The sequence below is a fragment of the Dipteris shenzhenensis genome, chromosome 14, assembly GCF_047967505.1.
Source record: "Dipteris shenzhenensis isolate YYH24624 ecotype China chromosome 14, Dip_SZ_1.0, whole genome shotgun sequence".
In the NCBI taxonomy this organism is placed as follows: Eukaryota; Viridiplantae; Streptophyta; class Polypodiopsida; order Gleicheniales; family Dipteridaceae; genus Dipteris; species Dipteris shenzhenensis.
The window spans coordinates 7,196,988-7,341,166 of NC_141609.1; the positions used below are offsets into that span (position 1 = coordinate 7,196,988).

The window sequence follows — 144,179 nt, forward strand, 5'->3', positions numbered from 1 at the left end:
ACGCTCGTTGAGGTGTTGACAGGCTTTAGCTAGGACATGTTCTTCTCTCTTGTATCTACGACACATAAAATGATACAAACTCTTAATGCAATCATGACTGCAGTATCATATGCACTCAAACATAACGTCAAAATAAATCTTAGACGAGAATACCCATTAGATCATGAGATGAAACACACAGTAATTCTATAGAAAAGGTGGCATAGCTTGACCAAGTTTGTTGCCTTTACAAGTATCTCATATGGCATGACTCTATGACTCGACTAAGGATCCTAGCAGTTGCTTATTGAACCCCTATAGCAAGGAAAGCTTGCATCTCTATTGTAGGCTAGAAGCCTTGACAAAAAGACCTCAAACAATGTAGAAAGATCCTGAAGTAGTCGCCACGGTTCACCGCCATGCACTGCCTCTCATGCAACGTCTAGTTGCTTCTCCTCATGTCGCCAAGTGTCTCCTATTTGCTCAAAGCTCCAATCACTACTCACTTCACGTATGGTCCAATCCCTACATGTCGACTAGCACACCTCAGCCAATCCATGCATTACTTTCATGCCTTAGTCACACTGACTCCCCTATAAGGATCACTACAACAACATTTAGGATACCGGTAGTGTGAGGTGTCATGATTTTCCCATCGTGCACAATGATCACAATAAAGTGTAGGCCTTGCCCATTGGTGGGATGATTCCTAGTGTAGATGCCCTACTACATGTTATCACACCTTGGAAATACATGAGGATTTCTAGGGGCTTCCTTGGTCGTTCCTCCCTTCAATTGTTGGCTCAAATGATTTACCAAGATAGTAGCCAACTCTTCTAAAACCATTCACTTTTCACCAAGCTACTAAGTGTTGGGCAATGGGAAGTAACAAGAGAAGTACGTGCAAGAAAAACATACCTCTAACTCCCGGCAATGGCACCAAAAATTTGTAGTCTCGGGTGGTGACTCATGTGTCATGGGGATCTTGGAAGAATGGTGATGGAGCCTCCTACTCCACGCTACTCCTTGTGAGGGCGATGCAAGCATGAACGGTCCACATGTGTCAATGGTGAATCCATAAGAGCGGAAGGGGGAGAGGGGAGGGGAGACAAGAGGGAAAGAGGGAAAGGGGAGGGAAGCCAAGAGACAAGAGAATGGGAAGGGGGATGAGTGGTATTTCCTAAAGGAAAGAGCATGCAATAAAGCAAGACACAACTCATGAAGAAAAGAGGAGTTTGTATTCAATCAAGCTTGCAAACAACAATTGCAAACCAAAGTCAAACTTTTGGCCTTTTATACACAGCACCTTTCTGAAGGGAGGGCCAACCCTATGCGAAAACATACCCGGTGGTTCCATCTTTATCACCTGCCATATCTAAATCAACATATCCTTGTAGAGAAATGTTTAAACCCTTAAAATAGGCATGAGCAGTCATACCTCTCTCAAATACGTGAGAGTCCATTTTACAGCCATCCAATGTTCTTACTTGGATTGTTCATAAATCTGCTCACAACTCCCATTGCATGTGCAACGTCTGGTCTTGTCCATACCATTGCATACATCAAGCTACCAATTGTTGATGCACTTGAAACCCTTGACATGTAGTCAATCTCCTCATGTTTCTTGGGACATATTCTTGCGTAATCCAAAATGATTAGCCAAAAGTGTAGAAATAGGTTTTGCATTTTGCATTTCATACCTTTCCAATACATTTTCAATGTACTCACTCTGACACAATGTTGATTTACGATTTTTCCTGTCTCTTGTTATTCTAATGCCAAGGATTTTCTTTGTAGCACCCAAATCCTTTATTGTAGATGTATACTTCCTTTTGAGCACAATTATATCCTGCATATTAGAGCCTACAATAAGCATGTCATCAACATACAATAACAAGATCATGTATCTTCCATTGTCTAGTTTCTGAGAATAAACACATTGATCTGAATGACATCTACTATAACCTTGGTCTACCATAAACCTGTCAAACTTCAAATACCACTACCTTGGAGCTTGCTTTAAACCATATAGACTTTTCCTCAACTTGCATAACTAATTCCTCCTTCCCTTTAACCTCATATCCTTGCTGTGGCTGCTACATATAAATGTGAGTCTTCTAGATCCCCATGAGGAAAAGTTGTCTTCAAATCTAATTGTTCAAGATGCAAGTCTTCTATAGCCACAAGAGTCAAAATACTTCTAATTGAAGTCATTTTAACAACAGGAAAGAATATTTCATCAAAGCCTATACCCTTCTTCTGTGAAAACCCCTTTACAACAAGCCTTGCCTTGTACCTCCTTTTTCCTTCATCTTCTTCCTTCACCTGTAAACCCATTTATTCCGTAATATTATTTTTCCCGTAGGCAAGCGAGCCAAATCCCAAGTCTGGTTTTGTAGCAAAGAGTCCATTTCCTCTTTCATGCGTCGCTCCCACTTCTTTTTGGATTCTACTTCCATTGCTTCTTCATCATACGTTCACCAAAATCAGTCAACAGAACATAAATGAAAGAAGTAGAAAATCGCTCAGGTGGTCTACTTACCCTCATAGGCCTTCTAAGTACACTTGGAGGAATTTGAGGTTCTTATTGTACTGCTACTGCACATTCTCATTTTTGCAACCTTGGAATTTCATCTCTTGTGAATTCATCAAGATTTGTGTATTCTGTGTTTGCATTTTCTTTCTTCCTTTTCTGTAAGTGAACTTTATACATTACAATCTCATTAAATAAAACATCTCTACCCCTAATGAATTTGTTACTTTCATAATCCCACAAACGATAAACTCACTACCTCCATATCCAATAAAGATGCACTTCTTGGATTTTGCCTCAAGCTTTGTTCTCAATCCTTATCAACATGGACAAATGCTTCACAACCAAAGACCTTCATAAAAGAATAGTTAACCTTGTTACCTATTCATGCCTGGTTAGGAATGCCACCATCCAAGGAACTTGAAGGGGATCTGTTTTTCAAGTAAACAGTTATATTCACTGTTTCAGCCTAAAGCTATACCAAGTAGTCTCATGCTCCTTGCATGCTCCATAATTATTCTATTCATTCTCTTTGACACAAGATTTTCTTGTGGCGTTCTTGGATTGATCATCTCTCTGTGAATTCCATTGTATAAGCAGTAACTAGCTACCTTTTTACTACATAATTCACCTCCATTATCCAATCTAAGAGCCTTTAACTTCTTTCCTGTCTCATTCTCAACCAAAGATTTTCATTTCTTAAAAGTTTCAAGGACATCAAATTTTCTTTGAATGTAATAAACCCCCAAATTTTCTAGTTGCTTCATCAATAAAAGTAACATGATAGTGAGAACCACCAAGAGATGATACATCAGTAGGATCCCATACATCTGTATGCACAAGCTCTAACTTTTCTCTCTTCTTTTCTTTCCAAGCTCTGAGATATTTGTTGAAATTAAGTTTCTTTTTAAATCAGGAACATGCCTTACCTCCTTCAGCAACCATTGGTTTCCATTTTGCAATTTTATCAACACCTTGCCCTTTCCAATAGCGTTCAATGCTTCATCATTACCTAAATGAACTTCTTCAAAATCACCTTGAACATAGTCTTGAAAATATTTCCTATGAGGTATAGCATAAAATGAAGCCCCTAAGTCCACGACCCATGCATTAGTGATAGTATTCGATGAAAGAATTAAGGCATCTTGCAACACAATACTTGCTACATTTGCTTTCTGCAATTCTCTTGTTATCCATCTCTTTCCATTTTCTTTCGTGACCAACGATCTTTTTTCAGGTGTCCTTTCTTTCTACAATGCCAGCACTCTAGGTTCCCTTTAGGTTTGGATCTCCTTCTTCTTGACTTGCCTGGGATCTTTCCTCCCTCCCTTTATCTTCCCATGTTCTCAAGAGCCAAAGCATTGCCTGATGTTTCACCTGTGCTTTTACATCGCATAGGAGAATAACAAAAACATCCCAAAAACAGAGTTACTCATCACAACCATGACCAAGCTATCCCAACTTAGCACAAAATCAGTAGAGTTTGAACCTCATCACAAAGTTTACTCCTACAGACCTTAGTTTGCTTGTATTCATATTGAACTAATTCAAATGATTAGCTATAGACCAACCTTCTAACATCTTCAGATTGAATAGACGCTTCATAAGAAATACCTTGTTAGGAGCTGATGGTTTTCATACAATGTATTCAGCGTGCGCATCAAGTCATTTGCTATCGTTTGTTCAAGAACATTGAAAGCCACTGATGCTCCCAAACACAGTCGTATCGTTCCTAATGCCTTTTTGCCAAGAACCTCCCAATCTTCGATGACTAACATACTAGCAGGCTTCTTTGCAATCCCATCTAATGGCAAGAAAAGGTCCTTCTAGTACAAATAATCCTCATCTACATCTTCCAATGCTGGTAACTCTTGCCATTGAACTTCTCGATTTTTAACTTGCCTTCTTCCGTTATTGCTCCCACTCGAACCAGCAGCCTCCTTCCTAACGAGTCAACGGACATTGCTCAAACAAATGCTCTAATACCAGTTGTTAAGAGCAATGCGATAATAGAGCAACAATGTGAGAAGCGAAATGCGTAAAATATACAATACAGCAAGCGCACGGAATGGAAGAAAAAGACACACCGACATACGTGGTTCACCCAGTGTGGGCTACATCCACGGACAAACAACCCAGTCTTGTTTTTTTCAATCCAACAAGCGAGAAGATACAAGATACAAGCAATATATCCACTACTCTCCTGCTATGTGAGCCACACCCTTATCTTACAACTTTGACCACACAACTCATGAGCAACTCATGCACCAATTTTCATGAATTTTTGGCTTCAGGGGCGTTGCCCTCGAGTCCCTACCAAGGGGGGCCTAATGCATGTCAACAGTCCCACTTGGAGTCCAGAAAAATGGTGTCCAATTTCATTAGGAAAATGAGGCGTCGAAAAAATGGCGTCTAGTTCCATCAACGAGGCTCTTATTTCGTCAATATTCTTCCATCGAGCAACCCTCAAAGTGATTGTGGCAATGCTCGCTCTATCTAACTGTCTTGTCCAATATACTACAAATGTTTTTCGACCCACCGTCGAACTGGTGCTAAGCAGAGCCAAAACTATCTGCTAAGGCGAATGAGTGTCATGTTGCTATTGGCCAATGGGAACATATGATCAACAGCCTACCGCCGAATTGATGCTAAGAAAACCATCTATATTGAGCTAAGGCGATGACCCAATCATCAAATTGTTTGTGCTACGAGTGGAACCTACGACCAATTACGACTTGCCTTAGAGGCAACCAGACATCTTTAGAGTTACCAAGGTTAGAGCAATGGCAGGAGAGAGAGAGAGAGAGAGAGAGAGAGAGAGAGAGAGAGAGAGAGAGAGAGAGAGAGAGAGAGAGAGAGAGAGGGGAGGGGGGTGGGCAAGTAGGGAGAGGAGAGGAGAGGAAGAGACGAACACTGAAGGAGGAATGGGTCGAGAGAAGGGAGGGAGAGGAGAAGAACTCCTAGGACAAGGAGCGAAGAGGAAGAGAGGGAGAGGGGAAGGGGAGGAGGATGAGAGGAGGCGACGGAGAGGAACCTCATCACTCAAATTGGCATTTCCAATCTAGGCAACAACTTTCAAAATGTCTTGTTTGCACCTTTTGAGATAAAAAAGACTTTCAAAGAAGTCAATTCTCCGATTTATTGAGTATGCAACAAGCTTTTGTTCTGTGCTGCTTAAAAAATTTGCAAGATTTTTTCAAAAGTCAAATTCTTTGCCCTCTTGCGTATGCAACAACTTCCCAAAACTTTGATTTGCGCTTTTTGAAGTTTTCAAGATTTTTTCAAAAAGTCAACCACTTACATATGTAACTTTGACTTTCAAAATTACTATTAATATAAAATGTGTAATATTTATCAAAAATATAATAATATGCTAATTAAAATATAAATTTATTGATACAAAATATATAATGCAAAATTATATAAATGACATGTTTATATAAAATATTTTTAAATCTTACATGACATCATTTACATAAAATATATAAATAATGTTATATTTAAAAATTTAATCCCGACTATTATTTTGCATTTATCCTTGTTTCCTTTGCTTTTAATTTTCTTCTTATAGACAACTCTCTAAGGTACCACCGAACACATTTCATCCAGAACCAACTAGTACTGGCGAAACCTTTCAACCAATCAATTTTCAATGCATTTTTCAATTTGGTCCTTCCAATAAAGGCAAAGTAAAATCCCAATCATCTTTTGACCCTTTAAGAATTCATTAAGGTCTATTAAGATAGATCATTACGCATACATCCCTTATCACCTATAGCACTTGCTTTCTTCAAACCCCATATCCCATCTCTATGACTAAGGCATTAAGTCCTTATTTTTGGGTTCTTCAAACAAACTTGAAAAGATGAAAGTATTGTCAATGCTAATTGTTGGTAACTTGGATTTTCTGCAAATGTTGGATCTTACTCGAACACATTGCTTACAATGTCTTCTAATTACATGATGACCTCTGCATACACATGCATACATTTAACAAGAAATAGCCATAATGCTAGTTGTTGATGTATGAACAAGACATTCATGGCGAGGAATACGTACATATTGTGGTGTCAAGAGTATCAATAGAGGAAGAATGAGTCAATAATATTAGGACATTTGTGTGCAAGCAGTACGAGGCATACAAACCTAAAAATATCATACTATGCCAAACTTTAAGCCACTTGGCGATTCCGTACATGTCTTTACGCAGAAACATTACGTGATTTTTCTTAGTCCCTGGCAGTTACTATTATATTGCGATGGTCAAGAGTTGTAAATCGCTCCAAAATTTCCGACGAGATTTATCATTCCACATATCGTTTCCAGAGATTTCTAATTCAAGAAAACTACAGGATCCTTTTTGGAAAGAACAGATGACTGACCGCAAAAGCCAACAGCAAAAAGTAAAGAGTGAACTAATACAGAGTCAAAGTGCTGTGCTCCAACTATTAATTCTCTAGTAAGAATATAGAGACAATATACCCTTCATAAGACAAACGTACAGCTGCATAAGAATCTAAACTATCCAAACAAACTGCAATTAATTCAAAACCTTCAATGCTGTGCATTCAACTCAATCGTTCCTGGAAAGTATCAATTTGGCAGCTCCTCCATTTTGACAAAGTAAGCAAGTTCTTGACCCAAAGAAACAAAAGGTAGTAAAACCATCAAAGAAACGAAAAAGAGAGAGATGGAACTCCACATCAACAACTAGCACCATCAAACTACCATGGCCAGGCATGTAAATCAAAACAGCATACCGCATAGGACAGGACAGACAGCAATCAATACTTGCGAAGCAAACCACAGCATGCTTATGAATAAACAGAACATCAACATGACAAGATAGGTATGCAACATAATGATCTTGATAACTCTCTAAAAGTGGCATTTCATGTAGATTGATCTGAATATAAATCCCATGCCATGCCTCCAGGGAAAGTGGCACAGTACAATATAGAGTGTCATTTGAAGGCATCCCCTCGTAAAACTATAATAAACGTCAACCAAATGTTTATATGCAGGCAGAACAAAATATAATCGTATAGCTCCTCATGCCCTGTCCCCAAGAAAAGTGATTCAGGGACTTGCTGAAGCGAAGCCCAGCTGAGAATCAGCGAGCTAAAACTTTGGCATCACAAGCTACAATCTTCACCAAGTCAACTGAGAGCATTTCAGCATCAGTCTTGAAAACCGCATTCTTGAGAAAAAATGTCCATACGTTATCATAAAATCTGTATGTATGCAAATGTCCCTGCAGAAAAGTACACTATTAGGCTCTCAGAAAAGCAATCTATTAGCCTCTCTCCCTCTCTCCCCCTCTCTCTTGAAGATGTAGAGAGAGGAATTAAGCAATTGGCCAACGATCTACTAGGGTTAATTATATGATCAAATGGGCAGGTGAGGAGGTAATCCCGTATATCATGGACATGTTAAACCAGCCAATGGCCATACAACAGGTTTCCCATAGGGCTGGCAGGGCGATTGGGTGAAACCCCTTTTTAAAAGAGGGGACAAAAATAAAACTGTCAACTTACATCATAGCGCCAAGATGAGACAAAAATCAGTGAAATAGGATGGTAAGAGAGCTAGAGGATAGGCGAGATTCTGCAAAGCTTATAGCAAAACAGACCACCTGGTAGCACTACAAGTTAAAATGGAGGAACTACAAGTTAAAACGGAGGAGCTTGCCACGGCTGTTTTCTAACATGCCATGAGAACCAAAAGCCCCATGTCACTGATCTACCTTGAAGGACAAACCCCTTGCAAAAAAGGAAGGTGCCTACATTTAGATAGAGCTGTCTTTGTGTTAGAAGAGGTCACTGCCCCACCTGTGAAGCCCCATATGAGGAGAACCAGGGTGCAATATAACAAGGGCCGCAGAGGCTGGTGTTTGTCCGCTGTTAGGGCTGCGCCAGGATAGGGAGGAGCTTCAAATTGGCAGCGATACAGTGGAGGAATCTGGAGGCTTGCAGTGGATCTTTGTAGAAAGGGCCAGGGCTATTTACAGGCCTGGCAGAGAGCAGCAGGCAGGTCGGCAGATGCCCAGACTAGGCAGGCCTGCCACAGACAGGCCGGCCTACACATGTCTGGTTGGCCTGCACACGGTCTCTTACAGAACCTGGTCAGCAGACTCAGTCGCCTGTCCACAGGAAGGGGCCCTTCTTTGAGCAGTTTTTCTCACGTCTGTGAATGATTACAATCTGAGTTCTATCTCATTCTCTTCTGTTTCAGATTTGCAATTTACGGTAGTTCATATATGAGTGGATTTTGTGTTAGATCTAAGACAGTCTTGATCCCTGTTCTTGTATTTCAGCTGCTTAGTTTGCTACATGAAGTATTCTCTGTTTCTAACATGGTATCAGAGACAGCTGTGGAACTCTCATGATTGATCAGGTGTGTTAGATCTGTGAGAGCTTTGATACCTATTCTTGTATTTCAGCTGCTATGGTTTGCTACAGCAAGCATTGTCTGTTTCTGACATGGTATCAGAGCCAACGGCATAACTCTCGTAATCAGCTGAAGGAAGAATTCCCTCCAAGGGACGCGTATTCAAAGCCAGGTGCACCTAGATCTGTGTCTCTTGCAGCATACGTTCTTTCTGGTCTTTCTATTTCAGAAGTAATGGCCTCCCACATGCCTATCCCTAACTTAGGGGAAACCGGAAAGGTGGATGAGAGCAATTATCGCATAGGGAAAGTGAAGACCTGGAGCCACCTTCTGGCTACTAAACTCTACAAGGTAGCAATGGGAACAAAGGTAAAGCCCATCATGGATGTCAAAGATGCCAGCTGTAGACCCGACAGAGATTGAAGAGTGGGAAGATAGACTCAGAGGCCTGTCACTGACCATAGGGACTACAGTGGATTCACACATTCAGAATGCAAATACGTCTAATGAGGCATGGATAATGCATTCTGAAGGATCTTTATGAGACAACAATTCCTCAAGGATCGTACCCCTCCTAAATCAATTGTTCACCATGAGAATGGGGTAAACATCTAACAAATGTGGGACTAGCTGGCAACAGTTGGTCGTAAAGTGGACATACATAGAGGAACATGCCCAAACTCATTATAACGCAACACAGTTCTCATAATAGTCGCTCATAAGGTTGAAAACCATGAACTCCATCATGCATAGCAGGGAGTAGCTACTATGGCATCCCGATTGATGTCATCAACGTCCAACAGTTGGTGTAGACCATAGTGTAAACATATGCTCTCACACATACAAATCCACACACCCACACATACTTGAGCATCCATTTATACAAAGGTAGACACAAGCCACTTAGCCATGCTAGTCTTGGGTATGCTTCCGAGGAGTTGCAAAGGGCTTCGTTGACGACTACGACAGAAGGATAGCCAATCAAGCCACTCACGTTCGAGGAGCTTGGGCCTTCATAGCATGCTGCAGGAAGAAGCTCAAGAGAAGCTATATGAAGGCATGGGCAACAAGTCCTTTCTTGCAAAACGAAAGGACAAAGGCTGAAGATGGAGACAAAAGAAAAATAAAAAATGTTTCTACTGTGAAAAGCTTGGTCATTTCGCAAAGGATTGCAAGAAAAAGGAAAGCAAGCCCAAGACAAGTTTGAACCAACCAATGTGACAATGGGAGAGTTGTTTATAATCATTGAGCATTGTTTCACACATGCAGTGAATGAAAACAAAGATTGCTGGTATGCTAACAGAGGGGCTTCATGACAAACGTCGGACAAGAAAAGCTGGTTCAAAGTATGGAACTTGCACATCCGGATTCAAAGGTGTTGTGGGAGATACCCGCACATGTCTGCCTTGATTAGGCCATAGGGAGTATTCCTTTCACCACCTACTCAGGAATTGAGAAAGTAATGTCTATGATCTTTGTAAGAACTTACTCTTTGTCAGTCAGATGACAAGGAACAAGATAAAGTGGAGTTGGACGATCGCCTGATCGAGTCAAAGGAAACTGGTGAGATCTTCGCACCAAAAAATGAAGAAGATGCATTATACCAGAGTAATGCAACCGATGGTTCATGGGAAGCCAAACATCCCACAACTGTGACGTGAGAGATTCCGTCATGTCAACTATGGTACCTTGTCACAGATTCATGAGACAATAATGGTGGACAGACTTCCACCCATAGCAAGTGTGGAAGGAGTATGCAAGGCTTCCATGGAAGGCAAGCAAACTAGAAGCCATTCTCGAAGGACGCCACATCCCGAACCAAGGCTCTGTTGAAGTTGGTACATTTGTGGACAGAATACCTACTTAGTCATTTGTACAATCACTCTATTCCTTACCTTTAGTGATGATTTCAACCATATGATCTAGATTTACTACTTGGCTAAGAAAATCCCAAGCATTTGACAAAGTTCAAGAAATGGAGGACAAGATAAAGGAGTCGAGAAACAAAGTAAAGGCCAAAAGAAGGAAGGGAGAAGGAAAAGAAAAGGGGGGGGGGGGGGGGGGGGGGGGGCTGCAGGGTGTTTAATGCTCAACTAAAAGAAAAATGGGATCAAGAGATAGCCCACCACAGCTTGCACATCCCACCAAAACTAGATGGTGGCGATATGATAATGGAGATGGGACTAACTATGCTGAGGAGGAAGAGCCTTCCCTAAAGGCCTATTGGAGTGAGGTGGTTCATGTAGCTACACACATCCTCAATAGGACAAAGACCAAGGATGTTGAGGATAAGACCCCCTATGAAGCCTACTATGGTGATGGTAAGAAGCCTAGCATTCCTCATTTCAAAGTTTCTAGTTCTAAAGCATTTCTACATGTACACAAAGATGAAAGCAAGAAGATAGATCCCAAGAGCACGAAGAGTGTGTAGTCAGTAGCGCATAGGCTCTTTGACCCAAAAAAGAGACAAATCCTCATAAGCCAAGATGTCTTCAAGGAGACAAAGTCCCAGACAAAGGTTGCAGCACAAGAAGCTCCGATTGTACCCGCACCAGCACCCAGGCTCGCTATTACCGAGCCAAAGGCACCAAGGCCACTGAAGAAGATGCCAACAAAGAAGAAGAGGTTTCAACGCTCATACTTAAAGATCCTGTAGGATTCTTGAGTGAGACATGTTCCAAGGTGGAGTTCAGAGGTGAAGAGCTCTCAATAAGTGCCGAAGAACCTACAATGAACTATGCTCTATTTGCTTAGATTGAGGAGCCAAAGTCTTTTGAGGTGGCAAAAGATATATCTAATGGTGTGTTACCATGGAGGAGAGAAGGATGCCATCATAAGAAACACAGGTGGGACTTGGTGGACCTCTCAAGCGGAATCTGATCGGTACCAAGTATGCGTATAAGGCAGTTTTGACAAATACAAGGCAGTTTGGACAAATACAAAGCCAGTATGTTGGTCAATCTTTGCTGAGTTTGTTCCCAACATCCAAAGGTGTCCCAATCTCTTTGCATTCCTCCATCTGGTACCCATTAGAACTTCTTGGCATTATCTCTCCTAAGAGAGATGAAGATATATTCTTCATCTCAATCCCCAAAAGATAATGCAAAATATACCTTTATAAGACTAGAATATATCCAATCATACAAATTTAGATTTTTCGTTGTTCTAAAGACAAACAAAGGGCAGTATATCTTACTCTATGATCTCACAACACCAAAATACAGCCATCATGTACCATTGCCATTGCCCACACACAATACTTAGAGCATAAAATTTCACAGCATAGCATCATTGAACCATACAAAACAAGGGAGGCTAGAATCCCCTACTCAATAGCATACACAGTGACACCTGTTGGCCCCAACACTTGGCGCCCCTTGCGGTATTTGTTTATTCACTGGTTAGTTCAAATACAAGGGACTCCCTTCTTGAACTCACCCCCAGGTGCAACCCAGTACAATGCCAACCCGTGGTTGTGCAAGTGTCTAACTCCCAGTGCTATTCTCTTGGTTTCCTTCAGTAGCCAAGCATTTCACAAGTAGAACAACCCAACATCATTCCAAGCAATGCATCCACACCAATCAAAGCCATTACTGAGCCCAGGGCTTCCCACTGCACCCCCAAGAAGAGAGTATCACAACCAGTGTCCCAATCCTCTCCCAGGCCAACAGCAGGGCATCCAACCTTCCAAAAACTCAGCAAGAATGACAGTAGCACAAAGCAGAAGGAGAAGACATGAATTCGGCCAACAAAAGGAGCATGTTTCAGCTCGAAACAGCCTTAGAAGATGGTTAAATAGCAGATAGCAGACTCTCGTAGGAGGGAGCTGTCCTTGACTGACTTCCAACACCAGAAAAGGTCATAAGAGAGAGCGTCCAGCAAGCTGTAGCAAATCCGCCATGAATTCGTCCACCAGAATGGAGATTTCAGCCCACAGAAACCTCAGAAATCAGTGCGCCTTGCACTAGACAGGAGCTAGGAGTGAGGCATCCAAGAATATGGCATCAGATGAAGAAAAGGAGAACTTTTGTCGCGAAGAAAGTTGCGAAAAGCTTCAGAAAAGGAAGGCGCCCAAGTCCAAGGAGCATGCCAACATCAAGAAACACGAAGGGGAGAAGATGTGTCGCAGAGAAAGCTTCAAAATCGACTTCAGCCAGCCAAGAGAGAGCTGCAAAAATCCACCATCTTCATAAGAAGACTCCTCTGGTAGTGGAGAAGACCCAGAACAGCAAGGAAGACTAGGGAAGGGCTCCAAGGCCTTCAGGTGCTTCCAGATGTGACACACAGGTGCCACAAGTCAAGTAGAGAGGCCAAACATGCTCCACACACAGACATGGCAAAAAAGGCGTGGGATTTTAATGCCCCTTGGGGGTCACTTTGGAACTCATGACCCTAATGCTTGAAACCAATGACACTAGTATATAGGACCTCTAGTGGGTCAATTTTTAAAGCATGACCCCAATGAACTAAACAATGACCTATGGAACCACTCTAATAGCACTAGGAGTAGCACTTGTTGCACATAAAATCATAGGTACCCTATGGACATTAACTAATGCCCCTAGCCTAGCACCCCTAGGCCAAATTCAATGACAGTCAGTTTATTCACTTCACCATCACGTCCCCATGACAAACCCCCCTCTTGACACAGCAAACTATCTTGTTTGTTGTCCGAAAATTACAGAAAATAGAAAAGGCTATCACAATAGGTATAAATAGGAGAGAGAGCTGTAGCACATCCGCCATGAATTCGTCCACCAGAATGGAGATTTCAGCCCACAGAAACCTCAAAAATCCGTGTGCCTTGCACCAGAGAAGAGCTAGGAGTGAGACATCGAAGAATATGGCATCAGATTAAGAAAAGGAGAACTTCTGTCGTGAAGAAAGTCAAGAAAAGCTTTAAAAAAGGCCCAGAATGAAGGCGCCCAGGTCTAAGGAGCATGCCAGCAATAGGAAACACCAAGGGGAGGAGATCTATTGCGGAGAAAGCTTCAAAATCGACTTCAGCCAGCCAAGAGAGAGCTGCAAAAATCTGCCATCTTCAGAAAAAGACTCCTTTGGTAGGGGAGAAGACCCAGAATAGCAAGGAAGACTAGGGAAGGGCTCCAAGGCCTTCCAGGTGCTTCCAAATGTGACACACAAGTGCCACAAGTCAAGCAGAGAGGCCACACATGCTCCACACACACACACATGGCAAAAAAAGGCGTGGGATTTTAATGCCCCTAGGGGGTCACTTTAGAACTCATGACCCTAATGCTTGAAACCAATGACCCTAGTATATAGGACCTCTAGTAAGTCAATTTTTAAAGCATGACCCCAGTGAACTAAACCAATGACCTTAGAGAATGGAACCACTCTAATAGAGCTAAGAGTTACACTTGTTGCACATGAAATCATAGTACCCTTTGGACATTAACTAATGCCCCTAGCCTGGCACCCCTAGGCCAACTTCAGTGAGAGTTAGTTTATTCACTTCACCATCACGTCCCCGTAACAGTCTCCATTTCAAAAAAGCAAATTCAATTCGCCACCAATCTTGCCTTATACTTGTAAAGAGTAACATGTAACTTGTACTTAGCTTTGTAGATCCACTTGGTTTCAATAATGTTCCACTTGGCCAGTCTGGGCACACCTTTGTAGATCCACTTGGTTTCAATAATGTTCCACTTGGCTCCCACGCACAGTTCTTTTCAATGGCAGCCATCTCCCTCTCCATTGCTTCCCACCACTCAAGGACGTCTTCATGGCTCATGAATCATCTTGATTTGAGCAATTGCTGGTTGCCTATGATGTCAGCCTGGGTCTCTCTCTTTCCCAGCTCTCCTACCTCTCACTGCCCCTTGTCGCCTCAAATCGGGGGCTCACAGGTGGGTACAGTGAGTTTCTAACACCCCCCCTCAATGTCACAACTGTGGGCCAATCCCCATGCGTTTGATGAGGTGCTCCATCTGTTCTCGAGGGAGTGCCTTCGTGAAAAGGTCAAACAAATTATCGGCGGTTGGGCAGTAGATAAGCTCGATCGCGTCGTCGATGATGAGCTCACGAACAAAGTGGTAATGAACTTCGATGTGCTTGGTCCGCGCATGGTACACTGGATTCTTGGCAATGGCTATGCAACTCTGATTGTCGCACATCAGCACTGTTGCGTCCTCCTGACACATGTCCATGTCCTCCAGAATCCACCTCAACCACAGTGTCTCACAAGCTGCTGTACACACGGCTCTGTACTCTGCCTCTGTAGATGAAAGGGCCACTGTGGGTTGCTTCTTACTCAGCCAAGAGATGGCACCAGATGCAAGTAAGAAACAATACCCTGTTGTCGATCTTCTGGTGTTAGCATCACTCGCCCAATCACTGTCACAGAACCCGCCTAGTTCGATGCCTTTGGTGTAGGTGATCCCATGGGTGCAAGTACCCTTTAGATACCTCAGCGCTCGTAAACCTGCATCCCAATGACTCTTCCTGGGAGAAGCAGAGAACTGGCATAATAGCCCAACTGCATAACAAATATCAGGTCGAGTATTGGTAAGGTAAAGCAAACTTCCTACCAATCGTCGGTACAATGGAGTATCGACCGGGTGAGATGTGTTGTGAACACTTAGCTTGAGCCCGACCTCCATGGGAGTTAATGCTATCCTGTAATCCTCCACATCTGAAATCTCTTCAGAAGTTCTCTGCAATATTTCTCCTGTGAAATGAAGATCCTGTCTTTGCATGCTTTACTTCAATCCCAAGGAAGTAATGTAATAACCCAAGGTCAGTCATCTCAAACTCAGACATGAGTAGCTCCTTGACCTGTGAAATCTTCTTGACATGATCACCTGTCAAGATAAGATCATCAACATAGAGGATGAGTACCAGTCGCAATCCCTTCTCAATGAACAAGTAAAGGTTTGCCTCATAAGGACTCCGACGTAGCCCTATCTTCTGAAAGAATACATCAATCCTTTGGTACCAAGCTCTGGGGGCCTGTTTCAGCCCGTATAACGCCTTCTTCAACCTGCAGACCTTTAATGGGGACCCTGGATCTTGAAAGCCCGGTGGCTGCTCCACGTATACCTTCTCCTCCAGGATTCCATTAAGGAATGCGGACTTCACATCCAGTTGAAAAATAGGCCACTGGAATTGGGCAGCAACAGCAATCACTGTCCGGATAGTAATCATGCGGGCTGTGGGAGCAAAAGTTTCATCAAAATCCAAGCCTTCAGTTTGAGCAAAACCTTTGACTACTAACCTTGCTTTATACTTATCCAAGCTGCCGTCTGATTTGTATTTAAGTTTGTATACCCACTTAGTGCCGATGACTTTCCGTCGCGGGGGTCTGGCCACTAAGTCCCAGGTATTGTTCTTCAGGATAGCATCCATCTCTGCCTTCATGGCAGCCTGCCATTCTGGATTGTCCTTTGCCTCCTCGAAGGTCCTTGGCTCGTCAAGCTGAGCCACCAACGCAAAATTCACGGATGGGGTCTTTGAGACCGCCGCAATCCGGAACTGCTACTCTCAGATAATTCGGTGACCCGAGACTCTTTCAATGTCCGTAGGTACCATTGGGGCAACTTTTTATGCTTCTCTGTGGGAGGAGGTTCCGGAACATCCTGCTCTTCCTGAGTATCTTGTGGAACATCAGCTTCTGATTTGGCCACCTCCTGGATGGTCAACCTGGGGCGGGGTGGGTTCGGGGGTTGAACAATCTCATCCTCCTCAATCTGCGGCTCCTCCTGGGGTCCAGATGCCTTTTCCTCGAAGACAACATCCCGACTAATAAGGATTTGCTTCTTTACTGGGTCGAAGAGTCGATAGGCCTTGGATTCTTCGCTATACCCAACAAAGATACATTTTCTGCTCCGGGAATCAAGCTTGGTTCTGTCTTCCTTGTGCACATGCACCCATGCGTTAGAACCAAAAATGCGAAGATGAGTAATAGAGGGCTTCTTACCATAAAATGCCTCATGTGGAGTCTTGTCCTTGACGGCCTTCGTCTTGGTCCTGTTGAGAATGTGTACGGATGTATTGATAGCTTCACTCCAATAGGCTTTAGAAAGGTTCCTCCCTCGGAGCATAGCAAGCCCTGTCTCTGTGGTGGTTCTATGCTTCCTCTCGGCTACCCCATTTTGCTGAGAAGTATGTGCGGTAGTGAGTTGTCGCTTGATCCCATGCTTGCGACAAAATGTGTTAAACTCATTTGAGGTGAATTCTCCCTCCCTGTCTATGCGGAATGTCTTGACATCCTCCCCTGTCTCCTTTTCAACTCTGGCCTTCCAATCTTTGAAGTTCTCGAAAGCCTGAGACTTTTTAGCCAAACAATATACCCAGGTCATTCTACTAAAATCATCCACAAAAAGAAGTGAGTACCTGGATCCTGCCCACGATGCTGTAGACATTGGACCACAAATGTCGGCGTGAACCAACTCAAGTGGTTTGCTGGCCCGAAACGAGGCCTCTTGTGGGAACTTGTCCCTGTGCTGCTTGCCTTCTAGACAAGCCCTATAGACATCATCCTTGCCTGTAATAGGTGGAAGTCCATCCACCATCTTCGACTTTGACATTTCAGCCAAGATTCCATAGCTGACATGACCGAAGCGCTCATGCCAAAGTTTTTTCCCGTTGTCTTCATGAACCAACATTGCACTGAGACGGTACAGTCCATTCTCTTCAACGCCTTGAGCCACCATCTGTCCATTTGCTTTGGATGTCACGGTGACCTTGCCATCTTGAAAGAGAACTGCCATGTTGTTTTTGTCCATTTGACTTACAGACAGTAAATTCTTGCAAAGGTTGGGTACATAAAGTACTCTAGAGATATCCTTCTCCTCACCCACTGTTGTAATGAAAGGAATGCTACCGATACCCTTCACAGGACACGTCCGGCTATCCCCGACAGAAACTTTGGAATCCGGGTGTGTACTTTCCATGGTTTTGAACCAAGTCCTTCTGTTGGACATGTGCTTGGAAGCACCACTGTCAACATACCAACCCTCTTTACCTTCACTGACTACATATGCTGAATAATGATCACTGATTAAAAATAAATGTCTAGTCGTCACATTGGCAGAATCATTCTCAGGCTCTTCTTTGTTCTTGGCTTCTCTCTTCCGCTTCTGATCTGCTTTCTTCTTTCGGCATTCTTTGGCAAAGTGGCCAAGCTTTTCACAATAATAGCACTTCATTTTCTTCTTATGGTCAGCGTCCTCTGACTTCTTGGAATCCTTTGGCTTGCCTTTTCCAGGCTTGTCTTTGGCCACTAATGCCTTCTCGTCAGTTTGCGTAAAGAGTCTCTCTCGAGCCTCCTCTTGAAGCAAGAGTGGGCCAAGCTCCTCAAAGGTGATTGGCTTAGTCCGTTGACCTGCAGTGACCGTAGTCACAAAACTTTTGAAACTCCGTGGCAACTTGTGGAGTGTGAGCAACGCCAATTGCCTCGTGTCCACCTTCTGACCAACCGCTGCGAGCTGGTCCCGCACGACTTTCACCTTTGTCAGATGATCATGCACACTATCACCCTCATTCATATCAAGATTATAAAGCTGATGCTGAAGAGTAATGATACGAGCTGTATTATCGGTTTCATACAGCTCCTTCAGTATGGCCCATGCCTCTGAAGACGTCTCTGCCAACTGGATATGAGGAATCACAGCATCTGCTGTCGTGCCAATAAGCATTGCTAAGGCTTGAGCATCCCTTTCCTCCCATGCACAGAGTTCATCTGCATCTACTTCAACTAGAACTTCACCTCTTTTGTCCACAATGTCCTCCGGCTTCTCCTCGGTCCCAATCACAATCTTCCACAGCTTCCGTGCCAACAAATGGCTTCGGATCTTGACTTTCCAAATTGGATAGTTCGTGCCATCAAGCTTTCCAGCTTCACCAAAATTGGGAATAAATATGACTGGAGAAGGAGGAAGGACGAGCAATGGGTGTAGAGGCTTCTGAACGCTGATCCATCTTGATGAATAGCAAACTGAAAAAAAAAACTGAAGCAAAAAAGATGTACTGACCTCCCGTGCTAGCCTGAGCTGAAAACAGAATCGCCTTACTGCCAAGGGACTCCTTCCTTCAGAGAGTGCTTTGATCAAGAAGAGTTGAGAGCCTATGGCTCTGATACCATGTTGGAGAATAGGAGGGAATGAATCACTCAAACCTCCACCCAAGATCTCTCCCACTCTTCTCTACACTCAACTCAGATAACTGATCACAGATGCAATAAACACTCACTCAGAGATAACTTAAACGGAGAGAGAGAAAGAGTATATTCATCCACCGGAAGGTGGGCAAAAACTGGCTCCAAGGGAGCAATACAAAACTCAAGGAAGTGCTGAGGAAAACTGATGGAACTCTCTCTGTCAAACTGAACCAGCTCTGAGTGCACAGCACAGCCTAGGAAGGAGGCTTTCTGTCCTGCACTGGAAGCTGGAATGACTGAAGGAGTGGACCTTTTATAGGCACTGCCCAGGCCCTTTAGGTTGGCCGACCAGCAGGGCCGGTACCCTGTCTGGTGGCTGACCAGATTGCCCTGGAAATCCGACCAGGGTTGGCCCTGGTTGGGCCGACTGGGCCTGCCACAGGCCCCTATAAAAGGGTGCCTTGTGCAGCCAGTCCATGGGGCTGTAGATGCCTCCAAGGGAGGCACAAGGCCCCCCCTATTTCTCTGCTGTTGCAGGCAGCAACCAGCCCGTGTGCTGGTTGCCTATGATGTCAGCCTGGGTCTCTGTCTTTCCCAGCCCTCCTACCTCTCATTGCCCCTTGTCCCCTCAAATCGGGGGCTCACAGGTGGGTACAGTGAGTTTCTAACACTGTCGTCAATTGACATTTGATGCCGTTCTTCTTGCAATATAATTTAACTCATCCAATGTGAATTGTCTCCCCTCGGTCTATTATGAAAGTCTTGACTTTCTTTCATATCTCTTTTTCGACCTTAGACCTCCATTCTTTGAGTTCCTCAAGATCTTGAGACTGCTTAAGCAACAATGTAACCGTCACTCTGTTTAAAATCGTCAACAAAGGTAAGGAAGTATTTTGACCACCCAACTCCACTGGCTTAGCAGCCAAATTCGTGGCCTCTATCGAGAACAATGCCCGATGCTGCTTGCCTTCCATGCAATCTCTACAAACTTCTTGTTTGATTGTCAGTTCCCTCCACCATGCCTATCTTGTGTATCTCTTCCAGAGCGGGGTATCCGATGTGCCCAATCCTCTCATGCCATAGTTTAGACGTCCCTATGTCTCCTTATACGACAATTACACTGATCTTGTAGAGTCCCTCTTCTTCAGCGCCTCGAGCAATCACCTTATTCGTCACTTTAGATATGACGTCTCATCTTGCTTTTAGCCAATTGGACTAACAAAGAGAAAATTTATACACAACTCGTACTGGTTGTGAATGGAATGCTCCCAATACCCTTTATTGCGTAGCTTCAATTATCCCCCACTGTAACGGATGATCCGGCACTAACAATAGCGACCATTCTTGAGCCATTGCTTTGCCTTTGGCATGTGCTTTGCACACCAATCGTCTCCTCCATTATGTGCATTTGTGCCTCCATAAGAACCGTTATGCCTCACTGAGGTTACACTAACACGAAGCTTGCTCACAGGTATTACGGTCCCTACAAGATCATCCGCGAAGTTGGAGACGTGGCATATGAGTCGGATCTTCCAAGATTCATAATGTTTTCCATGTATCCTTCCTGAAGCTACATGTAGGACAGCATGTCCAAGTTCTTTCTGAGCCACCACCTATGGAAGAGGAGGGTCACATCCTCTATATCCCGGAGCGCATCATGGGTTTCAGAGACCATGTACTCCGAAACAAGGTCTACATAGAGTATCTCATCAAGTTGCAAGGGGACTCCCTGAGGATGAGAATTCATAGCAGCCACAAAGCATTGTTTAGAACCACCCGTATCTCCTACTGGGCTGATTAGTAGTCGCTGTTTGCTGCACTTTTTGGACAGCCAGAATGTGAAATTTTGAGAGCAAAATTCTATGGGAAGGGATGGCTGTAATGAAGGGGGAAAAGAGGCCAATTTAAAGGCCTTTTACGTGGAAAATGTGGAGGGACTATATAAGTCCCCATCCACCCCTTATTGTACACTTTTGATGTGACATCTAATCTTATCTCCCACCTCCTTCCTCCTACGTGCTGCCTTCACTCTCTCTCCCAATCCCTCTCTAACTCTCTTTTCCCCTCACCCTTCTCTCTCTCTTCCTCTTTCCTCCCTACGCCTCTCTCCCATCTCTCTCTCCTCCCTCCTCTCCCCTACCTCTTCCCCTTTTTAGCCATCTTTGGCCCTCCCCCACATCTATCCCTCTTCCTTTCTTACAATTTTGGAGTATATATCTAGATGAATCCAAGAACATGCCCAAACTCATCCTCTAAAAACACAACATAGTGCAGTTTCCGTCTCATGATAGTCATTCATAAGGTTGAAAACCATAAACTCCATTACGCATAGCAAGGACTAGCTACTATGACATCCCAACTCACGTTTATTCTAGAATAGTTGGTCTAGCGAAGTTTTGTTAACTAGGACATAAGAAGTAGGGTATTTACGTTAATTCGTCATTGATGATAGAGACATGTGCTTTCTTTCAAAATCATCTTGTGCAGAGAAACTTCATTGTATATGCAACAAAAGTAACCTATCTTCATGAATACAGTCAATGGTGAAATTGTTGTATCTTTTCTTATGTGTCTTATTAATTTGAGGATATGGGATAAGAAAGATAGATTGCTTGATGTTGAGACTAGATTCAATAAGATAGTACATAATAATCAAGCTGTGATTATGTGTTGAAACATAATTATAGGGATATATGATTTATGTTTTAGAACAGATAAGGTAGCTTCTTTATAGGAGATGTGTCCACCCCACAACAATGTCAAACTTTCATCTTTATCATACCTTGAAGTTGACTTTCGATTTGACTTTTGTTTGCAAAGCCTCATTCATAGACTGCCAAAATATCAAAAGAAAATATCCATTATTATCAATGAAAACTTAAGCCCAGTATTTCAATGCTTCCTAGTTGAAAGATACTAACATTTGTGCTCTAATGAAACATCAATTACAAACAAATAAAAACCACTATGGATACTATAACGAGGATTAAATCATTAATATACTACAAAATTCAATGACTAGAATATGAAATTGTTTAGCGTGAGCTATGTACATAACAGAACAACACAGTTGGCAACATGAAAAGCTACCATCAATTTCATCTGTCATACAAGCATATCCTTTGTTTATTCTACCAAATATTCTTGTGGAAAAAGAAAACGGCTAATCAAGATATGCCTAGGTGGAGTGTGGCCATGCTACATATCTATTTGCAAATGGGTGTTAGTCTAGGAAAGAAAATAGTATGTAAAAGGCATATAAATACTATTGGCCAAGGCTCTGACGAGGACAAGAGAGATTGCGGAAGAGGATCACGACCGACCGATCTCGAGGTTCTGAGACAAGGGATTTTTCTGAAAATTTCTGGTCTTCAACGGTGAACGGGGTGTCCTCACATGGTGAATTGCCGCCCCCCCCCCTCCCCCCATGTGAATGTACCCTTAAAATCCTTAAACCGTGAGGAAAAGGGATCCCCCGTTCTCCCCAACGGAAAGTCAGATCGGAATAATATTTTAAGGGAGTGATCCACCCATCAAGTACCCCCTATAACGGTATCTAGAGCTCCAATCCGCTCAAAACAAGTAGCCCAAACGGAGCGGACCAGTTTACAGTAGAAATACAAGAAGAAAAGCTTGAAAGAGAAGGGATAGGAGGTCATTTTAAGTATCTTCTCAACACAAACGAAGCGGGAGTCGGGCTAAGTTCGTGGAGCAACTGAAAGCCATTTTCATGCCACCGAGGCATGAAGAGAACCTAACCTTTCGTTGGGAGAGGTTCAAGCAGTTCGATAATGAGAGTAATGCAGATTTTACAACCAGATTTTGGAAACTCTCTCTAGAGTTACCCGAAAAGAGTGAGGAAGATAGGAGAAAGAAGTCTTTAGCAGCCTTAAGCCCAAAAGTGAGGTACGAGGTTGAAATGTTTACTAAGCTGGCTGAAATAGCCGAGAGGAAATTGAATCCGCGTAAACCCTTCAACAAAGGAAATGAGAAAGCTATTGTACAAAATGTTAACAACCAATCACGTCCTGGATGGATACCATTTCCTTCCATGACTGACGATGAGAAGAAAAAGCTAATTAAGGAGGGAAAATGTTTCGGATGTAAGAAATATAAGCCATGGCATCCATGGCATAAATGTCCTACTCTATTAGCCAAAATTGTCAAAACCAATTCTGTAAAAGGAAAAGGCAAAGCATCCAAGCAGGAGGGTGAGGCTTCTACCTCCTCATCCCAAGACTCTACGATGAACATAGAACCAAGAGTAAATGCTATCCATTCAGCCAACACTGGTGTATGGATGTGTGAACTGAATAGAGAGTAGGCATATTCATTGTAGAGTATGGATAGAGAATAAATATTTTTCTCCTCTGTGTAGAGCGTCTGATAAGATAAATAGGGCTGAAATAGAAGAGTTGGAAAAAGAGATTGAAGGTCTATAGTTTCTATGGACTAAGTAGCTCTCCATCGCAAAATCATCTATAGCCAAGGTCTACCTAGTTCAATGAAAACATTTGGGTGAGAGAATCGTTTTAATACGCCAATGGTGTAACATGTATTTGTATTTATGATGGACACCGACCGATTTGTTATGGTGGTGGATCATCTAAGTAGATAGGACTAGTCAAGCTGGAGCCACTGCTTCAAACGGCATCGAATTTAGACATGTGATACTTATTCTATTAATAAAAATGTGCACACACGTGTCTAGGTCCTAGGGGCAATAGGAAGGGAAGGGTGCATTAAGGTGCATTGAATGGTAGATGCATGGGTCATAGGCTAAGGGTAGGTGTAAATGGGAAGATGGAACTTGAGTGATCTCAAGGGACATTAATGAAAAGGTATCACCCTTTCATTGTGAATCTCACGTAGCATTCTTCATTCATTCGCCATCTCTCTCCCACCTTGCATGTAGGTCGAATTAGGAACAAGTACTCTCACGAGGGTGCTCTTCCCCATTGGAGGGCCAATCGGCATTTCAAATTTTGCATGCATCGCACACATTTGCATTTTCGAAAAGTGTGGATTTTCACACTCTGATACCACTGCTACAATATCAGAGATTAACCATACCACAAATTGATGAGCCACAAAAATCATGATTCAAAATAAAGGCAAAGAGCCAAAAATAGTACATCTAAAAGCATCCTTTTTTTCAAAGTTGGGGATTACTTTTACAAAGCCACTTTGGGCTCACTTTATTAACAATGAATCACATCCCATTCTTTTTACAAAGCCACTTTGGGCTTGCTTTATCCAAAAATGGTTTGTGCCTTCTATCACAAATATTACCCAAGGTTTTACAATATCAATGAATACAAAATTAATCCATGGCCATATGCTATGCACCATGCGACACCTCAATCGGTACCCTCGCACTAATTCCATTAGTTCCATCACCTGTACTCAAGCCACCAATTAACTTAGTTGATAACAATCAACTGAACGAATTACCGAATCCATCGATCCCAATATAATTGCGCTCAAAGTAAAATAATCAAACATAACACCATAACACTAGCGACATCAGTATTAACATGGAATCACCCACAATACAAACCATCTAGCATGGCAAATCACAAGCTATTTAGGTGTCCCCAGCTAAACCACACAAAGTATCCACTAGGATCCCCGCCGCGTCCGGTGTGCTCGTATGAATTACTTTGCCATAGTCACACTTGACTAAAAATAAAATAATTTCCATAGCAAGAATTATCGAAAATACAATTTTTGTAACAAGTACATGACCTTGGATTACATTTGGGGCATCCATATGGGCCACCTTGATCAGCATGTTTGGCTGCAATCTGCAGCAGTTTTAGGGCAGGATAAGGGGTACAGCAGCCCAGCCATATCCCCCGACGTGGGGCTGGTGCAGGGCCAGCATACAAACAGCAGATAATGGGGGGCTTGGACCATTTATAGGCCTGGTCCAAGGTCGGCAGAATGTAGTCTGCATCCGGCCATACAAGCTGCAAGCCCACAGATTAGTCTGCAGCAGGTGGGCTGGCTAACAGACTGGTTGGCCAGTCTGTGATGGCTACATGTCCACAATAAAAGGCCTGCTTTAGGAGCAGTCCATACAGCCTTTTGTGCAGGAAATTTCGGCCTTCCAGAAGCTCACAAAGAGGCAGATCTACCCCAGCATAGTGTGGTACAAAGGAGGGTGAACGGGAGCCTCACTACTTGTAGCTACTGAAGCCGGGAGTCTCTTTGCATGCATGCATGCACACAGAGTGAGTTCAATATGGAGTGATGTGTGGGAGTTGGATACAGCAAGCAGCTCTCTTCTCTGACACAGCAGATTAGGGTATTGATCATGTAGGCAGGAAAGGGATCAAGGGGCGGCGGGCGCTCATGCCTCTCTATAAGGCAGTTTTGGAGTACCTAAGGGTGCTGGAAATGCAGCAGCCTACCCAAGTGTGGTGCCTCTTTATAGGCAGCCTTCACCAGGGAAATAGGGGAGGGAGGAAGGGGGGAGGGGGAGGGGGGGCCAGGGCCAGATCTGCCCGACATTGGCCACACAGTCTATACAAACCAAGGTCTACAGACCCCCGGTAGGCTGCAGCAAGGCCAGCCAGTTCCAGGCCTAGATAAGGAGGCATTGGCCTCTCCCGCCGGAAGCCCTCAACAGTAGGCAAGCAGGGAGAGAAAAGCCTTGTAACCTCCAGTAGATCTCTAGAATATTCCTTCAGATTTTGGCTGTAGGAGTACCAGCATATGTGCTGAAGATTCTGTGCTCACCTTGAACTGATTTTCCCACTATTATAGATGGTGCTTACTGAGTTCTTTCTACCTCTATCCCTTTTGCAATTTACTGTGTATGTATGTCATCTCGTACTCTTTTGTGTACGTCATCTCGTACTCTTGTGTTGAGTGTTGATCGAAGAGAGTGTGAGGCTTTCTTGAGTGTCTTCCACAACGAGAGTGTGCTACAGTGAGCAGACTTTATTTTTCTGAGAATAAATCCAATCGTACAAATTCAGATTTTTATTTCTCTGAAGATTGCTATGGTCGCATGTAATAAAGTAGTCAGCATAACTCACGTCTTCTAGTATGAGCTGTTCTATCTCTAATTAGTATGCACGCTGAGGCACCCAATAGATAGCAGTGATAGAAAGATCTACTCCTCATGCCCATAAAAAAAATGTTATGGAATGGCCAAAAGGGCTCACACATAGAAGGTAACCCCATTATCCCAACATGCTGCCCCTTTGTCCTCCTCATAGGGGGGCTCACAGGGGGCCAGTGACTTCTAACACCCCCTCTCACTCAATCACTGCGGACCTACACCCATCCATCAAATGACATGCTCTGTTTTCTCTCATGGAAGAAAATAAATTAGAGGTGTTCTCTTTGTCAGGCAGTAAATCAGTATTGGAAAAGTGAGTGATGAACTATGAGCCAATTCATTAATTCGCCCTTGAGATGATTCGGGGTTACAATTATTAAAAGGTCAAAAGAGTGGTAGTTAGTGTTGGAAAGGTCACCTCCCCATCTGTAAGCCCCCAAATGAGGAGAGCGTGGGGGAGGGAGGCCTAGGGCAGGATGTGCCCCAAAAGAAGAGAGGTGGGTACCTGGCTGATCTGCAGGAGCATAAGGCGGAGCAGAGGACAGCAGTAGGGACCCAAGAGAAGAGACCACGGATGATGTCAGCAACAGTACGGAATAGTACAGAGCTGAGGCGCACACGTGGCAGATCATGAGAACAGGGTAAACAGGCGCTGACATGGCAGGTCAGGAGCGCAGGTGTACGGGGCTGCATGGGGCCTGGTAGAGCAGCAAATGGGGCTGCCAGTGGGCAGTGGCATGCCTTATATAGGCTGGGCCCCTGCCTTGATTGGAGGGCCAAAAGCCCTAGAAGTGTGGGCCAAAGGGCCCTAGTTTTGTGAGCCCTTAAAGGGCTGTTTTGGGGCAGACTGGTCAGCCCAAACAGACCAGCCAGTCAGCCCATTTAGAGCTGGCTGGTCGGTTATTTCAAGGGGCCCTTGGGGCCTATAAAAGGAGAGGCTTGTGGCCTCATTTCTCATCCAGCAGCCAGCAATCCAGGAGGCAGAAAGGAGCAGCAGGAAGCCACCCTCTGGACCTATATCCAGGAGGTGAGAGGGTGCTTGAAGGGCTGCAGACTTAGCCAGGAAGGGCTGGACCTTGGCTGTCTTCTAGGGCAGCAAGGTGCTGAGATCATCATCTTCTGGAGCAGCCATTCACAAGCAGGTTGGAGCAGTGGAACAGTTATCTTGGGGCCTACATTCAGAAGGACCAAGGGGACCTGTGTGCTGCAGACAAAGCTTGGCAGGGGCTGCCCACCTAGGCTAGAAGAACACACTGGACGGAAAGTCTACAGACGCTCGAGGTGGAGCACGCGGACTCGAGTCTAGAGATAGCCAACAGATAGGAGAAGGACCTTGTGGTTAGATCAGAGGACCACACCATTGGTGGGACTCTGGATCTATCTATTTTGTATTGTGTCCATAGTTTTGGACGGAAATATATACTTTGGTGGTTTCTCTATCTGGCTGGTTCATTGTCTATTGATGAGTCTACACACCTATTTTATCCACATCAAGTAAAGAAGTTTGTGATTCCACACCCACAACACACTGTGTGAGCTCCTCGGCATTACTATAAGTCTTCCGCTGTGCGTACCCTCTGTTGGGTAAAATTCTAACAGTTAGACCTTAGGTCCTAGGTTATGCCAAGTATGATTTCATCAGAGATTTAAAGGGCCCACACTAAGCTAAAGGATTATTTCAGACTCTAACCAAGGTATCATACTTAAAAGATCCAGTTAGGAGCTTTGCATTTGGAGGATTTAGGCCACACATGGTGGAAGATTTCAGTAGGCCTAGAAGACTCTTAGCTTAACACAAGAAGAGAGTTTTCAAGACGAACATGTCAATCATGGCAACGACTTAAAAGCTAGCGTCTGAACCATTCAGCTCCATCAAGAAAGCCAGTTAAGAGTTGAAGGCACCATGAATAATTGCAAGAAGAGAAACAACACAATTTGTGACACGCTCTACACGTTTACAAACTTTTTTGCAGGAAGGCCAAGTACACAACATGTGAGCTTCTGACAATATAAAAACCCTATAAAAAGTCCATTGACAGTGTGTATACAAGGTTAAGGAAAGTTCAGACTGAATTTTAAGACCATCAGTTTTTTCAATGAGACAAGATTGAAGAGGAATTGTACGACGTCTCCAACTTGTGTTTTACTATCCTGGCAAAGGCGTCCTAAAGAGTGCTGGACAAGCAACCTTTATACAACAACGATTTGATGTTAACTAGCAGTACCAGTGTGCCAATCAAACCTGCCCAAGTACCAATCAGCAGTTTGGCAATCCGATTAAAAAACCTGGCACCGGTTTGGAAGGGACTGCAGATGCTAACCTGATGAAGGGATTGATTTAGCACCACAAGCAAACCGCCTATAGCAAGATAGCATTAACTAATATAGAGCATCGCATGTTTTCGTTTGACACTAACCTGATACTTTTGATTTTGAGAACACCGTCCCAAGAAATCATGGCATTAAATAACCCGCTTCTTGGGTTAGGAACGCCCTCAGAAGGGAAGTTGCTTAATTGTCTGGCGGACGATTGGCCGAACACCAACTGGTTCGACGAACTGATTGAGCCATCACCATGGTCAAGTCGAACGCTCGTTGAGAGAAAACCAAATATAGCATGCCCTCATTTTCACATGAGAACTTTGGGATTCGGAAATTGTCATCATTTCTGCTTGGGGGTAGTAATTGGCATCAGCGGGAGAGAAAGCTCTTCTAGTAAGATCCTCAAGCGCATACCCAAGTGAATAAGTATATTGGTAACGACGCAATCAGGCATCTTATTAAAGGATGAAGTTTTCCACTAGCTGAAGAAGCACAAGATCATCACTCTGATTCTCGGCTTGAAAACAAGGAGCTTCCCGACGACGTTCAAAAACATCGCTGCAGAGCCTGCTAGAAAGCCTTAAAATACACAGATCCCGTCCAAAAAACTGGGAGAAACTTAGTCAGCGGGATGAGCGAAGACTCTTCTTCTGCCTTTGACCTAAATATATGCTGGCATGCACTGGATGAAGCTTAAGCAAACGCGATATGAAGTGAATCATTGGAAAGGAAAAGAAATGGAAGGTGAGGAGAAAAGCATTGGAGACATGGAGAGGCTGCCCTGGAAGGCAGAGGAAGGGGACTAACCTTGTCAAATTGCATGAGAACCTTGACGGCAAGGAGAGGGGAGATGGAGCCGTTGGTGACGAGCTCGTCGAGGGCATCGGTGAGGCTGGTGCCAATGCTCGCTTTGCGGTAGAGTTCGCAGTTCGCCATCATGCAGTTTTTCTCCTCTGCTTTTATAATCAACACCCATTCACTGCTTGCCTTTGAAGAGACGAAGACTGCCTCACCTAACCCTATCAACACTCTCTCTAACCATGGTTCAACTTTAACCTCTGTCCACGTGCGTGCTTGTCTTACTTCTTATCTTATCTACTACTTCCTTAAGGAAGAGTTTCCAAGGGGAGCTGCTGGGCATGCCACGTGCTGCTAGGAGGTGGTGTGGAGAGGAGCTGCTCGGCATGCCACGTGGTGCTGGGACATGGAGCTGCAAAGATAGCCGAACTGGGCGAACAGCCAGTAGCAACAAAACGTGCCCAGTCACCAGACAACCAGTGTAGTGTCCATTGTAACAAGCTGCACAACGCAGGCCAATCAAAAGTACAAGGACGGTCTTTATGGACTTGCAAGACGACAGTTGAGCTAGCAATCATCTTCCCCTTAGAGCCTCGCTAGGAGAATAGAAGCTAACCTAGGCGATGCTTCCCCTTCTAGCAACTCCATCTCCCCTCTAAAAATGACGCAATAGTATAGGCACTCTAGGAACCTCTTCTCCTTCCACTTCTTCTACCCTTACCAGTCAACAAGCCTGTCTCCACAAAATCCCTCAGTCTCAGTCTCTTCTTATGTGTGTGTGTGTGTGTGTGTGTGATTTATTTGCTCGAGGCCTGGCCATGGGCTATGAGCTCACAGAGGAAGCGATGGTAATGAGGACGAGTGGTGCTTTTGAAGTAGAATCCACCACCATGGAGGGGGAGTTTGGATGACATGTGCTCTTGCTCTTGCATGGGAGATACGGATCGATCCACCATAGTGCTCATCCCTCCTTTCAGGCCAGCCCCTTCACGTCCCTTTTCATTTCAGGTCCCCAAGCCCTTCCTTTCACTTTTGTTTCATCCCTCCCCCTCTCTTCATTTCCCCCCTTCCTTTTGGACCTTGCATGCTGCATGAACAAGGATCATCTCATCGTGCCCCTTGCCTCTGATTTCAGCACAATATCTTGCCAGGCGACGATGAACTAGAGAGGGTGGATGGAGGTAATGTATGGGTACCCGCACGACGGCTTCCTCTCACAAGTGTTAGAGAGTGAGCAGACAGACAATAGGGGAATGGAGACGGCATCGATTGGAGATCGATTGCAATTTTGCAGCCCATAGGTCCTATCAAGGAGCTTGATGTCAAATCCACCAAGTTTTCAGAATTAGCCAATCCACAAGTCCCTAAGATAAGAGCCTAAGGCGGCTTTATCAGAGAGGATTTCTTATGCGGTAAGTGGCTGAGAAAGACTACTCATGTAGAGGCTCAGTCTTTGGATGAGGAGATTCAACTAAAGGCAATGTAGCCAATGATACTAATGGCCCTTGGGATCATCCAGCCATCAGGAGCCTCGACGATTCTGACAAAATAACCTGTGGAAATGAGTGTGGATGACAGCATGAACAGTGGCTTAACCCTTATTGTGGAGGATAGTCTGGGAGATTCAGCTAGGCAAACTGCAAATGATGTTGATCCATTGGTTGGTGGAAGGTCTTGAGAAGTGTTCCGAGGACTGGCTTCTCAAGTGTTCCGAGTATTGGGGGTAGCGGAGGGTTATGCGTTTGCAAGATTGGGGGCTCTCTCAAACACTGTGTGGGCTTGCTGAAATGTATATGGATGTGAGAGAGGCATTTAGAATGTGAACAAGGGAGAGAGAATTTATATGTATATGGATGCAAGAGAGGAGAGGAAGAGGCATTTAGAATGTGAACAAGGGAGAGGCTGGGACTTTCATACTGGGAGCTGCTTTCTCCCATTTGCTACTTCATGCTTTGCTACTTAGGTTGGCATAATGATGATTGATTCAACTATCTACCTACTCATCTACTCTTGGAATCTAACTCCTTCTAATAGGAATTAGGCTATCACTCTTGAATGGCTTGCGCTATTTCCCTTGACAAGCCCGATGCCACCAAATCCAGGAAGTAACTCATCATATGTAGACTCTCCTCTGAAATGGGGGGCTTGGTTTACTAAAGGAAAGTGATTCGGGTTGGGTTTTTACATTGCCTTTGAATTTAGGGTCCAGAAATCATGCATTTTAGTGTAAATCCCAACATTTGTATGATTTTTGGGTTTTTTTCGTGTTTTGAAACTACGGGTTGGAAATTTCTAGGGAATACCTCACAAGAGAGTGAGTAAATGCATGGAGCTCTTTGTTTGAACAAATAACTGCATGCATGTGCATCATCTGGCTAACAAAATCCAAACATAGGCAAAATGATGACCCCAAGCTCCATGATGACTTTGAATGCAGTGATCATCTCGAGAGGTCAATGCTTATCTTTAATGCATGCAGCCTAGGGCCAGATGCATTCTTTTGGATGCACACTTCCCGTGGAATAAAGGAGTGAAGAAGCTGATCAAGACTTTATCAAGGTGACTTTAGACGTGCAATTCATAGTGCCTTGGAGTGGCCAACTAACCACCATGAGCTTTTGAATCATGGGTTGTAGGAAGGAGGAGGCCATGTTGAGCAAGCTTATACAACCTTTCCCAAGGATGCTCTTAAAGCTGAAGGGGAAGGGCAGGGAAAGATTCTTGGCTACGAGCGAAAATGCAACAATGCGGTGGGCTAGATTGGAACACTATATTCCAAATACACTAGACATTGCATGTGGGTTAGTCTATTTTCACAAAGTGTTGAGGGAAAGGATCATCCACCTCAATCTCAAACTACATAGCATTCTTTTAAACGAGAAATTCGTGGGAAGCTCTCAAATTTTTGGCTTTCGAGGCTTTCTTTTTTATCCTCCATTCTCATGACAATCTATAAAGCAATCACAACTCCAGGAGCATTCCTAAAAATAAGGCACTGAATATTGCAAGCTTGAACTAGCCTTGCCATATCATGCATACTGTTGCATAAGATTTAGTCACACAAAGTTAAGCACACAAAATTTTTAGTTTCTTAAGGGTCGTAATTGCAGAAAAATCTCCTGCTACTTGATTTCAGGTTCAGAGTTGTTTATTGCATTACCTATAGCCAACTTCACCAAGGATTTTGGCACCCTTATTTTGATAGCTAATTGGCCCTAATTCTTGTAATAGCCATTGCAAAGTGCGGATCCAAGAATCTAGACAAGTTGACATGCATAAGCAAAGGGCAAGGGGAGGAGAAGTGGGAGGGGAGCTGGCGAAGAGCAGAAGCAAAGTGGAACTGATTTCCATAGCTTCCACTGTGGATTATCAAGCGAAGGAAGAGAGTGGTTTATCCCATAAGGTTAGATGGAGCTCCGAGCAACAAAGTGGGCCAAGCAAACTAGAAGGCAACTAGGGAGCGAGCAAGCAAGCAAGATAGTGATGGAGGAAGGTAGATGTCATTGAAAAGAGCCTTGAGAATTATGCATTAAAAAGGGAGTGTTGAAATGAAGGCAATCAGTTAAGGCAACCATGACCTGAAAGCTCAAAGACTACATGGTGTTGAGATATATGATAGAAAGAAATGGGGACATTCAAGCTTATAGAAGTAATGGATGGCTACTGCAAGTGTGGTATACACATCGGGATAGAAGTAAACATCCAAAGTGTAATGGTTTATCAAGTCCTATAGCAAATGCAGAGGGCCACAGGGAGGGTTAAAAGATCAACCATGGTTGTGAATTTTGGTTGTGATAGCTGACCTTACCTGAGTTATGTTAATTATGGGTTGGTTACTAAGAAGGAGGTGAGATTCCCTCTATGAAAGGGTCCTCATCGGACGGCCAGCCAACCTTCGCACTTTACGGCTACTGCAAGTTTTGTATGCACATTAGGACATAAGCAAACACACATTCTTGTGTAATGCATCCAAAGTGTAATTGTTAATCAAGTCCTATAGACATTAGATCGAATTCAATAAGCAAATTCGGAAGACCCACTCAAATTTGCCCAAGCCTTTTGCATGGAAGGTCCAAAATAGCTCACAATGTAGGTCTTACATGGCTTGGGAAGTTTACTCAAAATTAGAATCTAGATGGACTACATATTTGAATACATGATTCGATAGTTGGGTAGGTTCATCGAGTGTGATACTCATCAAACAATGAAAGGATAGGGCTTTAGGCCTTCTTCTGATCCACAAGGCTACGTTGGAATTTACAAAAAAGGAAATAACTAGACAATGGAGGAGTGACATCTCTCCCTAATTTACAAACAAGGAAATAACTAGACAATGGATGAGTGACATCTCTTCCTAATTGAAGAAAAAATTCATTATCGTCATCATCTTTAGAATGATAAACGTAGGGAAGAAGGCATGAAACTCAAATTTGATTGATGATTTGGGCCATAGCGATTCTCGAATTGGTATCCATGGGGAGAGACCAAAGCTGTTATAGAATTGCATTTTTGATATTTCGCTATGGAATTATTTTATTTTAGGTAAGTGTGACTATGGCAAAGTATTCCATAGGAGTGCACTGGACACGGCGGGGGTCCTAGTGGATGCTTTATGGGGTTTAGTTGGGGATGCCTAACTACCTGTATTTTGCCAAGCTAGATGGTTAGCATTGTGGGTGATTCCATGTTAATACTAATGTCGCTAGTGTTACTGGTGCTATTGCAATTGGTCCCAAGGTGTGTATTTTGATGTCTTTATATCAAGCGTATAATTGCGTTGGGATTAGTTGGTGTGATGATTCCTCAATTGATTGCAAAAACTAACACAAGTGGTGGCTTGAGTACAGATGATTATTTGAATAACGAGGAACATAGATGATGAAGGTGATTTGGATTGATCAAAGTATCGAATGGTTGCCAAAGGCTGTGGGCCATATTGTAAAGAAATGAATAGTAAGCTGTGGGCTAATTTATTTTATTAATTACGAGTAACCTGACCCGTCTACGATGGGGTAGCGACCCGCTCCGCCGGGTCTCAAGATGCTAAAATGTCTGAAACCAGCAACATATTCTAACAAAAAAAAATGTCTATGACATAGTACTTCAAAATATTACATCCGAAAGTGAAGCCAGAGAACTCATTGATATGTCCAAACACACATCCACATGCAAAGTCATAACTGAACATACAAAATCTACAATAGACACACAAACATCCCTAAAGGGAAAAGTCTGCGGCCATGTACTATAGGGAAAAGCTTGCGCCAGCCATGTACTCCACATCCGCCATGTCCAAAAAAAAATTCTGTATGACATAGTACTTCAAAATATCACATCCAAAAGTGCAGTCACATGTCTGAACATGTAATAGCTACATCAAAGAACTGATTTATATATCCAAATACATAGCCGCAAATAAAGTCATAACTGAACATACAAAATCTACAATAGACACACAAACATCCCTAAGGGAAAAGTCTGCAGCCATGTACTGCATGGAAAAGCTTGCGATGGCCATTCACTCCACGTCCACCACGTCTGTCACATCCACCACAGCTATGAACATACAACGGAGTACCAACAATCGTATCTGGACTAGCATCACATAGAAAGATAATTTAGGAACTATAATTATTGAGCCATAAAACTTTTATACATGTATGTTGGTAAAACCCAACTCATTCTTTAGAGTACTTACTCAGGCGCAAAGGGCTGTCAACAATGCTCACATAGGTGTACGTGTAGTCCCCATTTTGCTCTCGATAGAAAATTCGTGTCCCCACACATTCATAGTATCCCAGCCAGCGAACAGTGATGGTCTGTGGTCCATCATTCCTATGAAGCCAGCAAGCTAGGATAGCGTAATATCCCAAATGGACTCGTCCATCCAAAGGATTGTGGATGTGGAGATTCATTAGAAACCTTGAATCAGGACCAGTCCTAAAAGACAAACAATAGCATGTTTTCCCACTCACATATAATCCAAAAAAAACCTTTTGATTTAACAAAAAAATAAAGCAACAAACAATGTACACGGTTCTTACCCAAGGTAGCTCTCCAGCTCAAGCAAATCCAACAACAGTTGTGCGCTCTCCAGAGATCCCCAGCCCGCAGGATCTGCAATTTTCTAAAAGTGAGTGACTATACTATTAAACATGTCAACATAAAACGTGGTTGTCAAGCAACTATGTACCTTGCACCTGCGCTCCTGTTTCGATGACAAACGCGAACTGCCTAGACATCCTATCGCATTGCAAAAAAAGAACGCACGTGTCAATCTACATATACTGGAAAAAAACAATAGGCTGAAGAGAAAATAGGCTGTAGTATATTGCAAACCCATGACTCAAATGAAAAATGAAATCCAAACATTATCAAGGACAAAGTCATGAAATATTACATCTCAGTTCATATTTCTGTAAATAGCCAACATTCCCGAAGACCTATGACAGTTGGAATATTGAAAGAAGTTTAAAAAAAGCTATACAAAAATTACCGAAATGAATTGCAAACCCATAACTCAAATGAAAAATGAAATCCAAACATTATCAAGGACAAAGTCATGAAATATTACGTCTCACTTCATCTTTGTATAAATAGCCAACATTCCCGAAGACCTATGATAGTTGGAATATTGAAAGAACTTAAAAAAAGCTATACAAAGATTACCGAAATGAAGATTTTCCACCCAAGAAAGTCTGAGGAGGGCTTGAAAGAGCAATGTCATACTCCTAGGCTCTTGCTGTTGCCAATTGCAAAACTTCCTTGTACACAACATTTGTGGTAGAAGTATTATCCATCTCCTCGCCCCTGGCATTAGACGCACTCTGCAAAATGAAAACCTTAACAGCGTTTGATGCTTGGATATACGTGAAAATGCCACATATAGTTGGCCATGACTGAATACCGGTGTCGCCAAGTACAGCCCCAAAACTGACAATGTTTGGCCCTGTGACTTATTGATTGTCATGCCAAATGCCAATCGGATAGGAAATTGCCGTCTCCTCATGTCAAATGGAAGTTTAAGGTTGGTCGGAATGAATGTTATCCTTGGAATATACGTTCTATCACCAGCATTGTTACCAGTAATGATTTCAGCATTTAACACTTTTGTGTGAAACTCTTTGCATATCAACCGTGTCCCATTGCACAAACCCTAGCGAGGATTCAAATTGCGCAACAAAATTATAGGAGCATCCCTTTTCAAAACCAACCGATGCGGGGGATATCCACCACCAAGTTCAAGACTGTTCAAATACTCGACTACAAACAAAAAGGAATCTCCCCCTAAGTTGTCCACTGAGTCTACACTTAGGTACTCCCTTTCCTCATCGGGCATTGCCTTCAATGCTGTAGCATTAATTGCATCAACCTCGATGTTTCGAGGTGCAAGAATAGCGTGCTCTCGAAAGTATGGTGCACAGTCCAAAACAATTGCAAGCCCTCGATACACCCATCCAATGAGGCCTTCCGTGGACTTTGTCTCTGAAAGCATCTGTGATGGAATCACAACAGTATCTTCTTTTGTACATCTATTTATCCCATTGCCAATGTCTAGAACCCATTGCATGAACTCTTGCTCAGCACAATTATCACCATTCCGAAGGACCCGCATATTCTGCGTCAACCTCAATACTGTAGTGCGACCCCAAATCCTTGAGTGGCATAAGGTAGCATTGACAATGTCCTCTCGTCTTGCCTTTGGAAGAACTGGCAAGACTTGCCTAAAATCCCCCCCCAACAATACCACCTTCCCACCAAAAAGTTGCTCATTGGACATGATATCTCGCAATGTTCTGTCTAGTGCCTCGAAAGCAAACCGGTGAGTCATGGGTGCCTCATCCCATATTATCAGCCTAGCCATCTTCAAAACATCTGCGAGTTGACTATTAACCTTAATGTTGCAATTGCTAGTACCATCCAGCTCCAACGGTATCTTGAATTGTGAGTGTGCCGTGCGTGCATTGGCTAGTAGCAATGCAGCAATCCCAGAAGATGCACATGCCAAAGCGATGAGCCCCTCCCCACGCAATCGAGAGAGCAAGCAATTGTAGAGAAAGGTCTTTCCAGACCCTCCTATACCATTGAGAAAAAAGACCTCACCACCATCTCCATAGACCCTTGCCAAAATCCGATCGAATGCAGCACGTTGACAGTGATTCAAGGACATTTCCATTTGTTGGGCAGTCTGTGCTTCTTTCACACAATCAAACATTCTTTCTTGCAATAAGCCATTTCCAGCTTCTGACAAAGATGTTCTATCTACAACAGGCATTCCGTCAAACTCAGCCAACCTTCGCCCATGTTGTTGAAGAATGTGCTCCAAGTGCAATACAGCCTTCTTTATCGCTAGTTCACGACGACCAATTAAATTCCCCATACTTGATTCCAATATATTAAAAAAATCATCCGAAAGCTCAGGGGAACATTTTTCCCACAAAAGTCGAGGAGACGTTGGCTCATAGAAAACCAATATTGTGACAAATAGGTGTCTCAGTTGTGCACTATTTTGATAAAACATAGCCTCTTGCATACACACAAACCATTCATCATCATTCTCCAACAATCCCCGTGCTATGCATGCTGCCTTGAAAGTAGGGTACACTTGATTGTCAAAAGTACATAGGTCATCAAAGGACTTGCATCCCGTGCACACATTAAGAAGCATACGCATGAAGTAGAGCTCACTAGCTGAGGGGGAAATATTGTACATCCGACCGATGGTATTCCCCTCTTGTCTTCTAGTCCACCGCTTACTAGTTTTGTTCCAAACCAACTTGTTTGGCAAGTCACCATACAACAAGTTGCTTGCGTCATATTGCAACTGATTGTAAGTGAACCATTCTATGAGGGTGGTCTTTTGATTTTGTTCCTTGCCTACAACATTTTGCAAATCATCATCATCTCGAAAGATGACGTTATCGCGCATCGGAAGATGAACCTACAATCTTTGCACATCAGGTTTTTCATCATGCATGGCATACTCATAAATCCGCCAACATGCTTCTGATGCTGACACGTAATGTGCATCTAAGTAACTACTAATCTCATCAATGCCATCGTCAACTATGTTGTGCAAATGCCCTTGCTCTCCTGCATTATTTAGCTGCATCTTGATAATGGCTCTGTCATGACCTTTGTACACATATTTATACAAATACTTAACTGCAGTGATTGTGGAGCATATTTCAACATTTATGTGTGCCTTGTACTTCACGGAGAGGAAAGGATTAAATGGCACAATCCAACGATTATCAATCACACCCCCTTTCACTTGTATCTTTCTACCATCATCACGACACATGTAAACTGGATAGCCATCATTGCCAACAACAGTCGTCTGCGAGAATCCACGTGGATAATGACGAATGCATTTTCCATCAACCATGCAAGCTGCAGATGGATTTAGTGCACCACACGGACCATGGACATTACATTGCCCAATAATATCATGCAACTCCGAGAACATTGCCTTATCTGGCAACTCCGCACACACTAATCGGTCATAGTGACCGATCTCCACGGGTTTGAAACCACTTTCTAATATTAACAATATGTGTGAGTGTGGCAGACCTCTCCTTTGAAATTCTATGACGCTCACATATCCAGCCACCTTCCCAAACAAATTATGTTTTGTAATTGACTGCATCATGTCCTTATGCTTTTGGAAAAACACATGGGCTATCAAATCTGGACGGTCTTGCACAGTTTGCCCCAGCAACAATGCTATAGATATTTCAGGCCATTTGGGATTACAGGTGAATGTTATGAATAAATCAGGTTTTCCCCTTTTCCTGACAATTGCCATAGCATCTTGGTATAGCTGGCACATATACCGAGGCCCTCCCGTAAAAGAAGAAGGCAACACCACCCTACACCCTGCAGCATTGCCAAGCACAGTACGTGTCCCATCAGTTGTATTCACCATGTCCATCACCCCTTGATAGACTTCAGTGCGTAGGGAAGCTTGGTTGTTTCATATCCACACCAACCTGGACTCTTCCATGCTACTGTAGGCATCAACCATGTATTGCTGCAGCAATCTACCCCCATGCAAAAGACATGCATTTATATCATATCTCACTTGCAAACGATATGTGTAGTATTATCTCTGGGTGACACAACTCTATCCACGTATCTCGTGCAATGGTGTGTGATTAGGAACATCACTATATGGGATATATGGATGCCAACCATCTTCCCCCCGAGGGAACAAAAGAACATACATGAGAGGCATGTATGATTGGTGCAAATTAGATATTCTACGCACAAACCCATTGCAGCTAAAAATATGAATGTCCCAATTTCCAATATCGAAGTCATCCCCTTGTCCTGGCATGATTGCAGCAACCTCGCTAGCCATAGGTGCCAAGTACTGCCTTGAGGTGGAGCGGCTCTCATGAATAACCATCCTCAGGTTTGTATGTGGATTTGTTCTTAGCACTTGCCCGATAGCCAATATGGATTGCACTCGTGCATCATCCTCTGCAACAACTCCAAAATGCCTAAATCCAAACCAGGCATCCCATGTAAATGGTGTTCTAGTTCATGATCAGTGTCATACACGTACAACTGTGCAAAACGTGGCATCTCTTGCCTAGCCTCATCGGGCAACAAATTTCCAACCCGATGATACACACTACCATGAACCCGAAAGTTTTGTGTACCCCCATTCCCATGGAACATTTGATCAACATGGGCTCCCAATGAAACAAATGCCATGGCACTATTATAAGCCCTAATGTTTTTCTTAAACAGTCTACTTCTAGCATCATGTCCGTGCAGTAGAACTCTCAAAATCTCTGGTGGTTCTTCTAACGGCAACAATGACACACGACCAACTTTGCAACAGTGCTTGCCCACAACTTGATGCATATGCATTCGCGTCTCTTGTTTCCACAGTTGAGCCTGGCAAAAGCTGCATGTATGATCCATGGATCTAAGTGCATGAAGAGAAGGAGCATTGAAGACCAGTGGATACAAAGATGGATGCTCTACATTTTCCCTTAACGGAAAAGTATGCAAGATAGAGAGGCTCCCCCTTGCACCCAAAATCACAGCCCTGTTGTGAACAACACGCCTTCAGGCTCTTAAATGAGTAGCATCCCTGGTTGCATCCATTTGAGTAGTTGTACATACTACTAGAGCAGGTTCATGCTCATTACATACTATTGGTGAAGTATGGAGGTCCATTGTATTTTCAGTAGTGCATGCTACATTACTGTGTCCATGCATTTGATTCTGTTGTCTGCATAGGCCAACTTCTACATCCATAGATTCCACTGCCACCCTCACACTTCTAGCAACTTGTGTTCTCGACCTTGTTCTTTGTATAGCATAAACGCGATGGGCCACCTGCGTTGAATCCATTTGAGTAGTTGTACCTATTACTGGAGCATGTTCATGCTCATTATCTACAGTTGGTAAAGTATTGACGTCCATTGTATTTTCAGCAATGCACGCTACATTATTGTGCCCATGCATTTGGTCCTGTTGTCTGCGAAGGCCGTCTTCTACATCCATAGATTCCACAGCCACCCTCACGCTTCTAACTCCTTGTGTTTTCGATCTTGTTCTTTGTATAGCATAACTACGACGGGCCGCCTATGTTGAATCCATTTGAGTAGGTGTACCTATCACTGAAGCATGTTGATGCACTCTACCTACTATTACTGAAGTATTGAGGTCCATTGTATTTTCAGCCACAATGCATGCTACATTACTGCATCCATGTATCTGATTATGTTGACTGCAAACTCCTACTTCTACACCCATAGATTCCACAGCCACCCTCATGCTTCTAGCACCTTGTGTTTTAGACCTTGTTCTTTGTATAGCATAAGCACGATGGGCCGCCTATGTTGAATCCAACAATCTTCTCCTATGAGAACGTATTGCATGTAGCCTCTCTTCTATTTGTCTTGCCATCTTCTGTATCCACTTAACCAACTACATAAATATCTATTCCTCAAAGGGAAAAATAGCTTAATCAAATAACTTATGCATCATCCCTAACCATGACAAAATTGATGGATCTCAACCAATGTCTAAGGAAGAAAATAATTTAGAAAAGCAAGAAGCAAGGTTAATTAGCAAAGCCATCCCTTTCCCATCTATCTAAAATTGAGAGCGGACCATCTATGCATTGAACTCATAGTGTCCCATGACCAAGTTTTAGTGTGTCACTATCTTTGGTAAGAGTAATGCTCATATTTTTTCAACATATGAGCAAAATACAATACCATATGTGCAACCATCATTTGAAACATAAAAACCAAAGCTATGGTTTATGATGAGCTAGAAAAACTCCTAGATGCCAAATTCATCTACAAGATAGAGCACACTGATTGGGTTTCACCCATTGTCATTGTCCCTAAATGCAATAAGCAGCTCAGAATATGCGTAAACTTAAAAAATGTGAATGCCGCCACAATTAGGGATGGATGTGCACACTTTTCGAGCAAAAACCTACGAGCAGAAAAGTCCGAGTGATAATTTTTGACACCAACCATGCTTGTATATATTTCTCAAAGGAATATACAATTCTTTCTTAATTTCTCATTTATGGAACCATATACTTACTTATTTTTCATTATAACCCTCATTTTAGAGAACATCATCTATATATGAACAAATAGTGAACACTTTAGAAAGTGCTATAAATACCTCCCTACCATACTCTCTTTTGAGGATTATGGTAATTAAATCAATTTAAAAGAGTTTCCCTAATCTTTAGCAATCCCATATTTGAAGCTCTCATATTCCTTGGATGAGTAGGAAAAAGATATTGGAAACCTCATACTTGAGGCCATTATAATCAATCATAAATTGATCTCTAATACATTATAAAATATGTGAAGGCAAGGAACGAATTTTCAAAATATTTCCAATTCTCCAAACCTAAGTACTTTTAAGGAAATGTGGTCTCTATTGAACTCCTTCCTACCATAATATGAATTAGGAAGAAGTTGTAACTCTCATATACATCTTGAAATTTTTACTTTTTATCTTTTATAACCATCAAAAGTATAATTTTAAGCCTACCATTGCATAGACCATGAAATTTTGAACATTTTTCCTTTTTATAGCTCCTCAATCTGAGATAAGGAGCAAAAGTTATGACCCCTTCTGCATAGGCTCTCCAAGGGTATTCCGCCGGCAGAATAGGGTTGGGGGGCAAGCTCTTCAAACCATATTCCTTTGGAAAAATACACTTAGAGGGTCTATTAAAAAAGTATTATATTATTTTCTTAGGTCATGCTGAGGAACTATAAAGAGGATATTTGCTCAAAATTTCATGATCCAACCAATGGTGAAAGGAAAAGAAAGGATTTTTGAAAGTGATAAAATAAGTCACCACTTGGATATTATATATGTATATTATATCAAGGTATATTTATATCTATATCTATTTATTAGTATTTCATATTTACTTACATATTCCTTGAAATAATTTGGATTTTTTTGCTCCCCAAAAATGACTTGAGCCTATATATTTTGACCCCTCCTACCTTTTGTCCGCTCGTCGCTCGGGGGTTTTTGCTCAGAAAATGGAAACCCCCAATTAGGGATCACTATCCCCTACCCTTAATAGAAACACTTTGAGGTCCCGATCCGTGATCATAGAAACAGACAACAAGTTCCTCTTGATATCTGGCACATAAAGGACATCGGACAACTGTTTTACAACTCCATCTAACTTGAGAGCAATCGTACCTTTTCCTTTTGCTGGACATTTTGCATCATTGTCGACTGCTTGCAGGATGTCATTCCCTACCGGATGTAGAGAGGTATACCAATCCTTCCGACTGATCATGTGGCGTGATGCACCACTGTCAATAATCCAAGGTTCATGAAATGCCTCCATGCAAATCTCCTCAATTACTATGAACAGCTCTACTGGTACTGCCTGTGCACTGTTGCTGGACTCTTTCTTTACTCTGTTCTTCTCATCTGCAATCTTCTTCCGGTACTCATTCTGCTTGTGCCCTACCTTGTTGCAATAGAAGCACTTGATCTTCTTCTTTCTCTTTTTATCATCAGAAGAAGATGGGTTACCAGAGTCCTTACCCTTACCTTTCTTTGATCCAAGTGAGAAATCTCCAGTCCTTGTCTTTTGACGCATCTCCTCCTCCAGAAGCATCGCGCTGAAATCCTCAAAGTTGAGGGGTGGATTTCTATTTCGCGTATTCAGCATCATAACAAGACCGTCGTACTTTGGTGGGAGAATCCGTATGCACCTTCGTGCTAGATTCTCGCTAGTGATGGTGATGCCAATCGTAGTCATTTGATTACGCAGATTTTGCACCCTGGTGATGAACTTCTCTGCCGTTTCAGACTCAGACAGTTTCTCATTCATGAGTTGACTCTCCAGATTCTGAATCCGCGTCTGATTCGTGGTCTCGTATTGATTTTTTAAGACCATCCATGCCTCCTCCGCTATGGTGACATGTTGAATTAATGCCATGATAGAATCACTTACACTGTGGACAATAGAACACAGCACATCTGCATTTCTTCTTGTCCACGCGAGAATCTCATCCGCAGTTGGTACTATCTGTTGTGCTACATTGGCTGGATTCGGTCTCGCAACTGGCTTCAGGTCCATCCTAGTAGCAGTATCCCAAAGCTCGTATGCGCTTAGGATTATGCGCTTAGGATGGTCTTCATCTTGAACTTCCAGAGTGGATAGTTAGTGCCATCCAACTTTCCACTTTCGTCGAATGGTGGGATTCGCAATCTTGCGGGTTGGGCCATCTCTCACAATCTGCTCACAAACAGAAACACACTACCAAATCTTCTTGCTAGAGCCCAAGCTTTGATACCATGTAAGAAAACAATACAACGTCTGTGCTCAACAGATAACAGGATCTCGTATGCAAGAGAGAAAAGCAAATAGTATGGAGAATCAAAAATTTGATTACTATAAAACTGATATAATAGATGGTGCTGCCTCCCAGCCATGCACTCCTGTGTGAGAAGCTTCAATGGCGTGCTGGAAACAGTAGAGGACGGAGGCTAGATGCTAAGGAATTAGGGTTGCTGTAGCCAGTGATCATGATGGGCTTCACGGGCTTGCTCTTATATAGCCACTAGTCGTAGTCGGTTAGGCCCAATTGGGTGACCGACCCAGTCGGCCCAAAACGGCCGACTGGAGGTCAGTCCCGAAATAGGTCATTGACCACACATTAGAAATGTGGTGCAAAATAGAGTAACTAACCTACGGGCTCTGTTTGGCCTAGAGCCATCCGAGATCATCTGGGGCTCCAAACGGGCCCTGCAACTCGAGAGTGGGCTGCCCCGAGAAATGCTCCGTCTACCTCAGTGCGGTCAGTCATGGGATGCCTTCCCACACTTGCATGTAGCCTAGTTGGCAATGTGCCAACTCTATCTAAAGCCGTCCAGCCATCAGGCCACACATGGCTCCCATCTGGTGTCCAAACTAGGACCTACCGGATAACCGAGCTATTCAAATGCCTTCTCCTCATATGGGGGGCTTACAAGTAGAGTTAGCTGGTTCCCGCATAGTTACACGAGAGTGAAGCATAGATATCTAACAGTTCTAGCCTTATATATTAGGTTGCCTCGACTATTCCAGCAGTCTATTACCTTGTTTGAGCAGGGGAGAAGGAATATTATCCATCTACGGTAAAAAATGACCTACTGCTCTGTAATTCCAGCCACTGGAAGTTGCTTTTTTGGGGCTTGAAAGCAAAAACGTCTTTTGCTTATGGTGGACTCCAGTTGATCAAAGGCAGCTGGTACATTCAGATTTCAGTTGGGTTTATGCCTTCAAGTTGATGCATATTAAGCCAAAGGTTGGCTGAAAGTGGTTGCTTACAATTGGTCACAATAAAATAGTAGCTTAAACACATACTTAAACAGCTCGATGTGGTAAAAAAAGGGCCTAGAGAGAACTTGAAAGAAAGGAAAAAGGATTTAGAAAGTTAGTTTTAAAACATTAATAAAAATAATTGGGGGGAAATCAAGTGAAATTAGGAAAAATTATGGGGAACGAAGAGGGAAAAATAGGAAAGAAAATAGGAGAAATTTGGTTAAAGATGAGAGAGAGAGAGAGAGAGAGAGAGAGAGAGAGAGAGAGAGAGAGAGAGAGAGAGAGAGAGATTTAGAGTTTTAAGAAAGAAATTGAAAAAAAAAATAGAAGGAATCAGGAAAAATTAGGGAGTGTTTGTGAGATAGAAGGAAAAGGAATTATAAAAGATAAAAAATGGAAAATTTAAATATTAAATGGATGCAAAAGAAAAAGGAGAATTGTGTGTGTGTGTGTGTGTGTGTGAAACATAACACTAAAAAAATAGCAGGTACCCTTCTCTACACTACAATTCCACAAACCATCATCAGTAGGTACCCACTAAAAAAACAGCAGGTACCCACCTTTGCCCCAGTAGGATACAACACACTAGGTGAGATAGTAGGTCATCACCTAGTGTGATGACCTACTGTTTACACAAAAAAGGCTAGCAATGTTTTAGAATTGTCAAATAAGCAATGGAAAAAGAGTAAGAAAAGTGCTTGAGTAAGACATGCAATTTTGGAGCAATGGGAGCTGTTGGTTTTGCAAGTAACCAGGGGGAAAAAGAATTTATATGATAGCCATAACAGGGATGGAGTGGGCTAACCTGGGAATTGTTTGGGGTGGAAGACTTCTTAGAAAGAAGAAAAAACCAAAAGAAAGAGAAAATTTCTTGGTGAGCAATGAAGTGAGTCAAAAGGCAACGCCATGATGACTTAAATGTAATAAGCGCAACCATCCAAAGATGCTTGGGATGAGGGAGAAGGAGCCGAAAGAGGGTTGTCGAGAGCTTCTAATTGGAGAAAAACATCCCATGAAAAATTCTGGAAGAAAAATAGGATGCAAGTTAGAGAAGGGAGTCAAGAAGCCAAAAAAGACCTTAATGACTTAAGTGTACTATGTGCAACCGTCCATAGTTGTAGGGGAAAGGACGTGTGTGTGGAAGACAAGACAACAACCTCTTTTGCATACTGGAAATACAAAAAAGTCAGGGTGAAGGATAGAAGGAGAACATTATAGAATTAAGGAAGAGTTTGAGTATATAGGTAAAGCATAAAAAGTATATAAGAGCTTTGATAAGAAATGACAATAATGTTTTTGCAAAAACAATAGAGCTTGGTGAAGTCTTGATAAGCATCTCTTTTATTGAAGAGGGGAGTCTGCACACACACATACATATAGTTTTTGCATGGATTTAAATTATTTTTGTTTATTTAAAGTATTAAAAAGTTAAATTTTAAAATGAGGATTCTTAAAAATAAAAATTTATACTAGGATTTTTGCAATATAGAGTAACATAAGAATTATTTTTCCTTGGGGGGGTCACCTCCAAGAATTTTAGTGTATCACATGCATTTAAAAGGAGGGGTATTTTAATTCCATTCCAATTTTGGAAAATTTTTAATATGATTACAATAACAAGAGGGGTTTTCAAATTCATCTTAAGAAAAAAAAATTGTTAGCTGATAAGTAAACAGTGGTGGTTTTATTGGGGGGAAATTTTAGTTGAGGAGTTTTTATAATACCCTTTGAACGCACGTGATACCTAGGTTTTCTTATTAGTGCACCCCCCAAGTATGTTTCTTAGTTTTTGCAATATTAATACAAAATGATAGTGTAAGTAAATAAAGTATTTGTTCCAAAAGGGTAGTGCCAAAAAGTAAACTTTTGGTTTGGGAAGGATATTTTCATTAAGTTGATTTTTTTGAATAGAGATTTAAGTACAAAAATGAATTGGGACTGTGCACCATAGCCTATGAAAGATGTTATGTTAAATTTCATCATTTTAATTTTATTTGCTTTAAGAAACTCTCAAATTTGTCTTACTTTTTTGTTTTAATTTGTGTTTTCAATAGTGGTTTTCTTATAAAATTTTATCCAAAAGCATTTATGAAAATGAATTTGGACATTGCAGAGTCTGAAATATGTGTTGTATTCTCATCCATGCCATCAATAGAGATGCACATGGACTTTTGACATGGTCAATAGCTTCCTCTCCAAGAGGCATACAACAATCTAGCATCTTGCACATGACTTAAATGGATTGTTTGCCATCTTATATATCTTCCTCCACTGATGCTCACATTTACCATGTTCAATGACATTTTTCAATTCATCACATGTCTTGGATTTTGACATCCTTTTCTTTGATGGTGTCTTGATACGGGAAGGCTGTCCCTGCCAAATTTTATACAAGGTTAAGCTTGAAATCATGCTCTCTTCTCTATCTTGTAAAGTTTTATTGACTGTTTCTAGCACAACCATTTTAAAAAGTACATTTTAAAAAATAAAATAAAATACATTTAGAAAGTACATTTTAAAAAATAAAATACGTACTTTTCGATTAAAAATGCATCCTCATGCCCTAAATGCCAAAACACGTGTTTTTTTTCACCGGTCGTCAAGGGTGACCTCTCGACTGGGAAAATATCATGAGGGTTGACCACTTATTGTGCGGTATCTTTCTTCTCATACCACACTTGCTATAACATCACACCGTGTGGTATCTAAAACATTGCATAGTGCAGTACCGTACTGTGTGGTGTTTTTGAGGGTGCCATATGTTGCATTAAGGACCATCTGATTTTCTAGGGTTTCTAATCATGGATGTTGAGATACCATGTGGTTGATCGAGATATCAGCCAGGTATCATGCGGTATCTTTGCAAAAGGTTATAAAAGGGTCCCACCCCCACATTCTTTCAAAACAAACCACCTACAACTGTCACTTTCACAAAGTATAGAGTTTCCATCCATACGTGTTTTGGTGAGTTTCTTTCCTTTAGTGTCAATCAGTCGATGATGGCCCACCTTGACCGGTTAGAACCACTTGGCCCTTGCTATAACTATAGGATGTTAGAGAGAGAGAGAGAGAGAGAGAGAGAGAGAGAGAGAGATGCATGTTTGTGTGTCAGTCAGGCTAGCAGACGACCCACTTTGGCCAATCGCAATTGCCTCGCCTCAACTAACATGTGTAATAGCATAATAAAGATCAAAGTTGGGTGATGGCTCGGTCCCCCCCTGCTTCGATCTTCTTGTATATCGTATTTACCTATGTATTATTTATATAGGTAAGTGTCAATAGAGTCGGGTTTTATCTAGATGATGGTCCTATTTTTGTGGTCGGTTCATCCCAATAACAACCCTTATCAACCCTATGTGTAATTGGCAAAGCTATCTAGATCATCTTGGTTATGTGATGTTGTTACATGTTTCCCGTTCTTGCCTGCCACCGGTAGTAGAGCAGTTGATAGGTTAGCACTCAATAATGACTTTACGAAATTCCTCATATGTTTAAACAAATACTTCCATTATAATAGTGGATTACGTAGTGAGCTACAAATTACTTGACATAATATTCCATTTTTTTAGAAAGCAAAACATATTTAGTAGTGTATTATTCTATGGATCGAAACTTGTATAGAAGTTATTTTGGAACATGATAGTCAATTGTGTTTTATGCCGTTTGTGAGTGGCTTAATTTTCATTAGCATTGCATGTGTAACTCATGTGTTCTTTATTTTGAAGTAGTTTTAGTGCTTACAAAATTATTGTTGCATGCATTAGATCGATCACTACAAACCCATCCTTGATGGCAACACAAGAGCATGAGGTAGTCCAGTTGAAGACTCAGGTTCTGATGCTTGTCCATTAGTTAACAATAGAACACTTAGTAGGATTGAAAGAAATCGACATTCGAGCCATTGCGACATCGAAATATTTACTAGATCAAATGCAAACCGGAATATTTGACCATATGTACATGAACTGGCAAGGACGTGGCTGAATGTCATGGTCAGATGTTAAATATTTCCCTCATGTATTGGGAGACCCTTTAGGTCAATGGGGATATATTTGCTAGGACAATGTTGCCTTGCCTGTCAATGGAGAGGAGAAGCTCGCACTCTGGACATATGAATGGAATGCATCGTAGGTTTCTACTCAAAGAAAAAATATAAAGGAGAAATGGGTTGTAGGAAAGGATACAGCTAGTGCCTTGGTCTAGGGAATGAACATTTTCTGAGCAAAATCTTCCAAGCATCCGATCGAAGGAAAAACAAAAGCTTCCAACTATGTAAAAATATGGCAAAAATGGATCGGAAGAAAACATATTTTCACTTAGAAATATGCAAAGTATTATACAAATTCTTATTTTATACCCAAATCTTTACATGAATCTTTGGGAATGGTGAGTAACATAATGGGATGGCTTTTGAAGAAACCCACATGTAGAGTAGAATTCTCTATGAAAATTCCCTTATGATCCTTCTTACAAATTTTACTTAATAGGGGGTGACATTGAAAACCCTCTCTCAACCTTTCATGAAAGGGTTTCTCCAAAAAAACCTAGGTAGTTTCGCCAGGAAAACCCCTTTGAAGTAGGTCTTCCAAGGTAGTTTTGCTGGCGGAACTACCAAGTTGGGCAACACTTTTAAAATTGACACAACTTTCACATCCAAGTTCCAACTATAGTCATTCAACCACTCAAATCGATCAAAATAGCCTATTTGAGCACACCTATGGGATTATATTTTGGAAAATCTTGCATATATAGTATTAAATATTACATGTATTTTATGAGAGTTTTATATAAGCTCAAGTTAATACTTATTTATAGTAATTTAAACTTCTTTAGAAACATATTCATAAATAACTTGTTATGTATGCTATAAAAACACCTAGAAAGCTCTTTTCATATTGATATAAATGTGTTTAGTAAGTAATTATATATGTATAATATTATTACATTGAGAGTGATTATGAGGGATGTTTTTTATAGGGTGTAGCCGATCGCAAAACTATTTTTGGGGCCATTTTGGGGCCACGATGTGATGCGCTTCTGAGTGAATATTTGAATTTTATGTGGACCCGTGCTCTTACCGAAAATTTTCCCGATGTCATGAAGGTGCACTGGTGTGATAATGAGACGCGATCTATTTGTTCTAAACACCGCATAGCTCGACACATGGCATCTTTGCACTACTTTGTGTAGCGCAATCTCTGGCCTAAGCCGCATGACCACTCATCATCGTGCAGTCTTTTTCCACAGCTTTGCCACATGTCACTGGGCACCGCACTCATCCATATCATTAAAATTGAAGGTTGGCTTGGAGAGACCACCGCTGGCTCTTGGTATAATAATTAGATGCAATCTATCATTTTGAACATCACCATAGCGCAGTCTATGGCCTGACCACCTCTCACATCGTGCAGCCTTTTGCCACATCTTTGCCCATAGCCCATGCAAATCATAGGTTGGCTTAGAGAGACCACCGCGCTGGTTTTTAGCATAATAATTAGATACAATCTATCATTCTAAGCATCGCCTCAACATAGTCTCTGGCTTAACGACCTGTCATCGCCCAGAATTCAAGGTTGTCTTGGAGAGACCAGCGCGCTGGTTCTTGGAGTTATATCTCCGTTACCGATTTTTATGTATTACAGGAGGAGGCCTATGATGACCAGTGTGCTAGCAAATAGAAGGAGATATATGACAGCCACCGCATTGGTCCTTGGAGTTATATATTTGTGTACAAAGAAAAATGCATTTCGTTGTGCAACCAAGCAAAATGCAATTGACGATATGGCCCTTGAGAGGTCCCCTTTAGGAGCAAGGGTCATATCAACATGCCATTTCTATCCAACGGCATCCTGGATATTGTATAATGCATGTCAATATGGCCCTTTCCCTTAGAGGGGACCCCTTAAGGGCCATATCATCAATTGCATTTTTTGAAAGTTTAATTGTATTTTTCTAGATGTATCTTCATGCAACCACAACGGTGGGTCATTGGAGTTATTTTAGCGCTATTTTGGTCACATAAACCAAGGAAATTGTAGTCCTTTCCTGGCATTTTAGTCCTCATTGCAATAAATATAAATGAGGGCAAAAGTATAATTTATCGAGTGAAAAGTGAGCAAAAGATATTACAATGTACATCTGCATCCAATAACAGGTTATATAAAAATTAACAACTTATACCCAACAAAAATTGAATATACATTTATAAAAACTCGACAATTGTTGAGAGCCTTAAAGGCCAAAAGATTACAGCTAGCAACCATAACTGTTCAAATATAAAAGTTAATAACAGTGCATACTGAGAGCCTCAAATTGAACAAAAAGAGATTACATAAATGTAATAAAAACTCAGCAATTGCTGAGAGCCTTAGAGATCAAAACATTACATCCAGTGAGCCAAAAGATCGTTGAGAGACTTAGAGGCCAAAAGATTACATCTAGCCATTGCTAAGAGTCTCGTATGAGCAAGAGGAAATTTGTACAACTCAAATTTTCCCAATCTAGCTTGTTGCATTAAAACTTTTTAGGGAGCCAAAGGAGGATACGATGGAGAGGCCGAAGACCATGCACATTGCCAAGACTCAGATTATGGCCCCCTCAATAAGTTGAGAGTACTCTGCTCTAAAAATACTGAGGCCTTCATCGACATCTAGGGAGAACCCATATAGCACATCCATAAAGAGGCCCTATGTGAGCATGTCATCTAAGGTGGTGACAGGCAGATGTGTGGGGAATCGACTATGGGAACAAAGGGTCTCTACTAGTGCCTGCATTTTTACTCCAAGTAAGTGCAACGCAATCACCTTATATGAGAAGGAAGATAACATTGGGATCACATAGCATCGAGGGGGGGTGGTAGTACGCATGGTGAAGATGAATGGCAACATGGACTTAGGTAGTACATAATGTGTGTGTAGAGTAGCGGCCAAGCTCCGCTTGTACTTACATAAGGCTAGGAATATTTTCTCTTTGGAATCCTTAATATGCAAGTTCTACTTGCGATTCCTATATACGAGTTCTACATGCAACTCCTACATGCAACTCCTACATGCGATTCCTACATGCATGTTCTACTTGCAACTTCTACATGCAACTCCTACACAACTCCTACATGCGATTCCTACATGCATGTTCTACTTGCAACTTCTACATGCAACATGAAACTCCTACATGCAACTTGCAACTTCTACATGCAACTTCTATATGCAAGTTCTACATGCAGAGAGAGAATATCTTACAATTCCTACATGCAGAGAGAAAGCTCTCCAACTTGTATAAATACCCCATAATGGAATGAAGCCCACACTCTTTGGGGCAATGTGTTGAGTTCTACTTTGGTATTCTAAGAAATTGTCTCAAGTGTCCATGATTCCTTGCACTCCACATCCAAAAGCATGTCCTAATCTTGCAACTCCTCCCCTCTCCTCCAACCTTGCAACCCATCGTCTCCTCCTCCTCCTCCCTCCTCCTCCCTTCTCCTCCTCCTCCTCCCTCCTTCTCTCCCCCCTTTCTCCCATGCTCTTACACCTTCCTCTCCTGCTCCTATACTCCCCCTAAACCCTTAGTTCCTCAACCCTTAACCTCCATGATCTACAAGGGAGACGAGTTCTCCACCATGTACTCTACCTTAAACCTTGGATCCTCCTTCTAACCTGAAACCTCTTCTAAACTCTGAAACCTCCTTCTAAACCCTAAAACCTCTCTCTAAACCCTGGAACCTCCTTCTAAACTCTGGAACCTCTTTTTAAACCCTGGAACCTCTCTCTAATCCTTAAACTCCTCCTAAAACCTTCAACCCCCAATGAAGGCAAAAGCCTTCATTACCTCAATCATGATGATGCCCATTCCCTTCACACATGCATACACTATGTTTGCTTACCACACTTAAGCCTATGTCTCTCATCGGAATATGACTCGAGGTCCTAAGCTACATGTATACTACAACGATAACCCGGATATATCTATAGGTGACAAAAAGCCTTAGAACCCTGCATACTGGGAATACCCTGCTCTTATTGCGGAAGCCGTGGGAAAGAGCCAACAAATGGGTGAGCAGCAGATGAGTAGGGAAGCCGATGAGTGACAAGAGCTAGAGGAGGAAGCGTGAAGCACAGTAGACAAGGGGAGAAAAAGAGCTAGAGGGGTGTGGAGCAAAGTAGCAGAGCAAGGATAGATGAGAGCAAAGTAGTAAAATGCCAAATGCCATGGATCTTATATATATTATAAAGTTCAAGCCACCGTGGTGGCTAGAGCCCGGGGTTCCATCCATATTAATTATAGGCCATGGCGGTGGAATCTAAGGCACCACACCAGACGGGTTGGTAATCATGAAGTAAATGCCATGTGGTGGGTGAGCAGGCTACTTCAGTGGCTGGTAATTAACTGCCAGCCCAGTGGAATCTTAGCCACGATAAACATGGATAATGAGAGCCACCACCACCAGATAGTAATTTCCACAAAGGTAAATCATGAAGCTCTAATCACTCATTACCATGCACTCTGGTTCTCTATTGAGCATGCAAGCCCGGTCATGATTGATAAGTTTTACTACACTCGTAGTGATCATGCATGCTTAAGCCCGGTGGTGGGTGACTGGTGGCTGGTAATTTTAACTGCCAACCCAGTGGAATCGTAGCCACAATAGACAAGGTTGTAATCACTCATTACCATGCACTCTAATACTCTACTGAGCATGCGAGCCCTGTGACTCGTAATTTTTACTACACTCATAGTGATTATGCATGCTTGAGCTCGGTGGTGGGTGAGCGGTGACTAGTAATTATAACTACCAACCCGGTGGAATCGTAGCCACGACAGATGTGGTTGATGACACCACCACCATCAGACAATAATTCCCACAAAAGTAAATCATGAAGCCTAATCACATCTAATCCCTCATTACCATGCCCTCTAGTACTCTCCTCAGCATGCAAGCCCGATGCTGGTAATTTACTGCACTCATAGTAATCATGCATGCAAGCCTGGTGGTGGTAATTGGAAGCTGAATAATTGCGGGTCACTACGGTGGCTCATAATTAATTGCCAACCCGGTGGACCTTAACCGCAACGATAGACGTGACTTGGAATCTTAGATGCCACCACCTCTAATCACTAATTACCCATGCAAGTTACTACTTCCGGCTTGAATTAATCAAAATTCGGGTCAACCACCATGGTGGCTCTCACATTGATAGTGAGTGTAATCGGGCTACAACCATCGCGGTGGCTCTCACCTTGATAGTGTAGTCGGCTACAACCACCGCTATGACTCTCACCTTGACAGTGTAGTCAGGCTACAAATCGCTATTCCATTCCCTAAACCGTTTCGTCTTCTATCCCTCTCGACCCTTTCATTCTCCCTTGCTATTGGACTGTAAACTCAAGCCTCCACTCTTTCATTTCCTTCACTGTTTCATCTTCTATTCCTCTTGACTATTTCTTTTTCCCTTGCAACCGGACTACAAACTCAAGCCTCCACTATTCCATTTCTATCTCTCTTGCACTCTTCGTGCAACTTCTATCCCCTCTCATAATGGACCCTGCACAGTCCGGGAGCTCCTCACACAATCTTTCCTCTCCCTCTGTAGTATAGTGCAAGAGCCCCTTCTCCCCTGATCTTGAGATCATGACATATGGGATTTCGTGTCTCACTCTTAAAAAGCCCAATTTGGATGCTCTCCAAAACTTCACCAGGTTAGTGTGAAGAGAGTGGGAGAGAAGGAAGGAGTCTCACTTGTAGCTTTCTCACATACACAATGAGGGAATATACACAAAGGTGGAGGCTGAAAACAGTTTTCCTCTTCTTAGTTGTGAAAGCCAAAAGAACTCTCTTAGTACAAAAGAATAGGTGAACCCTATATGTGGGTCTCAAACCAAACTCAGCTAACTAAAGTGGCATACTAATTGAGCCACTAACTAGAGTACATAAAGATATAGCAGTCATCCAGCTATTATTCATGGACGGTGTACCAACCGCATCTGCAGCTAACAAGTCGGTGATATAAATGCACAACAGTCACCCTGGCATATCACCAGTGGAGCTCGATATCTCAACACTCCCCCTCGAGCTCAATCCCAATTCCTGCATACCAAGTAGGTCTCTGAACTTGCGCAGCTTCTCTGCACCCAATTCCTTTATAAATATGTCAGCTACCTGATCCTCTGTGCTGACATAAACTAGATAAATAAAACCTACTAGAACCTTCTCTCGCACATAGTGATAATGCACCTCAATGTGCTTTGTTCTAGCATGATAGACTGGATTATTTGCCAAGCGTATACTGCTCATGTTGTCATAATAAATGACAAATGGCCCATCTGTAGATTAATGCATATCATAAAGTAGCTTATGCAACCAGGCTACCTCACATGCAACCGTTGCTGTACTCCTGTACTCAGCCTCTGTGCTCGACAAGGCAAATATAGGCTGTTCTTGCTGCTCTAAGTGACTGCCGCACTCCCAAAAGAGAACACATATCCACTGGTAGATCGTCTATCAGAAATACTACTAGCTCAATCAGCATCAGTGTATCCATGCAATTGTATTTGAACCCCAGTCTTATAAAATAGTCCATACTGCAATGTGGACTTCACATACCTCAGTATACATCTAGCCGCATCCAAACCGCATCCAAATGTGATTTTCTTGGAGCCTGCATAAACTGACTTACCAACCCAACATAGCTCAAATCTGACCTGGTAATGGTCATTTAAATCAAACTTCCTACTATGCGTCTGTACATAGTAGGATCTTCCGAAAGCTCACCTACATCTACGCTTAACTTCACATTCTGCTCCAAAGGAATTGAAATAGGCTTACAGCCTGTCATCCCATATTTGGACAGCATGTCCAATCCATACTGCCTCTGCAAGAGCCATATCCCACTTGTGGATCTAATCACCTCAATGCCCAAGAAGTAACGCAGCTCTCCCAAATCCTTCATCTCAAACTTCTGCTTCAATAGCATTTTCACATGAAGGATATCTTCATCACTATCACCTGTGATGATCAAATCATCAACATAAATGATAAGCAACATAATGCCTTTCTCTGTTTTTCTCACACAAAGTGAGAAATCTATCTTGAAAATCTGAAAGCCAATAGTGACAAGATACTATCCTATCTTGTCAGACCATGCTCTCGGTGCTTGCTTCAAGCCATACAAGGCTTTCTTCAACCTGTAAACAAACTCAGGATGAACAGCATGAACATAACCTAATGGCTACTCCATATAGACCTCTTCTTGCAAAACACCATGTAAGAAAGCATTCTTTAAATCCATCTGATGTAAATACCATCCCTTTGATACAGCCATAGCAATGACTGCTCTTATGGTTGTCATCCTTGCAACCGGAGTGAATGTTTCTTCATAATCAATGCCATATGTCTGTGCATACCATTTGACAAGTAATCTTGCCTTGTATCTGTTCACAGAACCATTTGCATTGTGCTTCACCTTATAAACCCACTTGCAGCCAATTGCATTCTTGTCTTTAGGCAAAGGCACAAATTCCCATGTAGCATTTACTTCCAAGGCATCCATTTCTTCATCCATGGCTTTCTGCAATTTTTCTTTTCCCATGGCTTGCTCAAAAGAAGTGGGTTCTGGTTCATGTATCACTTTGACCATATAGGCATAGTGAATGGCTATAAATCCATCATATTTCAGCCTATCCAGAGGATACCTAGCTCTGGTAGACCTACGCAAAATAGGCTCACTACCAGGTGCTCTCAAAACATCTCTTGTCTTCCTTACTCCAGGTGTAACAACAAAAGGAATACCCAACTCATCATCAAGGCTCTGTTTTGAGCCACTGGATTCACCATCCACATAAGAGTGACCTGCATTCACATCAACCATGGGCTAATCTCCTTTCTCTTTTTCTTTTCGTGATACTTGCATACCACTATCTGCATTGCTTTAAGGAGATCCTCTTGATCTCAATCTACCTGTCCATGGTGAAGTATGTAAACCACTGCTAGAGGACACTACAGGTCCACTAATATTTTGTGATTTCTGCTGTGAATTCTGTGCATCATTACCATTTTATGCATCTACATCATCAATCACATTTACTGGCTTATACCAGCTACTCATCTTATTAAAAACATCTTTGCTCACTGTAAACTTACGAGTAGAAGGGTTATAGTATCTATACCCTTTCTGCTAGAGGACACTACAGGTCCACTAATATTTTGTGATTGCTACTGTGAATTCTGTGCAGCATTACCATTTTGTGCATCTACATCATCAATCACATTTACTGGTTTATACCAGCTACTCATCTTATTAAAAACATCTTTGCTCACTGTAAACTTACGAGTAGAAGGGTTATAGTATCTATACCCTTTCTGCTATAGAGAATAACCAATAAAGGTGCACTTCTCAGCTTTTGGATCCAACTTGGATCTCAACTCATCTGGCACATGAACATAGGCAATGCAACAAAAAACTTTCAAATAAGAAATATTTGATTTCCTACCAGTATACCTCTCCTCTGGCATCATGCCATGTATTGCTGCAGTGGGAGTCCTGTTCATTATGTAGACTGATGTAGCAACTGCTTTAGTCTAATAATAATCTGGTAGGTCTTTCGTTAAGCATGGCATGAGATACCTCTCCAATGTGCCTGTTTTTCTCAGCTTTTGGATCCAACTTGGATCTCAACTCATCTGGCACATGAACATAGGCAATGCAACAAAAAAATTTCAAATAAGAAATATTTGATTTCCTTCCAGTATACCTCTCCTCTGGCATCATGCCATGTATTGCTGCAGTGGGAGTCCTGTTCATTATGTAGACTGATGTAGCAACTGCTTTAGTCTAATAATAATCTGGTAGGTCTTTCGTTAAGCATGGCATGAGATACCTCTCCAATGTGCCTGTTTTTCCTTTTTGTAAGTCCATTTTGCTGTGGGATATGACTTCATGAATATTGTTGCTTTATGCCATGCTCTTGCAAGAAACTTACAAACTCATTTAAGAGGTACTCTCCCCGTCCATCTGACCTTAGACATTTTACTTGCAGGCTTGTTTCTTTTCCAACCATAGCTTTAAAAGCTTTAAAATGCCCAAACACTTCACTTTTCTTTTTGATAAAATACACCCAAACTTTTGTGCTGTAGTTATCAATAAAAGTGACAAAATAATGACAGCCTCCAATAGATACAGCTTTAGTAGTCTACACATCAGAGTGGATTAATTCCAATGGCCTCTTACTCTCTGTCTAGGAAATGGTTTCCTTGCCTGTTTTTCAAATTGGCTTCACATACCTTATGCATTTTTGCAACCTTGAACTTAGACAATCCTGCAATAATATTTTTGGCTTGCATTAATTTAAGTCGCTGTACATTAACATGACCAATGCGTTTATGCCAGATATCAATATCTGCAACTACACCGGTCCCATGTGCAAAAATTATTGCACTCAATTCAGGCATGTCCGCATCCAACGTAAACATCCTGTCCTTCTTCTTCCCTTTTGACGCACGTGAGTCAACATACCGTGCATAATCCTTTCCTAGACCATTCAAGGTCACAGAAACTAAATCATCATTTTCCACTGGCGACCCAATAGAAGCAAGTGCATCTGCAATCTTTTTCACCTTCATGTGGTAGTCATTGATGCTCATATTTTCTCTTTGCACATTATTTCCTGCTTGAGCTGCATTTTCCTGACTTGCGTATTTGTGCTATACATTTTTGTCAAAGTATCCCACGCCTTCTTCGACGTGCTTGTATCGACGTGCTTGTATCCTGAATATGCACAATCATAGAATTTGAATATTGATAGATAGTCAGTACATAACTTTTCTGGCTCTCTCATGCCAGCCTTTAAATGCTTGTAACTCTTGTTGATTGGGAACATTAGGAATAATTGGTTCTTGTTCAACTCCAGTAATGAACTCCAAATAGCCTTTTTCCTTAAGAAAATTCGTCATTCTAAACTTCCATGCTTAGAAATTATTCTTGTCAAGCTTTTCAGTGACAATCTGTGAAAGAGCATCAGACGCCATTACAGAATACTACAAAATATTATGTCACTGCAAAAAAACACAACTTCTGTCTCACAAGGGCAAATCTGTAAAACTGACGAGAGTGGTATTTGACCACACAGTCACTTCCTAGTGACGATTATGCATCAACAAGCAATAAGAATAATTTTGTCACTCCCAATATCTCTGCGCACATGCATACGATGTAATTTCTGCGATAACTTTTCACCGACATGCAGAACAGTGGTTGCACAGAAAAAACATGATACTTTTCTGAGTGCCTGCAAAAAACTTCTGCCACCAAAACGGGTCCCGAAATGGCCTCGAATCAAAAAAATATTTTCACCGAGAAATTTTTCATTTCCCGTAGCATATACTATCCTTTCGCCACACCATGAAGGGCGTCCCAATATGAGAGAGTGCACTCTTGCACTTTCTGACTGTGCTAAACTCGAAAAAAAAGAAAAGCAACACTGATCCTCTTACTAGGACACCGCGAACTTGGTTTGCTTTCTTGAGTCCTTACCACGAACCGAGCTCTGATATCATGTAAAAAGAGTGGAAGAGAAGGAAGGAGTCTTACTTGCAGCTTTCTCACATACATAATGGAGGAATATACACAAAGGTGGAGGCTGAAAACAATTTTCATTTTCTTAGTTGTGAAAACCAAAAGAACTCTCTTAGTACAAAAGAATAGGTAAACCCTATATGTGGGTCTTAAACCAAACTTAGCTAACTAAGGTGGCATACTGAGCCACTAACTAGAGTACATAAAGATTGCTGTCATCCAGCTATTATTCATGGACGGTGTACCAACCGCATCTGCAGCTAACAAGTCTGTGACATAAATACACAATGGTCACCTTGGCATATCACGAGTGGAGCTCGATATTTCAATAGTTAGTACAGGAGATGAACGTGAAGAAGGGGCAACTAGTCTGTCAAGGTTAGAAGATTACCATCAATGAAAGCATGACTGAAAATGCTCTAAGAATTTTTGGAGACAGTTTGCAAGCACACTTTTTCGAGAAGCAGTAGCAGAGACATGATATTCGAGATATATACCCAATGCTCAGATTAGTAAAGATGGTGGATTTAAGATTTTGAGCTTGCCAACAGACCTCCAAGATGTGCTGAAGAAGACCATTCACTTCTTTCCTGATACAAGAGGAATCTACAAGCTCTAATAGGTTCAAGCAACACTAGAGCAACTAAAAGGACATGATGTATCGTTCTCAAGAGCGATCTCCAAGAGCATGTTAACAAACCTGAAGAATTGCATGAATGGCAGATCCCAATTGTCATCTCAATCTGCTCGAATTGCAATGCACCTAATGGCATCTACCCTCCAAGGAAATTTTGAGCAATACTATAAGTAGATGTCTCAGAAGGTGACTTTTCTACAAGAAAAAGCCACCGACATAGCAAAGGCAGTGCAACATAAGAAAAGCCTCAAGAAAGGTGTAGAAGCCAAGGTAGAGGAGTCACAAGTGAGGGCCTTGCAAGCACAAGAGCAAGCTAAGGCCGCTATAAAGATGGTCGACATGGAAAGGCATAGAAGAGAAGAAGCAGAGAAGCACATGACGGAGCTCCGAGATAGGCTCGAAGAAGTGATAAGTGACGGGGACATGGCGAAAAAGGAGTAAGAAAAGATGCAAAAGGATCTTGAAGATCAGAAAGCCGAAAAAAAGGATCTTTACAAACGGCTCTGCAACATGCAGAATGCATTGAATATTGAAAAAGACTAGATGATGGAGGAGCTGAAAATGGAGAATGTAAAAACTAGAAAGGTGATGCAGGAACTACGAGAGAGCTTCAAGACCAGGAAGGATGGGGCAAAGAGTAGCCAGGGTGGACAAGACAATGTGGTAGCTCTCAAAGCTAGGAAGGATGCAGAGAGTAGCCACAGTGGAGCAAGTTGCAGCAACCACGGTGGAGCAAGTTGCAGCAGCCACGGTGGAGCAAGTTGCAGCAGCCACGGTAGAGCAAGTTACAGCAGCCACGGTGAGGGTTGGTTTTACAGTGGAGCAATTTGCAGCAGCCACGATAGAGCAATTTGCAACAGCCATGGTAAGGGTTGGTTTTTTGAAACACTATTGGAAGTCCAAAGAGTAAGCTACAAGCACCGCACTGGTTTCCCATGACTAATCCACACATCCTACGAATCCATTCATCTTGTAATAATAGAAGTAAACCACTGCGCTGGTGGCTGTTAATATCCTAGTGCAAACAACCACCGCGCTGGCAATAATGTTAACTGCACTACTACCATGCTATGGTATCCTAAAATTTGTTGCACAGTGCTATACTAAAATAATCCTCTTTAAACTGCTTGTCCTTTTGTTAACCATTAGATTTCATCCCATGCTTGTTTTTAGTATATCCCAACAACCACCGCGTTGGTTTCCCATAACAAATCCACACATCCTACAAATCCATTCATCTTGTAATAATAGAAGCAAACACTCGCGCTGGTGGTTGTTAATATCCTAGTGCAACCAACCACCATGCTGGCGATAACTTATCATGTACTACTACCATGCTCACATCCACAATTGATCATGACAAAAATGAAATCATGTTTTCAATAGGGGGTATCATGACAAACACTTTGATAAAACGCTATAGATTTGTATAGGATTACGGTGTCTTTTACTCATATAATATTCACAAATAAGAGATAGTAGGCCTTGAAAGAAGGTGATATATAGGATTTATATATAGTGACTACCTCGAGGGCAAGGCCCATGAACATGCATGCTTGTTGTGCAATGGTGGGGACATCCAAGCCCACAATGTCTTTGGTTTGGGCTAGAACCCGATGGGGACAATGATCTATCTAAGGTTGTGGACCCCCTTGACAAAGAAACTGGATTTCTTTGCTCTGACATCTCACTCATTGTCAAAGTCTCCCCTCAATCTTGCTGATTCTTTGCATCATTGCCACTGAAGAAAGTGGCAATCCTTTGCTTTGATACCGCTACAAGCTTAACTGAACCTCAAACATAGCGTCAATAATCCCTTCTAGCTTATTCACACTTCAAATCCTCAACAATAGGTGGCTGTAAACTAAATCGCAGCACTTCGGGAAAGATCACACTTGAATATCCACCTTCTTTGGGGGCTTGGAACTTCAAGACAGCTTAGAAAACTTCAAGAAAGAGTTGGAATTGAATCGCAATGGAGGAAGGGGTGAAAGAGTTGGACGGAGAGAAAAATACGGTGCTAGGGGCTAGAAATAAGGGCTGCCCCCGCGTAGGTCTTTATTGCAATAGAAATTTGTTGTACAAGGTGGCTCACGAGGGAGCAAGAGTCTGAATAAAAATCTCAATACAACTGAGAGCATAGAGGTCCTTATTTTATAGACTAGGCCAGCTAGCTAGAAAGCATGTGCTTTCTAAAAGCTGGCTTGCTTTTCTTACCTAGAATAGACAATTTCCCAGGCTTTTTCAAAAGCAACTGCTTTTTCCATAAAGTGAGGCACCTTTAACGCTTTTAGCTCAAGTGGTGCACCTTTAACGCTTTTAGCTCAAGTGGTCCCTTAATTAAATGGGGCACCACTTGTCTTATTATTTTCCCCTTTAAAAGTGGGGAAATTAAGCACTCTCTGAAGTCTTGCACCTTGCACAAACAATATTAAACACTTTAACCCATTAGAGGTTAGCAAAATGCACACATTCTAGTTCTTGGACTAATCCCAATCCCTTGTGGGCATTCCCACGATGTTCTTTAACCAATGCAACACAAAGGAAATATAAAACTTGTTCTAGTTAACTGAAGGCAACTGTCTTTGACCAAAGTCAATATGTAAGATTTCTCTTTATTTCTTGGGAGAGGTACAAATGTATGACACTGACTCATTGGGTCCTTGGTCAACTTAAATACAGAGATTTGAGCTGGTCAACATAGTGTGATGGCAGAAAAGTCAATCTAAAATCTTTGATGAAGGCCTCCCTTTCATAAATAGCAAGTTTAAGATCTGCATTATAATGATCTGTACACCACGTATGCCACGAGGTAACCACTTCACCTAATACACGCAGATGCAAGGACACACTTTCGCTGTCCTTTGTGTGAACAACTGAAAAATATCTTCCACCATTTTAACTGATTTTGTATTCAACACTGCACTTACAACACCAATACTTGCTAATGTGTGAGCTTCTATTGCACACAATCTTTTTGTTTCGGCAGTTTGTGCACTCGCCTATGCCACTAGGCATTTTTGAAATCAGCTTGCTTCCTTCAAGGCAACATGTAATCTCTAAGCCTATGAAGATTATCAAATCAGAAATTCCCTTTTGGCTGCCTTAATCTGACAGCTAAACAATATACCAGCTATTTATACAGATGCTGTGAGTGTAGCTATGCCCCTATGTCAAACCAGTCCCACAAATGTGACCTGCTCCTGATTCCACTTTTTGGGAGATTCAATTGTCATGGCACTCCTGGATCGAGGTGTACTAACAGGATTGTAACTCTGATGTGCCACCATAATCATGATGAAGCATCACCTGACGGGTCAGAAAGCGAGCTCATCACATAGCCATAACATCTAAGACCAGTAAGTTTAAAGCAGGCTTTGACCTAGCCATGCAATAATTGTCAACTGCATCTCCTACCACAGCCACCACACCATGAAGATAGCCTTACTTCCTAAAATGACATCACTAGGAAAACTGCTCCGGCACTGCAACTCTTCCCCAATGAGCAACCAGTGCAACTATATAGCACAGGTAGCATGTTTTTTGAATGGGAAAAGCCAACTCAATGAAAAACACTTTAAGACTGATCGTATGTCAACATACCAAGGGGAGAAAATTTCCCGTAATATATATAGCTTCCTATAAAAACTTAATCCAAACTGAAAGGAAGTCCAAAACAAAGAGAGGCAAAGACAATGCAATAGAACCAGGAGGGGAGAGTCAGAGAGACCAAAAAATAATCTATCGGACCCAAAGTCCAGGAGACAAAGGCTACGCCCCCCCCCCCCCCCCCAATGAAATAATTGTCAACTGCATCTCCTACCACAGCCACCACACCATGAAGATAGCCTTACTTCCTAAAATGACATCACTAGGAAAACTGCTCTGGCACTGCAACTCTTCCCCAATGAGTAACCAGTGCTACTATATAGCACAGGTAGCATGTTTTTTGAATGGGAAAAGCCAACTCAATGAAAAACACTGTAAGACTGATCATATGTCAACATACCATGGGGAGAAAATTTCCCTTAATATACATAGCTTCCTATAAAAAACTTAATCCAAACTGAAAGGAAGTCCAAAACAAAGAGAGGTAAAGACAATGCAACAGAACCAGGAGGGGGAGCCAGAGAGACCAAAATATAATCTATCGGACCCGAAGTCCAGGAGACAAAGGGTACCTCCCCCTCTGGAGCTCTCTAGGTGTGACTCTGCTCCACTGGAAGTATAAGATGCCCTGCCCCCCGCCTCCCTCCCCCCTTCCCTCCCAAAAAACCAACCAACCAATTAATCTGCCTTAATCCCTTTTGGATGCCTTAATCTGACAGCTAAAGAATACACTGGCTATTTATACAGGCGCTGTGGGTGTAGCTATGCCCCTATGTCAAACCAGTCCCACAAATCTGAGTTGCTCCTGATTCCACTTTTTGGAAATTCAATTGTCATGGCAGCCCCGGATCGACGCGTACTAAAAGGATTGTAACTCTTGTGTGCCACCATAATCATGATGAAGCATCACCTGATGGATCAGAAAGCGAGCTCATCACATAGCCATAACATCTAAGACCGGTAAGTATAAAGCAGCCTTTGACCTAGCCATGCATAATTGTCAACTGCATCTCCCACCATAGCTACCACACCATGAAGATAGCCTTACTTCCTCAAATGACATCACTAGGAAAACTGCCCAGGCACTGCAACTCTTCCTCAATGAATAACCAGTGCTACTATATAGCACAATAGCATGTTTTTTGAATGGGAAAAGCCAACTCAATCAAAAACACTTTAAGACTGCTTGTATGTCAACATACCATGGGGAGAAAATTTCCCATAATAGATATAGCTTCCTATAAAAAACTTAACCCAAACTGAAAGGAAGTCAAAAACAAAGAGAGGTAAAGAAAATGCAACAGAACCAGGAGGGGGACCAGAGAGACCACAAAATAATCTATCGGACCAGAAGTCCAGCAGACAAAGGGTGCTTCCTGCTGGCCCGCCCCGCCCCACCCCAAAAAAAAGGACGGACTTTTTACTTTCCCCAGTGTGTAGGTTCATCTGTCATCTATGCTGAAACGAAACGAAACAAGACAATGTCAGAGGGGTGGGTGGGGTGGGGCACACGGAGTAATTAATGCTGCAATTATCTTTTCCGAAACAAGTGTAACACTGAGGATTGCTATCCAAAACCTTCAAAGAATTGCACAACTTGGAGCAATGAACCCAACTCTTCCCCAGACTCTACAGAACAATAAACAATTTATTTTCACTAACCTTGAACAAACTCTGTTAGCTATCTCTTGCATGTGGCTTGACTGAATTGATATGCCATGATCAAATATCTGAAAATGATATATTCACAGTCAGCCCAGATCTCTTCTCAGAACACACAGATCCCATTGACACACAGACCCCTGGTGGAGAGGAACACTGTGCAACTACAACACTTTCCAATCTGTAGTTCTTGAAGTGACTTCCCCCATGGCACACGTGGTGCCATGTAGGTGTGGGCAAGGGTGCAACCAAGGCCAGCTTCTCATTCTTGCCTGCACAGTGCATCTTTATTTTCCTTCTAAGGCATTTCTTGGATCACACAGGTCCAAACAAAGCACAAATCCTTCCCCATTATAGAAGAATATCTTTTTAACATATATCTCTGCTTTGGGTATGTCACCTCTCAATCACTTCACAGCAGTTAGTCCACGGCTCTTTCCTGGCTTCTTCCATGCTCAACCAATCCTTCTGAGCAGCTAGATGTCATCATGGTCCTTACACAAATAAGCATCCGCATATATGTTTCCCATCAAGACATATGCTGCAGGATGCAAATAATCCAATCTAATTGCATTTTCAAAAGCATGCCTTCCGATCTCTACATTCTTCCACTTTTGACAAGCTCCCAATACCGTCGACCATACAACCACATTAGGTTGGAACGGCATCTTCTCTACCATTGCCATTGCCTTGGCTACTTGGCCTGCACGGCCAAGGAGATCAACCATGCAAGTATAGTGCTCAATAGTTGGAATAATGCAATGCTGTTTTCTCATAACTTGAAAATAATCATAGCCCTTATCCACTAGACCCACATGACTGCATACACTGAGAACAGTAAGAAATGTGACGCCATCTGGCTTTATGCCTTCCTTCTGCATTTTCTGAAACAACTGAAACACAAGTTCACACTCTCCCTGCCAGGCGTATCCTGTTATCAGGGCACTCCATTGTACAACATCTTTTGTGGGCAATGCATTAAACAACTGTTGGGCATCAACCATGCTTCCACATTTAGCGTACATGTCGATAAGATTGGTTGCAACGACTGCAATAGTGTCCAAACCAGCCCTACTAATTTGAGAATGCAGTTCCTTTCCATTTTCCAGAGCTGCTGTGTTGCCACAAGATTTCAAGATGGCAACAAAGGTAAAGCTATTTGGTGACATACCTTTCTCTTGCATTTGTGCATAGAGCCTAAAAGCTTCCTGATTTTCTTCTTGCACAGCATACCTCAAGATCATGGCATTCCAGGAGATTACATCGCAATGAGGCAATGTATCAAAGACATGCCGTGCATCCTCCAGGCATCCACACTTAGCATACACATCTACCAAGGTATTTCCCACGAATAGGTCTGACTCAAAGCCACTCTTTACTATTTGGGAGTGGATGGCTCTGCCTTTCTCCAGGCATCCTGAATTAACAATTTTCCCATCGACTAGCTTCCCCTCTTCCAGTGTTGCCAGGCTACCGCAAGCCTTCAATACGCCAACAAAGGTTCGATCATTCGGTTGGACACCCTCCTGTTGCATCCTTGCATATAAAGCCAGAGCCAGCACTGTATCTTCTTGTTCAGCATGCCCCTGGATTATGGTGGTCCATGTCACCACATCACGATGAGGTAATTCATCAAAAACACGCTGTGCGTCCTCCATGCTCCCGCATTTCACATAAACATCCAGTAGGGTTGTTGCCACAAAAACATCAGACACAAAACCACTCTTTACAACTTGGGAGTGGATGGCCCTAACTTTTTCTAGGGATCCTGTTTTCACACATTTCCTGTAAAGTTGCTTCCCCTCTTCCAGTGCTGCTAGGCTATTGCAAGCTTTTAATGCACCAACAAAGGTTTGGCTCGTTGGTTTGACACCTTGTTGTTGCATCCATGCATACATCTCCAAAGCTAGCACACCCTCTTCCTGCTTGCTATATCCCAGGATCATATTACTCCATGTAACTACATTACGATGAGACATCTCATCAAAGACACACCGTGCGTCCTCCAAGCTCCCCCCTTTCATGTACAAATCCACTAAAGTGTTTCCTACAAAGATATCTGACTCAAAGCCACTCTTTACTATGTCCAAATGGATGGTTCTACCTTTCTCCAGCCATTTTGCTTTGACAAACTTCTTATCACCTTGCTTTTCCTCTTCGGTTGCTGCCAGGCTATAGCAGGCCTTCAATGCACCAACAAATGTTCGAGCATTAGGTTGGACACCTTCGTGGTGCATTTGTGTATATGACTCCAAAGCCCATGCACCCTCCATGTGCTTGGAATACCCCAGGATTATGGCAGTCCACGTAGCCACATTACAATTAGGCAACTCATCAAAAACACATCGTGCATCCTCCATGCTCCCACATTTCACATACATATCCACCAAGGTGCTTCCCAAAAATACATCTGACTCAAAGCCACTCTTTACTACTTGGGAGTGGATGGCTCTACCTTTCTCCAAGCATCCTAAATTTGCAAATTTCCCATCAATTTGTTTCCCTTCATCCAGTGCTGCCACGCTGCTGCAAGCCTTTGATGCACCTACAAACGCTCGAGCATTTGGTTTGACACCTTCCTGGTGCATTTGTGCATACAACTCCAAAGCACGTGCACCATTGTCATGTTTTGCATACCCCATGATCACGGTAGTCCATGTAACTACGTTTCGGTGAGGCAATCCACAAAAAACATGCCATGCATCCTCCATGCTCCTACATTTTACGTACATATCCACTAAAGTAGTCCCCACAAATACATCTGACTCAAAGCCGCTCTTCATTACTTGGGAGTGGATGGCTCTACCTTTGTCCAAGCATCCTTTCCCACCACCTTGTTTCCCTTCACCGAGTATGTCCAAGCTACTGCATGCCTTCAATGCACCAATAAACGTTCGTTCACTCGGTGGGACACCTTCTTGGCGCATCTGTGCATACAATTCCAAAGCCCACGCACCCTCATCTTGCTTGGCATAGCCTGAGATCATAATGTTCCATGACATGACATCACGCTTTGGCATATTGTCAAACACATGGCAAGCATCCACCATGCTACCACGCTTCACGTGCATATGCATCAGTTTGTTGGCCTCAAACACTAGGACCTCTTTCAGACGTTCCATTGTCATAGCATTAACTTCCTTAGCCTCATGTATCTGAGACAGCATTTTGTAAACATGCATTTCCAGCTCCCCCTGCATCTAGAATATGGCTGCACATGGGCAGCCGATGGTGTGGCTGACCAAAGAAAGATGCAAGCAGCTACAACAAAGCCAAGAACACCAGAGAGAGATAAAGGTAAAACAAGATCAAGCAACTGGAGTGCCTAGAGTCGCAAGCATGAAGACAAAGGCCACTGCTTAAGCATACAAAGAGTAGCCCAGTATACTTCCAAGTTGAGGAATGTCTGGACTCTAGGTGCTGCGTTGGAAGGCAATGATTGCCCAAGAAACAAGCCTTCTGATAGGGGAAGCAACCGATCATCTGGGCCGTGGTGGTCAATGCACTGTGGCTCGGTCTGTGAGCAATGTCCTTGTGTGTACTAAAGCCCTGGTCCCCGAGCTCCGTCTGATGATCCATATCCTTGTCTGTAACAAAGCCCTGTTTAGGGACCACTGACAGAGCTTTTGATATGCCGTGATATTGCTCCATGGAGTAAATGCAACTGTGAGAAACGTCACCTATTACGAAAAAAACCTCCCTGTTTGCACCGGCTAAGATTCAAACAAGGTGGCAATCCCACTATGGCCTGCTTTGTGGAATTGATGTATGCAATCTATCCCCGGAACGAATAGAGGATAGAGTGGTTGGAAGACGTGGAATGGGTCACTTAGTAGTTGGAAGAGTTGGCCATGGAGTGGGTAGCCTTCATTGGTCTGATACAGATCTTTTGTGTCAGTGTCCGTGGACCGCGTTCCTAGGACAATAGCCCTTCACACCACCTTTTGGAGAATGGCGGGCGGGTCGTGTGTGTTGAGATATCGAGCTCCACTCGAGATATGCCAGGGTGACCGTTGTGTACTTATGTCACCGACTTGTTAGCTGGAGATGCGGTTGGTACACCGCCCACGAATAATAGCTGGATGACAGCTATCCTTATCTACTATAGTTTGTGGCTCAGTTAGTATGCCACCTTAGTTAGTTGAGTTTGGTTTGAGACCCACATATAGGGTTCTTCTATTTCTTTGTACTTGAGTTCTTTTGGCTTACACAACTAAGAAGAGGAAAACTGTTTTTCAGCCTCCACCTTCGTGTGTATTCCCCCATTGTGCATGTGAGAAAGCCTCAAGTTAGACTCCTTCCCTCTCTCCCACAATCTTCACATGGTATCAGAGCCTTGTTCGTGGTAAGGAGCTCAAGAAAGCAAGCCAAGTTCGTGGTGTCCTGGTAAGAGGACCAGTGTTGCTTTCCTATTTCGAGTTTGGGAGCAAATCTCTGTAGGTAGCACAGCCAGAAGTGCAGGAGTGCACTGTTTCAGATTGAGACGCCCTTCGCGGTGTGGCGAGAGCGCAGTATATGCTGCGGGAGAGGGCGAAGCCTGTAGTGACTTTATTTTTCTGATTTGAGGCCGTTTCGAGGCCCGTTTTGAAGGCGGAAGTTCTTCGCAGGCACTCAGAAAAAGGCCCTATTTTTTGCTATTCGACCACTGCGCGGCTAGTCGGTGGAAAGGTGCCGCAGAAATTGCATCGTATGCCTGTGTGCAGAGATATTGGGAGTTGCAGATTCATGCCTATTGCCTGTTGATGCAAAATCGTCACTAGGAAGTGACTGTGTGGTGAAATACCACTCTCGTCGGTTTTGCAGATCTGCCCGTGTGAGGCAAAAGCTGTGTTTTTTTGCAGTGACAGAATATTTTGCAGTGTTCTGTAATGGCATCTGATTCTCTTTCACAGATTGTCACTGAAAAGCTTGACAAGAACAACTTCCAGGCATGGAAGTTTAGAATGACGAATTTCTTGATGGGAAAAGGCTATTGGGAATTCATTATAGGAAATGAAGAAGAACCTGTTCTTCCTAATGTTCCCAGTCAACAGGAAATGCAGGCATACAAAGGATGGCATGAGAGAGCCAGGAAAGTTATGTATTGGCTGTCTATCAGTATTTCGGACTCCATGATTGTGCATATTCAGGATGCAAATATGCCAAAGGAGGCATGGGATACTTTGGCAAAAATGTATAGCACAAATACGCAAGCCAAGAAAATGCAACTCAAACAGGAGTTGCACAATGTGCAGAGAGAAAATTTGAGCATAAATGACTACCACATGAAAGTGAAGAAAATTGCAGATGCACTTGCTTCCATTGGGTCGCCAGTGGATGATGATGATTTGGTTTCTGTGACCTTGAATGGTCTAGGAAAGGATTATGCATAGTTCCGGACATCCATTGCCGTCCGTGAAAACTTTTCTGATTTTGAGGAGTTGATTGCTCTTCTAATTTCTGAAGAGCAGAGAAATGGAGGTGCATCTTCTTTAGCAGGAACTTCAAAAGAAACTGTCTTCTACTCAAATGCTGGCAGAGGTAGAGGCAGAGGTAGAGGAGGCCGATCTGCAGGCCGTGGTAGAAATCAGAATATGCAGCAAACGCAAGAAAACCAGTCCTATGCAGGAGGACGTGGTAACTCTAGAGGTAGGGGGAGCCAAAGAGGCCGTGGTGGATGGCAGAGAAGCCAAAATGCAAATAGCAATGTTGAATGCTACTATTGTGGCAAAATGGGTCATATGGCTAAAGACTGCTACAAAAAGCAGAATGACATTATGAGTGGAAAATTGCAGCAAGGCAATTATGCATCCTCTAGTAGACAGGGTGATGACAGAAATGAGCATTTGTTTATGGTGCAGCATATGACAAATTCTGTAACAAGTGCAGAAGAAAGCAATGATGTGTGGTATGTTGACTCGGGTGCGTCAAACCACATGACAGGTCACGCTGAATGGATGCAGGATGCAAGAAAAATGGAAAAACCAGGATTTGTGGAGACTGGTGATGATACTGCACATCCTATTGTGCAGATTGGCAAAATTCCTTTGTCTATGCAGGATGGGAAAAAGAAATACTTGTCTGATGTATTTCATGTCCCGAACATCACCAAGAACCTAGTTTTTGTTGGTCAAATGGTTGAGCAGGGCTTGCAGGTTAGATTTAATCCTCATGGATGCTTTGTTGAGGATATGAAAAATAACGGTCGCTTGATAGCAAAAGGAAAGAAGAAGGGCACGATGTTTACGTTGGATGCAGACATGCCTGAATTGAGTGCAGCAATGTTTGCACATGGGACCGGTGTAGTTGCAGATATTGATATCTGGCACAAACGCATTGGTCATGTTAATATACAGCGACTAAAATCAATGCAAGCCCAAAATATTGTTGCAGGATTGCCTAAATTCAAGGTTGCAGAAATGCACAAGGTTTGTGAAGCCTGTCAATTTGGGAAACAGGCAAGGAAACCTTTTCCTAGGCATGTTCAAGAGAGTAAAAAGCCATTGGAATTAATCCACTCTGATGTGTGGACTACAAAAGCTGCATCTATTGGAGGCTGTCACTATTTTGTCACATTTATTGATGACTTCCGCAGAAAACTGTGGGTGTATTTTATGAAAAAGAAAAGTGAAGTGTTTGGGCACTTCAAAGCTTTCAAAGCTATGGTTGAAAAAGAAACAGGCCTGCAAATAAAATGCCTAAGGTCAGATGGAGGGGGAGAGTACCTCTCAAATGAGTTTGCAAGGTTCTTGCAGGAGCATGGTATAAAGCAGCAATATTCATGCAGTCATACCCCACAGCAAAATGGAATTGCAGAAAGAAAAAACAGGCATATTGGAGAGGTATCTCGGGCTATGCTAAATGAAAAAGATCTACCAGATTATTATTAGGTTGAAGCAGTTGCTACAACAGTCTATATAATGAACAGGACTCCCACCGCAGCAATACATGGCATGACGCCAGAGGAGATGTATACTGGTAGGAAACCAGATATTTCTCATTTGAAGATTTTTGGTTGCATTGCCTATGTCCATGTGCCAGATGAGTTGAGATCCAAGTTGGATCCAAAAGCTGAGAAGTGCGTCTTTATTGGTTATTCTCTGCAGCAGAAAGGGTATAGATGCTATAACCCTTCTACACGTAAGTTCACAGTGAGCAGAGATGTTGTTTTTGATGAGATGAGCAGCTGGTATAAACCAGTAAATGTGATGATTGATGTAGATGCACAAAATGGTATTGCTGCACAGAATTCACAGCAGCAATCACAAAATATCAGTGGACCTGCAGTGTCCTCTAGCAGTGGTTCACATACTTCACCATGGACAGGTAGATTGAGATTAGGAGAATCTCCTCAAAGCAATGCAGATAGTGGTACACAGGTATCATGAAAAGGAAAAGAGAAGGTAGATCAGCCCATGTTTGATGTGAATGCAGGTCATTCTTATGTGGATGGTGAATCCAGTGGCTCAGAACAGAGCATTGATGATGAGTTGGGTATTCCTTTTGTTGTTACACCTGGAGTAAGGAAGACCAGGGATGTTTTGAGAGCACCTGGAAGTGAGCCTATTTTGCGCAGGTCTACCAGGGTTAGGTATCCTGTGGATAGGCTGAAATATGATGGATTTACAGCCATTCACTATGCCTATATGGTCAAAGTGATACAGGAACCAGAACCCACTTCTTTTGAGCAAGCCATGGGAAATGAAAAATGGGAGAAAGCCATGGATGAAGAAATGGATGCCTTGGATGCTAATGCTACATGGGAATTGGTGCCTTTGCCTAAAGGCAAGAATGCAATTGGTTGTAAGTGGGTTTATAAGATCAAGCACAATGCAGATGGTTCTGTCAATAGATACAAGGCAAGATTAGTTGTCAAGGGGTATGCACAGACATATGGCATTGATTATGAAGAAACTTTCAGCCCGGTTGCAAGGATGGCAACCGTAAGAGCAGCCATTGCTATGGCTGCATCAAAGGGATGGTCTTTACATCAGATGGATGTAAAGAATGCCTTCTTGCATGGTGATTTGCAAGAAGAGGTCTTTATGGAGCAGCCAGTAGGTTATGTTCATGCTACTCATCCTGAGTTTGTTTGCAGGTTGAAGAAAGCCTTGTATGGCTTGAAGCAAGCACCTAGAGCATGGTCTGACAAGATAGGATAGTATCTTGTCACTATTGGCTTTCAGATTTCCAAGGTAGATTTCTCACTCTATGTGAGAAAAACAGAGAAAGGGATTATGCTGCTGGTCATTTATGTTGATGATTTGATCATCACAGGTGATATTGATGAAGATATCCTTCATGTGAAAATGCTATTGAGGCAGAAGTTTGAGATGAAGGATTTGGGAGAGCTGCGTTATTTCTTGGGCATTGAGGTGATTAGATCACCAAGTGGGATACAGCTCTTGCAGAGGCAGTATGGATTGGACATGCTGTCCAAATATGGGATGACAGGCTGTAAGCCTATTTCAGTTCCTTTGGAGCAGAATGTGAAGCTGAGCACAGATGCAGGTGAGCTTCTGGAAGACCCTACTATGTACAGACGCATAGTAGGAAGTTTGATTTACATGACTATTACCAGGCCAGATTTGAGCTATGTTGTTGGGTTGGTAAGTCAGTTCATGCAGGCTCCAAGGAAACCGCATTTGGATGCGGCTAGATGCATACTCAGGTATGTGAAGTCCACATTGCAGTATGGACTATTTTATGAGGCTGGGGTTCAGATACAGTTGCATGGATACACTGATGCTGATTGGGCTAGTAGCATTTCTGATAGACGATCTACCAGTGGATATGTGTTCTCTTTTGGGAGTGCTGCAGTCACTTGGAGCAGCAAGAAACAGCCTACAGTTGCCTTGTCGAGCATAGAGGCTGAGTACAGGGGTGCAGCAATGGCTGCATGTGAGGTAGCTTGGTTGCATAAGCTACTCTATGATATGCATCAGTTTACAGATGGGCCGGTTGTCATTTATTGTGACAACATGAGCAGTATACACTTGGCAAAGAACCCAGTCTTTCATGCCAGAACAAAGCACATTGAGGTGCATTATCACTATGTGCGGGAGAAGGTTTTACTAGGTCTTATTGATCTAGTTTATGTCAGCACAGAGGATCAGGTAGCTGACATATTCACGAAAGCATTGGGCGCAGAGAAGCTGCGCAAGTTCAGAGACCTGTTTGGTTGTGCAGGATTTGGGATTGAGCTCGAGCGGGAGTGTTGAGATATTGAGCTCCACTCGAGATATGCGAGGGTGACCGTTGTGTACTTATGTCACCGACTTGTTAGCTGGAGATGCGGTTGGTACACCGCCCACGAATAATATCTGGATGACAGCTATCCTTATCTACTATAGTTTGTGGCTCAGTTAGTATGCCACCTTAGTTAGTTGAGTTTGGTTTGAGACCCACATATAGGGTTCTTCTATTTCTTTGTACTTGAGTTCTTTTGGCTTACACAACTAAGAAGAGGAAAACTGTTTTTCAGCCTCCACCTTCGTGTGTATTCCCCCATTGTGCATGTGAGAAAGCCTCAAGTTAGACTCCTTCCCTCTCTCCCACAATCTTCACAGTGTGAACTTAGCCTATATATAAATATATGCAATTGAGTAGTAGGTAGATGAGAACCATACATTGTTGTGGGTTCTTAGGGCTTAGCACATGGGAAGAAATAGGATGGGAATGGGAAAAGGTGGTCCCATGCATATTTCTATCCTATTCCCATCCCACCATGTGCTAACAAAAAAAGAACTAGGGATGGGTTTACGAGGAAGAGGACACATGGCATCATTTCATGTGTTTAAGAGGTGGGGACCTTGTGGGGATAAGGACACATGTCATCCTTCCATGTTTTTGAATCCCTAAAAAAGGGGAACCCATTCTGGCTGCCAGGTTCTAGAGGCCATGGTCCAGGATGGGAGAAAAAGTGGCTACTCCCATTCTAAATCCATCCTAGACCACTTGGTATAGGATGCGAGTAATGATGACAAAAATATTCCCATCCTAAACCCATGCTAGCCCCATCCATGTGCTAAGGCCCTTAGTTCATGTTAAAATTGTGTATCATTGTACGTAATTTCGTTGATTGTAGAGTTTCTTGATACACATCGATAATGAAGTTGCTAATTATCATAAACGTTGCATTCTTTTCAAGTCTTATCATGATGGTGTGGAGGTGTGTAATGAGCATATCATGTTTGTGTGATGGTGGTCGGCAAATGTTTATCAATACGTATTTTTGTTTTGATGAAGTATCTCAATATATGTGATTTCTATTCCCTGGTGACAATGTGTGTTGTATGTGTCTATGAGCAATGAGTCTCGGTGTGCAAGTTTTAGTGGTAGCGAAGAAGGAACAAATTGTTCAGGCATCATAGTTTTTGTTCTTAGTGGCATAGAGTATCACAATTCATTAATTTCACTGGTGTCACACCATCTTTTTACTTTGGAAGTGGCCTTGTATTTAATGATTGAATTAGTATTTTAAAAGGTTACATTTTTAAGTTTAATACTCTCTATTGTCACCCATCATGAAGTGCTATCTAATCGTTGTATCTCTCATTTCGCGTGCTTGCTGACAATGAATGTTCCTTTGCTAGTGGTTCTATGAGGTAAGGGTTCTCAATTTGCTTAACTTGTGATTGAGCTCTATATGCAATGCCATGTGCATGCACCCCTTTGGAGAGAAAGCTATCTTTTTCATAGTCGATCCTTATGCTCTATTTCTTGTTCTTGTTGCAGCTGGTTGTATTTAAAATTGTTCACATGTTACAATGCTTATTTTCAATGGTCCTATTTGAACTTCTTTTCTTGTTCAATGAACTGGTGCAATTGTTATTTATGTTCAATGCGAATACGCATTAATGTTCTCGTTTCTTGTTTAGAGTCCTGTGTTCTAGTGATGAAATAATATTCATATTATTTCTTTGTCATTATAAGATGACATGATCATGCATATTCCTTTTGCTCTATACACTAGACCATCTTGATGATTAATGTTTCCTGAACATAATTCTACTTTCAAAGTTAGTGTAGAATAAGTATGGGAATGTATGATCTTTAGGAAATTAGCACAAGCTGTGTTATTTATATAGTCTATTTGAGCTTTAGTGTGAGTGCATTTTCTAAATGAGTTTAGCGCATCTATGAAACAATAATGATTATGTATTGGTTTTGTGTGCTAATATGTGTTAGCCATATTGTCTAGTGTGTCCTCTTCTTCCTAAAAACCCAAGAATCTTTTATTGGATTTACTCGGTAGAAGTCTCCACAAGTAATAATGTCCACATCTTCAAAGTATTCTAAATGATTTCTTTTTAATGTACGCATGCGCAGGTCCGCAAAGTCCATTGTTCTTTTTTCCACGAGAGATATCTCATTAATCACAATGAGACAAACTTATCCGTAGAGTGATATGAATGTGTCTAATTTTTCTTTTGACTATTTGTTTCTTGACAGGTACAACAAAACTCCTTTCTATTGTTCCTTTATGCAATGAAGGCATATCTATAGAGGCCATAGTGGTCTTCATCATTAGTTGTGTTTTTAGCAGCGTAGATGTTGTCCAAGTCTTGCGGTTCAAAGAGGTTTTCTATTTTCATCACTTTTCATTATGACATTACAAATCATAACTGTATTTATTTCTATTTCTTTGAATAATTGGCTCTTTTGCAATGTAAGCATTTCTCCATGAACCATTAGCTATGAATTCTTCATTTCATAATTCAAAAATGGGTAATATAGGGGCGATTATTCATGATAATAATTTTTAGGGTCCTCAATTTGTTGAGCTTCAAAAATTTTAGAATTTTGGGGTCTTCCTTTTTTGGATGGAGTTGTTGGAGTGGTTGTACTTAGATGCAAAGGTTGGAAGGCACACACTCTCAATATTTTGTCTTCTTACGTAATTGTCAATAATTGTTTCACATGTTATGTTTGTTAATTCATTGTCAAGGTTTTACAATTGATTTTTTCTCTTTAAGATGAATGCTCAAGTATATTTTTCCTTAACCTGGAATTCTCTTGTACTTCTATGCAATGGTAAGAGACAGTAATAAAAGGATGCTAATCATGCACTCATTTGTTGGGCATGCAAAAATGTATTTTCCATTTTTTGCATTCTCTCTTGTGTGTTTGAGTTTTCTTGCATAAAAAATTTCATTGTTTGTTTGAAGCCCTTAGTTATAGTGTTGTCCATTTTTGTTATATACACAGTGCAATATGATGCTGCAGCATAAGGATTGATTGCAAATTGCACATCCATGTTTGATTGCCAAAGGAAGCTAACTTTTTTTATTGAAAGCATTAGTGAAGATGACTTTTGCATTTCCTTTTAGGTAGAGTGTTGGTTAATATAGATTTTATTGGTTGTATTCATGATTGTAGGTCTATTTGCTAATGACTTAGCCACTCATCAATTGACTTGCTAGTGTCAAGGGGCAACGGATTAGTTCTTCTGTAATTCTTGTGTATTTTCTTTGGGATTGCTCTCTTTTGTTTTCTTTTAAAGGTGTAAGTGTTATTGTTTGTGGTAATGGTGGATTAGGATAGTGAAATATGCAAATGACTTAGCCACTCATCAATTGACATGTTAGTATCAGGAGGTAATAGATTCAACTTTTCTATAACTCGCTTGTATTTTCTTTGATATTGTTCTCTTTCATTTTCTTCCAAAGGTGTAAGTATCATTGTTTGTCATAATGGTTCCCTAGGATAGTAAAATCTGCAATTCTTGCTTGTGGTAATGGTGGCTTTGGATAGTGCAATATGCAATTCTTGCTTTTATGTTCAATGCAAATGGAAGTGTGCCTATGTGTTTGGATCTCTTTCATATTGTCATTTAGGGAGCTTTTATTGCATGTTATGTGTTGGTCTATAAAAGACATGAGTTCCTCATCTTTATTATGATTGTAGAGAGCAACATTTTATACCCAGATAATTCCATGCTCATGTTGACTTGTTGGTTGCTCCCTCTACTTTGAAACTCTATCACAAAGAAAGCTCAAAGAAAGTAATCAATGACATTCCCTATAATGCCTCCATCTTTTTGAATTAAGGTTAGAATGCTTGCAATTTGTGCATGTAATGTCTTGCACATACTATTGGGTATCATCTTATTATATGTGTCACAAGGGGCATTTTTTCAATTGAAGTTTACTGGTATTGTAGGTTTGTAGAAGACATGTGGTATTATAGTTTGCCGCTCAGGTATTGTAGGTTTGCAGAAGACATGTGGTATTGTACAAGACAAGGGGCATTTTTTCAAGTGAAGTTTGCTACTCAGGTATTGTAGGTTTGTAGAAGACATGTGGATAATGGGTCCCACAAACACTCAGCACAAGAAGAGTCATGAAGAAGGTTGGTGGCCCCAATGGACGCATGATTGCAAAATCCTCCTTTTACAACCTCTCCTTATGATCAGGGGAAGCCCTTATATTCTTGAAATCTCTATAGCCTATTCTTGACTTTAGTGTTTTCTCAATGTTTGTATCATTCTTTATATCTTTTGCCAATAATGTTCCATTTTGAAACATCCCTTTTCATAGATGCACCCGTATGGATTGCATAACATGGTGTATGAGGAATTTGATTGATTTGACCTTGCTTGCAACCTAGTGAGTTGGGAGTTCCAGCCAAAGCGAGGTTCTTCTCTTAGATGTGTGGTCTTAACCCATCTCACATATGTTCCACAGCAATGTGGGAGACACATTAGCATATCTTGCACACTTCCTCCATTGAAAAATGGAGTGACAACCCAAAGCTCTTGCGTGTGTGAGTACCGTAATAGCCGACAGACAGCTCTATGGACTACTATCATCGCTAGCTCATTCTTTAGTGCTGCATGAGCATGGGCATCATCTCTATTACTCCTCTTGCTAGTGTGCCATGATGTTGGTCTAAGACATGGGACACCCATAACCTATATCCAAAAAACCTTTCCTTCTCCTTCCTTGCCCACAGGTTCATGCAAGGTTAGCAAGGGGTTAGCACTAGCAATGGAAATTGCACTGTGTGAGAGCACATGTCAGCAAATGTTGTAGGTAGTTCTATCTGTGCTCTTCCTTCAACTTGGGATGTATTGGCATTTGAATGTTGGCCGGTCATATAGACTAATGGATGCATCATTTTTATGAGCAAAAACCTATGAGTAGGTTTATTTGAGTGTGTTTTTTAAGAGATTTAAAAAATTGTATCTCTTTAGGAAAAATGGTTTTTACACTTTTATTTTCAATAGAACTAGATCCTTTTATCATAGAAATATAAAGAATAGTCATTCATAGACACCCTTTGTACCCCTGTTATTACAAATGTTGTGCTAAAGTGATGCATACCCATTTGAGGGCACGCTCCATATCTTTTTTTTAAATTTGTTGAAAACCAAAACGGATTGAAAATTTGGCATTCAAACTAGTGGGACTACTGCATGGTGGTCTTAAAACATTGATAGTTGTTGGTATTGGTATATCTAGATATACCCTAAAATGAAAGAAGTTAGAAAAGTGCAATTTGTGCATGTGAAAAGATATCTTAATAAATCCAACACTATTTTGTATTGTTTATTTTTCCATGCACTTGCTTGCTATATGGCTCATAAGCATGCCAAAGGTCATTGCACTTAATAATACACAACGTCAAACCTGATAGCATGCCCTTTGGCCTCTTTGTGTTTTGAAGCATTTTAGGCCACATTTGCACTTGTTTGGGATATCCATTTTTGCTGACGTGTATCATTGGAGGGGGGAAAATCGGTGAACGCTGAAATTTTGCTACTCCTGCGAATTTTAAAATTTCACACCTCCCACCCATCAAATCTTGGAAGTTTAAGTACGTGCAACCTGCCCCCGCCCCACAAATATCCTGCAACCTACATGCACCTCGATGTGACCTTGCAGAGACTTTGGTTTGCCATTGTCTTCTTTTGGGTAAGTTGTCTTCTATTCTTTGCTTTCCTCACCAACTAGGTTCTCTGGGTCTATTCTAGACTGATCGTGGACATGACGTCAATTGCAACATGCAGCTTGCCATGGCTTGCAAGAGAAGCAGGCAGAGGCTGCGAGACAGGAAAGATGAAAAATCAGGTCAAGGAATAAGGAACAGAGTGCAAGTCGAGGGAAGCGCTGGCACGGTATCGAATTGGCAACGGAAGACAATTTTGCAACATCTGCAAAGGAAGAAACAACGAGAAGAAAGAAGACTCCTTGCAGAGCAGTAGCAAGAAGTGGTTGCAGATGCGTGCATTCAATCATTGCCATTGGAGTGAAGAACATGAACTGTGGTGCCACGTTGGTGGGAGCATTCGAGGTAGTAACATCAGGCTTACCTATCTCGAGTCCTCACAAGCTTTAGCTTGTGCACCCTAAAGTTCATAGAGTAACAACCCTATCAACACCTCAGGAGATGCACGCCCAAGAGGCGATGCTCTCTAACCTGAGAAATGGCCTACAAAAAGTGAAAGGGGTGCACAGCTTAGATCAAGTAGCTACAAAGAGGGCGACATTAGCTATGTTGGTGTCCCCTGAAACAAAGGAGAAACGACCTAGGCACACAATGTCGAAGATGTTGTCAATCAGAAGGACCAACATGGCTCTAGAGCGGTTGAATGTAGAGCAAAAGCAATGCACGATCATCTCAATCCAAGAAGTATGTGGGCTTCAACAAAACACAAGAAAAGGAGAGACAACCTAAGTGCAGAAGTCATTGCTACAGTGACCACGTTTTGACATGAAAATACGAGAGTTTCTCCAAATAGAAAGGACATCTGTAAGAAGCGGACGAGATGCAAGGTGTTTGAGGAGCACATCATACACATGCTAGATACAACGCAGGTTAGTGGTGCCTAAACCATCTCGGTGGTTGTTTGTGATTGAGCTTTGGGATGTATGTATGTATGGATGTATGGTTTAATGTATTTTGATGGAGGTATCTTCATAAGATGGTCCTAGGTTCCTTTTAATAAGTTTCTCTCTGGATTTCATCAGTTTTTTGTTCTTTTGCTATTTATAAGGTTGTTTCTCTTTTGAAAATCCTCGTATTAATAGTCCTAATGGGTTATTACATGGATTCTTTAATGATTGATAAGGGGTGGTTCTTCTACTATTTGACAATTCCCTCTTGTTGATTGCACGTGATATAAAATTTTTTTCTATGTGACACCCCTTGGCTTTCTCAAGCTTACAAGAAGACTATAGGATATGAAGGAACTTGGTCAGGATCATCATACCTTTCACTAGCATGTTTGTAGGAGTCAAAACCAAGTGGCAACCCATTAGTTTCACTCCTAAAGCTCTCTAGGCATTTGATGAGCTTAGGAAGATAGGTCCATGACTAGCTTTGGCCTTGTGAGATCACCCATTTGCCATCAAGACTAATGCCAACAACGAAGTAGTATAAATGGATAGTCTATTGCCTACAAGGGATCTAAGTTGATCTCATTTGATACCTTATATTCAATTTGCGATTCTTTTTGCAATTCAAAATGTGAAAGCACTTCTTATTTTGGATGAGCATTGTTTTGATTAACCATCAAGAATCGTGGTGGTCATAGGCCATGCTAGCGCAAGGGCTCGATTATCAGGTTCAATGGAGCCAAACATTTCAGTAGTAGCATAGTGAAGGGTTGATTGAGTACATCCTAGGAGTAGAGAATGAGGCATCATATGCTCTTAGCAAAAAGGGCATGGTTGTTGTAGTTTCCATTGTTTCAGGCTCCATGCTCCTTGATATGTTGAACCAATACCATGATCATCCAAATTTCAAGGAGTCTTGGTTAAAAGTCATGTTGGATCTCCAATCGCCAGTGATGACTATACCATAGTTAGGGTGTAAAATCCTAGTGTTATTTGTATTGAGTTTATCATTTGCTTATTTTACATGTGTGTTTGAGCCTTTATGTGTCAAACTCTTACACATGGTGATCATTGGGTATAATTTAAGAGGATCCTAAACATACATTATTATCTGATAAGATGATTAGTTAGCTTATTATGGTAACCACTGGTATCACCTTTCCATGGTCAATTTCACCATAAAAAGGTGGCATTATATCTAATGGGAAGCAATGAGGAAGCTTGAGTGCAAGGATGAGACAAGAAGTTAAAGGAACTTAAGTGTACTTGCAAATGGATAATGTGAAAGTAAAAGAAATGGCCTATATAGGGCCCAAAGTCAACCAAAGTCAACTAAGGACTAAAATGCATAGCCCTAATTGTACTAGGTGTCCCAATAGGACTAATTATCCTAACTAGCCTCCAAGGCCATACTAGGGATATAAGTATCAACAAACCCCCCTCCATGGTATGGTTGAAGTATCTTGGATAGACATCTAAGGTAGACGTGGAAGCTATATCATGGTTGGCACATTCTTCCATGATGGATATAGCAACATATGATTGTACAGGGAAGCAAAATCATGTAACAAATTGTACCAAGTGTAAAGCTTTCCAAAAAGCTTGAAACTTGGGTAAATCTTGCTGAAAAGCTTGAAACTTGGGTTCTGATAGAGCCTTTGTGAAGAGATCTGTTAAGTTGTCCTTTATGGGGATGTAGGACAACTATATTTTCCAGCTAACAGTCGTTCTCAAACATAATGATAGTGCACCTCAATGTGCTTGGTACGTGCATGAAAGACAAGATTATGCACAATGGACAAAGCACTCTAGTTGTCAGTGTAGATCATGGTAGATGCCTAGTTGACATCAAGCTCTGCAAAGTAACTTGCCAAGCCAAACACACTCTACAGTGGCTATGAAGGCGGCCATGTACTCAGCTTCACAACTCGAAGTAGCAAATGTAGGTTGCTTCTTGCTAAACCAAGAAATGCATGAAGAGTATAGCATGAAAATAGTTGCCAATATGCGATGCTCTCGCATTGACTTGCCCAATCACTGTGTGTCAATGCATGCAAAACCAGTGAAGACTAACCACCAAGAACAATCCGAAATGTTGTGTAGCCTTCAAAGTAATGGAAGACCTACTTCATTGCCTGCCAACGTTGTATGCTCGGCTTGTGCATGTATCTACTTAGCTAGGAAATGACATATTGTAGATCACATTGGGTATGATATAAGTAAATAAGCAAGTCCATGACGTGCTGATAAAGAGTGGTAGGTGCTCCCATCCTCGACGGAGAAATGGAAGCCAGGCTCCAATGGTGTAGAAACTAGCTTGCAATCCTCAAATTGGAAGTGGTGTAAGAGTTGTCCAATGTACTTGGACTAGCTAATCATTATATCCCTACATAAATAAAACTGGATGCCCATAGTAGTGCAACCTGCCCATATTTGACAGTGCAAATGATTTTTGCAAATCTGCAATTTTTTGCATGTCGAGCGCAATGACAAGCATATCATCTACATAAAGAATTAAAATAAAAAATGTTGATTCACTCTTCTAGACATAAAGAGTGGCCTTTATAGGCTGTTTTGAAATCCAAGGAATGTCAAATGTGAATGTATTTTGGCATACCATGCCTAGGGTGCCCGCTTGCTTGCTATCTGTAACAGGCTCCAAGAGGCACCTTGGTACTATTTTCTATGGCTAATGATAGACCTTTCCTCTATAATTGGCCATTCAATAACATGATTGTCAAGTGGCTACAAATCAGGCTGAACATTGGCATCATGTGGAGGTTGTGAAGCATTGGGAGTTATACCTGCAAAATCGCATCTAAATCTATGATGGATTGAAAGAAGGGTAGTAAGGAATCAAAGACATTAGAGGCTTCTATTGATGGTTGGTTTCTATAGTCCAGCCAAGGTAAAGCTGCAAAATTTGAAAATTCATGGGCAATATACTCAACCCCCTTGTTAGTGCAAAGAGTCAAGTGTTTGTTTCCACTCTCATTTTCGGTCATGGTAAGAAATTTCTTGAAATAAGAGAAGACATAAGACTTGGAACTTCAAAGAATAAATCCAAGTATGCTTGGGAAGTCACCCACAAGGTGACAAAGTGTAAATAGTCTACATCTGCATCAGTGGCCTGCATACATCACTATGCACGAGATGCAACTTCCTGGATGCACCAACAATCTTCTCTTTAGGAAATGTGAACCGATGCATTTTTCCCAATAATCAGCCCTTAGGGGTTCCAAGGGTGGCCGCAATAGCTATTTAGGCCCCCCTTGGTCGAGCTTTGAGGGCAGTGCCCCCAAAGCAAAAAATACATGAAAATTTGTGCAAGAATTGAGTGGTCAAAATTTGTAAAAATGCATGTGGCTCACATAGCATGAGAGCAGTGGATATACTACTTGTATCTTCTCATTGTGGTTGGATAAAGAAAAATGTAGGATTGGTTGTTTCTTTGTGGACATAGCCCACATTGGGTGAACCACGTATATCGATGTCTCTCTTCCTCTTTCATTCTCTACACTTTATGTATTGTGTATCTAATGTATTTTACTTCTTGCATTCATGCTCCATTATCACATTGCTCCTAACAATAGAGCAAGAATCTGCATGGGAGACCATTGACCTAGAATCAAAATTATGGTCCTTGTCCCTCCTCATCATTGATGGAGAAGAGTACGTATTCCTCCATGACATAGAAGTTCTTTTTGGACTATGAGAGGATGAGGCACTTGGAGTCCTATCGAGGTTCGATGTTGACACAAGTGTCAAAGATCCCGGGGTTTTAGGTTCTGAAGACCAGAAAATGGAAGAGTTTCTCTTGACGACATTGGTTTCAATAAGGGATGCAGACATGTCCGTATACGATGCACAACCCTCTCATGCAGAAGCTTCCACCTCCAACACAGGTCATGAGAAAGCATCCACCTCCCAAATGGAACATCACATAGCACCTGATTCTATCAACATTGCAAATGAGGAAGGGATAGAAGCCAATGATCATGTAGTGGTAAGTTCGAACAATATTTTTTATTTTGATGTTCTTTCAGTATAATTTGTTTTGTCGGTCTTCTAATGTTTGTTGAATATTTGCAAGACGCATTTGAGCTTGATGAATTCTCATCTTGATGGGGTAATGTTCTTAGTGCATTTGGGCGAGATCATTCTTTGGTCCATTACCTTGGCAAAGTCGTAGAGCATATCGTGGTCTTTCACAGCGAATTTTCTCCTCGAGGTCCTTTGAAGCTACTGAAGTGCAAGGCATTGTCGCGTGCTATTGGATACTCCAACATTACTAGGAATGCCGACAAAGTCATTTTGGTACACCTCATTGATGATATATTTTCTCCATCATTTTAATTGTGTTAATTTAATACATTTCTAGCCAATTTAGTATCATTGAAAAGAGATTGAAGAGGGGAAAAGAGATTGAAAGAGGGAAAAAAGAAGAGAAGGAAAGGAGGAAGAGGGGAAAAATAGATTGAAAGAGGGGATAAAGAAGAGGGAAAAAGAAGAGAAGGAAGAGAGGGAAAAAGGAGGGAATAGGGGAAGAGAGGGGAAGAATGGCATTAGGGGAGAATTGGGGTATCAAAAGGGCCTCATAAGGAATGGATTAGGGAATGCTTAGTGGGCTAATGCAAGGGGCTTGGAGGGTCCCAAAGAGGCCTAACTAGCCCAACCTAGGTGGGTTAAGCCCACATTTGAGCCCACCTCTCCCCCCATCAATGAGGGGAGGGGGCCACTTTTTGAAATTTTAATTTCAAAATTTGAATCTCCCTCCGTCTCTCTCTCTCTCTCTCTCTCTCTCTCTCTCTCTCTCTCTCTCTCTCTCTCTCTCTCCTCCCTCCCTCCCTCTCTCTCCCTCCCTCCTCCCTCCTTCCCTCCCTCCCTTCCTCCCTCCCTCCTCCTCCCTCTCCCTCTCCCTCCCTCCCCCTCCCTCCTGCTCTCCCCTCCTCTGTCTTGCTCCTCCTCCTCCCTCCTCCCTCTCCCCTCCTCCTCCTCCATCTAGCTCCTCCTCCCTCCTTCCTCTCTCCTCCTTCTCCAGCCGCCCAGGCTCCCTCTCCTCTGCTTCTCCCTCCTGCAGAATCTCTCCCCTCCTCCTCCCTCCTGTAGCATCTCTCCCCTCCTCCTCCCTTCTACAGTAGCTCCTTCCCTCCTACACCTGTCGCCCTACTCTCCTTCTCTTCCTCTTGCCCTCATCTACTTCTCCTCCTACCTCTTCCTTGCTACTCTCTCCCTCTCACTGCTCCATCTTTGCCAGCTCTCCCTTACATTTTAGCCTGCATCATTGATACCTCTCTTTGAGTACTCATGGCACCATTCGAGGACATATCAAACAAGTACCATGTGAACCTAAAACTAGAGTCAGAATATGCAAGCACACACTCTTTGGGATATAGTGGAACTCCTCAAAGTGTGCTCCACAGTCTTCGATTGCAAGGGAAGAAGCATCTTGACCTTTGGGTGGATGGAAACTTCTATCCTTTAGACCCTGCCACGCAAAAGAGTACTCCTTTTCATACAGTGCATGATGTTGTTCGGTTTGTTGGCAAGGCTACTATTGTGGCAATGCATAATAGTATGCAGGATCTCCAATTGCAAAAAAAAAAACTGAGTGACAAAGCACATGGACTGGACTTGGAGCGACATGAATTGGAAGAATCAATCCAGAAGCTTGCTGAAAGAAAACAAGATTTGGAAAGGTCTATCTATGGCCAAGTTCAATGTGCTGTGGAGAAGGAACAAGAGAAGTCGATAGAATGAGTACAAAAGTTGAAGGGAACACCTTTGGGACTGAAGGAGAGGAAAATAAAATTGCAATCTATGGATGCATTGTCAACCAATAGTGGTGCCCGAAAGAGGAGAATACGGGCTACAAGGTTAGTTCCCCAAATTTTCAATGAAATTTCTTACTCCAAAATATTTGTGGTGTTGCATTCTTTCCACTAAGACTCATTTGTACTCTACTTTAGGAATTTCATGGAGGATGTGATGGGAACAATGGAAATAGATGATAGTGATCCTTCATATGTTCTAAGAAGTTTAATAAAGCCAAGTGATGTCATGGAAGTGTTGAAGGACCCTAGACAAAAAGGGCTATGTAAACAAGTTGTTAGAGAGGTAATGAAGGATTTCAAGGGCCTCGTCCAAGCAAAGGAGGTGCTTGGAGCTTGTGATGCTGCTAGTGTAAGTCGTGAAGCTTACAACTCTATTTTTAAAATTTTCAAGTCTGCTATGGAGGAAAAGTATAAGATATCTACAATGCCATTGCCAACACCATGGTCTATAAGGCTTGCACATCAAGAAACAAACCAATGTGCTAGAGAAAAGCTTGGAGGATACCATTGTGTAAGTGGCACAATGACTTGGAAGAGTAAAAAGAAATCGGGCATCCAAATGTTTGAGATGAATGCTGTCAATAATGTTTATGTGGATGTAGAAAATTTGCAGAGAGCCATGGTCAAATTCTATGGGATGAGAGAAAAATGTAAGAGAAATTCCCTCTTCATATTCAACTTTATTTCTTATGATTTCTATATCCTTATTGAATTTTTGTTTCATTGTACAGATGGCAAGCTAGTATTTGTTATAAAAATGGACGAAGCTCAGTTGGTAAAAGAGCACAAGCTAGAGAGGGTGAGCATTTGTATTATGAATGATGCCTTGCATTTTGCTCAAGGGGATGAGGAAGTTGAGTAGGGTTTCTCAGTCCATATGGTGGCTTGCAGCCTTTGAGACCCCAAAGGATTGCGATGAGACATTGAAGTGGGTTTTGGAGAGAACCGGCATCCCGTTGATTATTCAAAGACAAGAGGCATGGCAAACATAAGGCCCTCAAGTGCTTGTATGGTTGTGATACAGGTGCAGATGCATTGCAGCTTTGCAAGCAATCCTTTCTTCCCAAGCTTGAACTTCATGATGCAGCCCTTCCATTCATGCAAAAGATCACCTCTTTTGCTCTTGGGAAGCTTATGTGGACCCTTGGCAGATCATCTCATGACTATTCAATCATTCAAGCTATAGGTGCAAGGCACCCATTCACCTAGTGCATTTTTGCTCCTGTGGGACACAGAGTACATGTATGGTCTCCTCACCATGCTTGTATAGAGGTCACAACAGCAATAGTGGACTAGAAAGTGCAACTTGGAGGGAGAGAGCAGCTCTGATAGAGGGCGAGAGAGGGAGAAGGTATAGAGGGTGCAACTGAAGGTTGAGAGAAGCTCCAAGAGGTGCTCTAGCTAGGAATGGCTGCTACAGGAGGTGCTAGAGAGGGAGAAACATAGTGGACTAGAGCAGGAGGGGGCAGAGAAGATGCTAAATGAGTTCCCACATTTGAAAAATGGATGGAGAATGGACCAGAGAAGAGGAGGGGGTAGGCCTATAACAAGCTGAGAGGGGGGAAAAATTTGCACAGAAGTGCCCACCGCCTCTTGAATGACTTGTAGGTTTGTTTGGGGGAGGTGCATATGGGAGAAGGGTCAAGCATGGGTTGGGGGGGGGGATGGTTTGAGTGGTCCTTAGTGTAAGAGGAGTAGCCAATAGGGGCTGTTTGTAGGTCTGCCCACTCTCCACCTCAACATGGCATTGCCCCACAAAAAGGAGCACTCCCATTGGTACACCTCAAATACCTCACTAATCCCTTGAAATTAGCCTTTCTCTATTTTTCTCACATAAAGTGAGAAATCTGCCGTGGAAATCTGAAAGCCAATAATGACAAGATATTGTCCTATCTTGTCAGACCATGCTCTGGGTGCTTGCTTCAAGCCATACAAGGCTTTCTTCAACCTGCAAACAAACTCAGGATGAACAGCATGCACATAACCTGGTGGTTGCTCCATATAGACCTCTTCTTGCAAATCACCATGCAAGAAGGCATTCTTTACATCCATCTGATGGAAAGACCATCCCTTTGATGCAGCGATAGCAATGACTGCTCTCACAGTTGCCATCCTTCCAACCGGACTGAATGTTTCTTCATAATCAATGCCATATGTCTGTGCATACCCCTTGACAACTAATCTTGCCTTGTATCTGCTCACAGAAAGATCTGCATTGTGCTTCACCTTATAGACCCACTTGCAACCAATTGCATTCTTGTCTTTAGGCAAAGGCACCAATTCCCATGTAGCATTTGCTTCCAAGGCATCCATTTCTTCATCCATGGCTTTCTCCCATTTTTCTTTTCCCATGGCTTGCTTAAAAGAAGTGGGTTTTGGTTCTTGTATCACTTTGACCATATAGGCATAGTGAATGGCTGTAAATCCATCATATTTCAGCCTATCCACAGAATACTTGACTCTGGTAGACCTGTGCAAAATAGGCTCACTACCAGGTGCTCTCAAAACATCCCTGGTCTTCCTTACTCCAGGTGTAACAACAGAAGGAATACCCAACTCATCATCAATGCTATGTTCTGAGCCACTAGATTCACCATCCACATAAGAGTGACCTGCATTCACATCAACCATGGGCTGATCTATTTTCTCTTTTCCTTTTCGTGATACTTGCATACCACTATCTGCATTGCTTTGAGGAGATTCTCTTGATCTCAATCTGCCTGTCCATGGTGAAGTATGTGAACCACTACTAAAGGACACTACAAGTCCACTAATATCTCACTAATATTTTGTGATTGCTGCTGTGAATTCTGTGCAACATTACCATTTTGTGCATCTACATCATCAACCACATTTACTGGTTTATACCAGCTGCTCATCTCATAAAAGACATCTCTGTTCACTGTAAACTTATGAGTAGAAGGATTATAGCATTTATACCCTTTCTGTTGTAGAGAATAACCAATAAAGATGCACTTCTCAGCTTTTGGATCCAACTTGGATCTCAACTCATCTGGCACATGAACATAGGCAATGCAACCAAAAACTTTCAAATGAGAAATATCTGGTTTCCTCCCAGTATACCTCTCCTCTGGAGTCATGCCATGTATTACTACAGTGGGAGTCCTGTTCATTATGTAGACTACTGTAGCAACTGCTTCAGCCTAATAAAAATATGGCAGGTCTTTTTCATTAAGCATGGCACGAGATACCTCTCCAATATGCCTGTTTTTCCTTTCTACAAGTCCATTTTGCTGTGGGGTATGACTGCATGAATATTGCTACTTTATGCCATGCTCCTACAGGAACCTTGCAAACTCATTTGAGAGGTACTCTCCCCCTCCATCTAACCTTAGGCATTTTATTTGCAAGCGTGTTTCTTTTTCAACCATAGCTTCAAAAGCTTTGAAATGCCCAAGCACTTCGCTTTTCTTTTTCATAAAATACACCCAAACTTTTCTGCTATAGTCATCAATAAAAGTGACAAAATAATGACAGCCTCCAATAGATGCAGCTTTAGTAGTCCACACATCAGAATGGATTAATTCCAATGGCCTCTTACTCTCTTGAACATGTCTAGGAAATGGTTTCCTTATTTTCCAAATTGACAGGCTTCACATATCTTATGCATTTCTGCAACCTTAAACTTGGGGCAATCCTACAACAATATTTTGGGCCTGCATTAATTTAAGTCGCTGTACATTAACATGACCAATGCGTTTATGCCAAATATCAATATCTGCAACTACATCGGTCCCATGTGCAAACATTGCTGCACTCAATTCAGGCATGTCTGCATCCAATGTAAACATCCTGCCCTTCTTCTTCCCTTTTGCTATCAAGTGACCTTTATTTTTTATATCCTCAACAAAGCATCCATGAGGATTAAATCTGACCTACAAGCCTTGCTCAACCATTTGACCAATAGAAACCAGGTTCTTGGTGATGTTTGGAACATGAAATACATCAGACAGTTATTTCTTTTTCCCATCCTGCATAGACAAAGGAATTTTACCAGTCTGCACAATAGGATGTGTAGTATCATCACCAGTCTCCACAAATCCTAGTTTTTCCATTTTCGGGCCATTTTCCTTGTAACTTGCATCCATTTTGCATGACCTATCATGTGGTTTGATGCACCTAAGTCAACATACCACACATCATTGCTTTCTTTTGCACTGGTCACAGAATTGGTCATGTACTGCACCATAAACAAATGTTCATTTCTGTCATCACCCTGTCTACTAGAGGATGCATAATCGCTTTGCTGCAATTTTCCATTCATAATGTCATTCTACTTTTTGTAGCAGTCTTTAGCCATATGACCCATTTTACCACAATAGTAGCATTCAACATTGTTGTTTGCACTTTGGCCTCTCTGCCATCCACCACGACCTCTTTGGCTCCCCCTGCCTCTGAGGTTACCATGTCCTCCTCCATAGGACTGGTTTTCTTGCAATTTTTTGCATATTCTGATTTTTGCCATAGCCTCTAGATTAGCCTGCTCTACCTCTGCCTCTACCTCTTCCAACATTTGAGTAGAAGACAATTTCTTTTGAAGTTCCTCCTGAAGAAGATGCACCACCATTTCTCTGCTCTTCAGAAATTAGAAGAGCAATCAACTCCTCAAAATCAGGAAATTTTTCACGGATGGCAATGGATGTCTGGAACTGTGCATAATCCTTTCCTAGACCATTCAAGGTCACAAAAACTAAATCATCATCTTCCACTGGTGACCCAATGGAAGCAAGTGCATCTACAATCTTCTTCACCTTCATGTGGTAGTCATTGATGCTCATATTTTCTCTTTGCACATTGTGCAACTCCTACTTGAGCTGCATTTTCCTGCCTTGCGTATTTGTGTGGTACATTTTTGCCAAAGTATCCCATGCCTCCTTTGGCATGCTTGCATCTTGAATATGCATAATCATAGAATTTGAAATACTGATAGACAGCCAGTACATAACTTTTCTGGCTCTCTCATGCCAGGCTTTAAATGCCTGCATTTCCTATTGATTGGGAACATTAGGAAGAACTGGTTCTTCTTCATTTCCTGTGATGAACTCCCAATAGCCTTTTCCCATAAGGAAATTCATCATTCTAAACTTCCATGCTTGGAACTTGTTCTTGTCAAGCTTTTCAGTGACAATCTGTGAAAGAGAGTCAGACGCCATTACAGAACACTGCAAAATATTCTGTCACTGCAAAAAACACAACTTTTGCCTCACAAGGCAAATCTGCAAAACTGACAAAAGTGGTATTTGACCACACAGTCAGTTCCTAGTGATGATTTTGCATCAACAGGAAATAAGAATGATACTGTCACTCACAATATCTCTGTGCATAGGCATATGATGCAATTTCTACGGCAACTTTTCATGGACCTACAGAACAATGGTCGCACAGCCAAAACATGCCACTTATTTGAGTGCCTGTGGAAAAACTTCCGCCACCAAAACAGGCCCCGAAACGACCTCAAATCAGAAAAATAATGTCACTAAGGGATTCGCGTGATCCCATAGCATATACTACCCTCTCGCCGCACCGCGAAGGGCATCTCAATCTGAGACAGTGCACTCTTGCACTTTCTGGCTGTGCTACCTGTAGAGATTTGCTCCCAAACTCGAAAAAGGAAAGCAACACTGATCTTCTTATCAAGACACTGCGAACTTGGTTTGCTTCCTTGAGCTCCTTACCACGAATTGAGCTCTGATACCATGTCAAGAGAGTGGGAGAGAGGTAAGGAGTCTCACTTGCAGCTTTCTCACATACACAATGGGGGAATACGCACAAAGGTGGAGGCTGAAAATAGTTTTCCTCTTCTGAGTTGTGAAGGCCAAAAAACTCTCTCTCTTACAAAAAGGAATAGATGAACCCTATATGTGGGTCTCAAACCAAACTCAAATAACCTAGGTGGCATACTAACTGAGCCACTAACTAGAGTACATAAAGATAGCTGTCATCTAGCTATTATTCATGGGTGGTGTACCAACCGCATATGCAGCTAACAAGTCGGTGACATAAATGCACAATGGTCACTCTGGCATATCACGAGTGGAGCTCGATATCTCAACATCAAGTCCCATGATTGGCACAAGTTCTTACAGGTATTCTAAGCTATAGGATTAGTGTACCGATAATTGTGATGCATTAGTGTAATTATGATTATGTTATATTGTTGACATGACTTCTTTGTTGCTTTGATAGTTCATCCTCCCAATTATAATAAAAGGGTGCTTACAAGAAGATGTTAGAAATGCTATATTCAAGATCAGTGGTATTGTGAGGTATGCTTACTATCAAATTGCATTGATTGAATTTTCTTCAATTTAAGCTGAATAATCTGTAGACTGATTATGAATATATCTTACATGGGCATGTGAAATAGGTGGATATCTCAAAAAGAGATCTCCATATCAAGCATCGAGAAGGCTAGGGTGAAATCCATCAAAGCCATATGCTTGCTTGAGAAGCACTTTCCCTCGAGCATTATGACAACTCAAGTGCACTTGCTTGTGCACATAGTTGATGAGGTGGCCATTGCAGGTACCGCCGTTCATAGTCGGTGGATGTTTTTTCTTGAGCAGTTTATGAAAACTTTGAAGGGATTTGTAAGACAAAGAGCAAGACCAGAAGCAAGAATGGCAAAGGGATGGCTTGTGCAAGAGTCATTAGTATATATCACGGAGTTTCTTGCATCCATGGATCCTGATATGCCACAAGCTTGGCATAATAAAGATGATGATCGCATCATTAGCGAGGTTCCCCAAGGAAAAGGGATTGAAAGAAAGATGAGCGAAGAGCAAATGGAGAAATTCAATAAGTTTTGTATCCTCAATAGCAAGGAGATGCAGAAGTGGATTGAGAGATATGAAGCAGCCAAAGCAGAAAGAATAAATGCAAGGACGAGATTCAGAGTAATGTACAGGCGATCACAACCATATCCATGGGATCTGGCTCTTTTCCCCACTCACATGTCACTTGATTGGCTACAACTGGCTCTACGTAAAGCCAAACGTGATGGAGAGATAATAAACGAGTGCGAGTGAGAGTTATCATTCGGATGTATGATGCATGTAAGTTTCTTACCTCTTAACATAATTAAGTAATTATTTGTGGCAATATATGCTATAAAATAGATGCATCTTCATTGTTTTAATGATGCTCTTTTACAATGAAAAAGTACAGTGCATTATGGTCATATGGACAACATTTTTGCATGGAATGCATCGATTCAAAGAGAGTCACGCATGATTGTGGAGTAAAGCTAACTTCACACAAGATAGCCGAGCAAGTGCTTCGGATACCAATCCTCTCTCCTCACAATTGGATTATTTTGGAACCATACACAAAATCTATGAAGTTGATTTCAGATGATTTAGTATTTTCATTCTTGATGTAAAATGGTTTAGAACTATTTACAATGGTCCCCCTGCGACAGTGAGAAAAGATAGTAGCGGTTTCTTTACAATAGACTCCACCAAACTTTGGACCGATGAAAGTGATACTTTTGTTCTTCCCAAGCACTGTGAGTAGGCGCATACTAATGATTTAATTAATCGAAGCTTTCTTTTTAAAGATCCATTGATACATGTACTTAAGCATAATTTCATATATATAATTAATGGCATTTGGCACCCATCTTCAATATAGGTAGTTTTTCATCCGGATCGTTCTGATCCAAGATTGTGGTACGTGATCCAAGTTGCACACCGAAGTAAGCAAATTTTTGAAGATAGAGATGTGGATATGGAGATGCCACTACCAATGCCGGATCCAATTGATCCAAATGAATCTAGCGAAGAAGATGAAGATCACAATATAAGCCAAGAGGACGAGAAGCATAATGACATCGTACGAGAGGAAGATGGAGATCACAATATTGAGGAAGAAGACGACGATCATCAAGAATCACCACACTTTATTGAAGAATATGATCAAGTACTCTTAGGTGAATGTACGACGCTAGAGTACAATGATGATATAGGAGATCAACTCGGTATAGAGTTAAAGATAGACTTGTTTGGTGCATTAGACTTGGCTGAAACCATTGATGTAAATGCTCTTCATTGATTTTTTTCATTCAAACTTGGACATGAATATATGAGCTTCAAAGGCTTGATGTACATGCTCTCATACTTTTATTCTCTCAAAAGATCAAACATGTATGAAAAAGAAAAAAAAATAAAAAAAAAATAAAAAAAAAATATATCATTGGGGAAAACTATCTTTTAAGGTTGGTATGGGAAAAAAAACTCTCTGTAAAACATCGCTATAGAAAACTATCTCAATGTCGCTATATAATGACCATCACCAATCTGATGAAAGTCGATATATAGTGACTTTAGGCAAACATGGCTATATAATGACGTTTGACTAAAGTCGCTATATAGCAACCCTTAATGAACCCCACTTCCAATACCGACGATTAGCGTCCCACACATGCTAAACATCGATACTTAAGCATTGCAATAGGATCCATGTGTAGTAGTGTTTGGTTTGCAGAATCTAAAGGATACAAGGATCTTTCTACCCAAAGGTCGAGATGCTTCTTTCCTTGCGAACGAAGACTGTGGATTTTGGAAGCTCCCCTCAATCCCAACTACGTGTGCTTGCATATTCAGCCTCCAACTCTAAGTGAATCTGGTACTTGTTGGAGACGTCCTCGACGAATGGTGCCATGAGTAAAGGAGTGTAGAGAAGGAGAAGGTGTGGAGATGCAGGATTGAAGGAGTAGCACGCAAGAAGAGGGAGGGCGAGGAGGAGGAGGGATGGGGGAGGGATGACCAGTAGTTGAAGAGGAGGAAAGAGGGCAGACCAGCAGGTGTGGAGGGTGATGAGGAGTAGGTGTGGAGGAGGAGGGAGGGAGGAGGGAGGAGCAGGAGGGAGGGGGGAGGAGGAGCAGTGATGGAGGAGGAGGGAGGGGGAGGGGAGGAGGAGTAGGCATGGAGAAGGGAGGGAGGGGGAGGGCAGGAGGAGCAGGCGTGGAGGAGGGAGGGGGAGGAGGAGGAAGGGGGAGGAGGGAGTGAGGAGGGGGAGGGGGAGGAGGGGGGAGGGGGAGGAGGGAGGGAGGGAGGGAGGGGGAGGAGGACGGAGGGGGAGGAGGGAGTGAGGAGGGGGAGTGAGGGAGGGGAGTGAGGAAGGGGAGGGAGGGAGGGAGGAGAGAGAAGGAGGGAGGGAATTTAAAATTTGAATTTTTTGGTTCCCACCTAGGAGTAAGAGTTATGTAAGAGGTGGAGTCACTTTCAGGCTTGACCCATGACTTTTTGGGACCTACCTTGGCCTTTTCATTAGGACTAATCCATTTCTCAATCCCTTCCTTATGAGGCTCTTTTGAGACCCCAATTCTCTCCTAATGGAAGACTCCTTGCAGAGCAGCAGTAGGAAGTAGTTACAGATGCACGTATTTGACCATTGCCATTGGAGTGAAGAACACGAGCTATGATGTCACGATTGGTGGGAGCATTTGAGGCAACAACATCAAGCCATTCAGGTGATTACTAGTATTAAATCTTCACAAGCTTTAGCTTGCACCCTAAAGTTCATAGAGTAACAATCCTACCAACACCTCGGAAGATGTACACCTAAGATGGGATGCTCTCTAACTTGAGAAATGGCCTAGAAAAAGTGAAAGGGGTGCACAACTTAGATCAACTAGTGCAAAGAGGGTGACATTAGCTATGTTGGTGTCCCTTGAAACAAAGGAGAAATGGCTTGGGCGCACAATGTCAAAGATGTTGTCAATTAGAAGGACCAACGTGGCTCTAGCGGTTGAACGTAGCGAAGAAGTAATGCACAATCATCCTGATTTGAGAAGTTCGTGGGCTTCAATAGAATGCAAGAAAATGAGAGACAACCTAAGTGCGAAAGTCGCTCCTATAGTGACGACATTTTGGCACAAAAATACGAGAGTTTCTCCAAGTAGAAAGGACATCTGCAAAAAGTGGACAGGATGTAAGGTGTTTGAGCAGAACATCATACACATGCTAGATGCAACACATGTTAGTGGTGCCTAAACTAGCCCAGTGGATGTTTGTGATTGAGCTTTGGGATAGTTTACTTGTTTTATTTCTTAAACTAGGCTTGGACTAAATGTGATTGCCCGGTGGTTGGAACATCATGCAACTGTAGGCTAGTTCATCTCAATCGCCAGTTATGTGATTGTTGTGAACCAGCATGGTTGAACAGATATTGTTGTTGTCCAGCCCAGTGGCATGGTTGAGTAGAAATTAATATCAATATATTTCGCAATAGAATAGCAATATATTGTTATTTTACTATATGATTGTTGAGAACCACCGTGGTTGAACAGACGTTAGTTATTGACTAGCTCGGTGGTTGAAATTATTGTGTTTCTTAGTACTTAAGCTATGAATGACTTGAGATCTAGTCGTGTTGGAGCATTGCTCCATGGGGATTAATGCACATGCCTCCTAGATGAATCCACAGTCTATAATCCTCCTGGATCCTCATCATGTGTTTCAAGGGAGAGTAGGTTTTGTATCTTAATATCTCTATGGGAGCCAATGGTTTGTTCAAAGGGAGACCGTGAGTGGCACCGTATTGAATGCATTCGTGGTACATGCAAGGATTGTAGTCTAATGTTGAAGAAGAAGACATTTCATGTCTGTCCAAATGAAATGAGGGAAGACAACCATGTTTTTCTAAAATGGAGGAGATTTGAAAATGTCAATATTGAAGGATCCGATAAAAAGAGATCGCTGTTGTCATATAAGAGCACTCAACCAAGAGAGCTTATAGGTCACGTGGTTCAATCCATCCCAAAATATGTGCTTTAAATTCCACGGCCAACTGGCAGGATAAGCAGTTCAGGACATGCCTTGCCAATTTTCCCCATGACACTATTGTCTCTGTCATAGATTTTGCTGAAAATTATTCATTTCAAGAACAAGATGAGATACAAAGTGCTCACTGGTATAACAAGCAGATAACAATTCTTGTGCATATCACATACAGTCATTTGCTTTATTATTCTATGCCTGATACCAATAAGCTTGCTGACTCATAGGAGTCTAGGTTAGTGCAATGCACATACCATTTCTACATTTCAAATGATAGGAAACATGACACCTTATTTGTGTACCATGCTTTTCTACTGCATTGGGAATGTCTGAAAAAAAAAAATCCCCATGTAGAAAATATTAAACAACATTGGGTGGTGGTCAGATGGTGTGGCCTCTCAATTTAAATCAGCCCATGGATTCTACTTTGTCTCAAGGTTTACACATCCGGTCTACACATGACGTGGAATTTCTTTGGATGTGGTGCTGTTATTAAGCAAGCTTTGTTTAAAAACCAATTAACATGCCCTCAAGAAAAACTCAATGATGCCCATGATACTGTAACATTGCTTACAACTAGCCTCTACATAGGTGCGCATTCAACATATGGTAAAAAAATCTTTAAGAATAGCGTAGTACGTAGAGTGTTCCATGAAGTGAAAGTGGATGAAGTGCAAAGGAAAAGCCAGAATGATTGCAAGAAAATTAAAGGAGTTCGTGTTTTGCACAACATATAGGGCTTTTCAAACAACCAACTGATTAAAACAAGAAAACTTTCTTGTTTTTGCAAGGCGTGCATCATAGGGGATCATGATGATTGTGGGAACATTCCAACTATGAAGACATGGGAGCGAGAGTTCAAGCATTCCCTCTACGTTCAGATGCAGTGACAAATAATGGAGAGACAAACAACTCCCTACACTTTGGGGAGAGTTTTGATGACCTCACTGAGTGTCTGCAAGTGGGGGGTAACTTTGCAGTTGTCGCTGCCTCTAGGGAGAACAAGCTTGGGGGGCTCATCTAAAAAACATTTAGTGTACCACGTGCAATCAAAAGGAGGGCTATTTTAATGCAACTTTTGAAAACAAATTAAGAAGATTGTAATAACAAGAGGGGTTTTTTAATCCAAGTTTTGGAAAAAATCTATTAGTTCATAAGTAAAGAGGGGTGGTTTTATTGGGAGGAAAATTTTAGTTGAGGTGTTGTACACGGCATAGCAGAACAAAAACTGAACAAAGAATAGAGAGTACACAGCAAACTGGAGATGAATAAAAGTTTCCTTCAATACTGATGGAGTACAAATATGCTCTATTTTGCTCTGTTGGACAGTAGACCAATTCCACTATCCTGTCCTTAATCAAATCACACACATAGTGATACTAAATCTCTATGTGTTTTGTTCATGCATGAAACACTGTATTTTTAGCAATGGCCATGCAACTTTGATTATCGCACCTCAGCACAGTTGCCTCATCCTCTTGCACTCCGATGTGCCATAAGGTCCTCCTCAGCCACACTGCTTCACATGCAACAAAACATGATGCCTTGTACTCAGCCTCGGTAGAGGACAATGGTCGTTTCTTATTGATCCAAGAGAAGATACCTGAACCTAAAGAGAATTAATATCTAGAAACTGATCTCCTGGAATCAACATCTCAGCCCCAATTTGAGTCATAATGACTAGCCAAGGAAGTGCTCATACCATAGGTGATGCCATAATCAAGAGTGCCCTTCACATACGTGAGCACCCAAATCCCTGCATTCCAATGATTCTCCCAGGGCTACCTGCTCAAAACGCCAACAACAAAACTGATGTCTGGTCTGGTGTTGCACAGATATATGAGATTGCCAACCAACTTCCTATACCTCCCGCCGATGTCTACTGGTGGTGAGGCATCCTCCATAGATAGCCTCGCATTTACCTCCATAGGTGTAGCTATCTCCTTGCACTCGGACATGCCAAATGCCTTCAAGATCCCCCTTACATATTTCTGTCAAGAGATGAAGATCTTGCCTGGCTCTTGCGAGAATTCAATCCCCAAACAATAGTGCATCAAGCCTAAGTCTATCATCTCAAACTCAGCACTCAACACATAGAACAATAATAGCAGATTTTCCACCTTTCCTGTACACATACAAGTTAGCATCTAAGGCACATCTTTTGAAGTTTAATTTATGAAAGAATTTGTCTATCCGTTGGTACCATGCTCTTGGGGCCTATTTCAGCCCCGTACAAAGACTTTTTTAGCTTGCAAGCCTTGTTCTCAAAATGGGGGGCCTCAAACCCTATTGGTTGAGCCACGTATACCTCCTCCTTGAGGTCACCATTCAAGAATGCTGAGTTAACATTCATTTGATAAACTAGTCACTTTTTATGAGTAGGCATCGATAGTACTATGCAAATAGTGGTCACTCTGGCAGTCGAAGCGAAAGATGCCTGAAAATCAAACCCTTCAACCTGCGAAAATCCTTGTGCAACCAATCTGGCTTTGTACTTTTCCAAAGTCACATTGGCCTTGTACTTTACCTTCTAAACCCACTTGGTGCTAATAACCCTTCTGCTAGGTGGTCGATCTACTAGCTCCCACGTTTCATTCTTCATGATGCTGTCATATTCTACTTGCATAGTGTTTTTCCAATCTCGGTCTGCAAGTTCTTTCTCCAAACTCGCAGGCTCCTTTACTTCTGCAATAATCTCAGCCATCAAGGCCATATTGACTATGTGAGCAGAAGCCCTCCTTTGCTCCACGATTCTCTGAGACCGCCTTGGTGCATCTGCATGCTGCTCAATAGACATAGGCATCTAGTTATCATGGTTGTAGAGCTGCCTTACCCATTGAAGCAATGGCTTTTTCGGTGGTGTAACAATAGGGTGGTGACTTATACCTTCATCATTTGATATTTCCTCCTCCTTTATAGCCCTGGGATATGTCCATAGTGAATTACCTCTTTGCTTGATGTGATAAAGTGGAAGAGCTCTTCTCTTCCTCCACTGCATGTGGCTGCTCCTTGAACACCACATTGCAGCTTGCTATGATCTTCTTTGCCTCTCAGTCATACAACTTATAGGCTTTCTTCTCATCACAGTAGCCTAAGAAGATACATTTGGTGCTTTTTGGTTGTAGCTTGTTTCTCTCTTTGTCTGGTACATGCGCATAGCATTCACACCCAAACATTCTAAAGTGGGAGACAGATGGCTTCTTACCACTGTAAGCCTCATGTGGTGTTTTACCTTTGAGTGCCTTTGTATAGCTACGACGATTAAGGATGTAATCCGCAGTATTGATAGCCTTAGCCCAAAAGTGGTTTGGTAGTTCAGCACCTTCCAACATACACCTCCCCATCTCCACGGTGGTCTGCATTCGGTATTCAACAATAGAATTTTGCTGAGGCATATGTGATGTCGTCATTTGTCGCTTGATCCCTTTGCTCTTGCAAAAATCTCCAAACTCTGTAGAAACAAACTCATCACCACCATCGGATCTGATTTTCTTCACTTTTCTCCTTGTTTCATTTTCAACAAGCTGTAGCCATTCTTTCAATTTACCAAAAGCTTGAGCCTTTTCATGAAGAAAGTACATCCACATCTTCCTACTATAGTCATCGATGATCAATAAAAAATAGGAAGATCCCCCCAAGGCCTATGTAGGCATCTTACTGCACAAGTCAACATGCACCAACTCTAAATGTTCTAAATATAAAAAATAAAAAGAATTATAAAATTTTTGGGAAAAACTTGACATTGCTATGAAACAAAACCATTCAAAACATCAAAATTAATTGCACTACTATGTCAAAATCCACAATTGTTCCACCCCACATTGTTTACAATCTTCAATATTGCAGGAGGGATAAAAGTGGCACTATGCATGAGCTTCTTTGCATGTTTTCCTACCTTTTCACCATTTAAGGTAAAGTGAAAGGACTCTGACATGCCATCCTCCATGACCAATAGGTGTTCCCGCACATCCCTGCGAGTCCATTGTGACGTGACATTCTTGACATCTCCTAAATGAGAACCAATACATAAACTTACCCCTGTATTATCATCGTCGTTAGAGTCAAGGGGGAGCCAATTGCCACCTGTTTTCTTCCAGTGGCTATATTTGAAAGCAAAATATAACATTTGGCGGGAGATGTGGTACTTGACAACCACATTGTCCTTACATGCATGGCATTGAAACATATCACCCTTTTGTTCACCTGACCTACTTCCCCAATTCACCCCAAGAAATTCCTCAAGGGCATTCTCATGTAGGCACTTGCATGACCACATGGTTTTTGTTTTGTGCATCTGGATATTCTGAAAACAAGAAGCAAAAATGTGCAAAGGCATAAACCAAGACAACCTTACCCATTTAGAGCCAAATGTAAACTTCATGGCCATGCCCACATCCTTTGCAATCTTTTCCTTGTATGATTGCATTGTTCTTGTGTCCACCATGCTGCAATCCATGTCTTCAAGTTGTGGTGTTGCAATGCATTGAAGATGGCCATAGCCTGATGCCATCCTTGGAGTAATGTACTTGGCATTATACCAATAGATATTTCTCTGTTTCAAAGTAGAGGACTTCTCTCCAGCATGCATTTGCCTTCCTAAATCCTCATGAATGGCAGTAAACTTACCTAACAAGCACTTGACTAGTTCCCACTCCTCAAAGTCTCAAGGAAATACATCTGCTATGCCTAAGTGCTATTTCAAAATATAATTTCAAACTGACTCATTACACTGGTTCTATTTCAAAATACAATTTCAAGCTGACTCATTACACTTCAAAATCTTACACAAAATGCAGACTTACAATGTTATAGTATTGTCGATTGATTGCTTGACGGAGGAAGGTGCATGTCCTTCCCCATGTAGATGTGTTGCACCTTCGCAAGCAATCCTTTCTTCCCAATCTTGAACTTCATGATGCGGCCCTTCCATTCATGCAAAAGATCACCTCTTTTGCTCTTGGGAAGCTTATGTGGACCCTTGGCAGATCCTCTCATGACTATCCAATCATTCAAGCTGTAGGTGTAAGGCACCCATTCACCCAGTGCATTTTTGCTCCTGTGGGACACAGAGTACATGTATGGTCTCCTAACCATGCTTGTACAGAGGCCACAACAGCAACAGTGGACTAGAAAGTGTAGCTTGGAGGGAGAGAGCAGCTTCGATAGAGGGAGAGAGAGGGAGAAGGTATAGAGGGTGCAACTGAAGGTTGAGAGAAGCTCCAAGAGGTGCTGTAGCTAGGAATGGAGGGAGAAAGAGTAGAGGGGGATGAGCAACTACTCCAGGAGGTGTTGTAGCTAGGAATGGAGGGACAAAGAGCAGAGGGTGATGAGCAACCACTACAAGAGGTACTGCAGCTAGGAATGGAGGAAGAAAGAGCAAACGGGGATGAGTAGCTACTACTGTAGGAGGTGCTGTAGCTAGGAATGGAGAGAGAATGAGCAGCTACTACAGGAGGTGTTGGAGAGGGAGAAACACAATGGAGCAGAGTAGGAGGGGGCAGATAAGATGCCAAATGAGTTCCCACGTTTGAAAAATGGAGGGAGAATGGAGCTGGACTAGAGAAGAGGAGGGGGCAGGCCTTTAACAAGCTGACAGGGGAAAAAATTCACCCAGAAGGGCCCATTGCCTCAGCAAAGGAAACTCACAAAGGAGATGGCTACAAAATTAATTTCGGAGATGGAGGTGATTCTATATTGCAGAAGAGTAGTTGCATTTGCTACAATCCATGAAAGTGATCGAAATTCTATTTGTCACTTTAGAAGACTTGGCAAAGATAAGGTGGTGGTTATCCTATCAAGGATTCTTAGTGCACATGTTGAGCTCGGGGGGGTCACTATGTATAAACCCTCTATATCACGTGCGTTCAAGGCCTATATTTAAAGTCCCTTATTAGTAAAAAATTTCATTAATAAAATGTACCCCTTTTCTATACAAATCTGTAAATTTTTTCCAAAACTATTTTAAATAGTCCCTTATGTATATTTATTTCTGTAAATTTTAGAAATAAAAAAAATCCTTCTGTTGAACTCACGTGATAGGGTTACATATGATGAGTGACCCCCCCGAGATGTTGAGCTAAAGCATAAGTGTGGGGATATGGAAATCCTTGGAGATGTTATGCCCTATAATACTTCCAACAAAGAATTTATTGCATGGGACAGAGATGAGACTTATCCAACACATGTGATCAAGAATACAAAGTGCATATCTTTGGATTTTAGAGTGGGAGATATTTTACAAATGTTAATATTTGCAAATAAGAATGTAGGTAAGGATTTGAGATGGAGCATGCAATTTTTAAAGATTGGAAAGACTCGGCATGTGGTCTTTAATGAAAAACATAATGTATACTACAACATCAAAGAATTGAAAGAATATGCCAATGTACCAAGCTCTATTCCTTCAGAGATGGATGATTCCAATGCACTCAACTATAGCACTGACGTCTTATAAGAAGTCGATGAGTTCATTGGTACTGAGAAAGAAAAAGATTTCACAAGTGATGCCTTATTTGGGGTGGATGAGTTGATGCACATTGAGAACTTGGGCAAAGATGTCAAAAGTGATATCTTTTCAAGTATGGATGGCTTCATGGATACTAATAAAGTTCTTGGAGTCAAACCAAGTAACTATGGAATTATGGAAATCATGCACGATGATATAATGATTGTGTTATCTCTGGACTAGAGGAGTTTCAAGACTATGGAGTTATGAAATCCATAGAAATTGCATCAATGAGTGATGTTCTCTCAGGAATAGATGAGTTTGAAGATCATTCTGGACACTATCGCCACTGACTATGGAGTTATAAAATCCATAGAAAGTGCATCAATGAGTGATGTTCTCTTAGTAATAGATGAGTCTGAAGATCATTCTAGACACTCTAATGCCACTGTGACAAGTGGTTCTATGATTGTATTAAAAGTAGGGATGAGATCAACAAAGGACTAGTAGTCGGTATTTTACTTTAATTGTGAAACAGTTAATGTTACAAATGGTTTGACGAATGTATCAAAAGCAAGGATGACATCAACAAAGGACTATTCAGTATCTGACTGTCAGAGTGATAAGATCAAGGATGCAACATCCCATGAAAACAATGTGACAAATAAATCTTACAAGGAGAACTACACAAATCTAAATAAGAATGTACAGAAGGTCCCAAAACAGACACACAGATGCATGAAATGACAACGAGTCCAAGAAGATCTAGAAAAGCAACCAAAGAGAATAAGAGTAATGAATGAAGATGTTATGCTAAAAGCAATGCGATCTACATGCTGTAAGCATAGATGTATGTGATCCATTAACTTACATGACATTAAGGGTTGTAGAGAACATGTTTGGCAAATGAAAGGGAGCAGAAGAAATGAATACCTACTCACACGAGGCTGTCTTGCTTTCTTGTAAATGATAAGAGAAGGCGAAGTTGAGGACAACAGATAAGGCCTCTTATAAATGAAAAAAGTGTTTGCAATAATGCATATTGCATTATGACAGAATTATCAAATGGCACGTATTGGAATTTGGCCAATAAAGCAAAGTATGGAGTTAAATTTAACATTCATGGAAACACAAGAAGGCCCAAAACAAGAGCCTCAACGGTTGCAGCAATAGCAATTTTGAAAGATTACATTTATGAAAATGCTTTACTGCAACCCCATCTATTAGAAATGCATCTTCTGATAGGTTTGACTAAAAAAGAAGTATTTAACTCTATTGGAGAAAGCGTAGTGGTCTCTCCAAGCCAACCTTGAATTTTAATAATCTGCATGGGTGCAGTGCCTAGTGACAGAGGTGGCAAAGTTGCGGCCTCGGGGGGTGCACCACTAAGAAATCCTAGGTATCACGTGCATTTAAGGGCTATTAAAAAAATCCCTCAATGAAAAAAATTTCCCCAATAATACCACCCCTCTTTACTTATAAACTAACGGATTTTTTCCTAAAGTTGAATTAAAAACCCCCTCCTATAATTGTAAATGTGTTAAATTTTTTCTAAACATGGAATTAAAATACCCCTCCTTTTGAATGTACATGGTACACTAAAAGTTTGGGAGGTGAACCCCCAAGGCTGCGGCAAAAGGCTGGGCGATGATAAATGGTTAGGCCAGAGACTACTGCACTACGTGAAGTAGTGCAAAGATGCACGATGTAGTGTAGAGCTGTCATGTGTCAAACTCCACGATGTTTAGAATAAATAGATTTCACCTCTTATTATGACATCATGATGTTCGGAAAATTTTCGGCAAGGGCTTACGTCCACGCAAAATTCAAAATTTCACCGAGGAGTGCATCTCATCACAACCCAAAAATGGCCACAAAAATAGTTTCGCGATTGGCTACATGGAAGAAAATGTTGACCACTCCTTCTTTCCTTTTATCATAAGTGAATTAATTAATGAGGGCCTTGCAAGCATCCTAGAATAAGTTGAAAATGTTATCCCTCGATGAGGACTTCACCACCTCCTTGATTCGTTTGGACAATGTTTTGGGCATGATGGCTTGACGACCTTCAAGAGTCTCGTCCTATATAGCTTTTTGTTCGCTCTTCTCCTCAAACATTCTTTTTCGATGATTTGCTTCAGGCATCTCGACTTCCTTAGAGCCCCCATCGTCTGTAGTGGTGGCCAGTGAATAGGGTGCATCTGTCTCCATAGTTGGATGTTCGCCCATCGAAAGGGCTGCTTTGGAGGTGTTAGAGGTACCTAGGAGATGGGAAGCCTCAAAGTGACTGTCCCATCCATCGCTTAGATCATCAGTTTTTAGCACCCTAGTCCTTCCCTTCTTCCCCACTGTCCTCCATGGCTCTTCACCTGTGTGAGGTGTGTGATCTTTGCCATGCGGCTTCTCTTCATGGGGGCTCTTAGGCTCTAGTTTTGTCTTGGGCATCGGTTCTTTGGACGTTGGTAGTACCACCTCATGCTCCTTTTCAATGCCAGGGGTCTCACCCTCATTGGCCAGCATATTGTTTGCCAATCTAAGCGAGCAATTTCTCACAAACTGTCCCATGTGTTTGCAAGCATAGCACAAGCTTGGAAAGTGACTAAATCTGACTTGCTGGGCGATGACGGGACTATCCAAAAATTGGATCCTGATGAAATCTAGAATATCTTGGGATCTATCCCAACCCTCTTCCTCCCCCCAGGTTGACGGGACGTAGGAGGGATTTGCAAAACTTTACCAAGCGAGCTTGCCACATATCCAATCTTTTCGCACAGCCAGGAGGGGAGATCGGGAAACTCAACCCATATTAGGCAATCAGGAGGCAATCAGGGAGTAAGAATTGGTCGATGCTACAGTCTGGAGACTAATGCATGACTAGAATAGGCAATCCAAAAAACTAAAAAACTCTCCCCACCAGCTCGCTCCTGATTGCCTTTGATCGATGCTAAAGGAGGAAGAAGCCTTTTCCCAAGAACCTTGTCGTGTAGCACTCCCTAGGAGCCTACATTCATAGACCATAAATTGCTTAAACTCCTCCATAGAGGGAATCCTACTTGTGACATATAGGTAGACCCCACCCCCCCTTGCTAGCCTTCCCAGCTCTGGGCGCACGTCTTCCAACTCAAGCATGCAGACTGACCCATGGGCCTTGACAGTTTTGAACCAAGGCTCCTGTTTTTTCTCCTTTGCTCTTCATGAAATCTCCATATGCATGAGTCTACTACCTTTGTCCTCTGGTAGCAGAGTGGAACCACTGTGAATCTTCTTTGTGAGGATCTGGAGGTACGAGGGTGCATTAACACCACCATCGTCACCTTCCTCTCAGGGGATACAAAATGGGCCTTAGAGTTTGTGTCTCCTCCCTACACCTCCATCTCCTGTAGATTGTTAGAGTTCATGTCATCATGCTCAAGGTCCTTTGACATCTCCAACAAGGGTGCTTTAGGTCTCGGGTGTTTCGAAGTGGACTCCCATTCATATCCATGTAGTCTTGGGTGAGACATGTCGCACCATGTAGAGAGGTGGCATCCTAGCTCAACCTACAGGTGGATTAAGGATATTTTTATTTGCTTTCTTGCTTCACCCTTACAGGTACTAAAGTAAATATTTATGCATGCAATGATATTTATATCAAAAGTTAAAGGATAATTATGTTTAATGAAGAAAATTCTTCTCAATTTCCTCTTGAGGAGGTATTTTTTAATGACAAGGCCACAGTATACTCTCTTTGTTCAATAAGATACGTATAAATTAATTAAAATCAATTAGCTAGAGATCTATATACACACAAGATGATATATAAATAAGATATCTATTCTAATTTGTGAAAAGGTATGACATATCTTCTATCACCAGTATTGTTGATTTTATCTGTATATTCTCCTTACAAAATATACCTCAATTAAATATCAATGAGACCACAAGTTTGTTGTATACGTATGTAAATTGATTCATGTAAAAAAAAAAAGGAGTATTTTATAGATTGGATTAATTAATTAGGTAACCTTAGTTGCTTATTTAAGAGAAATGTAGATGTTCAATTTGTGGCTCTTCAAGGCAATACCTATTTCTAGGATACTTAGTTTTAAAATAGGAGATTGAATGATTATGGTTTTAAAAAGACCAACGTTTTAAGTAAAAAAATTCTAATACCACGTTTGAGAATAAAAAGATTTTACCCATGATCTTGAAATGTGCTATCTATTAGACAAATCCAATATAATAATATATCAAAACTAATTAAGAATAACAAATTTTAGGTTGGGCATTTAGAACTTGTAATCAAATCTATTTGACATTCCCCTAAACATCTTCGACATGGCTTAATTTTGAAGAAAGTCATGATCTTTCATAAATTTTCAATTACTCTCTTAAGGAATAATTTCTTTTAAAATTCTAAAATTAACATGAAATGCATTTTAAAATATACAAATTTAATGTGATGCTTTAACGTATTGTAGTTTAGATTTTTTAAAACCAAAGTAGAATTGAATCCCTACATATGGATGGCATTACAATATGGCATTAGAAATTCATTTTTGAAGGTATTGGAAATTAAAGGTGTATACAAATATGATTTGTAGAATTTCAGGTGATGAGCTTTCCCATTTGGGCATAACACCTTTGTCTTTAAGATTGGTTTTGTAGCTTGTTTAAGGATAGAAAAGGATGAAACTTTTCCAACGGCTTACCATCCGCATAGTTCCTTTTCCCAAGGGTTATACTTGCTTGCCAATGTCTTCCTTTTGGTAAGGTTTATACTTCCTTGTCAATTCTTCAAAATGTATTTGATAGGGAATGCCAACCATAGATATTGGTAAGTAATTTTGAGCCCTATTGCCTCATCGCATAGGGGCCGACGCACAGGGGCCGATTATCAGACCATGTGAGGGGGATCATAAAGTCCCCCCTTTTTATTCCCTCTCTACCCTTGTGTGCCGTACCAAAGAGGACTATCTTAGGGGTTGAACCAAGTCCATATTATATTCAAGGATTGGTGCCTTAGTAGATAGCATGTCACACCCACAATAACTCTGTATACAGGTCCTTAGAAGCTATTAACGATGCATGGAACTAGTTATAGAAGTGCTCCTAACACTGTCAAAGATAAACCTACTGCTAGACCATAGGGTAGAAGGGGGGAGATGTGCATGGTGATGGGGTAGGCACTAACCATGGTCCCATTATGGCCTCCACCTATTGAGTTGAGACTGAGCCATGGCCTAATGGGAACTAATCAACACACTTTAAATGCTTGTCTTATTTAAAAATCGGCAATTTACTATGTGAATTTCACACAAGGTCATAGGGTAAGGTTTGTACGACGAATGCATAGCCTAATTGAAACTGGTTAACCTAAAAGATAACCCTAAGGAAAAATGCCATGTTCAATATGTAAAACATTACACTAGAGCATACAGAAATTTGTCAAATGGGAAAAAGGGATTAATGTTGATTGGCCTTATTTCCATCATGGTCTATAGGCTAGGGCCCTATTAGGATATGGACCGATTAGACTCTATTCACTGAATCAAAATGCTTACCTTACCCTATAAAAAACTAGTTAGTTCAATATGCCAAATTTACACTAACCATAGGATGATGTAAAGGGTGCAAATTCCAATGATATCACTAGTGTAGTACTAAAACAAGACATGAAAATGTTATTTTTAAGGCACTTGTAATGAGTTTAACATTTCTAGAAATAAAAAAAAACATTTTCAAAAATAAAATTAACAAAAATTCCTCTTTACATAGGCAATCCTTGTTTATTGGAAGCTTATTGAAAAATGTTTCCATAGGTAAAGGAATTCACAAGGGCATCAGTTTCAAGTCAAAACCACAAGGAAATATAGTTTTATAATTGTTTCTTGGAGTACGTATAACAATTTAATATTTTAAGTAAAACATCTATTGAACATTGGAAATCGATGTTTCTGAAAGATATTGAAAAAATGATATTCACTACTAATATGGGCCCATTTAGGACATTTTAAAAAATCTTTTCCCAATGATGGAATGTCTATAAAAGTAGTAGAGCATTAAAAGCCTTGCAATTTCAATAAAATCTTAGGTATTAGCATTGAGATGACACTTGGCCCTAATTGTGACACTTGACCCTAATTGCAACATATTGTCATCAAACTAATCGTCTTAATACGCAATTGCAGTTAAAGGATGAAAACCTATCTCCATAATAACTTAATCACGAATGATGATGGTGCACTTGAAGATGTACTAGTTGTGGCCCACTTAGTACTTTATAACAATTTCGAGCTAGATATTTTAAATTGATTATAGTGTCAATATAACCGTCGCTATATACTATCGGATATGGTTCGACGGCAATACAGGCACAAATCAGTCGTTTTTCTAAGAGCGATAACGTTAAAAAAAACCTTGGAGAACCTCGTGTAGAGGCGGTTCCCCCAATCGCCAAAAGATCATTAGTCAGTTATGTGGAGGGTGGAGAAGGCACAAGACTGGAATTCCGCTGTTGGGTAGTGATGACTCTCCCTTGCGTCTCCAGGCCTAACTCTGCCTTCCGGGTGCTAGTAATATCTAACAGGAATGCAACGCCGCCTTCGCAAAGTGTCCAAGGGAATTCATCAACAACAAGAACACCAGAAAAGAACTCCAAAACATTTGTTTCAAATGCGTCCGGCACAGAGTCTACTTTAGATCTTAGCAGCTGCAAGGAGGCAACTGAACAAGCTTGACTGGTGTATATTATATAGATGCCCCCAGTTATTTCTCTAATGAGCTCGATGCGTCTAGCACACAGTCTACGTTAGATGTTAGCAGCTGCACGGAGGCAATTCGAGAAGCTTGACTGGTGATATATTATATAGATACCGCCAGTTGTTCTCTAATGAGACCTTAGAAAACATGTCGAACGAGTTTAGATTCTACGTGAGTGGGAAGCAATGTGCAAGGGTTCAGCATATCTTTACCAAATACATATCATACAGAGAGAAATTCAGCACCACCCCATGATACGAAAATGAAGGAGAAATCTACCTCTGAGCATCTTCATTCCATGCCTGACGGTGCAGACATCGTTAAGCGTGAGGGATCTCCAGCCAATTTGTGCACGAGTGCCATTAGGGCAGCATTATCGTGTGTGTCTGTGTGTAGCTGGTCACGACCTAAAGGCACACCCTGGCTTTGTTGTCTATCCATTTCCCTCAGTTCCCGTGCTTGCTCCATTCTATCATATTCGTGCACCAATTTCTGATGCTGTTGTTGCTGCATCTCTAGAATGTCTTTTACGAAGGCTTCTACCTGCATGGACTTCCTGTCCACAGGGTTGCCTTCAACAGCATGCACCCTGTCCACCACTTGAGACCCCAAACCCCCTGAACCTTGGTTGTTATACGAATCGGAGAACAATAATGGTCTCTGTGATGCCTCTCGTAGAATTTGATCAGGCTCACTAGACTTGTCTCGATCTGAGCGTAATGTCATCGCCGTGCTGCTTGTTGCTTGGGTCGAATCTGTAACATCTTCACGAATCGGAATGATTGTTGCTAACCTTCCTGCATTTTCTCTCTGAATGAAACCAGCGTTTTCTGTGTTGTTCTCTAGCAGGTTCTCGGTGCCTGTGCTGCTAAATTTGTTGCTGGAAGAAGCCAATATTCCTCGTCGGTACAACGTATCCAACTGATGGAAATAAGGACACGTCTTAGCATTTTCTGGGCGCTTCCTGCAGCTGTCCTTTGTCTTCTTGAAATACTTGTTGATATTTTCCCACTTCTCCTTACACCTCTTAGGATTTCGGCTAAATCCCATGCATGCCATTGATGCCGAGATCTCCTGCCAAAGGTGCGCTTTGGGACCTGCCTCTCGAAATCTCGGCTCCATACCACTGCGCAACCTTATCAAAGCATGCACCTCCACTTTGGGCCACCTCTTGGTGTTCATGTCGGCGATGTCTCTTTCTTTTTCATCCTGGACGTCTGATACAGTTGTTAGGGTAGTTGGAGGTCCTATCTTTGGAAGCTGAAGAGTTTGGCCGGTTGCTTTCTCCAGAAAGCCTATGAGAGCTGCATCTCGGGCTGCAGCAAGCGAAAATTGCTGTGCTCGAAGCTCGTGTTCCCTATTCAACCTTGCCGTTTCCTGCCGTTTGTAAGCTTCATCTCGGATCGTTCTTTCACGGTCTCGTTTCTCGATGGCATCGAGGAAGTTTTTATGCAATGCCTCCTGCTGTTCCATTAGTTGCCGTGTTAACTTTTCGAAAAAAGTTTTGGATGGTGACCAGCCAGACTGTCGTTTCCTTCTCTTTGCACTATCTTGTTCATCAAAATCATCCGTCCGGACATGCTCGTCCCCAGAATAATCAGACGAGAGATCAACGGCGCTACCTGTCGTTTCAGGCTTTGGCATTGATGCAGCAGCGGCAGTAGCAGCAGAACCTCCAATATCCTCAATTTGGTCCCCACGATGTCCTCTGCCAGCAACTCGACCACAGCTGCTCCCACCAGAAGCCCCGCTATCGTTGTGATTTGGATTTGCGCTGTGAATGGTTTCCAGTTCACTAAAAAAGTGGTAGCTCTTCCCATCTTGCCTTGCAGTATTGCCATCTGCAGTTCTCTTGTAGTATTTCTGAATGCTCTCATACTGCTCTTTGCATTTTCTGGCACTCCTATGATAGCTTATCTCTTGTAGCCTCCTAGAAACAAAAAAGGGAAAAGCAGCACGATTTCATTTAGAAAAAACTTGTAAGTCGCGCTGATTGGTGTTAGAGACGCAACAAATGCATTGATATATGGGGATGATTGCTGCAGCTATTAAGATTCTCTCGTTGAGTATTACTTGCTTGTCATATGCACATTCGATTTCACTTACACAATTGGCTCCTTTGTATTATAGCCCTACAAACATATGACAAATATCTGAATGGAAATATTCCTTAAACGCGACCTAAGACATGATATAAGGCACATGGAGGCGGCTCATCAAGAATATGCAAGCAGCCATCTAGTTATATACCAGACCAATCAAAGAAGAGGTATGTTGTGAAAGACAATAACATATTTGATGCATACATAAGTTAAGCTTCTTTTGCAAGCTATTAACCAGCATCTCTCTTTTTCAACGATAGAGGAGAGAAGCCACATAAGAAGAAAACAATGTTGTCCCTGTCTTGACCTTTTATGCAAACACTCTCTGGACATAATAAATGCAAAATGCCTACAATATCATACCGAGTAAGAGGGACCTGATGAGTTTTTACATGGGGAGCAATGACTTCAAGTGTTGCTCAAATCGTGAATGCAGTACATGCCTGCCACCCAAGATGGATCCGTCCCTGGATGGCGAGGCTAGGGACATAAATGGTTTACTTAGTGAGAGTTGTCTTCATTTCGAAAAAATTCAAACTTACTAGATATTAAAGGTTGAACTCCTTATTACATATCCATACACAACTAAAATTGACTATAAGGCACTCACTTGAAAATTTGACATTTTTGTTTAGATATTCCAAGATGTTACCTAAGAAGAACAGATGGTCATTTTAACAAGAGCCTTTAATAAATAGAACTTTGACATAAGAATTGCCATGAAACCTAGTCAATTGCCTTATATGTGCATCTTATTACAAGTCAACACAAAATGTAAGATAGATATTTCAAGCCTTGGAATGATTTGTTTAAAGCTATATAAGAAACATTCTAGGCACTCACAAAAATGTGGCCTTAGAATACGAGTTCACTTGGAAAAAGCTTAATTAAAAAAGACATTTATGTATTTTTCTAAGTTCACTTTTGCAATCATAAAATATAAAATTTTTCTAGGTGATGATCTCCTATGGTGTAGTAATGCTTTAAGTAAAAGCTTTACTTGAGATTGAGAATACAATTTGTGCATGCTCAGGAATCACCTTAACTACTCTACTATTAGCTACTTCTTAAAAGAAACAATAGCTTCATCACCTTAAGCACATATATTACAAGTTACATTTTAGAAGAAATAGTAGGCTCAATGCATAACAATTTGTTCTTCAACTTTCAAAATATCATGATCTATTTAGATCCACAAGTTCTTGTACCCAACAAAAGCAAGTATGCTTTGGTTTGGGACTTAGATATTCTTTTCCTTTTTTTAAATGTTAGTTTCTTGGTCATTTAGTAAATGTTTAGATTTTCTTTTTTCTTCTTTTGAATGTTTGGTTTCTTGGTTATATATCATCAAAAGAGGATACATATCCATCAACTAAAGACTCTACCACATGGGGTTTCCTACCTACCCCTAAGCATTACACTAATTCACATCATTGAATTCATGATTATATCAAAATTTCATGATTTCTTATCGACATAATACACAAACTACTATTTTTTGGTGGTAGTAGCTATTCAAGTTTACATGACCTTGATTGCTAAAGATATACTTCAGCACCTATATTGAGCTTAATGTAGGATAAATTTCTATTATCTCTTCTTGAAGTGGGTTATGGTGGTTGCTATGCCAAAGTTAAAATGACTTCAAAGAGAATTTACTTTAAAATATATATACATATACCTTAATTTTTTTCTTAGCTTTTTCGTGTCTCTTTCCATTAATCCAAATATTCTACTTAGATAAGTTCTCATTAGACCACCATCATTGCAGTATGAAGTGGTTTATGCAAGACATCTTTGTGTCCTTAGTTAGTTTTCTTATAGCTAAGTATTATCAAGATTTTGTTGTGTATCTTTGAATAACCTTATTGAATGCCATTACATATTACTTGAATACAAAATTGAGAAGTAATCAACTCTTGCATGCTTGGATACTCAGGGGGTCACTATGTATAAACCCTCTATATCACGTGCGTTCAAGGCCTATATTTAAAGTCCCTTATCTGTAAAAATTTTCATTAATAAAATGTACCCCTTTTCTATACAAATCTGTAAATTTTTTCCAAAACTATTTTAAATAGTCCCTTATGTATATTTATTTCTGTAAATTTTAGAAATAAAAAAAATCCTTCTGTTGAACTCACGTGATAGGGTTACATATGATGAGTGACCCCCTCGAGCTTGGATATTGAAGAGTAGAAGAGCTCTACTAACATGGTTCACTATGATTTCCATTATCAAACTTGGTATATGTAAAAGATTTATATCTCAAAGTTTAGTAATGCACTTCTGTGCGCAAGACATCCACGACACCGCACCACCTGCAAAGGTGAACACATAACCAGAAGTGGATCTCCTACTATCCACATGCCCTGCATAGTCTGAATCTGTGTACCCAAGTACACGCATGTCTCCTCTACCAAAGTAGATGCACATCTCCTTGGTACCCTTCATGCACCTTATGATGCACTTAACTGCCTCCCAATGCCTCTTTCCTAGATTAGCCATCTACCGGTTAACAACTCCCACTGGAAATACAATGTCTGCTCTAGTAGCTATCATAGCATACATAAGACTCCCAACTGCTGATGCATAAGGAACCTTGGCCATCATGGCCCTTTCCTCATCTAATTTGGGACTATTTGTATGACTCAGTTTACATATGGAGGCAATGGAGTATTCACTACCTTCCCCCCCTCCATATTGAAATCTTACAATACATTAAGATCATCTTCATATCCAAGCTTCATCTGAATAATATGCTATTGAAACCTTGCAAAGGCCCAAAAAAAATGTGACTAATACGAGATTTTAACAAATATCTTAGATTTTTTTTGGAAGGATCTCAACTGTATCTCTCCTTATGTTTTGAGCATGCTTGAGTGAAATAACCACGTTTATCAAGAGCTATGCCAAGAAGAGATTAATATAATCAAAAAGTATTTAGGCATTGATTCAACCTAGAGGTAACAATTTGAACATTCCTAGTGTGCAGAGCATACATATAGCAATCAATATTTAGGAGTAGATCCAAAATTCTTACCTTTCCACTATTAAGAAATTGTGTTTTGTTATAACTTATTGAGGGATATCCTTGTACATATTCCACCATTAAGTATATCTAAACTAGATGAGCTTCAAACTCCATCAATTTTAAAGTTATTAGGTAAAGATTGTCAATGGAAAGGTTGCACAAACAATTTTAAAGAAGGAAGGGGGATCCTTGTCTAACTCAAGCAAGTGATTATGAAAGAAACCTTTGCATCCCTCAAAGGTAAATATTATTTCATGAAAGAAAATATTTTCTAGAAAAAGAATGTCTTTCTTAAGAAATTATATTTGTATCTAGTAATCGCTCTAATTTATGTAAAAGTTTATGTGATTCTTTTCTATAGAAGCTCTTAGTAATCCAAGTTATCTATAAGGCATTAGTACTACTGAGGAGTGCTAAAGGAGTGGAAGTACAACTCAGATATAATTTTACTGATACTTATTTAAGATAATGAATGTCGCATTGTACTTTTTCCTTTTAAAATAGATATTTCATATCCTAAAAGAAGGTGGACAATTCACAAGAATATAAAATATAGTTTGCAACAAATATTTGCATCTTTTTCTCACTTAATCAGATGTACCTATCTGCAAACTTCTAGCATTAGGACCAATTTCTTTATGTAAAATAAACCACATCAATTTTAAAATTAGGAATATCTAAATGAGATTGATTCTTCTCTACCCAAATGAGAGATGAATTACTTTTCTTTTACCTTTGATTGAGTACCCAAAATGAGATTGATTCTGCTCTATGTTTCCATGCATTCTATACCAATGGATTTATTCTTATCGATTCAGCCTACTCAAGTGGGTAAAGACCCAAAGAGTTGAGAAATGAGTGGGTAAAGACCCAATGAGTTGAGAAACGAGTGCATAAGACCCCTCCACCTTATGGGTATCTCATGGGTATGCATTGAACCCTTACTAATGAGTGAAGAAAGGAGTGCATTGATGGACTTAACCTTGTGGGGATCTGGTGGGGATGTGTACTGGTGCCTTCTCTCTCTTTTAAAGCCCCTCTCCTCCATCCCCTTCTTATTTTTTCTAAGCACAAGAAGGTAACTTAGGTTAAAACCCTCCTCTTCTATCTCTCTCTCCTCCTAAATGATAGAAGAATCACTCTTCCTCGACTTGTGATAGAGAACTCATATAATTTCATGAGCCTTAGACTTAGGTGTCGAATTAGGAAGAAGAGAGTTACTATTGGGGTAGCAAAACTCTTTGTCATAATCAAGATGATGACCTCCTTTCCAAGTGGCCACTTAAGCATTCTAAGTTTTCTACATGGTGAAAATAATATTGTCCTAAGTTATAGGGAGAGTTTGTCCTAAGTTATTGGGAGAGTTTGAACTCTCTCCTTATTTTCGGACATGGTTTAGGTCATGTTTCAGACCATATTGAAGTAGCAAAGCTCTTGTAATAATTACATGATGACCTCCTTTCCAAGTGGCCATTCGAGCAATCCATATTTTCCACTTAGTGCAAATAATATCATCCTTATTGGGAGAGTTTGAATCCTCTCCTTATTTCAAGCCATGTTTTCGTCCTAATATCTCCACTATCCCTCAATTGACCCCATGCTTGCAATACTTTCTTGACCATTTCCCAAGCATTTGAATAATATTCATTACTCAAAATGTTGCTCTTAAAGAATACAAAAAATCATATTGAATTAAGAGTTTGACAATGCCCTTCTAATTCTAGATTGTCTAAATCTTTATTTCCTCACAGTAGACCAAATAGATCTCCATAAAACATTGCATTATAGAAGGAAGGTTCAAGATGAAACAGTGTAGAAATTTGGGGAAAGTCTTCCCATATAGATTCTCTAACTAGTTTAACAAAATTCCTTTAAAAGAATTAAGGCCATAGTTTTTCCTTATGGGTAATCACTTGTGATCTATGATGATGACATCTTTTTGGTTCCATTGTGAGTGTAAACCACACATAAAAAACCATCTTCTCTAGTGCAAAAGAATCATCTAATCACATAAAGTTCTCCCTTGCTACTATCTCTTTCCTTAAGGAAATCTCAAAAGATCTTAACAAACTAGTAAACAACCTTCTAGTAAGGTGTTAAACACCCAAAAATAGTATCAAATAATGCGATGAAAGTGAAGAAAATGCCAAGGAAAGAAGAAAAAATGACAAATAAAATCCACATAGCAAAGTCTATGGACCGAACCATAGAGTAGAGCCCTAATGAACAACCGAGTCAGCACACTAGCAGGAGGGCACATGGCAATTATGTCAATAGTCAGTACACTAGTAGTGGGAGGGCACAGGGTGATTCTACCAAAAGTCCTGATCAAAATTCACACTAATGTCTCAAGAAGAACTTCATCATTGGTTTGGCTATGTCATTGGCAAAATATTTGGCATGGGCAATACACCAAGCCTAAAGGGGGGAGGGTATTAAGGGATTAGAAGTAAAAAGGTATAAAATAAATTATATTATGGTCTTGAGATGTTGCGATAGAGTTATGTAAAGCTTGTAGTTGGTTGTAAGTTGTGTTCATGGGGTAATTATGGAGATAGGTTTGACTAGTGCAGAGAGCATCAGTGGCATGTTGTTTGTACTTCATGTCACAGATGATGAGCAAGCCACTTAGCAATCATGTATGCACTAAAAATTCATGTATGAGCTTGAATTTAATAATTTTTAAGTCTTTCATACGAATGAGCAATCATTACAAGTGATTGAGCACAGTGATCTATTATGAGCCATCACTTCCTTTAGCCCATCTAGATATCGATATAACACCTTTGCAAATCCCAAGGCATCTGAAGATGAATGAGTGTTTGAGAAAATGAATCATGATTTTAACAATTTCTAGCTAGCAATTTTAGCGATCCCATTGTGGAGTGTTTGCATTGGATGTGTCAATGAAGGGAGATGGTAGGATGGAGTCTACAAAAATGGACAAAGAAACATTGGTATACATGAAGGAGCAAGATGGGAGGAAGCAAACTAGAGATACCATTCCCCAAAAGAGGTGCAAGGCTTAGCCTAAATCAGTCCCAAGATGTAAGACGCAATGAAACCAATGTGGAAGTATCATAAACAAGTGGCCATCCATGAAGTCGATCAGGTAAGCTATCATCACTACTGCTCCAATTTGTAGCTTGAAAAGAGGTGTAAGTATGAATCAGTGCCAAGATGCAAGATGTTAAAAAATTAGTGTGGAAGCATCCCAAGAAAATGTATCCCAAATGGCTCTTTAAACAAAGAAGCTATTTTTAATGCTACTACTATTCCAAGACACTCTGATACTTGGAATATCAAGTTCAGTATATACATCAAAGTGTGGAAGGGAAGTTAATTGCATCCCAATGAATTCATTGATTTGGCATAAGGTATGATCTATGGGTCATATATAAGAACTAGATGCCTTGGTACTGGAAGTGCCAAAGATGAAGACCAGAGGATGTCAAAAAGCAAGCATTGCAAATCAGCACAAAATAAATGTGACGAATAGCAAATTGAAAGAGATCATGGATAACAGAGATATCAACAAATAAGAGAAGAGAAGATGATGAGAGTGAATGAAAAAACCTGTGGACCATTGTTGCTAAAGAATAAGGAAATCAAAGCCAAAGAAGACAGGAGGAAACCAGAGTAGTTTAAAATTAGGTACAAAACAAATGATAGAAAAGAAAGAGGAGAAAAGGAAGGCCAAGAGGGTGATCCAAGCTCATCACTTCATTGCATAAGGATAGTACACTAGCAAATCCATGTGCAAATAATTAACAATGGTAGGAACAAAGGTCTTTAAAGATCAAATTTTGAAAATAGAAAGGATGAGAGGCTGAACATCCCCATTCCAATTGCAAAGTTTCCTATGAATAGTAGAGAAATTGCAGTGCAATACAAAGGGGAAGCAGTTCATGTATTTCACTACAATGCTCATAGACAAGAATGTAATTAAATGGCCTTAATCGTATCAAGACCATCATTCCATACATGGAATACATTAAGGGAAGCCTTTTTAAAAGGATCAACACAAGTCTAGCAAGGAGGATGCGGTGCTACAACACAACTAAATCAAGCAAAAAATTGACCCGGGCAATATATGACTTTGTGGTTCAGATAAGGGTGCTCAACAATCAACTCATCACAATCGAAGATGAAATGTTCCTTAATTCATGGATGTTGAGTGGCCTTATTAATGGCATAGAGTTAAGGAACATAGAAATCATAAATCCAGCAAGAATTTGTAATGAATTGTTGGTCGAGGAAATTGTGATGTTGTAAGAAAGGACTAAGCAAAGATAGAAAGGGAGGAGTTGAAAATTCTTCCTCCCAAAGGCATGGGAATAAGAGGAGCTCTAGAAAAACGTGAAGCTTGGTGAACCAAGTGCAAAGTTGAAGGACATTAGGGACATACTAGCATTGTCTATAAAAGTCAAGGCGATATTGCAAGATATGCAATCATTCAGAGCACATGAATGAAGAATGGTATTTTAATAAAAGAAAAAGGATTGTAGAGTTGATCAATCTAGTAAAGAGGGAGGGAAAAAGACCCTATCAAATAGAGAGACCAAAGAATGTCAACATTGTAAGTTTCTTGTCTAGAAAGAAAAGCCAGCGGAAGAAGGACTATAAATTGTGAAAGAAGTAGCTAGCTATGCTATATAGAGCATGTAACCAATAATGAATAGTTGTAGACCTAGTCTTTGCATATATTGAAACAAATGTGGCTACAAGGTCATAAGGTAACTAGAATGACCCAAGAATTCAAAAGGAGCCAAGGGAGCAAGAGGTATTATTGAAGAAGAAAAGAAGATGACCATTGCAATAACTAAGGCACTGGAGCAAAAAGAGCCCTTGGTGGAATCAAGAGATGAGTCATAATGCAATTAGATGATGCATCAGGACATAGAATAGCCAAAATGGAATACAACAAATAATTGACATGCTAGAAAATGATGGTGTAATGGAAGCCCCCCCAACAGAGTAGCACAAAGTCAATTCAACTTGGAACAAAATTTGTGAGTTCAATGTGACGAGTTCAATAGGCCAGGTATTGGAAATAGCCCCATGATCAACCAAGCTCTTCTAAGACCACCCAATAAGCAAGCAACTAGTGGTAGAAATTTTGACTACTAGAGTAGAAGTAACCAAGAAGAATATTTGGGATAAAGAAGCATGAATGATCAACATTAAGATTAGGAACCACATAATGTCAGGAGTCCTCATTTATGGAGTCTTTAAATCCAACATCATCTTAGAAAAATTCTAAAATTGGCTCAAGTTGAAGAATTTGAGACCATCACTTTGAATGGTAGAGGAGAGGTTGGTGATGAAAAAAATGTATATTGCAAGATGTATGTATCAAGATGAACAAGGCTTCCTTCATGATGCATTCATCATGGTCAAGGTGAAAAAAGAGCAAGGACACCCCATGTTGGGTAGGCAATAGTCGAAAGGAGTAAAATTGGTGCTCAATTGGGAAAATGATACATTCAATTTTGAGAGCAAAGCCAACGAGCTACAGCTACATTTAGATGGCAAAGAATAGAATCACAAAGGAATGCAAGACTATATGCCAAAGGGGTTCAATGAAGATAAAGGATAGAGAAAATCCAACAAGAGCCCATGACCACATCAGTAGCATTAGCAACAATGACTAAATAGCTAAGGGTAAATCCATAACAGAGGTCAATATAAATTCAAAAGGTGAGACATACCTAATATTGATCAAAGATGAATTGTGTGTAGAGCCCCAATAATGATGGAGTAAGTGCATTGAGCAAGATGGTGGTCGAAATGCATGGTAAAAAAGTTACAAAATGCTAAGTTGTGGTGGAATTCAATGCATACAAATGTAAGCATTGCAAGAGACATGACACATGCCAAGAAGTGGGGTGTGAAGGTTAGATGCTACTCAATCCCACATACCAGGGTACCCCTTCCAAAGTGGGGTTAGACTTCATAAGTCCCCACAATTGGGCACAAATTACTAGCTTAATGCTACCAATTAAACTTATGGTGACCTCTTCATCTTGGGGACCCTCCTCTTATGGAATTATGATCTTTAAAGCTCTTTGAACTAGTAATCTTTGTTCTTCATGCCATTCTCTTGTTTTCACAATTTGTCCTCCCCTAGACTTTGCATTACGCTTTCTTACGAGTATCAATCATTATCAATTCATCCAGCCTATTCTTCAACACTTTCTCTTGATCATAATTTGTATGTTCCATCACTACCCTTGGGCTTGCTACAAGTAGTTCCATTGGCATGACCATCTCTAGAATAAATGCTAAATGAAATGGTGTATGCTTCATGGTGACCTTGAATACTCTGTGATAAGGCAAAAACCAAGGGTTCACTTTATCGATTCAGTGATACAAATCATGATGAAGGAGTTCAAGATTTAACTAAAGGACTTGATGACTAGTAATGCAAGGGTCTATGGTCAAGCAAATGCCGTGAACAAAGTTTTTAAGTAGGTCATTTCCATTGAATTGGGCATTTGAACATGCATAGGATATTCTCATAGAAGAACCTTGTTGTGCTTCATGCTATGTTGTCCCTCAAAGTCTTTGCTTCGACCCATTTGCTGACATAGTCAGTTTTGCCAATATGATCTATTCATTCCCTTTGGATGCATAGATAGGTCAAGATGTTGAACACTTGTGTTCTAACATAACTCGTCTAAAAAGAAGTCAAGGCCTCCATGGGAGCAAGTTAAATTGCACCAAGCTGTTTGCCGCCAACATCAACGACCAAATAAAGAACATTCAAGGTGACAAGCAACATGCATGCCAAATACCCATAAGTATGCAAGCTAAATGTCCACAAAAGGTAAAGATGTTTTAAACTCCCCATGGAGGGATTCCATTATTTGACTTCATGCACTCTATTGCATGAAGAGAGGCCTTGTGGCTAGATTCCTTACTTTTAGTGTCAGAGTAAACACCACTACCTTAATTATCAAGGAGAGAGATGTTGTGATCATAAGTGATTGCCAAAGTTACAAAGGATAGGTGGAGGGCAGTACAGGTGGTAGGATTCGAGAGAGATGGGGGGCTTAGGGGTGTTTTTAAATCCTCCTTTTACACAATTTTCACATATAGAAGGGTATCTTATAAATGGGGTATTCACAATTGAATAGAAAAAGAATGTGTTTTATTCATGAAAGATCTATAGATAAGGGGTTTACAAATAGGCCTTGAATGCACATGATATATAAGGTTTCTACATAGTGATCCCCCCAAGGTGGGGGGTTTGGGGGGAGGGGATGTAGTATATACAAAAGTACAACTTTCATTTGTTAATAAAAAGGTATAACTTTACTAGTTAAAATGTGAGGGAGTGTTAGGGTGGCTATAGCCACTATTATAGGACACAATCTACCCAAATGCTAGATATATTGCTATGTACTATTTGTTGATTGCAAACATAAGATTACAAGGGACCCATAGAAGGTACAAATAAATTTCTATGTTTGGTGGATTGAGAGATCTCATTCAAATTGATGCCATGTCATTTTGAGGGATGGATAGGGAAGTCATAAATTATAATTGAACCATCAAAAGGCAAGCTCATCTGCTCCATTTGTCTACATTGTCTGAGTGTGCATTGTAGAAACATTTCTCCTAAGAAAGAGGAAAATCTTTGCAAAAACATTAAGAGGTTTATTTTAACAAATGGCTTTCCTTAGCATGGGACAAGAAGCATCATAGGGGATCCTTCTCATGCAACAAAATGGGAGAATTTTACCAGTGTAAGGAAATAAGACAAGGTGAATCATGCCATGGCTACAAAAGGTGATGAGAAGTGTGACGAAGCAAGGTGAAAATTACATGGACTCAAGACCAAACCTGGTAGGGCCAAGTTAAGGGAGGGGAAGGGGGGAGTTATCACTACTTCAAAATCCTATATCTCCCTTAAGAGTAAATCATAAGGCTTTAAACTGACCCTTTTTCTATATAAACTTACAAAATTTTCAAAAATGCAAGTAAAGACTTGCTTTTATAGTATATATATGTAAAATTTTATCAACCTCTTCTAAAGCCCTTTCCATTCAATTTCAAACTACATCCTACATTTCATGTATGATGAGTGACCCAGCCTAGGCAAGCCAAAACATAGAACATTTATGTAGACAAGTCTTAATCACAAAGAGGAACACCAAGAAAACTATGACCTTGCTCACCTAGGTGGTTTCTAGAAAAGCATATAAAAGCAAGTATAAGATGTGTTGATACCATTGGTTTGGACTTGGGTGTAGGAAACTTAAAAGCCATGTAGATAAGAGTGTGGCGTTTAAGAATATTGAGCTCTAGTTTCCAACAAATCAAATTAATTAGCCAAAATGGTTCAACCTTTAATGAATATTAGGTGGAACACCTCTAAGATGCATAGCCTCATCATATAGACCATTGAATTCTTAGGCCAAAACAACATGTGAAAACCTATCTAAAATTAATGATCATGTTAGCAATTCTCATTTCTTCTTCATCTTGATATCAATTTGGGTCTCATAGTTGGGAAATCACAAGGCTACCAATGCCTATTTTTAAATCATTTCTTTAATGGAAAGGAGGATCGACACCTATTTCAACATCTGAAAAACTCAATTATGTGGAGCGCTAATTGAACGAACTCCATGAAACATGCAACTATGGGTAGATAGAAACATAATATTTGGGAACCCCAAGCTTTAAGATGTGAAGTATAGGAGTGTCTATAGATATGTAGCAATAATTTTCTAAAGGATGCAATCTTCTAAGTAGAGAAAAGGCATTCTGTGTGGATGCACACTTATGCACATGTGTGTCTATGTGTGTGGGCTTAAACATCTCACACTATCCAAATGCTACAATTTATTAATGAACCAAACCTATTCAAGCCTAGCTAATCAATAAAAGATTGTTGTGTAATCCAAATGCAAAGGGTAAAGGTTTTAATAAAAGGGTTGAATCTTGGCTAGAAAGATTGGCCCCTCTAAGCAATTAATGATGCAGTGACAATTGAAATTGTAGACTACGTAAAATCTGACATCTTACGAAGCCAAAGATGAGCAAAATAGAGCTTTGGGATGTAGAAAGGGCAAGAGGAGGAAGCTAGTCGAAATATAGGAGGTTGATCAATGGAATGGATGGAGAAGGGGAGGATGGAAGTGACAATGGTAAGGAGTTTGAGGTGATGCCACTGGAGATGGAGATGACTTTCATAAAGGGGGGGAAAACGAGGTCATGAAATCTAAGAAAAAAAATAGATGTATATATAGTTGTTGAGGCCCTAAGGCTAAGGAAATATAAGAAACTTTGTATGTTGGTGCTTTTGGCATGTTGATGTAGATGAAGCCCTAGCACAGCAAAGCAGGAAAGTGACTATGGGTCTCGATGGGAGCAAAGCTCATCATGTTATACTAAAAATATTGAATCTCCTTATACACATGTGACATACATCAATTAGGTCCTCGAGGAGAAAGCTAAATAATGCATGCTTACAACTATGTACTTACAAGTCTTTTCAGGTTTGCCAAATGGCATCTTGTTATCATGAGAAACAACCCTCAAATTTGAAGGCTGCAACACCCTTCAAAGGGGTTTTTATCCTTCCCCATAAGGAAAATAGAGAGATGAACCTTCAAATCCCCATGCAAGAAAGCTGTCTTAACATCCATCTGCATAAGCTCCATATCCTCTGCTGTCACTAGTCTAAGCATGCATCTAAGTGTGGTTATCTTTACAACCGGAGAGAATATCTCATCAAAGTCCACACCCTTCTCTTGCTTGAACCCTTTAGTGACCAAACGGGCCTTGTACCTAGGCACATCATCACCTGTGACCTTCATCTTGTAGACCCATTTACATGGCAATGCTTTCTTTCCATGTGGCAAAGAAGCTAAGTCCCAAGTCTTATTCTTCATAAGTGAACTCATCTCTCATTGCATAGCATACTCCCACTTGCATTGATCCTCACGCATCATAGCCTCTCTGTAGCAAGAAAGAATGACCCCTTTGGGAAAAATTACAAAGGAAATGCCACGTCACCCTTCAAAAGTAACTTACTAGAAGGATAACTCTTAATTGCCCTTCAAAATGAAATTCTAGGCTACCCTTCAAATTTTAGGGCTGATGAGAAAGAAGACCTCTCGTAAAATTCTCATTTGAACACAAGTTCCCTGTCGTCACGAAGTAATCTGCGGGCAAGCTTTAATGAGTAAGGAAAGAGATAGTCTCCAGCGGGACATTAACAGACCACAAGGGAACTGCGACTAGGTGTTGTTTTATCGACTGTAGCACAGAGGTCCTAATGTGAGCTCTAAGATACGACGGAAGAGACTGAATTTCTTTCGTGAAAGGATGCATGCACCGGCAGTGCGTCTCCCTTGAGTAAAGTACTTAGCTATTGTGACGTACAAGTCATGCCCGTAGACAAAATAGATTGTCCGTAGCTGTACCAATAGGCGTACCAATTTGCGTAGTTACTCGGGACACTGTAGCTGAGTCGTAGATCCAGTTTGCAAATTACAACATTTCTTAAGATATTTCTGTAGATGGAAAACTGGAGTTTGACGGTATTTCAAGCGCCGTATGCTAACTATCGGTAAGTGGGGTACGGCTGCTGTGATACCTCTTTCTTTTTAAGCTACGCTTAGATCCAACTAAGACTTAGCAGTCGCCAGTGAGTTCCTGTAGTTTGGAGAGCATTAGGAAGATCCGGATCCACAGGTAAGTTGGAGCCGATTTTGAAACAACGGGGTTGAGGAGCTGGAGTTCAGCTAAACCCTTAAAAATTCTCTATCGAGAACGTTCACAACCAATAATGGTAGACCCGTAGCACGCAGGGATACAGAGCTGATGGAGCTTTCTGGGTGGCTACTGGCGTCGTGAATACACGTAATAAAAGAGATAGCCGTTGACCTCTCTTCAGAGTTCAGAGAGCGACGCGGAACTTGGAAGAAAGCCCCATGATCGAGGAGCCGTATGTATTAACTCCAATCAATTTTGCTGTGGAAAAAACTCATCGGGTACTTAGATGTGCACGGATTCTTCACCGTGCTTGCGAGCCTTCTGCGCCTCGGGACTCGGGAGTAGGGGGTCGACTATCTTGTTCGATCGCGAACGAAAATCTGCATTTTGGCTAATAATTCGGATGTTTGTGCTTTACTCATTCGCGACAACAGTCACCGCTGTTCTCAGCTTCGCAATATTTTATTCAGCATGCTTCCAAGCCTCACTTCACAAACAAAAACGTGACGGCACATGACGAAAATTTTGTTAACGGACCGCGTAGGAAAACGGTACCTTGAAACTTCTTCCCACACAGCTCCTTTGGAACCGCCCTCTCGAAAATTTGCGTCCATCTCCGACCTTATCTTTAAAAGAGCAGCAGTCTCCTCTGCAGGCCATCTATTGAACCCAGCTCCCCTATCGATTTCGTCCTCGACGTCGTCTTGCCCAAGAGAATATGTGCCTGGAACGAACTGTTTGAATTTGTTATGAAGAGATCCTGCGACGAAGGTCGCTGGACTTTCTGAAGAATGAGATTCAGGACGCAATTGGTGGGCGATCTGCTCATGAGAGGTTTGATTTCTGAAGTAGGAATGATGTTGAAGGTTGAAAGGCTCGTGCAACGGTGGCTGCTGCGGATTTTGTGCCTGCCATTGATGATGCTGTTGGGCACGTTGCTGATCTCCGTGGGAGAGATGTTCAGGATGCAGCAAGGGTTGCTGCAACTGCTGCTGCAAATGCTCCCTGAAAGGAAACACATTTGACCTGCTTTGCCCTATGGAAGGGATGCTCTGCGAGTTGCCAAACAGATGAGGCGAGGGTCGGCTGCCCACGAAGGGCTGCATGTCTGGCGGTATTCCATACCGCTCGCCTGATTGCATCTCTCCGAAGATAGAGTGAGATTGTTTGAGGACGTTGGGGCACTTTCTCAAAGATTGGGTGAGAGAGTGGAGGAAGGCGTCATTGCCGGAGGGGGAAGCGAGCTCGATTGAAAAGGGTATTGGGGGCTAGAAGCCTAGTAAAAGGGGGGCAGATGGGATCGATAGGGCATGCAAAAGGATTTGGGAAGGAGGGATGAGGGGAGGAGGAGGAGACACAACGATAAAGAGGCAGCGGGTGGTGGAGGTAAGCTGCAGGCTGGGAAGGTATTGTAGGAGTGTAAGGTGAATTGGAGCTAGGTAGAAACTAGCAGGCAAAGAGACAGAGAAGGAAGGCTAGATTGGAGCTAGCTAAAGCATACAGAGGGAGGGACAAAGCTAGGCTAGCAATCAGGCCAGCAAGCACAAGGAGAAAGCGAGAGATAGAAAGAGAGATAGATAGAGAGAGAGAGAGAGAGAGAGAGAGAGAGAGAGAGAGAGAGCAGATGAGCTGCTGAACGATGGCGTCATGGTCAACAGTGAAGACACGAAGAGAGAGAGAGAGAGAGAGAGAGAGAGAGTGACTCATGCACAAGGGAAAGCGTCGTGGCCAACAGGAAGGGCAAAAAGACACAGGATGCAGAAGATAAAGTTAGAATGACTCTTGAGCGAGTATCTCTCGTGTGTGCACAGTGTGTGTGTGAGGATCTCTTCCTGTGTGTGTGTTTTTGAAAGGAAGGGCAAACAGACACAGGATGAGAAGATGTTGGAATAGCTGAGTGAGGATCTCTTCCACTTTCGTGTGTGTGTGTGTGTGTTATCTTGTCCGTGATCAATGTGATCAATAGGTTCTCTTTGGCACGTCTCTCGGCTTTCTTCCTCACTTCCTCGCTCATATATATTTAACCTTGCTCATCCCTCCCCACCATCTTTCAATCCACGCCACGTCCCTTGTACGCCTGCACTCTTTCTACCCCTCCCGGTCAACATAACCCCGTCGCCGATTTGCGGTATGCCATTTCATATGTGTATGGCCTTCATGCTGCTCGTGTACTTGTTTATCACCGGACTCTTTTCCTTGGATTCTTTCAATTACTTGCGATGCTGATACGTAATTTCCGAAGGTCATCTTCATCCATGCTCCGTGTACGCAACCGCTGCTGTACCGGGCGCAACTGTAGAGCTATTTTAGCCTATTCCCGATGGGTGTGCATGGGGATTCAAAATGTCATCTCCCCTTGGAAACGTCCAATCTTGCTGTACAACGTTGAATGTCACGGACAATTCGCTTTGGAAGTTGTGCTTCTGGGTTTATGCTTCTCCAGTGGTCTTCTGCTTTCAAGTTTTATATAGTCAAGGTTCTTTTTGCAAGCGTCGTCAATGCTCATGCGGTATAGTGTCACCAGTTTTACAGCAAGTCTAAACTTCGGAACGCTCCAACCATTGTGACGCATAAAATTTGCGACTTTCGTAGCTCAACACCTATTAATGCGAGCGCTATCACAGGGACTACTTTTCAATCTTGAAACGTTACGGATCGTTGCTACAACCCACTCTTAACAAACGTAGGATGTTATAGACCATGAATGCACCATTGCAGGAAAATAAATATATATAAGGAATGTCGTCCATTGATGATCGAATGTTGAGGAGAGACGATTCTCTGCGATTATTCTTATAAAGTGGAGCGTGGAGACTGTGGACTTGGATCTCGGTGATGGGCAATAGGTGAAAATACTTGCTACAACATTTTACATTTTCGTGAGCGCTGCATTGTAAAGGTGCGCAAGGTTTGGTGCTTTACGTCGACAGAAGTTGGTGTCGAGGGAAGTGGGGACAAGAGGTCTAGCCCGTATAGGAGTTTCACGTGGGCCGATGCATGCAGGTAGGCGCCAGCATCGTCCGAAAGGGTAGACAAAGGCCCATGCAAGCAACACGCTCTATGTAAAAGCGTCGGAAGCAGGACATGCAAGCGTAAGCTCAAGGCACGAGGGAAGCGGAAGAGAGGTTTTGGGGATACTGCAGTGGGGGTCCGGCTGGTGGCTTCCAAGTTCCAAGTGCGACTATGGGAGGCAAGGCTTCCAAATCCGAATCGTCAAGACAAGCTCTACGACTTCCAAGGCGACGTAAAAACCGCAAGGAGCGCGATACAGAAGAGAGATCTGGACTCCTGGAGAGATGTGAACAGGCATGAGCTACGGAGGTGGCGACGCAGATAGATGAAGAGGCGTTGACGAGGAGAGACCTGTGATTGATCGAGTACTGAAGAGGGGATGGCAGGGAGGCAGAGCAGCAGCAGAGGCTATGGCGACGGAGGAATGAAGGAGCTGAGACGATGCCCGTGAAGAAGAGACTGGACATCTGTGTAACAAGAGAGACGAAAGAATATCCTACGTGACTTTGATACATCTTTAAGATGGCCGAATCAGTGTGTGCCACGCTGTCAGATACCATGCATGGTCATCAACACACGGGCGTGATCTCTGTCATACTGGTGTGATGTGACTAATCACACCTGCCCTCGAATACCTGTCCAGTGGAAGACCGCCATGTCATTTGCTTGCACCTTTCGGGCCAACGTGGGAGGTAACACAATCCAAGCGCTACCACTGACAAATAGATGTGGGCCCTGTAGCTCTGCCCTTTGGGCGGACGCCCCTGCACGCTCTGCAATGATGCATCTGATTGCAAAGCCCGTCCACTTACAGACGCACACGTCACGTGGTCGGCTGCACTCAGACCGCGTGCACTCTCTGCCACGCGTCATAAAGTGGGCCCCACCAGGAAAGCAACTGCGTGTCGCAAATTGCAGTACAGGGGTGTGGTGTATGCTGGCTGTGGGGCCCGTGGTCGTCGTCACGTTGGGCTATCGGCAAAGCAATGATACAACCACTTAAAGACGGACACGTCACACCATCGGCTCTATGCCAGAACCTAGAGCACCCCCGCATTTACTTAGGCGTGTCATAAAGTCTGCTCGCTATGAGCTCTCTCGTCGTTTTTGGATGCCTTTGAAGTTTCCTACACTTCTCGCTCCTCTCCCTCTCCTCGTCTCGTTCTCTCTCTCTGCCGCCCCCCCTGTCTGAAGCTGTCTCCCGTCCCGTATCGCCAGTTTTATTGGCCTAACATCCAGCTCTCGTCCCCATGCCTGCCCCCATCATTCCTGTAGCTCCCTCTGCATGAGCATCGCTCCATTTAAAAGATGACGCCATCACTGCGTCCCCGTCCCTCACACTTCAATTTCCTGTACACTTGCAAGACCTTCTCTGTCCCTCTGAGACGTTGACAAGCGGCAAAACCTTAGGTACACGTCCAAATTTGACACCACCACACTCTTTCTCTCAGCTCTGATCTAGTCATGTGATGTGGAGCGACACGCTTTACTCACCCACCGGTAAATGACAAGAGGCTTGCTCCTTACAGGGTGTAAGAGCATTAACAAGCGAAGATGACTACAGGATTCAACGAATCTTTGGGTCGGAGACAAATTGGGTGTAAACTACAAACCCAGAAATTGGATGGCTAGCGAGTCTTGACCTCTGCAAGGAAACTCATGTCGGCGAGCTAGAAAGGTCACGACTCGCGACATCAACTCGCTTTCTCAAGCTCACAGCAAAGCAGTGTCACTGCCAAAATGCCAGTTGCATCTTTGATATCACATTTTATTTTACATTTTGGTTCCATCCGGCTGAAGGCAGGACACCTGCGGCATGCCTTTCCTTGAAGTATCGTGCCTTGACAGACATGCCATAGGCTGGATTTTGGATGCTAGGTCATGAATCGATCTCATGTACTCTCATCTGGGACTGTACCTGAACGATGGCAAGTGCTCAACTTTGCAAGGTCCCTAAGGGTTTCCCTTGTTCAAGCACGAGCGAGGAGTTTCGAGTTTCAACGTATCGTTTATGGGCATTGCATATTTAAATAAAATCTAGATAGAACCAAGGCCGGTGTTAACTTAAGCCACTACCAGGGCGGAAGATGATAACCTAAAACCTCAAATCATTTTAAAGTGTATCATTCCAGAACTGAGAAGACAACCTACAACATTTTGCGACAGAAGACGTTCAAAACTTTGATTATATATTTCTTATGCCCAACGCAGCTTGCAAGGGGCCTCGGCCCTCGGGCTTCAAATACCGACGGATTTGCCGTCTCATGTAAACGGGGGAGCTTTCCAAATTTTCTCTACGCCAGCAAACAGGCTACTGGAGCCTCTAATCGACGGAGGAACAGGACAATGACGGGACACTCTTAAGTCTCCTCTGCAAGTCGGCTGACGCACATTTTCCTTGGTTGTGGAGCAGCTGGAGCTTGTTTCGTTGTCAGAACTGCTCAAGCTGCAGAACCCAGACCACGGCTTTACTCCAGTCCCGGATGAGCTCAGCTGAAGTGACTCCTCCTGAGTCCTGAGTCTAGTCCGCCGAGTCCGTTCGTTCTAGCCGCCCGGGGCTGGGAGCCGCTGTGGCATCAAATATGAAAGCATGATCTCAGATGAGGTGACCGCTGGCCTTTCTCATTCTCGGCCGCGACCACAATCTAAATATGTACAGTCTCCCTCGGAGCGTCGGAGACTCGGACTCCTCCCGTCCAACTGCACCTCCCGAGGACGCCCGTGTGCCGTCCATGGAGATATGTGAACTTCTTATTAGTTCTCTCTGGTGAGCAGCTCTTTGTCCAGAAGAATATTGAAATCCGACTCTACGAATTGCAAAGCGACTCGCGCCAGGAAATGCCACCGCCAAATTGGGAAGAGTAACGTTCAACGGCTCGGCTACTTCCAAACGTAAACACGGAGTAAGGAAACGCATCTTGGTCGTTCAAATTAATCAAAATTCGCCAGCATGGAGCTCCCCCTTTACACCAACATGGAAAGCAATCTTTTATCCACCAAAACTATATTGAGAAGTAGACTACACACACGCACCACGCTTCGTTAATGGTTCTCGGTTGTAGGGACCTTTACACATGTGAGAAATGGGACGGGAAATTAGAAAACGTAATTCCCACCATCTTACATGTCTATTGCCACTATATTCCAAGGAATGGGATAGGTTGGAAAGGACACATGATATCATTTCATGTATTTGGAGGTGAAGACACTTTAAGTTAGGGACTCACGAGTAGCATGACCCGTCTACGATGGGTTAGAGACCCACTCTGCTAGGTTTCAAGGCGAGATCATAATTTTAAGAAAATAAAATTTCAAATTTCAAGACCCCTCTATCTCTTCAGTTTTTTAATTGCGAGCCCAAAATTTAGTATCAATCTCATTGTGGTGCTACTTAGGCAATACAGGAAGCAAAAATTTGAAGTACTTATTGCGACCTTTCATAACAAGACAAAGCACCTACAGACGCGCACACAGACGTATTTTCTTTAAAAAAAACTTACGAGCGGGTCTATTTACGCATCTATTAGCATGTCTACAGACCCGCATCTAAAGACGTGTCTATATAACAAACAGACGTGCCTATAGACGCACAAATAGACGCCATGTTAGAAATTAAAAAAAAAACAGACAAACACGTACATAGATGCGTTTATAGACGCGCTTATAGATGCTATTAAAAGCAGAATTTTGTATGGTTGAACAGAATGTTGTGTATGCTATGTAGTTACAAGAATCCCATTTCCATATTGTGTAATTCAATTCTTATAGGCAACCGCATTTTAATTAGCACGGTTGCAAGCACGTCTATAGCCGACGATTACAATTCCGAATAAAACATTACAACTCCAAAATGTTTAGTTCACAAGGCATTAATTGATAGAATGTTCCACAAGAAAATTAAAAGCTAAAAAAATAAAAGGAGTGTATATTAATTCATAGCTCAAAAAGTGCTTGTATGTACATATAGCACGAAGCCAAGCCACGTCCTGTAACTTCAAGTACAAAAAATAAGAGGAGTGTATATACAAGAGAGGCACGAAGCTAAGCCAGTGCCTTCAAGTACAAAAAAGAGTCGCTAGCACTACTTCTGTGACTAAGTTCTCCGCGTCCTCACTCCCTTCTTCGCCCCCTTCTTTCTCATCTTCTTCCTCCTAATTAGCCGCAAGGCCCTGTAAATGAGGGACAACATGTATCAATGTATGAAAAATCAAATCTTTACTTACAATATTGACATTATTTAATTACTTTCAAATACCTGGGAGGCGCTTCAGTAGCCCGGATATACTGCTCCTGAGTAATCAACTTGTCATCTTAGGAGTGCCTCCACAACAACACAAAGCAACTTAGATGTGCTTGATAGACGCACAAAATAGCAGGCGTGTCTATAGGCGCTTGAATAGAGAAATTACGAGCGCGTCTAATAGTGCGTCTAACAGCTCGTCTATTTGCGCGTGTATTGACATGTCTATTTGTGCGACTACACTGAGAAAATACGAGCCCGTCTAACACTGTGTTTCTCAACGCGTCTATTTGCGCGTTTATTAGCGCATCTATTAGCGCGTCTACACTGAGAATTAGAACGTATTTAGATGCAAACCAGAGAATACAGAAAGTGAGATTTTGGTGTACATCACTGCTTTCCAAACATTGCCCATGATTACCAAAGCACATAATTTGAACAAAAACATCAATGCTTTTTTGCAAGCCCACATATACAAGAATTAAGTGAGGTGAGGAGAATGAGACAATATGTAAAATAGTTTTGCCAATATCAATGATGGGCTACGGTTCAATCTCATCCTCAATAAGATCAACCCTTGCCAAACTATCTACTTCAAAATCCAAACAAGTGTTTAGATCTACAAATACATTCAACCCACTCCTACTTGTGCTACTCATGTGCTCATCGAAATCAGCATCACCAATGGTAGGCTCGTCCTCATGGGTAATGGCCTCAATATCTGTATCTCCTATCTTATGATCATCCTCCTTTCTTGTATCACGGTCATCATCACGTCCATGGCCATGATCATCCTCCATAGGCTCCATATTAGTAAATGTACTATACATCACTTTGGAACGTGGCATAATAGGTATGACATGCCACCATCTGTTATTATCCCCATTGGTTGATAGACAACCTAATTCAAACACAAATACAATCATGTTATTTTCCTTGCATCAAATATTTAAAAGCGAGTATTTTTATATGTGTGCACAGTACCTGTTCACATTGTTGCCGTAGTAATAGTGTGTCCTTCCTACTTTCCCAAAACTTTGTGGAGTCAATAGTTACAAAGCCACTTGCATGGCGTTTGATTGTTGCATTAGGGCCTCTTTCCACCACGTCCTTAAACCACTTTACATCCAAAACATACACAAAGAAGCATCGAAAGTCAAGCTTAATAATATCTTGGATTATGCTATAATAATCATCCATGGCTCCATTGGCTCCCTCAAAGCTAGCAATGATGCCGCAATCTTGTGTGTTTCTCTTATCATCAATCCGTTGTGTTCAAAAACGCTTGCCTTCACACCATATAGCATTGAACATAGTGCACTACACCAAGAAAAAATCAATTAAATAAGCAATCTAAATTATTGAAAGCTCCTAATTTATGCATAACATTCAATATACCGACCTTGCTCATGCATCCCCTAGCATACTCCCATTCTTCCATTGTGATATGCATCCTCTCGTCTTTCTCTACTTTCTTCATTTCATCAAGTAGCCAATCCACATGAATATCCTTTGGAAGTGCTCTTAGATACTGAGGGTATGGGACACGAGATCCGTGGTGTGTACGAAACACTACAAGGCATAGGCCATTTTCCGACGGAAATACCGACGCTTTTTACATTAAAATTTTTTTTTTTTCACGGGCGCAAAGGTCGCTATAAAAGTCGTTAAAATCGTCGGTAAAGGAGCGTCGCTATAAACCGTCGCTATATAGCGACGCTGTTAATCGTCGCTATATAGCGACGATATAAACGTCGCTATATAGCGACGATTAACAGCGTCGCTATATAGCGACGTTGTTAATCGTCGCTATATAGCGACACTGGTAAACGTCGCTATATAGCGACGATTAACAGAAGGTAAAAAAAATGGTTAGTGGGGCTAAACAGGGCCAAAAGGAAGCCCTGTTTAGCCCCACTAATCATTTTTTTTTTTTTGTAATTACAAAAGAAAGTTTTTTATAACAAAATTTCCCTTGCTTGCAGGGTGATACAAAATTGTTCTTGTGAACGATGAGGAAGAAATGCATATACATATACAACTGTGTTTGAAACAAAATTACCCTGTGAAAGGGCGATACAAAATGGCTCTAACGAGCGGATATGAAAAATGCTACTACCACTACTAATCCGAATCCGAATCCGAATCGTCTTGTTGGGCTGTTCCCTGGTCCTCGGCACCTGCATCTTCTCCCTCGTCTCCGACACCTGCGTCTTCTCCTTCGTCATCGGCACCTGCGTCCGATCCTTGCCCCTGTTGATCGCTCGTCTCTGATGATGGGACGCTTGAGCTTTGACCCTGAGAGTGAACCATATAAATCGAAAATTAGATTGGAACTTAAATTAAAAAGTGAGATTACAAGCAGGAGTAAACTTATACCGTGCGAGCAGCCACCTCAGCCCAATCGACTGTCGCTCCCATTGCCTCTTGCTCAATGAACCACGGCTTGGTTCCTATCCGAAATGCGCGCCGCGTCTCTGCATCCGTAGGAAGACGACCCATCGCAGCTTGCTGTGGATCCAATTTACGAGAGTTAGAGTTAGCTAAAGTGCATGTAATATGTAAGTAAAACAAATAGAACAATACATTAAATGGAAAGAAGTAAACTTACCACGGTTGCCTCGAACGCATACCGTCCACCTGCACCAAAGTGCGAAGTACCTACGACATCCAGCCGTCTCTTCGCAGCCCTCCTCTGACCCTCGAACATTTCAGGATGGTCCCTATTCTGCTTCTTCAAGAACTTCCAATCAGCTTTGTCTGCCCAGCTGGGTTTAGACAACCCCTTTGTAATGGAAGTACGCATGGTTGATCTGCGATGCTTTAGGACCAAACCCATGCGCTCGAGCATATAACTGTTATTAAACTCCACATTTGGCGGATTAGGAAATCTGAGTTTTAACTCATCGATCACCGCCTGCTTCTTTTGGCAATCTTGATACCGCCAATCGATATTTATGCCGCTCTTGAAGTGATGACTCATCAACCGCCTCATGGCGGCCATCACTGCTTTGCCCTTTTTGTCTTCTATTATCTCTCCGGCAGATGTGATTTGATAGGAGAGATCCCCTGATGAGTAAGGGGGACTGACGGTAGCAGAGTCTGAAGGAGTGGAAGCTGCGCGACCGCTTCCGGATCGAGGAGTAGCTGTGGGAGTAGGAGAGGGAAAGGGACCTGACTGATACTGTGTCTCCGGACCAAGTGGAGACCTAAAGGAGCGTGAGTGTGCTGACTCGTCTACATCTCCTGAGTCAGCACAACATGAGCCGCCCATCCTACTCTTCCTTCCCTTGCGGGAGGCATGCGCAGGTGATGATCCCGCGGTCGAAGGGGCGCGAGGGGATGGCTGGGCTGTACGTCCACCCGTCAGTGTAGGGGAACGAATTGCGGAGGTCCTCTGAGAGAGCAGAGAGAAGAATCTCGCTGCCTCCTCATCGCTCATCTGCGCTACAAACTCGTCGGGAGTCCCAACAAAGCCATGCACGGCTAGCAAAGGAGTCCCCTGAGGGGTAGTCACAGTGCAACGTGGAAGAGGGGTCGGACCAGGGGTAGTCACAGTGCTAGGACCGAGAGGAGTCGGACCAGGGGTAGTCCTCGGGGTAGTCGCCTGAGAGGAATCAAAGTCCTCTGGAGCATATAGATCGTGAGCTCTCCTCCTGCGAGGCTGTCCGTACTCGTCGGATGAGCGACGTGATCCCATGTCTAACATAGACACAAACACGAAAACAGAAAACAAATAAACAAACATGAGCATTCTCATAGGCATAGGCATAGGCAAGAAGAAAGAAGAGGGAAAGGAAAGAAGAGGGAAAGGAAAGAGGGAAAGAAGAGGGAAAGATAAGAGGGAAAGAAGATGTAAAGGAAAGAAAAGAATGAGAACGAGGAAATAGAGAATGAGAGAAAGGGAAAGAGATGAGGGAAAATAGAGAATGAGAGAAGGGGGAAATGAGAGAAGGGGGAAATAGAGTGGGAGATAGAGAATGAGCTTATGCAGAAATAGAGAATGAGCTTATGCTTCTCTCATTCTCTATTTCCGCATAAGCTCACGCATGTGCATGAGCTTATGCGGAAACTTAAGCATAAGCTCATGCACATGCATGAGCATAAGCATGAGAAGGATGAGTTTCCGCATGCTTATGCTCATGCGGAAAAAGAGAAGGAGCTTATGCAGAAAAAGAGAAGGAGAGAAGCATCTCTCATTCTCTATTTTCGCATAAGCTCCTTCTCTTTTTCCGCATGAGCTTATGCTTATGCTCATGGGTGAGCATGACCTTATGCTCATGTTTCCGCATATGCGAAAATAGAGAAGGAGCATAAGCATGAGCATAAGCATAAGCATAAGCATAAGCTCATGCTTATGCTTATGCTTATGCTTATGCTCATGCTTATGCTCCTTCTCTATTTTCGCATATGCGGAAACATGAGCATAAGGTCATGCTCACCCATGAGCATAAGCATGAGCTTATGCTTATGCTTATGCATAAGCATAAGCATAAGCTCATGCATAAGCTCATGCGGAAACTTGCGAAGGAGCTTATGCGGAATGAGAGAAGGAGCTTATGCGCAAAAAGAGAAGGAGCTTATGCGGAAAAAGAGAAGGAGCACTTGCGGAAACTTGCGCATAAGCTCTTGCGGAAACTTGCGCATAAGCTCATGACAAGCTCCTTCTCTCATTCCGCATAAGCTCCTTCTCTATTTCCGCATGAGCATAAGCATGAGCTTATGCTTATGCTTATGCATAAGCATAAGCATAAGCTCATGCTTATGCTCATGCGGAAATAGAGAAGGAGCTTATGCGGAATGAGAGAAGGAGCTTATGCGGAAAAAGAGAACGAGAGAAGCATATGCTTCTCTCATTCTCTATTTCCGCATAAGCTCTTGCGGAAACTTACGCATAAGCTCATGCGGAAGAATGAGCATAAGCATGAGCTTATGCTTATGCTTATGCTTATGCATAAGCATAAGCATAAGCATAAGCTCATGCTTATGCTCATGCGGAAAAAGAGAGGGAGCTTATGCGGAAAAAGAGAAGGAGCACTTGCGGAAACTTACGCATAAGCTCATGCTCATGAATGAGCATAAGCATGAGCTTATGCTTATGCTTGCGGAAACTTACGCATAAGCTCATGCTCATGAATGAGCATAAGCATGAGCTTATGCTTATGCTTATGCATAAGCATAAGCATAAGCTCATGCTTATGCTCATTCATGAGCATGAGCTTATGCGTAAGTTTCCGCAAGAGCTTATGCGTTATGCATAAGCATAAGCTCATGCTTATGCTCATGCGGAAATAGAGGAGGAGCTTATGCGAAAAAAGAGAAGGAGCACTTGCGGAAACCTGCGGATAAGCTCTTGCAGAAACTTACGCATAAGCTCTTGCGGATGAATGAGCATAAGCATGAGCTTATGCTTATGCTTATGCATAAGCATAAGCATAAGCATAAGCATAAGCATAAGCTCATGCTTATGCTCATGCGGAAATAGAGAAGGAGCTTATGCGGAATGAGAGAAGGAGCTTATGCGGAATAAGAGAATGAGAGAAGCGTATGCTTCTCTCATTCTCTATTTTCGCATAAGCTCTTGCGGAAACTTACGCATAAGCTCATGCTCATGAATGAGCATAAGCATGAGCTTATGCTTATGAAGCATAAGCATAAGCTCATGCTTATGCTCATGCGGAAAAAGAGGAGGAGCTTATGCGGAATGAGAGAAGCATAAGCATAAGAGAATAAGAGGGATGCGGAAATAGAGAATAAGGGGGAAAGGAAAGAGAGAAGGGAAAAGAGAGAGGGGGAAAGAGAGAATATGCATAAGCATAAGCATAAGCTCATGCTTATGCTCATTCATGAGCATGAGCTTATGCGTAAGTTTCCGCAAGAGCTTATGCGTTATACATAAGCATAAGCTCATGCTTATGCTCATGCGGAAATAGAGGAGGAGCTTATGCGGAAAAAGAGAAGGAGCACTTGCGGAAACTTGCGGATAAGCTCTTGCGGAAACTTACGCATAAGCTCTTGCGGATGAATGAGCATAAGCATGAGCTTATGCTTATGCTTATGCATAAGCATAAGCATAAGCTCATGCTTATGCTCATGCGGAAATAGAGAAGGAGCTTATGCGGAATGAGAGAAGGAGCTTATGCGGAATAAGAGAATGAGAGAAGCGTATGCTTCTCTCATTCTCTATTTCCGCATAAGCTCATGCGGAAACTTACGCATAAGCTCATGCTCATGAATGAGCATAAGCATGAGCTTATGCTTATGCTTATGCATAAGCATAAGCATAAGCTCATGCTTATGCTCATGCGGAAATAGAGGAGGAGCTTATGCGGAATGAGAGAAGCATAAGCATAAGAGAATAAGAGGGATGCGGAAATAGAGAATAAGGGGGAAAGGAAAGAGAGAAGGGAAAAGAGAGAGGGGGAAAGAGAGAATAAGAGAAGAGGGAAAAAAGAGAAGGGGGAAAATGAGAAAAAGTGAAGGGGGAAGAGAGGGTTCCTACGCCCATCACTGCAGCTAGCGCTTAAGGCGCTAGCTGCAGGCAAATGCAAATAACAAAAAGCTTAAATGGAAAGAAGAGGAAGCACTTACCTGTAAAAGTATGTCCCGCTCGGTGTAGTGGACTGGGCCCACAAAAGAGAGACTATGTCCCGCTCGGTGTAGTGGACTGGCCCTACAAAAGAGAGAAAACAACCCACTTTTTCAAATAAGATGTTAGTGGAAAGAGGAGATCACAAAAGCAACTTCTTGAAAGGAGACAAGGAAAGAGAAGATTGAGGAGACAAGGAAAGGAGGAGATTGAGGAGAAGAGAAGGAAGAGAAGGAAGAGAAATACAGAAAGAAGAGGTGAGTTTCTTTCTTTCTTTCTTGAAATTTCGTTTTTTGTTTGAATCCTTTCTAATCAAGCATGAAAACTAGTTTAAAACTTTAGCAATACAAGTAGAAACACTCACAAAACCAAAGCTAACAAACAAACAACCTACATTGTTGAAAAAAACTCACCTTTTGAAGAACTTTCTTTCTGGAAACCAAAGAGGGAAAAAGGAGAGAGAGGGTGCACAAGAGGTAGGAGGAGGGTGAGGAGTGGGAAATAGGGTAGGAGGTTGCTTGGAATAGATGGGAGGTCAGTGAAAATAGGTGGGAGGAGATTTTGGAGAGCTTAGTTTAGAGATTAGGAAAGCTTTGAGCAAAACGCCGCGGGTTTCGCCGTTTCGGGTTTTAACCCACAGCGTCGCTATATAGCGACGCTTATTCGTCGCTATATAGCGACGTTTTTAATTGAAAACGTCGCTATATAGCGACGCTTTCAATTAAAAACGTCGCTATATAGCGACGGAACAGAGCGTCGCTATATAGCGACGCTTACTGTTTGTTTTTTAATGAGGCCTCTTGTGACTCAAACATGCTATGCCTATAATTGTCAATATCTCCTCTTACTACATAGCCTTACTATATAGGATTTTTTGTTTCAATCCTTACTATATAGCGATGTCATTCTTTTTATATAGCCTCAAGAGAAGCTCAAATTAAACATGCTATGCTCATAATTGTGTACATCTCCTCTTCATGCTTATGTTTTGGTTTTATAAGTGTAGATGGAAGGGACGAGTGGAAGCTCATCCGATGATGCGCCAACGCCCGGGAGCACGAAGTGGCTTACGGAGAGGTTATATTGTCATTGCACTCATTGCAAGCGAGAAGTACGACATCAACGTCGTATTATCATGCGCCACTTGCGGATGTATGGGGAGGAGCCAGAACCAGTACCCCCCGTTGGTGTTGCACATGTTGATGGATCATCGGTAAGTCAAAGCTATTTAAGTTCGCAATCTTATTGTATACCCGGAATTAGAAGATCTTCTATTTACACGAATGAGCTTATGACAGGATGACGAGGGTGACGAGGGTACACATATACCTTCTCACTTTCAACAAGACTATAGTCTCCCAGATGACGACGAGGGTATGGTCGACATGATGGATTCCATTTTTAGGGGCACTACATCCCACGTACACGTGATGTCAGAGTCTGAGGTGAAAATGCGAGAGTTGCAATCAACACAATTGTACGAGGGTGCCAGGATGTCTAAACTACGTGCTTGTCTCTCAATCTTGAATCTACAAGTACAGTATGGGTGGTCGGATATAAGTGTCTCGGCCTTAATGAGGTTAGCCCTTGCATTAATTTGATTGACTCATTATTTGGATATTGTTTGTTTTGAGAATCATCATTTGGATAGTGTCTTTGTCATAGGTTGCTCCAAAAGATGTTGCCTGCACCAAATACCATGCCCGCATCAAGAGATGAAGCGAAAAAGATGCTAACAATGGTGGGTATGGATTATGATACCATCCATGCTTGCCGTAATGATTGTATTCTCTTTCGTCGTGAGCATGGAGATTTGGCTAGTTGTCCAAAGTGTGGGGAACAACGATATAGAGATGACTTGCAGGGTGAGAGGATACCGGTAAAGGTCTTAAGACACTTTCCCATCATTGCAAGAATACAACACATGTTTCGATGCAAATCCATAGCGGAGTTGATGACATGGCATGCATCTCATCGGTCCACTGATCACACATTGAGGATTCCCGCAGATTGTGCGGCTTGGAAGCACATAGATAATCAGTGGCCGGACTTTGCGAGAGAGCCACGCAACTTACATCTTGGGCTAGCCATGGACGGCGTGAATCCTTTCGGGTTACGCTCGACATCTTGGTCGACATGGCCCATAGTCGTGGTGAATTACAATATCCCACCATGGCTAACAATAAAAAAGGGACACCTCATGCTTGCACTACTTGTGCCAGGAAAGTACAAGGCAAGAAACATGGACGTGTACATGGCACCTTTGATAGAGGAGTTACAGATATTATGGAGAGGAGTGCAGGTCTTTGATATTTCCAGAGCTCCTAGGCATACCAATGATATTTCCGTCAGGGGTATCTTGATGTGGACCATGCATGACTACCCAGGATATGGAGAGTGCGCAGGTACGTGGTTATGTCTTTAAATGTACAATGAGGGATTATGCTTTTTTTACTCTCTTTTGCACGCATGTCTTGTACTAACATATTCATGCACGCGTGCAGGGCTTGCTACAAGTGGGTACCATGCTTGTCCTGTTTGTGGACCCGCTCTGAAATCGCTTGCACGCTACTCCAAACACATGAGGAAAAATGTTTATGAAGGTCATGCTCGATACCTTCCGCTCGACCATCTCGCACGTGGAGGTCAGCTTGATCCACCACCATCATATTTAAAAGCAAGTGATTGGATTCAAGCTTGGAGGGAGAATGGAGAGGAACCTCCTCCTGGTATGAAGAGGCTATCGATCTTTCACGAGCTTCCTTATTGGGGTCAGTTACAAATCAATCATCTCTTGGATCCCATGCATATCTTTAAGAATGTGGGGGCTACCATTTGGGCACACTTGGTTGGTTCCAAGGACTCGAGAGGAGTGCGAGAAGACTTGCGTGCTATGAATAGGATGTCTCGTTTGTGGCCCCAAGTGCATGCTTCAGGAAAAGTTGTCCTCCCGAAAGCAACGTGGATCCTCTCTACGAGGGAGGAGGCAGCGATCAAGGCAGACATTGCCTCTTTTCAAACACCGACAGGGTACATGCGTTGCTTGAAAGGAGCATTTTCAAAGGACAATAAGCTTAGTGGCCTCAAGTCCCATGATTGGCACAAGGTCTTACAGGTATTCTAAGTAGAATTAGTGTACCGATAATAGTGATGCATTAGCGTAATTATTATTATGTTATATTGTTGACATGATTTCATTGTTGCTTTGATAGTTCATCCTTCCAATTACAATAAAAGGGTGCTTACAAGAAGATGTTAGAAATGCTATATTCAAGATATGTGGTATTGTGAGGTATGCTTACTATCAATT

At 41.8% G+C, this 144,179-nt stretch overlaps 3 protein-coding genes across 3 annotated transcripts; all 3 read right to left on the reverse strand.

The window, feature by feature from the left end:
• Positions 1-7,371: 7,371 nt before the first annotated feature.
• LOC147894134 (transcription initiation factor IIA gamma chain / TFIIA-gamma (TFIIA-S)) lies at positions 7,372-29,422 on the reverse strand. Its single transcript, XM_087384759.1, has 3 exons — positions 29,221-29,422; positions 21,802-21,852; positions 7,372-7,766 (listed from the first exon to the last, which is right to left on the reverse strand). The coding sequence occupies exons 1-3, from the start codon at positions 29,350-29,352 to the stop codon at positions 7,626-7,628; spliced, it is 324 nt and encodes a 107-aa protein (XP_087240885.1). The 5' UTR covers positions 29,353-29,422; the 3' UTR covers positions 7,372-7,625.
• Positions 29,423-29,519: 97 nt separating this feature from the next.
• On the reverse strand, positions 29,520-68,718 carry LOC147894135 (pentatricopeptide repeat-containing protein At4g18520, chloroplastic-like). Its single transcript, XM_087384651.1, has 4 exons — positions 67,974-68,718; positions 66,346-67,742; positions 65,519-65,586; positions 29,520-29,712 (listed from the first exon to the last, which is right to left on the reverse strand). Exons 1-4 carry the CDS (start codon positions 68,716-68,718, stop codon positions 29,520-29,522), a joined length of 2,403 nt encoding a protein of 800 aa, XP_087240777.1.
• Positions 68,719-110,919: 42,201 nt separating this feature from the next.
• LOC147894136 (trihelix transcription factor DF1-like) lies at positions 110,920-128,544 on the reverse strand. Its single transcript, XM_087385413.1, has 2 exons — positions 127,584-128,544; positions 110,920-113,091 (listed from the first exon to the last, which is right to left on the reverse strand). The coding sequence occupies exons 1-2, from the start codon at positions 128,168-128,170 to the stop codon at positions 111,453-111,455; spliced, it is 2,226 nt and encodes a 741-aa protein (XP_087241539.1). The 5' UTR covers positions 128,171-128,544; the 3' UTR covers positions 110,920-111,452.
• Positions 128,545-144,179: the final 15,635 nt, after the last annotated feature.

Bases quoted from the DNA above. Each gene is read 5' to 3' on its own strand.
- LOC147894134 (XM_087384759.1), bottom strand. From the start codon at position 29,352: ATGATGGCGAACTGCGAACTCTACCGCAAAGCGAGCATTGGCACCAGC. The intron at 21,853-29,220 runs GTTAGTCCCCTT...ATATTTTGGCAG, and splicing joins TTCTCATGCAATTTGACAAG to TCTATGAATGAGGCTTTGCA. The intron at 7,767-21,801 runs GTATGATAAAGA...ACTTTTCTGCAG, and splicing joins AATCGAAAGTCAACTTCAAG to GGACATTTGCATACATACAG.
- LOC147894136 (XM_087385413.1), bottom strand. From the start codon at position 128,170: ATGCAATCAGGCGAGCGGTATGGAATACCGCCAGACATGCAGCCCTTC. The intron at 113,092-127,583 runs GTACCGTTTTCC...TTTTGTTTCTAG, and splicing joins GTGTGGGAAGAAGTTTCAAG to GAGGCTACAAGAGATAAGCT.
- LOC147894135 (XM_087384651.1), bottom strand. From the start codon at position 68,718: ATGCAGGGGGAGCTGGAAATGCATGTTTACAAAATGCTGTCTCAGATA. The intron at 67,743-67,973 runs GTAGAGCCATCC...TGCACCACGAAG, and splicing joins TTTAGGATGCTTGGAGAAAG to GTGTCCAACCTAATGCTCGA. The intron at 29,713-65,518 runs GTTAGTGAAAAT...TGCGTTGTGCAG, and splicing joins GCTAACAGAGTTTGTTCAAG to CTTGTTACAATGGACACTAC.